This window comes from Heptranchias perlo, chromosome 35 (assembly GCF_035084215.1).
Source record: "Heptranchias perlo isolate sHepPer1 chromosome 35, sHepPer1.hap1, whole genome shotgun sequence".
Classification (NCBI taxonomy): domain Eukaryota; kingdom Metazoa; phylum Chordata; class Chondrichthyes; order Hexanchiformes; family Hexanchidae; genus Heptranchias; species Heptranchias perlo.
Genome location: NC_090359.1, coordinates 24,517,080 through 24,658,117, shown reverse-complemented (window position 1 = coordinate 24,658,117; position 141,038 = coordinate 24,517,080). Strand labels below are relative to the sequence as shown.

General features: G+C 46.8%; 3 protein-coding genes and 14 non-coding genes across 18 annotated transcripts in view; 7 read left to right on the top strand and 10 right to left on the bottom strand.

Moving 5' to 3' along the window:
* The window catches only part of LOC137302476 (arrestin red cell), a 107,387-nt gene extending 93,864 nt beyond the window's left edge, over positions 1 to 13,523 (top strand). For both annotated transcript variants that reach the window (XM_067972166.1, XM_067972165.1), the window contains 8 exons: positions 1,463 to 1,598; positions 2,670 to 2,754; positions 4,870 to 4,942; positions 7,031 to 7,168; positions 8,138 to 8,221; positions 11,111 to 11,187; positions 11,799 to 11,853; positions 13,359 to 13,523. In XM_067972166.1, coding sequence (XP_067828267.1) covers positions 1,463 to 1,598; positions 2,670 to 2,754; positions 4,870 to 4,942; positions 7,031 to 7,168; positions 8,138 to 8,221; positions 11,111 to 11,187; positions 11,799 to 11,853; positions 13,359 to 13,455 — 745 coding nt within the window. In that variant the 3' untranslated portion in view covers positions 13,456 to 13,523. The remainder of the gene's footprint in view (positions 1 to 1,462; positions 1,599 to 2,669; positions 2,755 to 4,869; positions 4,943 to 7,030; positions 7,169 to 8,137; positions 8,222 to 11,110; positions 11,188 to 11,798; positions 11,854 to 13,358) is intronic.
* Positions 13,524 to 29,936: 16,413 nt separating this feature from the next.
* Positions 29,937 to 65,868, bottom strand: LOC137302313 (complement C1s-1 subcomponent-like). Its single transcript, XM_067971952.1, has 15 exons — positions 65,000 to 65,868; positions 60,920 to 61,094; positions 58,307 to 58,429; positions 55,683 to 55,804; positions 53,719 to 53,797; positions 52,596 to 52,733; positions 50,094 to 50,168; positions 48,443 to 49,191; positions 42,159 to 42,238; positions 38,503 to 38,707; positions 37,640 to 37,817; positions 35,518 to 35,649; positions 33,472 to 33,609; positions 31,075 to 31,149; positions 29,937 to 30,802 (listed from the first exon to the last, which is right to left on the bottom strand). The coding sequence occupies exons 1-15, from the start codon at positions 65,234 to 65,236 to the stop codon at positions 30,036 to 30,038; spliced, it is 3,273 nt and encodes a 1,090-aa protein (XP_067828053.1). The 5' UTR covers positions 65,237 to 65,868; the 3' UTR covers positions 29,937 to 30,035.
* Positions 65,869 to 69,814: 3,946 nt separating this feature from the next.
* On the bottom strand, positions 69,815 to 69,902 carry trnap-cgg (transfer RNA proline (anticodon CGG)). The gene is given in 2 exon segments: positions 69,815 to 69,850; positions 69,867 to 69,902. It is a non-coding gene; the product is annotated as a tRNA-Pro (tRNA).
* A 2,438-nt stretch (positions 69,903 to 72,340) lies between these two features.
* Positions 72,341 to 72,414, top strand: trnan-guu (transfer RNA asparagine (anticodon GUU)). Its single transcript has one exon. It is a non-coding gene; the product is annotated as a tRNA-Asn (tRNA).
* A 409-nt stretch (positions 72,415 to 72,823) lies between these two features.
* trnav-aac (transfer RNA valine (anticodon AAC)) lies at positions 72,824 to 72,896 on the top strand. Its single transcript has one exon. It is a non-coding gene; the product is annotated as a tRNA-Val (tRNA).
* A 2,185-nt stretch (positions 72,897 to 75,081) lies between these two features.
* On the bottom strand, positions 75,082 to 75,164 carry trnal-cag (transfer RNA leucine (anticodon CAG)). Its single transcript has one exon. It is a non-coding gene; the product is annotated as a tRNA-Leu (tRNA).
* A 78-nt stretch (positions 75,165 to 75,242) lies between these two features.
* On the bottom strand, positions 75,243 to 75,315 carry trnak-cuu (transfer RNA lysine (anticodon CUU)). Its single transcript has one exon. It is a non-coding gene; the product is annotated as a tRNA-Lys (tRNA).
* A 1,460-nt stretch (positions 75,316 to 76,775) lies between these two features.
* On the top strand, positions 76,776 to 76,848 carry trnav-uac (transfer RNA valine (anticodon UAC)). Its single transcript has one exon. It is a non-coding gene; the product is annotated as a tRNA-Val (tRNA).
* A 659-nt stretch (positions 76,849 to 77,507) lies between these two features.
* Positions 77,508 to 77,579, bottom strand: trnaw-cca (transfer RNA tryptophan (anticodon CCA)). The gene has a single exon. It is a non-coding gene; the product is annotated as a tRNA-Trp (tRNA).
* Positions 77,580 to 81,116: 3,537 nt separating this feature from the next.
* Positions 81,117 to 81,189, bottom strand: trnak-cuu (transfer RNA lysine (anticodon CUU)). Its single transcript has one exon. It is a non-coding gene; the product is annotated as a tRNA-Lys (tRNA).
* Positions 81,190 to 83,722: 2,533 nt separating this feature from the next.
* Positions 83,723 to 83,795, bottom strand: trnak-cuu (transfer RNA lysine (anticodon CUU)). The gene has a single exon. It is a non-coding gene; the product is annotated as a tRNA-Lys (tRNA).
* Positions 83,796 to 84,266: 471 nt separating this feature from the next.
* trnaw-cca (transfer RNA tryptophan (anticodon CCA)) lies at positions 84,267 to 84,338 on the bottom strand. The gene has a single exon. It is a non-coding gene; the product is annotated as a tRNA-Trp (tRNA).
* A 709-nt stretch (positions 84,339 to 85,047) lies between these two features.
* Positions 85,048 to 85,119, top strand: trnae-cuc (transfer RNA glutamic acid (anticodon CUC)). The gene has a single exon. It is a non-coding gene; the product is annotated as a tRNA-Glu (tRNA).
* A 3,116-nt stretch (positions 85,120 to 88,235) lies between these two features.
* trnal-uag (transfer RNA leucine (anticodon UAG)) lies at positions 88,236 to 88,322 on the bottom strand. Its single transcript has one exon. It is a non-coding gene; the product is annotated as a tRNA-Leu (tRNA).
* A 268-nt stretch (positions 88,323 to 88,590) lies between these two features.
* Positions 88,591 to 88,662, top strand: trnae-cuc (transfer RNA glutamic acid (anticodon CUC)). Its single transcript has one exon. It is a non-coding gene; the product is annotated as a tRNA-Glu (tRNA).
* Positions 88,663 to 88,968: 306 nt separating this feature from the next.
* Positions 88,969 to 89,041, bottom strand: trnav-cac (transfer RNA valine (anticodon CAC)). Its single transcript has one exon. It is a non-coding gene; the product is annotated as a tRNA-Val (tRNA).
* A 3,719-nt stretch (positions 89,042 to 92,760) lies between these two features.
* Positions 92,761 to 120,441, top strand: LOC137302474 (baculoviral IAP repeat-containing protein 1-like). Its single transcript, XM_067972164.1, is given in 16 exon segments — positions 92,761 to 92,883; positions 96,350 to 96,956; positions 97,695 to 97,794; positions 98,294 to 98,375; positions 99,917 to 99,995; positions 103,195 to 103,371; positions 104,626 to 104,725; positions 105,162 to 105,252; positions 106,986 to 107,028; positions 108,065 to 109,739; positions 109,741 to 110,171; positions 111,193 to 111,363; positions 114,326 to 114,487; positions 115,341 to 115,427; positions 117,761 to 117,925; positions 119,465 to 120,441. Coding segments are annotated over 15 exon segments (4,338 nt in total). The 5' UTR covers positions 92,761 to 92,883; positions 96,350 to 96,352; the 3' UTR covers positions 119,836 to 120,441.
* Positions 120,442 to 141,038: the final 20,597 nt, after the last annotated feature.

Here is a 141,038-nt window from a genome sequence, read left to right as displayed (position 1 = left end):
TCCTTACCTAAGGAAGGATATACTTGCCTTAGAGGGGGTGCAGTGAAGGTTCACTGGATTGATTCCTGGGATGAGAGGGTTGTCCTATGAGGAGAGATTGAGTAGAATGGGGCCTATACTCTCTGGAGTTTAGAAGGATGAGAGGTGATCTCATTGAAACATATAAAATTCTGAGAGGGTTTGACAGGGTAGATGCTGAGAGGTTGTTTTCCCCTGGCTGGAGAGTCTAGAACTAGAGGGCATAGTCGCAGGATAAGGGGTCGGCCATTTAGGACTGAGATGAGGAGGAATGTCTTCACTCAGTGGGTGGTGAATATTTGGAATTCTCTACCCCAGAGGGCTGTGGATGCTGAGTCGTTGAATATATTCAAGATTGAGATCAATGGATATTTGGACATCAAGGGATACGGGGATCGGGCAGGAAAGTGGAGTTGAGGTCGAAGATCAGCCACGATCTGATTGAATGGCGGAGCAGGCTCGAGGGGCCTGAGGGCCGACTCCTGCTCCTATTTCTTATGTTCCAGCACCCAGCTCTCAAAGTGCCATTGCCTCCTCTGTTGGCTCCTTTCTCCTCGCTCAAACCCCCACACGGTGATCTTAACTCGGCCTTGAGAGTGCGGCGCTTGGATAAGTCGAACGATAGCTCGTTGTAGCGTTGATTTGGAGCAGGGGGGCGTGCGACACAGCCTTTTGGCAGTGCGGCTCGATGGGCACCGGACTCGCAAGTTAATTTGAGTTTAGTGAGCAAACCCGACTGTAGCGCAGCTCAGACAAGATGTTTGCTGTCAGCTAAAACTACCCGAGGGCTAGGGAGACACTGATCGTGTTTACTGATACATCGCAGCTCTTCCTTGTGTGTGTGTGTGACACACACACACACACACACACACACCACTTAAAGTGCAGTCACTTACATAAGCCAAAAAGCGATAACCATTAACATCAGTTTCAAAGTCACTGCTTACAGTGTTTTAAGTGTTCTGTTTATTTCAGGCAGAAATAGCTACACATACTGCCAAATGAACAAGTGTTCGCCGTCAGATATTGGCACAGAATTGATCAGATTCAGCAAGGTTCGAGCTAGAGCAGTGGTTAGTGTAAACGTTAACTCCCGGGGACCCCCCCCCCCCTGCTGTAAACACTGACGCACTCCCGGGTGCCCCCTCGTAGACGCTGACGCGCTCCCGGGGGAGCCCCCCCCCATAGACGCTGACGCGCCCCCCTGTTCTAAGTCCTGAAACAGCGTCGGATACCCAAAGGAAATCAGTGCTGTTGTTGAAGAAAATGTTTGTAAAAGGGCAGAAATGATGTGTTGGTTAAACGACAAAGCCGGTGATCTGGGGGACCCCTGTTCACCAGAACCCCCAAAGTTCCCTCTTTTATCCCCCCCACCGGGCACAGCAAGTTCTTTCCTTAGGATCACTTATCACTGCCGATGGGTCGCTCTTTTATTTCAATGCAGGAATTCCGTCCGTTTGGTCATCCGGAAAGTGCAGTATGCTCCGGAGAAACCTGGGCCGCAGCCGATGGCGGAGACCACCCGGAATTTCCTGATGTCCGATCGGTCCCTACACTTGGAAGCTTCGCTGGACAAAGAGGTCAGTCCAGAGAAAGGGTGTGAGTGGTCGGTTCAGAGAGTGAGAGAGAGAGAGGCCTCACTAGTGGTCAGTCCAGTGAGAGAGAGAGGCCTCACTAGTGGTCAGTCCAGTGAGAGAGAGAGGCCTCACTAGTGGTCAGTTCAGAGAGAGAGAGAGAGAGAGAGAGGCCTCACTAGTGGTCAGTTCAGAGAGAGAGAGAGAGAGGCCTCACTAGTGGTCAGTTCAGAGAGAGAGAGAGAGAGGCCTCACTAGTGGTCAGTTCAGAGAGAGAGAGAGAGGCCTCACTAGTGGTCAGTTCAGAGAGAGAGAGAGAGGCCTCACTAGTGGTCAGTTCAGAGAGAGAGAGAGAGAGAGGCCTCACTAGTGGTCAGTTCAGAGAGAGAGAGAGAGAGAGGCCTCACTAGTGGTCAGTTCAGAGAGAGAGAGAGAGGCCTCACTAGTGGTCAGTTCAGAGAGAGAGAGAGGCCTCACTAGTGGTCAGTTCAGAGAGAGAGAGAGGCCTCACTAGTGGTCAGTTCAGAGAGAGAGAGGGGCCTCACTCATGGTCAGTTCAGAGAGAGAGAGGGGCCTCACCAGTGGTCAGTTCAGAGAGAGAGAGAGGGGCCTCACCGGTGGTCAGTTCAGAGAGAGAGAGAGGGGCCTCACCGGTGGTCAGTTCAGAGAGAGAGAGGGGCCTCACTGGTGGTCAGTTCAGAGAGAGAGAGGGGCCTCACTAGTGGACAGTCCAGAGAGAGAGAGAGAGAGACCTCACTAGTGGTCAGTCCCAAGTGGCCCTGGCTGGGGGTCAGCACTTGACTTTGGGGGAGCCATTTTAACTTATCCCGCCTGAGGAGAAGCCGACGACCGAGTGCATCGCTGGTTTCCCATTGCAGTCAGTGGCGAGTGATATCGGGCCGGGTGTAAAACCAGCGTTCCACCTGAACCCGTGGGTTTCCCGCCCACTGAGTTAGGTTAAAATGACCCTCTACGTCTTTGATAGATGTCGGGCAGCCTCTTGGTTTGGGGGGGGCGGGGGGGGGGGGTGTTGGGATGGCGAATGTCTCCCTAATTCTCGTGTTGCTCGTGTTGCAGCTTTATTACCACGGAGAGCCCATCAGCGTCAACGTGCACGTGACCAACAACTCCACGAAAACCGTGAAGAAGATCAAGATTTCAGGTGAGTGCTCGGCCTTGTGACGCACCCCGGGAACGCATAGGGCCGGGAGGAGGCCGTTCAGCCCCTCGAGCCTGTTCCGCCATTCAATTGGATCATGGCTGATCTGTATCTTAACTCCGTTTACCCGCCTTGGTTCAGTAACACTTACTTGCCTTACCTGACAAAAAAAAAAATCTATCAATCTCAGGTTTGAAATTTTCAATTGACCCCCAGCCCCAACAGCTTTTTAGCAGGGGGGGGGGGGAAAAGAGAGTTCTAGATTTCCGCTCCCCTTTTTGTGTGAAGACGTGCTTCCTGACGTCACCCCTTAATGGCCTGGCTCTAATTTTAAGACTATGCCCCCCCACCCGCCTTGTTCTGGACGTTATTTACTGTATCAACTCCTTTAATCCTCTGAATTGGATCACCCCTTAATCTTCTAAACTCCAGGGAATACAAGCCTAGTCTATGCAATTTAACCCTTTTAGTACCTTTTGTGTTTCGGACACGTTTAGCTGTCACCTAGCAACGGATGGAGCTTTAGCGTCTTGGCGGGACGCCCCTCTGCCTCTTGGGTCGCTGCTAATATAATTAAAATAAACGGGACGATGTCTGTGTATTAGAATATCAGACACAGGAGAATCACTCAAGTACAATAAACATCCGATTACTGATCTCTAGCCTCGTTGTCATTTTTAAGGGTTTTTTTTTGGGGGGAGGGCATTTTTTTCCACAGGAAAGATTTGGCGGGAAACAGAAAGTTGGGTTTTAAGTGTGGGGTATTCACTTTGTCGTTTTTGGTTTTGTAAAGAGGGGTTCAAAATTCACACTTTTCCCAAAGACAGAACAAGGAGCAATTTGATAGACTGTCTCAGTAACTGAGAAATACCTCACACGTCCGCTGGGCGGTCCGTGGTCCCAGGAGCTCAGCGGGGAGTTCCCGATGTGAGCCCTTCCCCTCCAGGTTGTGAACAGAGGAAGATCTAAAGAAACAGAGACCCCATCGGTCAAGCTTTGGAACAGAAAGCTTGCAAGGGCAAGATTCTACGATTTCATGTCGGCAGATTTGAAGGGGAGGGCGGGGGGACAGAGCCTGAGGAGAGGGAACCGTTAACAACGTCGGCCGACGTGGGGGCCAAGAAGGGAAGTTGGGCGATCGGCGGTTTGGTGGCGAATGGAGAGAGCAGGAGGTGGGTCTCGTGGCCAAGATGAGCTCGGAGAGGGCATGAGGAGAGATAGGAGACAAACGAGAGAAGGGTGCGAGTTCAGGGCAAGGGGAGAGCCTTGGGGCAAGTTTCGCTCGGTGGGCTATGGGGAAGTGAGGGAAGCGGCAGAGGCAGCTGAACGGGCAGTCTCAATCTCGGTGACGAAGTTCATGAGCTCCACACGTTTTTTTTGTTGGAGGTGAGCGTGGAGGAGGCAGGGAGAGGGGTTTAGGGAGATGGTTTTAAGTGAAGAGAAGACGGGGAGTTATCTTTGCATTCCAGGATGGTCCTGGAATAGTGAGCAGTTTTGGCAGAGGAGAGCAGGACCCGATAGTGCTTTATGTGGTCCAGCCAGATCTGGCCATGAATGGCTAAACCAGTAGTCCATCATTAACGTTCAAGTCTGCGTCCCTTGGACTTAAGAGAGTGGAGATGAGAGCCGTATCGGGGAATGACCGGAGTGTGAGAGAGTAATGGTGAGAGAGTAATGGTTTTAATGGGGAGAAGGGCATCAAAGGTGGAGGTGAGGGTGTGATTGAGCAGAGCAGTAGCTGCAGAAATGTTGTGGTGAAAGGAGGGCCAAAGGCTAGATGGTTGGAAATTTGAAAGTGCCTTTGTAAGTGACCTGGGGAAGAGTTTTTTTTTTCCAGGGGCAGACACAGAAGGAAGTGGGGTTGGGAGGGGGATGAGTGGAATGGGATACAGGGAAGTGATCAGAGATGGCCTTATCAGCGATTACTTTTGGATTAACCCAACTTGGGCTGAGGCTAATCGTGAAGTTAATGGCCTTTGGAGGTTATGGATAAGTCCTTGTATCTGACTGAGCCCAACTTGGTAAGTTTTTTTTTGTATGTGTTAATCACCCTTCTTTCATTCTGCGACGTCCGGTGTGACTGAGATCCTGTGTCTCTGTTCCTTTTCGTCCTTACAGTGCGACAGTACGCTGACATCTGTTTATTCAGTACAGCCCAGTATAAGTGTCCTGTGGCTCAGTTAGAGGCCGAGTGAGTATCATTCCCTTTTCCTCTTATTTCTGTACAGCTGTTTGTGGACCCAGCGCCAGGTGTGTTGAATTCGGTTTTAAAAAGAAAAGTAATCTAGACATGGCTAGGCCACTTCAGAGGGCCGTTAAGAGTCAGCCACCTTGGTGTGGGACTGGAGTCAGGTACAGGCCAGACCAGGTGAGGGCGGCGGGTTTCTTTCCCTAAGGGATATTAGTGAATCAGTTCGGTTTTTACGACAATCCAACAGCTTCGCAATCAATTTTACTGATCTCGGCTTTTTATTTCCAGTTTCATTTTGGCTAACTGAATTCAGGTTCTCAAGCTGCCCATGGTGGGATTTGAACTCAACATCTGGATTGCCAGTCCGGGCCCCTGGATTACATCAGAACATAAGAAATAGGAGCAGGAGTAGGCCATATGGCCCCTCGAGCCTGCTCCGCCATTCAATCAGATCATGGCTGATCTTCGACCTCAACTCCACTTTCCCGCCCGATCCCCGTATCTCTTGATTTCCTCGAGTCCAAAAATCTATCGATCTCAGCCTTGAATATATTCAGTGACTCAGCATCCATAGCCCTCTGGGGTAGAGAATTCCAAAGATTCGCAACCCTCTGAGTGAAGAAATTCCTCCTCATCTCGGTCTTGATTGGCTGACCCCTTATCCTGAGACTCTGCCCCCTGCTTCTAGACTCTCCAGCCAGAGGAAACAGCCTCTCAGCTCCTACCCTGTCAAGCCCCCTCAGAATCTTATATTTCAATGAGATCTCCTCTTCTTCTTCTAAACTCCAGAGAGAATAGGCCCATTCTACTCAACCTTTCTTCATAGGACAACCCTCTCATCCCAGGAATCAATCTAGTGAACCTTCGTTGCACCGCCTCTAAGGCAAGTAAATCCTTCCTTAGATAAGGAGACCAAAACTGTGCGCAGTGCTTCAGGTGAGGTCTCACTAAAGCCCTGTACAACTGTAGTAAGACTTCCTTACTCTTGTGCTCCAACCCCCTTGCAATAAAGGCCAACATGCCATTTGCCGTCCTAATTGCTTGCTGTACCTGCATTCTAATGTTTTGTATTTCTTGTACGAGGACACCCAAGTCTCTCAGAACACCCAACATTTAATAGTTTCTCTCCATTTTCAAAAAAAATACTGTTTTTCTATTCTTCCTACCAAAGTGAATAACCTCACATTTCCCCACATTATACTCCATCTGCCACCTTCTTGCCCACTCGCTCAACCTGTTTGTATTCCTTTGCAGACTCTTCGTGTCCTCCTCACAGCTTACTTTCCCACCTAGCTTTGTATTGTCAGCAAACTTGGGTACATTACACTCAGTCCCTTCTTCTAAGTTATTAATATAGATTGTGAATAGCTGAGGCCCAAGCACTGATCCTTGCGGCACCCCACTAGTTACAGCCTGCCAACCTGAGAATGACCCGCTTATCCCTACTCTCTGTTTTCTGTCCGTTAACCAATCCTCTATCCATGCTAATATATTACCCCCAACCTCATGAGCCCTTATCTTGTGTAACAACTTTTTATGTGGCACCTTATCGATTCCAAATATACTACATCCACTGGTTCCCCTTTATCTACCCATTCTCAAAAAACTCTAATAAATTTATCAAACACAATTTTCCTTTCATAAAACCATGTTGTCTCTGCCTAATCATTTTATGATTTTCTAAGTGCCCTGTTACCACTTCCTTAATAATGGTTTCCAGCATTTTCCCGACGACCGATGTCAGGTTAACTGGCCTGTAGTTCCTTGTTTTCTGTCTTCTCTCCTTTCTTGAATAGCGGTGTTACATTTGCTACTTTCCAATCCACTGGGACCGTTCCAGAATCTAGGGAATTTTGGAAGATCACAACCAATGCATCCACCAACTCTGCAGCCACCTCTTTTAGAACCCTAGGCCATCAGGTCCAGGGGGTTTGGTTGGCTTTTAGTGCCGGTGCGGGCCCCGTCTGCGTTGATTTAACCAATAGCAGCCCACTCACAGGTTTCTCTTGGCGTACTGTGCCTCTGAGAGATCGGATTGGCTCCCCGTTGCTCAACCTGTTTTGTAAACGTCTGCGATTCTGTTCCCAGTGACCAGGTGTCTGCGAGCTCGACCTTTTGCAAAGTGTACACCCTCGTTCCCCTGCTGGCCAACAACAGGGAGAAGCGTGGCCTTGCGCTGGACGGGAAGCTGAAACACGAGGACACCAACTTGGCCTCCAGCACCATGTAAGTCTGCTGACCCGCAGTGAGAGCAGAGATGTGACTGCACTCTCTCTGGAACGGGCAGGGTTCGAACTGTCTGCAGGTACCTGGGTTTCAACACGGTGCAGACAGACAGGGAGGAGGTCTGTCTCATTAATGGAGCCGAGCAACTCGTGCTTGGGTGTGTTATACAGCCCCCTAACCCCCACCCCGGTCACCCTGTCTCCTCGCCCACTCTGTTGCACCCCCCCCCCCCTTCCCCTCGCGGCCCCCCCCCCCTTCCCCTCGCGGCCCCCCCCCCCCTTCCCCTCGCGGCCCCCCCCCCCCTTCCCCTCGCGGCCCCCCCCCCGCTTCCCCTCGCGGCCCCCCCCCCCCCCTTCCCCTCGCGGCCCCCCCCCCCCTTCCCCTCGCGGCCCCCCCCCCCTTCCCCTCGCGGCCCCCCCCCCCCTTCCCCTCGCGGCCCCCCCCCCCCCTCCCCCTCGCGGCCCCCCCCCCCCTTCCCCTCGCGGCCCCCCCCCCCCCCTTCCCCTCGCGGCCCCCCCCCCCCCTTCCCCTCGCGGCCCCCCCCCCCCCCTTCCCCTCGCGGCCCCCCCCCCCCTCCCCTCGCGGCCCCCCCCCCCCCTCCCCTCGCGGCCCCCCCCCCCCCCTCCCCTCGCGGCCCCCCCCCCCCCTCCCCTCGCGGCCCCACCCCCCCCCTCCCCTCGCGGCCCCACCCCCCCCTCCCCTCGCGGCCCCCACCCCCCCCCTCCCCTCGCGGCCCCCACCCCCCCCCTCCCCTCGCGGCCCCCACCCCCCCCTCCCCTCGCGGCCCCCACCCCCCCCCTCCCCTCGCGGCCCCCCCCCCCCTTCCCCTCGCGGCCCCCTTCCCTCCCTCCCTTCCCTTCGCGGCCCCCAATTATTTTCTTTGATTAAGTATTTTGATTAAATATCCAAAGTTAGTTGGTGAGCTAAGGTACACGGCAGGTTGTGAAACGCTCGCTGTTTGTGTTACAGAGTGAAAGAAGGCGCCAACAAGGAAGTGTTGGGAATCCTGGTGTCGTACCGCGTGAAGGTGAAGTTGGTGGTATCGCGTGGCGGGTATGTTATAGCAGCGTGGGAAATGCTTCAAATCCTGGTCGTGGATTAACTCGACGTTCGGTTCTGTCCAGTGAGACGTGAGCCTGAAGGGATCGGATCGGGGTGGGGTCAGGAGTGGGAACCCTGCCTGTGTTTAGATTGATACCTGCCATTGCTGAATGTTAATGGGAGACCCGAAAATCACCATATCATGAGAGACATGGACCCATGGGAAAATGGCCTCGTTTTTAAAAAAAAAATATACAGGCTCTGATTGTCCAGTTTAACATTTTAGAATGTCCTTTTCCTTCCCCTTTCCCCGTATTCTCTCTCTCCTTCCCCTTTCCCCGTATTCGACGCTCTCTCTCTCTCTCTCTCTCCCCCTATTCTCTCTCTCTCTCTCTCTCTCTCTCCCCTTTCCCCCTATTCTCTCTCTCTCTCCTTCCCCTTTCCCCCTATTCTCTCTCGCGCTCCTCTCTCTCTCTCCTTCCCCTTTCCCCCTATTCTCTCTCGCGCTCTCTCTCTCTCTCCTTCCCTTTCCCCCTATTCTCTCTCTTTCTCTTTTTTTTCCCCCCCTTTCCCCGTATTCTCTCTCTCCTTCCCCTTTCCCCGTATTCGTGCTCTCTCTCTCTCTCTCCCCCTATTTTCTCTCTCTCTCTCTCTCTCTCCCCTTTCCCCCTATTCTCTCTCTCTCTCCTTCCCCTTTCCCCATATTCTCTCTCGCGCTCTCTCTCTCTCTCCTTCCCCTTTCCCCCTATTCTCTCTCTTTCTCTTTTTTTTCCCCCCTTTCCCCGTATTCTCTCTCTCCTTCCCCTTTCCCCGTATTCGTGCTCTCTCTCTCTCTCTCCCCCTATTTTTCTCTCTCTCTCTCTCTCTCCCCTTTCCCCTATTCTCTCTCTCTCTCCTTCCCCTTTCCCCCTATTCTCTCTCGCGCTCTCTCTCTCTCTCCTTCCCCTTTCCCCTATTCTCTCTCTTTCTCTTTTTTTCCCCCCCCTTTCCCCGTATTTTCTCTCTTCCCCCCGCCCCGCCCCCCCCCCCGGTCCCTTTTCCTGTTCCCCCTTTACCCGTTTTATACTGCTTGTGAATCTCTACCCGATCCGTTCCAATGGAAGCACATGGTTCACCCTGAGAGGTTTTCTAAACACTATTGTGTAGATTTAATGTCTGCAAATGACGGCAATTTTTGCCTGCTCAGTCCCAGTGGCCGGTGTTACTGCTTCCTAAACCTGTACTAGATTGGAGCGTTCCTACTGTGCGTGGAGCACCCAGAACTGAAGAACCAAAGGTAGATTGCACCTGGTAGGATCTTCATTCTCTGAAGGTTTCGTTCTGTGCCCAGTGTCAGCCGTGGCTCAGTGGGTAGGCAGGCTTGGCTCAGTGGGTAGCAGGCTTGGCTCAGTGGTAGCAGCTTGGCTCAGTGGGTAGCAGGCTTGGCTCAGTGGGTAGCAGGCTCGCCTCTGAGTCAGAAGGTCGTGGGTTCAAGTCCCATTTCAGAGACTTGAGCCCATAATCCCAGGCTCTCACTCCCAGTGCCAGTGCTGAGGGAGCGCTGCACCGTCGGAGGTGCCGTCTTTTGGATGAGACGTTAAACCGAGGCCCCGATGTCCTGGGGCCAACATTTATCCCTCAACCAACATCACTAAAGCAGATTATCTGGTCATTATCACATTGCTGTTCGTGGGATCTTGCTGTGCGCAAATTTGGCAGCCACGTTTCCTACACTGCAGCAGTGACTGCACTTCAAAAAGTGCTTCATTGGCTGTAAAGCGCTTTGGGACATCATGAGGCCGTGAAAGGCGCTATATAAATGCGAGTTCGTTCGTTCTTTAACCCCACAGGTCCAGTAGGGATCGAGCACGGTGGGGTATCCACGTTGGGCAGTTCAGTTAGTTCCAGTGTAGCTTTGGGTCAAACATGACCTGGGAGTAGATGATCATTCATGACTCCACGAAGACATGTCACCCCATGTGCTCATCGTGAGGTTTCCCCAGAATCTTATCGAGTTGGGCGATGTGTGAATCCGTGTGTGAAAGATGGCCTCTTGGGAGGAACAGGGGACTTTGGACCTCTGGTTCCAAAGCTCTCCACCACTGGGGGTTTTCCTCGCCTCGTGTCTGGGTCTGTTGTAGGCCAATCGATAGAGATTGATCGCTATGATTAGTCAACGACTCCATTATCGTTGTATCTTGCGACTAACCAGGACGGTAGAAGGTGAACTAGATCGACATTGGTCTTTATTCGTGAGCAACTCCTGTGTTCCCATGTATCATTGAATGAATTACCAGGTGGGTAATCTGTCTTTTCCCAATGAGACTAAATTCTGAAAGATTGAACAGGCTGGAGCTCTTTTCTCTGGGGGAAAAAAGACCGAGGGGTGTCCTGATGGAGGTCTTTATAAGGTAGACCGTAGAGAAGATGTTCCAACTTCGTAGAATCGTGGAAGTTTACGGCACAGAAGGAGGCAATTCGGCCCCATCGTATCTGTGCCGGCCGAGAAAGAGCCATCCAGCCTAATCCCACTTTCCAGCTCTTGGTCCGTAGCCCTGTAGGTTAAGGCTTGTGGGGGGAGACCAAACTAGAGGCCACAAATATAAGATAGTCACTAATAATCCAATAAGGAATTGAGGAGAAACTTCTTTACCCAGAGAGTGGTGAGGATGTGGAACTCGCTCCCACAAGGAGTAGTTGAGGTGAATAGCACAGATGGATTTAAGGGAAGCTGGATAAACACATGAGGGAGAAAGGAATAGAAGGATACGCTGATAGGGTGAGATGAAGTAGGAAGGGAGGAGGCTCGTGTGGAGCATAAACACCGGCATAGACCCGTTGTGGCCGAATGGCCTGTATCTCTGCTGTAACGTCTGTGTAATTCTACGTTAATCCGGCTTTCCTACTTTGCTCTCGTTCCAGGGATGTGTCGGTGGAGTTGCCCTTTGTGCTGATGCACCCCAAACCAATCGAGCAGCCCGTTTCCCGGCCACAGTCAGGTAAGGCCGTCACCTTTGACCTTTTGACCTGACTTACTAGCCTCGGTGTATTTATCTCCCGGGAATTCTGCGCTCGAGGCGGGTGTTGATCGAACCCTTTCCATTGAAGGCACTCGGTGTCAGCGTCAAGCCCTTGTAGGTCGCCTAGAGCATGGATTAAAATGGAGAGTAAAGCTCTCTCTACTCTGCTCCAACGATGCGACAGCCCCCACCTCCTATTGTACCAACGTGATACTTTGCCATTTCCCGCACCGGCCGTCCCTGTGGGCCTCTTTGAGCTCGGATTACCAGTTGGCCAGGAGTTGGGGCAGTTTCGCTTTTGCCGTGGGCCCCATGCCCACCAACATCCGGGGGCGGGGGGGGGTGTGCGGGGGGCGACTGTCCCAAATTCCCAAATCACCTCGTCGGCCTTGGCTGGATTTGAAGGTGGCTCCCAGAGGGGAAAGGACAATGTCTGAAGATCAGGGTCTCCTCATATCGAAGAGTGGGAAAGACAGACTAGTGCAAGAACCGGACTGCTTGAGATGGGGGGGGGGAACGGGGAAGGGGTGAGGGTGAAGAGGGCAAGACTGAACGCGATTGAGTTTTATTTTTTGTGTTCTGCCTTCCAGTCCTACCCGAGTCAGAAGCCCCGGTTGACACAAACCTGATCGAGTTCGAACCCAAGTAAGTAGAATTTCCTTCCCAGAATCTTCCCACGATAGCAGCAGGACCCTACTATCAGGCCAGAGGCGTAGCTAAACGTTAAATTCAATTCCCTCCATGGCCCTCGCCCCCCCTCCCCTATCCCTGTAACCTCCTCCAGCCCTACAACCCTCCGAGATCTCTGCGCTCCTCCAATTCTGGCCTCTTGTGCATCCGCCACTCCCTTCGCTCCGCCATTGGCGGCCGTTCCTTCAGCTGCCTGGGCCCCAAGCTCTGGAATTCCCTCCCTAAACCTCTCCCCCTCTCTCGCCTCCTTTAAAACGCTCCTTAAAACCTACCTCTTTGAGCAAGCTTTTGGTCACCTGTCCTAATATGGGTGGAGGAGGAGAAAAATCAGGAGGGGGCCTCACAGTCCCGATTGCTGCCCAGAAACCCCAGGATCGTGAGTGACTGTGATGCTCCTGTCGTCGAATAGCATTTATATAGCGCCTTTAATGCAGTAAAACAGCCCAAGGTGCTTCACAGGAATGTAATCAGACAAAATTTGACACCGAGCCACATAAGGAGATATCAGGACAGGTGACCAAAAGCTTGGTCAAAGAAGTAGGTTTTAGGCACCGTCCTAAAGGAGGAGAGAGAGGCGGAGAGGTTTAGGGAGGGAATTCCAGAGCTTAGGGCCCAGGCAGCTGAAGGCACGGCCGCCAATGGTGGAGCGATGGAAATCGGGAGCAAGAGGCCAGGGATGGAGGAGTGCAGAGATCGGGAGGGGGCGAGGGCCATGGAGGGATTGGAACACGAGGAAGAGGATTTTAAAATCGAGGCGTTGATGGGCCGGGGGGTGCCAATTGGGTGGGGTACTCTTGAGATGGCGGGGGAGAGGTGCGTGCCAGTGGCTGTGGGATGGCACCTTTAAGAGAAGAGGGGAAAGAAAAAGTGGAGGGGATCAAAGGTCTTATAAAGGAACTGAAACCAACGGAATGAAAAGTGACAACTGTTTGTATTGAATTATTTTCTTTTCTGGTAAAGGGGAGGGAGGGTCAGTCGGTTCCCAACTCTGGTTGGACATATTTCCTGGAGGTTTCATCACATGACCTCCTGCTGCCAACTGCCCCGCCCCCGCACTCCCGCCATTGGTCGCCCAACACGCCTTCCCACGGCCAATCGGAAAGCGAGCAGACTCTTCATTGCCCGATTGGATGATTCTTGACTGTCAGTCAAACAGGCTTTTTTTTTTTCGCATCTGCAATATTTTTATAAACGGAAGTGTTCAAACAGAACGAAAGAGAGAAACACACACTTTTTTTTTTAATGCCCCAAAGATTTTTATCTCCTCGGTGTTTGCTCTCGGCAGATTCCTGGAGGCCCGCCTCGGACTCCTGGAGGCTCCAGGACATTCCAGGAGGGTTAGCAACCCTAATCCCCCTCCCCCACCCCCCCCCCCCCAAGCCCTGGACCCCCCCTCGAACGTGCAACGCCGTTTAATCTCGTGGTTTTTCTTCTTTTTTTTTTTCTCTCTGCTCCTCCAGTTTCTGCCAAGACGACGACATCGTGTTCGAAGACTTTGCCCGCCTACGGCTGAAGGGACTGAAGGACGAGAAAGATAACGACGACCAATTCTGTTAAAGTGGAACCGCGAAGGGGGGGGGCGAGGGCGGAGCGGGGTGGTGGGGGGGGAAAGCGGGGCTAAAAAAAAAAAGACCCACCCCCACCCCCAAAAACGTCAAAGCAATCGAGCGTGGGTCGGCGGCTTAGAGAGAGAGAGAGAGAGCGCGCTGGAATGGGGTGGCTTGTTCACAAACCTTTACCAACGAAAAGTCATTGTTTTTACGTCTGTGTGGGAGATGTCACTTTTTAGAATGTTTATAGACTAACACTGAATTAAGGATCCTTTTTTTTTCTCCTTTTTAAAGTCCGGAGTTCGGTGTCCTGTGAGAGTCTTTTTTCATCCGATGACCACATTGTGTGTGTGTGTACACGTGTCTCCTTTGTCGAATTAGCTGGGTTCATTTATTTTTTTCCTGTGTGATTCTTCAAAGACAAACACAAACAAATAATCCCTCGAGCTGTGTCCCCTCGTCTCTTCGGGCGTGAGAGTCTTGGTTCGCAAGGGAGGTTGTGTGAGAGGGGAGCGGGTGTAACGGGATAGTCCGGTCCCGGTCGTAATCTTCTGCTGAATTGTTCCAGTTGTTGGGTTTAGGGGGGGCGAGACGAGGTGAATGAGGGACGTTTACAAGCCCGAAAACCTCCTGCCAAGTCGGCGTCGAGCAAATCCAACCCCCACCCACCCCCCCCCCCGGCCTGATTTTTTAAAAAAAATGTTGCTAATCGCAGAATCTGGTTGAGTGGCTCTTCAACCGGGTGATGCTACCGCCACTGTCTGCAGCCTGTGTTGGCAGGAAGCGTAACGCGTCTGGGTGCCTGAGCCCGAGCCGGCCGCAGGGAGCGGTCTCTGGGTGAAGTGAGGGGGCTGAGCAGCTCCGAGACCCCATTCTGCCTTGGGACGATGTTTTGTAAGCTCGCCGGCGCGCTCCGCTGGCAGAAACCAAGTATTGCGGGCACTGTGTGGGCTTGTGCATAGATATCTCACTGGTCTTTTGGTGCTTCTCTCTCCCTCGTTTAATGTAGAATTTTTATTTTTCTTTAAACTGTTCAATGTCTGTTTGAGCTCTGAGAAGGTTCAGGGTTACCCGTCCTGGATCGTGGAGTTGCGCAGTTTACGGCACGTCAAGTAGTGAATGATGCTTCGTAAACTGTTCTCATTTGGTATCTGCTCCCATTCTTCCCCCTCCCTTCCGTCCCCCAACTGAAGGCGGTGAATCACACTGACTGGGAGGGGAGTGCGGTCGCAACGCCAGGGCATAAAGTGTAAATGTTAGCAGTGACAACCCGGCATCATCCCTTCACCATCCAATGGGAGAACTCCCCCGGGGCCTCCGACAGCGCAGCGCTCCCTGAGTACTGGCACCCGGGGAGTGTCGGCCTTGGATTACGTGCTCCAGTCTCTGGAGTGGGATTCGAACCCACGACCTGCCGACTCAGAGGCGAGGGTTTCTACCCACTGAGCCGCGGCCGACACTTGCAATGACAAGCCTTCGCTCCCTTCCTCCCTCCCTCCCTCCCTCTGCAGATTGGGCTGTTCTCCGACTTGGGAGCTTTTTATGTTTTGGAAAGCCTTCTCTGTTTATTTGGTAGGTGATTTTGTTTGGTTGTCCTTTGGGTGCGTTCACTGTGTTTGGAGGGGGTGGAGGTAAAATTCCTCTTAACTAATCCCGGGCGGGGAGGATGTCCAGCCCTTTCTCCGCGATTACCGCCTGGTGAACAAAATCGCCGCCTTCGAAATCGCACGTTTCAAAGTGGCTTGTGCCTGCGATTCTGCTAGTGAGACCGTTGATAGTACAGGTACTGGCAGGGGGGGGGCTTCATTCCCATTTCTCCCCCCACCCTCCCCGAACTTAATCGCTGTACAAAAGTTCGATTTTTAATAAAAACTTGAAAGTACACATTGGTCAGGACAGGGTCTAGATGGCGAGAGAGAGAGAGGCAGGAACAGCGATGAGATGTCAGCAATCCTCGGCTTTTTTTTTGTTGAATGTTTCGTTTTAAAATGTCGGGGGGTTTTTTTCTCTCTCTCTCGGGGATGTGGGTGTCGCTGGCAAGGCTGGCATTTATCGCCCCCACCCCCCCTCCATCCCTGGCTGCCCTCAGAGGATGGTGGTGGGTCATCTCCTTGAAACGCTGCAGTCTGTGCGGTGAAGGTGCTCTCGCAGCGTTCCAGGATTTTGACCCGGGGCGACGAAGGGACGGACGATATGTGTCCCGAGGTGGGGTGTTGGTGTGGCTCGGGGTGGGGGAAACCTGGAGATGATGGTGGAGATGATGGTGTTCTGTTTGGGATTAACTGTTTAAGAATTCATTTCTAACAACTCAAATGTCTGTCAAAAATATCACGCTGTAAAAGTTTTTTTTAAAAAAAAAAGGAACACATTTTAGAAGTTGGAACTAGTTCTAACTTCAAAGTAACTTGTGCTATATAATTTGTGTATATATAAATAATCTGTATAAAACAAAAAAAAAACATTTTGATGTGAACCAGACAGGGCCCAGGCCTTGACATAGTTTTGCGTTTGTTGTCACGGGAACAATTCCCACGTCAGAACAGGAAGGGACAGAGGCTGCGACCAATTTTGTTTTTGGCGGGGGGGGGGGGGGGGTGGGAATGGTTAAGGGGGGGGAAGAATGACAGCGTCTGCTTTTTCAACTGCCCACTGACGGGTAAGACGGCGCCTGAATATTGTAGGGCTGCATTTGGGTTTAGATCCAAAGATGAAAATTATGCCAGATAGTTTTCTTTCTAAAACTGTCCAGAAGTAGCCACCTGGAAGATACAGAGCATCCTTTCCTGCGAGGGTCGTGCCGTTTTTCCCCATCGCACCCTGTGGACAGTTTACCCCCTTCCCCCGTTGTCATAAAATGGGATCTGCCGACTCTCCTTTCAGCAATGCCACGGGAGGTCTGCTTAATAGATGGACGAGCACAAATCGGAAGCCCTTCCCGGCGATTGTGGGTCGCTCTTGGACGTTTCTCCTTCGATCCGCTATCTCCGCCGGGAGCGCGTCCGAATACCGGCGGGGGTGGGGGTCAGGCGTCCTTTCCCCGCCTCGTCTCGCGGCGGTGGGGAATGGTCGCGGTGGGGACCGTGGTGCGGTGCCAATATCGGGGGGGCGGGGGGGGGGGGGCTGTCCAACGCAGAACCCGTAGTCCCCCCACCCCCCCCCACCCCCACCCGGCGAAAGGCAGTGCCCGCCTGAGACCAGCGGCTTAACGCTCGTTAAATTGGCGCCGCGTTCCCTCCCAGCTGAGTTTTCTCCACCTCCGTCTCGAGGCTAAGTCCCAGCCCCCGCGGAGGGAGGGGTTGGCGGGGGTGTGGGGCTCGGGTGGGTGAGAGTTTGCTTTGATGGAAATGTCTCTGTCTGTCTGTCTGTCTGTCTGTCTGTCTGTGTGTCTGTGTCGCTCCCCACAGTTCACTGAGCTCTCGTGTTAGCAATCTTGTGCTTATTATTGCTTTGACCTTTCCCTGACCTTTATTCGCTCCCCCTCCACACCACATCTCCGCTTCCTGTAATTTGGACTGAGTTGTAACATAGACCCCTGTTGTAAGTATTTTGGGTTTTTTTTTGCGCCATATGTAAATACGTCAACAATGTGAATTTTTTCCCCCCCCGCCCTGTGCTGAATGTCAGCGCTGGATTTTTTTTGTTTTTTTGTTTTTGCAGAGCAGATGTACGAAACTTTGGAGCGTTTCCCAGGAAACGCAAAATGAGAGCATTAAAGAGAAAAAAAAAAGTTTAGTGGTCAGTTAACCCTTTCAGTGCCAAACAGCCGATTTCACAGCAACGCAATCTTAGAGGGGGGGGGGGGGGGGAGGGGGGAGGTTGGGGGGCACGGCGGATTGGAGCCACAAATCGCACCGATTGTGCGGCCAATTTTAACCTAACCCGCCCGTTGGGAAACTGAAGGGATCGGGCGCAATGCTGGCTTTGCAACCCGCCCGAGTTTGCACTCGGTTGCGCAGGGGTGTAAAACCACAGTTCCACCCCAAACCCCGTGGGATTCCCACCTGGCGAGTTAGGTTAAAATCACTCCTTAATGTCTCCTCCCTTCTCCCAGGCTCTTTATTTAAATATCTCTCTCTTCCCCTGCCCTCCCCAACCCATTAAGGAGTAAATTTCCCCTGGTGCTTGTCCAAGGGACTTGTCTTTTTTTTTATCATTCGTTCATGGGATGTGGGCGTGGCTGGCGAGGCCGGCATTTATTGCCCATCCCTAATTGCCCCTTGAGAAGGTGGTGGTGAGCCGCCTTCTTGAACCGCTGCAGTCCGTGTGGTGAAGGTTCTCCCACAGTGCTGTTAGGAAGGGAGTTCCAGGATTTTGACCCAGCGACGATGAAGGAACGGCCGATATATTTCCAAGTCGGGATGGTGTGTGACTTGGAGGGGAACGTGCAGGTGGTGTTGTCCCCATGCGCCTGCTGCCCTTGACCTTCTAGGTGGTAGAGGTCGCGGGTTTGGGAGGTGCTGTCGAAGAAGCCTGTTTGGAAACACGCTGGGTTAGAATTCCTCCCGTTGATTTATTTTGGTGGAAGGATTAGTGCAAGTATCAAATAAATTCCCGTTTGTTCTCGTGCCAATTTTTTTTAGTAGCTAAAATTATCAACCAGAGGAATTTTTGCCCCAATGGGTATCAGTGACCTCCTGACCAGATAAGGCTCATTTTCCTTGTTCATCTCTCCAGCGGCGAGTAACTCACCTCCTAACTCCCCAAAGCCTTTCCACCATCTACAAGGCACAAGTCAGGAGTGTGATGGAATACTCTCCACTTGCCTGCATGAGTGCAACTCCAACAACACTCAAGAAGCTCGACACCGTCCAGGACATGGCAGCCTATCCGCCACCCTAAACATTCACTCCCTTCACCCCACCGGTGCACAGTGGCTGCAGTGTGCACCATCCACAGGATGCACTGCAGCAACTCGCCAAGGCTTCTTCGACAGCACCTCCCAAACCCGTGACCTCTACCACCTAGAAGGACAAGGGCAGCAGGCACATGGGAACAACACCACCTGCACGTTCCCCTCCAAGTCACACACCATCCCGACTTGCAAATATATCGGCCGTTCCTTCATCGTCGCTGGGTCAAAATCCTGGAACTCCCTTCCTAACAGCACTGTGGGAGAACCTTCACCACACGGACTGCAGCGGTTCAAGAAGGCGGCTCACCACCACCTTCTCGAGGGCAATTAGGGATGGGCAATAAATGCCGGCCTTGCCAGCCGCACCGACATCCCATGAATGAATTTTTTTAAAAAGCCAACCCCCATTATTGGGGGCAATGGGGGGGGGAATGTTTCTCTCCTGCTCAGCAGCACCTCTATAAACGCAGAGATGAGATTGATACGCGGGCCAAGCTGTGACCGTGCGAGCGCAGTTAAATTGCCGCCCTCTCACCGGGGGCGCAGTCAGATGAGGTGCCCCGTGGACACAGGTCGAGCTGGGTTCCTGCTCTGACCTCCCAGCGCACTAGAGCCAGGCGTGGTGAGGCCAGACAGCCGTCTAGACTAGCTGTTTCCTACCACTTCGAGTTCACGTGGCTGATCGACTGTCCCCAGCCCTAGTGCAAGCCATGTGTAAAAACAAAGTGTCTGGACGGCTCCCATTGGAGTTGGCAAATTCTTTCCAATTTTTTTTTTCATCATTTGAAGCGAGCACTCCCCCTGAACTCTTTCCAACGCTAAGAATGAACTGCCCGGGGTGTGAATCTCTGCTCATGTGTCCGAACGCCTCGTTTGTAGCTGAATCTCAATGCGAGGCGCAGCCAGCAGTATAACTCCGGTTTGCTGACGGTAAATCGCACTCCACCAGGTACCGGTCTGAATCGGCTAGCTACGATGTGACTACGGCCTAAAACCGGCGAAGCTTAACGCCTGCCTTTCCTCCGCCACTTACTGAATGAGCTCTGCGGCAGACGTTAACAGGGAAAGCTCCGGATATATGGCCTCGTCCAGTTACTGCTCGGCATCGTTTGTCAGATCGTGACCCAGCCGGACTCTACGGGAAGTGGCCCTCCCCGGCTCAGTAGGACCAAAGTGGCTCGGAGTTTGTGTTTAATGGAAAATTGAGAGAGAGAGAGAGAATAAAAGTGTTTTGTTTTCGATGGCCATCGAGCCTGTCGGCCCGCTCCCTGTGGGAGGTGCTCGCTGCCTGAAGCAGGGCATCAGATGTGTTGCCTTCTCCGCGCATTGGAACCCATCGCAAGCACCGAAACAAAATAAAACCTTGCTCGCCGTGGGCTTGCGTCCTCCCGGCTTCAGCTGCTGGTTTTTGATGTCACCGAGTTGACCCGTGAACTCTAACCCCCGCAAGTTTCAATCCCAACTTGCAGTTATCTGGCCCCTTTTTTTGCGTGTCAAGTTTTAGAAGAAGTAGTAATTGTTTTGACAGGAGAAGGAACGAGGAGAATGGGCACCGAACCGGAGAAGGGAGCTTATCGGGAGGGGAATAGTTATTGAAAGAAATGGGTTTAGAGGAGGTGGAGAGGGTTATGGAGGGAATCCCAGAGAGTAGGACCCAGACAGTCAATGGCTCGACTGATGATGGGACAAGGGAGAGATACGTAAAAGGCAGGAGCTAGAATTAGAACGTGTTTGGGTGAGGAGGTGCAGGATATATAGAAAATTGCAGAGTTAGGATGCGGGGTGGGGGACGAGGCCTTGGAAGGATAGACAGGGGTTTTATCCTGTTCTATTGCTGTGTTCACCTGATGTGCAGGTCACTGACACGCCAGGGGAGGTGCTGCTGGGATGGCGGGGAGCGGGATCGGTGGGGTAGAAAATGGGACTGAACGACCCCTGTGAATAAAACCACGTCACAAAAAATATTCACAGGTAAAAGAATTAATACCTGGCGGAGGGAGACTTTTAAAAGAGCTTATTTGCGGAAATATATTTATATGTATAATTTGAGCTTTAATATGAATGAATTGTTTTCCTGTTGTCTTTTGCCAACATCAATATTGTGTTTTCAGGGTCTTTATGGGCATTACAATCAGGGCAAGATATGTGCATTCCTATCTATGTTTAATATGTCCTATGAAATATGTTTGAAACTTAATCCATTTATTATTAAACTGGTGCGTTTACTGCAGATTAACGAGGTCATTTTTTTTTTAAAGATAAAGAAAGAGCTTGCATTTCTATAGCGCCTTTCACTGCCTCAGGACGTCCCAAAGCGCTTTACAGCCAATGAAGTACTTTTGAAGTGCGGTCACTGTTGCAAGATCCCACAAAAAGCAATGAGGTAAATGAGCAGATTATCTAGTTTAGTGGTTGAGGGATAAATATTGGCCAGGACACCGGGGAGAACTCCCTTGCTGTTCATCGAAATAGTGGCTGTGGGATCTTTTACATCCACCCGAGAGGGGCAGATGGGGGGCATTGGCTTGACGTCTCATCTGAAAGGCGGCAGCTCCGGCAGTGCAGCACTCCCTCGGTACTGGCACAGGGAGTGTCGGCCTGCATTTTGTGCTCAAGTCTCTGGAGTGGGACGTGAGACCACAAGCTGCTGACTCAGAGGCAAGAGAGCTACCCACTGAGCCACGGTGACCGTGTAAGATGGCATCTTATGGGGGACTGGGGGTGTTGCACAGGGTGAGACACCGTCTTTTCATCTCTGGGCCCTGGTTTCCATTCCCACCGAGACATGGGACGAAAGTCTCCCCGATCTGTCAGTCCCAGTTTCCAGTCGAGTGCCTGGTGGACCGGGGGCCATGGCACAGAAATTGGCAAACTCACTCTGGCAGGCCCCACAGGGAGGTTAATGTGTGGGGGTGAACTGTCACACTGATGCAGGAGGAGCATTCTTCTGTGGTTGGGGCTGAAGCACATTGGAAGGAGCTTTACTCTGTATCTAACCCGTGCTGTACCTGCCCTGGGAGTGTTTGATGGGACAGTGTAGAGGGAGCTTTACTCTGTATCTAACCTGTGCTGTACCTGCCCTGGGAGTGTTTGATGGGACTGTGTAGAGGGAGCTTTACTCTGTATCTAACCTGTGCTGTACCTGCCCGGGGAGTGTTTGATGGGACAGTGTAGAGGGAGCTTTACTCTGTATCTAACCTGTGCTGTACCTGCCCGGGGAGTGTTTGATGGGACAGTGTAGAGGGAGCTTTACTCTGTATCTAACCCGTGCTGTACCTGCTCCTGGGAGTGTTTGATGGGACAGTGTAGAGGGAGCTTTACTCTGTATCTAACCCGTGCTGTACCTGCTCCTGGGAGAGTTTGATGGGACAGTGTAGAGGGAGCTTTACTCTGTATCTAACCCGTGCTGTACCTGCCCTGGGAGTGTTTGATGGGACAGTGTAGAGGGAGCTTTACTCTGTATCTAACCCGTGCTGTACCCGCCCTGGGAGTGTTTGATGGGGCAGTGTAGAGGGAGCTTTACTCTGTATCTAACCCGTGCTGTACCTGCTCCTGGGAGAGTTTGATGGGACAGTGTAGAGGGAGCTTTACTTGATACTGAGGGGTGAAATCACTCTGCACAATCTTACTGGGCGAGTGTGTAATGCACCTGTTTGAAATTTCTTTGCTATTTGGAGAGGATTCATTTAAAAGGCTAATAGAATGTTTGCCTTTATCTTGGGGTAGGGCGGGTGTGCTGGAATACAAAGGGGAGGAAGTTCTGCTTCAGTTGTATCGAGCCTTGGTCAGGCTGCACCTGGAGTAACTGCGTTCAGTTTTGGACATCGCACCTCAGGAAAGATATATTGGCCTAGGGAACATAGGAACAGGAGTAGGCCATTCAGCCCCTCGCGCCTGCTCCGCTATTTGATAAGATCATGGCTGATCTGTGATCTAACTCCATATACCTGCCTTTGGCCCATATCCCTTAATACCTTTGGTTGCCAAAAAACTATCTATCTCAGATTTAAATTTAACAATTGAGCTAGTATCAATTGCCGTTTGCGGAAGAGAGTTCCAAACTTCTACCACCCTTTGTGTGTAGAAATGTTTTCTAATCTCGCTCCTGAAAGGTCTGGCTCTAATTTTTAGACTGTGCCCCCTACTCCTGGAATCCCCAACCAGCAGAAATAGTTTCTCTCTATCCACCCTATCTGTTCCCCTTAATATCTTATAAACTTTGATCAGATCTCCACTTAACCTTTGAAACTCTAGAGAATACAACCCCAATTTGTGTAATCTCTCCTTGTAACTTAACCCTTGAAGTCCGGGTATCATTCTAGTAAACCTACGCTGCACTCCCTCCAAGGCCAATACGTCCTTCCGAAGGTGCAGTGCCCAGAACTGCTCTCAGTACTCCAGGTGCGGTCTAACCAGGGTTTTGTATAGCCAAGATGGGGTTCAGCGCAGATCCGCCAGAAAGATACTCGGACTTTCAGGGTTAATTGATGAGGACGGATTGCATAAACTTTACTTGTAATCCCTTGAGTTTAGGAGGTTGAGGGATGATATGATTGGAGTGTTTTAAAATGATTGAGGGATTCGATGGGGTAGATTCAGAGAAACTATTTCCTCTGTTGGGGGGAATCCAGAACAAGGGCGGGGGGGGCATAATCTTAACATTAAAGCTAGGCCATACAGGAGTGAAATTAAGAAGCACTTTTTCACATAAAGGGTAGTTGAAATCTCCAACTCTTTCCCCAAAAGGCGTGGATGATGGGGGACTATTGGAGCATTCAAGACTGAGATTGATAGGTAAGGGTATGGAGAAATGGAGCTGAGGTATAGATCAGCAATGGGATAACGGAATGGCAGAACGGGCTTGAGGAGCTGACTGGCCTCCTGTTCCTGAGTGGTGGTAACACCTCCATTAAATAACGGGGAAAGGAATTTTGCGGGAAGCCCGTTAACTATTCCTGCAGTTATAGTCCATCCAGCAGCTGCTTTATTCAGTCTCCGGCCCTTGCAATTAAAACCATCTCAGACTCGATTTAACAAAACAAGTTACATCAGGAAAATCAGCACAGACTGGGGAATCGAGCCCAGGACCTTTCCCCTCCGTGCCCATATTGTGCGGGAGCCGTGTGGTCAGTGTTAGCTGGAAAGAGGTAAGATCTATTTAATATTCCTTTTTAAGTTTTGCCGCGATTGTTCGTTTGGTCATGTGCGGGAAAGAACCATTCAACGACAACTTGCAATTAATACAGCACCTTTAATGTAGTAAAACATCCCAAGGTGCTTCACGGGAGCGATAATCAAACAAAATTTGACACCTCCTTTAGGATGCTCCTTAAAACCTACCTCTTTGACCAAGCTTTTGGTCACCTGTCCTAATATCTCCTTATGTAAGGAGATATTAGGACAGGTGACCAAAAGCTTGATCAAAGAGGTAGGTTTTAAGGAGCATCTTCAAGGAGGAGAGAGAGGTTCAGGGAGGGATTCTGGACCTCAGGGCCTCGACAGCTGAAGACTTGGCCGCCAATGGTGGGGTGATGGAAATCAGGGATGCGCAAGAGGCAAACCAGCCCCCATTGATGAGACCAACACAATGCACCATCCAGCCCTCCAGTGCTGTGTGTGTGCACCAAACACACCCACCCAGTGTGCTGCCCATGGTTTGTGATCCATTTATTTCAATAGAAGGCATGTGACTTCCCCGACTTGTGCTACTGGTGGGCAAGACGGCAACGCCAATTCAAAAACTTGTCTTTCTGGTTTAGGCTCTTGGTGTGAATCAATGATACAACCCACTGGCCCTGAGTCAACTGCGATTTGTGGAGTGAGCTGACCACTGGAGTGTGTGCTGTGAAATGCTTTGTCCTGAACCAAGGTTTCTCAGAACAACATTTGCTCCAAAGTGATAGCTGTGTGAGATTATTCCCCGTTTGACCCTTTCACCTTTGCGTGTTAAAAGAATAAAATGGAATACTACATTTAAGGATTAAAGTCCTGTGGAATTCTCTACCACAGAAGGCTGTGGAAGCCAAGTCACTGAATATATTTTAAGAAGGAGCTGGATGGATTTCTAGACACAAAAGGCATCAATGGGGAGAGAGCGGGAATATGGTATTGAGTTAGAGGATCAGCCGTGGTCATATTGAATGGCGGAGCAGGCTCGAAGGGCCGAATGGCCTACTCCTGCTCCTATTTTCTATGTAAAATGGGGAACTCGGTGCCTCTAAGATTTATTGAAGGTTTTTTCTGAGTTTCACCTTATTGACGTCTGACCCCATTTGATTTATTTGCACTCTGTGTACTGCTTGCAACAGTATTAAAGAATGATATCAGTTTTTTAAAAAAAAAACAAATATGTATAAGGGATTCTAAAAAATACAGACAAGTCACTTGCGATGAAAGAAATTTTTGTTAAGCTCGCAAAGTGCAGCTACATTACCCACCCTTGGTACAGCAACCAATTGGAGTTCAACTTTTTTTTTTATTCGTTCATTGGGATGTGGGCGTCGCTGGCGAGGCCGGCATTTATTGCCCATCCCTAATTTCCCTTGAGAAGGTGGTGGTGAGCCGCCGCCTTGACCTGCTGCAGTCCGTGTGGTGACGGTTCTCCCACAGCGCTGTTGGGAAGGGAGTTCCAGGATTTTGACCCAGCGACGATGAAGGAACGGCCGATATATTTCCAAGTCGGGATGGTGTGTGACTTGGAGGGGAACGTGCAGGTGGTGGTGTTCCCATGTACCTGCTGCTCTTGTCCTTCTAGGTAGTAGAAGTCACGGGTTTGGGAGGTGTTGTCGAAGAAGCCTTGGCGAGTTGCTGCGGTGCAACTTAACTCAACTCAACCCAACCGACCCCCTTGGAGCTGAGCTCAACAAACCCCATGGAAGTTCAACTTATTTTAACTCAATCCACTCGAGTTTAACTCAAACTGAACTGAACTTAACCCAAAAACTCTTCACGATCACAACTTCCAAGTTGCTTTTTTTTGGATGGAACCAAGGAGGCAGCTTCGAGGGGTAAATTGAGGACCTGACTAATTCTTAATCAATGTTCTCTGCATCCAAGTTGCATCGATTCTATCTTCACTGTAAACCTTCAGAAGTGTAAAAAAGCCTACACTTCTTGTATTTGCAACATCTGATTGGTAAATATGAGATTCCTGAACTTTGAGCAAAAGGCTCCTTCACAGTTTAACGTGTTTTGAACAAAAATCTTAGCTTTGTTTAATAAGAAACTAATATTGGAATTCAACGGGCATGACTATCATCCTTCTTTCAGAAATTATTCCAAGTTGTTTCTCTTGAAGGTCCTGAGCAGGTCACTCCAAGATTACTCCAGAGTTTAAGCTGTGTGGGAGCAAATTCAGGTTCTATGGTGTCTCAGCTAATGATGGCTGGAAAAGCTGATAGCAATTTCTTTCTAAATATACTTTAACTAATGCTCTAATCTCTTGAGAACAAATTTCTTCTGAAGATAAACAGTGTTTCTTCACAGATAACCATTGATTTCCAGTCAGGTAACCAGGAAGTCATTTCTCACAAGGGGTGGCACATGTGTGGTTGTTGGGAAGTTCACCAAAAAAAAACGAGGGCAGTCCGCAGCGGTGAATTGCGGAGTTGCTTGTGACCATCTGTTGTCCTTGGTGCTACTGCTCCAATAGTGATGGGATGTTCCTTTCAAGGAACAATTGATATTGAATCAATTGCTGAAGCAGGTTGTAAGCAGAAGCGACAATTACGAAAGAATGTGTGTCCTGGAAACGAGGAAAGAAATATGAATGTAATTCCTTGTTGGATATCAGTCTGTTCAACCCAAAAAGAAGGAAGCAGGTGGGCATGAGACAAATGTAGTTCATTGTAGATAAATGTGAAGTGGTTGATTTTGTAGGAAAAGAACACAATGTAATGCACAATAAGTTTCACATCGGAGTGGAGGGACCAAGAGATCTGGGGGTGGAGATACATAGATCCAGGGATTGATAGAGATTTAAGGGCAGGTACGGAGATCTGGGAATATAGGTACACAGATCTAGGTGGTCTTCTATGTTGAAAGTCCTACCATGATTCTTTTAGGAATGCAGCCCCAGCTAAACCAGGTAAAGTTCTTCCACATCCCACAATAGCCATTGCTGCTCCTTCTCTGAGTGATGATCAAAGGAGTTGGTCGGGTAGAGAGAGAGAAACTAGTTTCTCTGGTGGTGGGGTGGGGGGGGGGAGTCCAGAACAAGGGCCATAACCTTAAAATTAGAGCTAGGCCATTCAGGGGTGATGTCAGGAAGCACGTCTACCACCCGCGACCTCTACCACCTAGAAGGACAAGGGCAGCAGACGCATGGGAACAACACCATCTGCACGTTCCCCTCCACGTCACACACCATCCTGACTTATATATCGGCCGTTCCTTCATCGTCGCTGGGTCAAAATCCTGGAACTCCCTTCCTAACAGCACTGCGGGAGAACCTTCACCACACGGACTGCAGCGGTTCAAGGCGGCTCACCACCACCTTCTCAAGGGGCAATTAGGGATGGGCAATAAATGCTGGCCTCGCTATCCCATGAATGAATTTTTAAAAAAACTCCCAGGGCATGTACAGCTCGGGTTAGATACAAAGTAAAGCTCCCTCTACACTGTCCTATCAAACACTCCCAGGTCAGGTATGGCATAGGTTATATACAGCATTAAGCCGCCTCTACACTGTCCCATCGAACGCTCCCAGGCTATGTCGAACAATTGGTTAGAGAGGACCAGGGCCCATAGGGAGAAGTTTTATAAGCATAGAACAAGGTTAGATGTCAACCACGTCTTATTGCAGGGTCATTGACCTCAAGAACAAGTTGCCTCCAGCAAGTGGGGCAAGTGCAGATTTGCTGCATTCGAATAGGCAACCAGTCAATGACCTGAGATCGACCAACATGGCTGTATATAGAACGTGGGTAGATCATTGGATGAATTGGTCAGATATGGTCTCCTGGAGCTTTTGCGATTGCCTTTTGGGGGTCAGAGAAGAATTTTGCAAGTTTTTTCCTAAATCGGATTAGGGTGCTTTCTTTTTTTTTCCCCTCATCCTCCCAGGAGATTGCGAGTCTGGTGGGTACATGGGGGAAATGGAGGCGGGTAATAATATGCAGAAGTTAAAGTATCCCAGGGTGAGGCTCGATGCAACAGTTAACTTTTCCCGTCCTTTTTGCTTTCCCCGTAAGTAAGTCCAGTACTTTTAGAGACATCTTCCTCTTGTGTTTTATATTATTAAACTTGTAATAGTTTGCTCAAAGTCCCAGAATATAATTTGCCCTGCTTGATTTCCTACTTCAAGCATCCCCCATCACTGGTTGGAGAGCCTGTTCTTCCCCCACCTCCCATCCCTCCGTCCTTGCAAACTACTGCCCCATCTCCAAAATCCCTTTCCTCTCCAAAATCTTCGCACATGTTGTGACCGCCCAAAATGTTTCCACTTGCGGGGGAGTCCAAAACTAGGGGGCCATAAATATGAGAGAGTCACTAATAAATCCAATAAGGAATTCAGGAGAAACTTCTTTACCCAGAGAGTGGTGAGAATGTGGAACTCGCTACCACAAGGAGTGGTTGAGGCGAATAGCAGAGATGCATTTAAGGGGACGTTAGATATGTACATGAGGGAGAAAGATATTGAAGGATGTGTTGATAGGGTGAGATGAAGTAGGGAGGGAGGAGGCTCGTGTGGAGCATAAAATACCAGCATAGACCATTTGGGCCGAATGGCCTGTTTCAGTGCTATAAATACTATGTCATTCCATGGAAAGCAGTGTGAATTGATCCCCCAACTCCAGGCTTGAATCTCTCCAGTCACTTTTCCGCCCCTGCCACAGCCCTGAAAAAGAGTTAATCAAAGTTTCAAGTGGCATCCTCTGTGACTGGGACGTGGTGCATTTTCCCTCCTCGTGCTCCAGTACTTCTCTGCAGCATTTGAGATGGTCGACCACACCGTCCTCTTTACAAACCTCTCCTCCGCTGTCCAGCATAGTGGGACTGCCCTCACGTGGTTCCATCTCCAGTCGCAACCTGAGCATCTCCAGCAATGGCGATACTTCCCGCCCCTGCACCGTTACCTTTCGAGCCCCCCCCAAGGGTCCATCTTTGGCCCTCTCATCTTTCTCATCTACGTGCCGTCCATTGTGGGCATCGACTCAAGACATCTCTGGGAGTTTATGATGGACAACGTTGACGCAGAAGAGTGACAGAAACATGACCACGGGAAATAGCATTCTGCAGATTTTAATATAGCAATAGAGGAAGACATGAACATAGTAAACAGGAGGAGGCCATTCAGCCCCTCGAGCCCATCCTGCCATTCAATTAGATCATGGCTGATCTGTATTTCAAATCTATAAGCTGCCAGGTCTGTAGTTTCCTGGTTTCTCCCTCTTCTTTCTTAAATAATGGAGTGCAATTTTACAATCCAAAGGCACAATTCCCAAATCTAGAAAGCTTTGGAAAATTGTGACTAATGTATCTGCAATTTCCCCACCTGATCCTATTAATATAGTGGAACTATTGTCTGTCTGTCTGTCTGTCATCTATCTGACTGTCTGTCTATCCATCTGACTGGCTATCTGTCTGTCTATCTGTCACCTATCTGACTGTCTGTCTGTCTCTATCTGACTGTCTGTCTGTGTCTATCCATTTGACTGGCTATCTGTCACCTATCTGACTATCTCTGTTTGTCATCTATCTGACTGACTTGACTGTCTGTCGTCTATCTGACTGTCTGTCGTCTATCTGACTGTCTGTCGTCTATCTGACTGTCTGTCGTCTATCTGACTGTCTGTCTGTCGTCTATCTGACTGTCTGTCGTCTATCTGACTGTCTGTCTGTCGTCTATCTGACTGTCTGTCTGTCGTCTATCTGACTGTCTGTCTGTCGTCTATCTGACTGTCTGTCGTCTGTCTGTCGTCTATCTGACTGTCTGTCGTCTGTCTGTCGTCTATCTGACTGTCTGTCGTCTGTCTGTCGTCTATCTGACTGTCTGTCGTCTGTCTGCCGTCTGTCTGTCTGCCGTCTGTCTGTCTGCCGTCTCTGTCTGACGTCTGTCTGTCTGTCGTCTGTTTGACTGTCTGTCGTCTATCTGACTGTCTGTCGTCTATCTGACTGTCTGTCGTCTGTCGTCTATCTGACTGTCTGTCTGTCGTCTATCTGACTGTCTGTCTGCCGTCTGTCTGTCTGCCGTCTGTCTGTCTGCCGTCTGTCTGTCTGCCGTCTGTCTGTCTGCCGTCTGTCTGTCTGCCGTCTGTCTGTCTGCCGTCTGTCTGTCTGCCGTCTGTCTGTCGTCTGTTTGACTGTCTGTCGTCTGTCTGACTGTCTGTCATCTATCCAGTTGCCCTCTGTGCCCAGGTCAATTTTCTCCGATGTTCCAAGTGTCAAACTTTGTTTTATGTGTCCTCACATATTAGGGGCTCAGCCGGCATTGATTTTACGATTTTACTAGAAATAACAACAGAGAGGGGAATCCCCTGTGCGAGACATTTGGGACGTGACTGGATGATTTCTTCTCCCGGCGGGTGGTGCTGATATACACTTTTACCACCGGGCAAAAAACAGGCGATAGTGGATTGGCCGCACGGCCCGATTTTTTTGGTGAGCGAGCAACAAAGCAAGAATGGAAACATTGCTTTTATGGAGCTTATTTTATTAATTCGATGTTTTCTATCACATTTTCAGGTTATTACGGTTAAGAATTTACTTGATTTTTAGTTTTTTTTTTGCGGGAGTCAGCGGCTGCTCCGAATGCCGGCCATGGTGCTCTCGATCCAGTCCAGGTAATTCATTACGTTCGTGTAGATCCCGTACGTCCCGCACTTGATTCCCCAGGAAACGACGCCCGCTGCGTAATAGGCGTCGGAGTCCCGGGGATCGGCGACCACGAAGGCGCCGCCTCCGTCCCCCGTACAAGCATCGACCCCTTCACTTCCGGCGCACAGCATGTTCTCGGTCAACGAGGCCGTTCTGCTGAAGAGAGAAGTGTTCCTGCATCTTTCCATCTCCACCACGGGGATTAGTGCAAACATTAACACGTCGGTCTCTGCGAACAGTTCTGTCTTACCGAAACCAGACACGTAACCCACTTTGCCCACCCCGACCTTATATTTGGGGTCGTTGGCAGGAAGGCATATGGGAGAGATTGTCGGCCCCATCTTTATTCTTTTCTTGAGTTTAATTAAAGCGATGTCGTTGTCGAAATCGGAACGTCTTTGGTCGGCGGGTAACCGCGCGAAACGGGGGTGGGTGAGAATTTCCTCCGACTCCAGCGGGCTCCATTGCGCCAAGGCGTTTCTGTCCGTCCCGCCCGCGAGCATCCGCAAAGTCTCTTCGTGCTCCACGCAGGAGGCGCTGGTCAGCACCCACCGGTCCGACACCAGTGCCCCGCCGCACACCGTTGTCTCGAAATAAACCTGCCAAGGAAAGTTCCCTTCCTGTGCAAGAGCCCCTCCGAAGATGCGCTGCGTGAACGAAGGGGGCTCCCGCGGCCTCCCGCACACTGCCAAAACCGTGAAGAAATGCACGTCGTTGAAATCAGAGTTTAACCCCTTTCAAAATGTATTAACTGGAGGCAAAATTGGTCTTTGCCCGTACCGCAAATTGGGGTGTTAAAAATCGGCAGCCCATTTTATACAGCGCCCATTTTACGCTGAGACAGAAATCAGACAGTTTGCAATCATTCGCTTTTTGTGTTATTTTCAAAACCAATTTAACCTCCTTTTTTCTTTTTAATCTAAAATATTAGATTGTATAGAAAATATATTCACTCACCTGGCTCACAGGTAGGGAGGACTTCCCCAACGTTGCTGTTCATCCATTTCCCATTAGCTTCGCAGGTATACAGCCCTGAAGAAGAAGAGATGAAGAGGAAGAAGACAGAAGAAGATAAAACATTGTCAGCTCTTTTGGTACATTTACATTGCGAGTTTAGGCTCCATGTCAAACCTGGTTTAGAATCATAGAAGTTTACAACATGGAAACAGGCCCTTCGGCCCAACATGTCCATGTCGCCCAGTTTATACCACTAAGCTAGTCCCAATTGCCTGCACTTGGCCCATATCCCTCTATACCCATCTTACCCATGTAACTGTCCAAATGCTTTTTAAAAGACAAAATTGTACCCGCCTCTACTACTGCCTCTGGCAGCTCGTTCCAGACACTCACCACCCTTTGAGTGAAAAAATTGCCCCTCTGGACCCTTTTGTATCTCTCCCCTCTCACCTTAAATCTATGTCCTCTCGTTATAGACTCCCCTACCTTTGGGAAAAGATTTTGACTATCGACCTTATCTATGCCCCTCATTATTTTATAGACTTCTATAAGATCACCCCTAAACCTCCTACTCTCCAGGGAAAAAAGTCCCAGTCTATCTAACCTCTCCCTATAAGTCAAACCATCAAGTCCCGGTAGCATCCTAGTAAATCTTTTCTGCACTCTTTCTAGTTTAATAATATCCTTTCTATAATAGGGTGACCAGAACTGTACACAGTACTCCAAGTGTGGCCTTACTAATGTCCTTTACAACGTTCTCAGGATCAATTGGACTCCACGGGCATTTTTAGATAGAATAGACCTCGGCTCTCACAGGTTTCCCTCTTCGATGCTGAGGCGTGAAGGTGTCGGTAGGGTGGATGCCCTGATCACCAAATTCATTAAAATGAATGGAAATGCGCGAGCAGCTAGTGCCTGATTTTACGACAAGGACTTCCTCTTCGCCAAACAATTGTGCCCCTACGCTGAAATGGACATTTGCCGCTTAAATGTTCAGCTGCTAGATGGGAGGTTACGTGCATATTTACACATGCGTTGCTGTAGACGGGAATTGCAGATAGTACGGGGTGAAGCATTGTGAACAGAGTACTGGCTGGCTGGAACCCAAATTGTAATAGAATAACAGCAGCAGCTTTCCATAATCTCTGTATCGTACTGGTTTAACAAGAAACTCCATGTCTTGGTTGGTGGTACTGAGTGTCGCTCTGTGTCCCTGTGTGTGGTTGTCTGTTTGTGAGTGCGTCTGTGTCTGTGTGTTTGTGTCTCGGTGTGTCTGCTGCCTTCCATCAAGTTACATCAAGTCTAGAGCACAGAAACAGGCCATTCAGCCCAACTGGTCTATCCCAGTGCTTATGCTCCACATGAGCCTCCTCCCTTCCTACTTCATCTCACCCTATCAGCATATCCTTCTATTCCTTTCTCCCTACTGTGCTTATCAAGCCTCCCTTTAAATGTATCTATGTTATTCCCCTCAACTACTCCTTGTGCTAGTGAGTTCCACATTCTAACCACTCTCTGGGTAAAGAAGTTTCTCCTGAATTCCCTATTGGATTTATTAGTGACTACCTTATATTTATGACCCCTAGTTCTGGTCTCCCCCACAAGTGGAAACATCTTCTCTTCATCCATCCTATCAAACCCTTTCATTATATTAAAGACCTCTATCAGGTCACCCCTCAGTTTTCCCTTTTCGAGAGAAATGAGCCCCAGCCTGATTAAACAAAAGCAAAATACCGCGGATGCTGGGAATCTGAAATAAAACCAGAAAATGCTGGAAATACTCAGCAGGTCGGGCAGCATCGATGGAGAAAGAAACAGAGTTAATGTTTCAGGTCGATGATCCTTCGTCAGAACTGGAAGAAGCTGAAGATTAAACAGTTTTTAAGCAAGTACAGAGCCAGGGAGAGGGAAGGGAGGGGAGGAAAGAACAAAAGGGGAGGTCTGTGATAGGGTGGAGGGCAGGAGTGATTAAATGACAAAAGGGGATAATGGTGCGAGGCACGGAGGGTGGGAATGGGACAGATAAAGAAACAAAAGATGGGTCTAGAGGAGCTGGAAATGGCAACAGCAGAACCATTACCGGCACCTGCCGTCTGAGAAAATGGGAGCAGTGGTTCTGATCTGAAGTTATGGAAATCAATATTGAGTCCGGAAGGTTTAGACCTGTTTAAGGCCTGATTAGTTTTTCCTGATAAGTACATCCTCTCAGTTTTGGTATCATCCTTGTGAATCTTTTTTCAGCTATAGCCTTTTTATAACATGGGGACCAGAACTGTTCACAGTGCTCCAAGTGCGGTCTAACCAAGGTCCTGTTAACATAACATCTCTGCTTTTCAATTCTATCCCTTTAGAAATGAACCCCAGTTATGTTCCAGTGGCAGTTTTCTTGAGACTCACCATTCCCACCACCTGCCATCCCATAATAATGTCGGTTGCACTTGTAACTGATGACTGAGGTAAGCAGGGTCACATCATGGTCATTCATGTGTTCATAGCTGCCGTTTTCAAGATCATCAGGGATGCTACACTTCACGACTGGAAATTAAAGTCATCAAACATTAGTGTCATTCTCTGAGGAAATATTTATGTTTAAAAATATATTATTACAACACAGATCACGAACGCCCCGCGGCCCAGTTTGATCACACTATTCAGGAATATCAATGCCATGGACTTCCCATTCTAACATCTCACTGCCATTCACTTTCAGTGGGTTAGAATCACTCCTTAAGGTAGAGGAGAGACCAGCTTCAGACGAATGGGAACTCCAACGCTGACACACTCTGCACTCACAGTGCACTTTCAGGCCCTTCCTCTGCAAACGCTGTCTGAACCTGTTCACCTATCACAGTAGCAGCTTGCTGAACGCATAACTTTGGATGCTACCGGGACTTGATGGTTTGATTTATAGGGAGAGGTTGGATAGACTGAGACTTTTTTCCCTGGAGAGTAGGAGGTTTAGGGGTGATCTTATAGAAGTCTATAAAATAATGAGAGGCATAGATAAGGTAGATAGTCAAAATCTTTTCCCAAAGGTAGGGGAGTCTATAACGAGGGGGCATAGATTTAAGGTGAGAGGGGAGTGATACAAAAGGGTCCAGAGGGGCAATTTTTTCACTCAAAGGGTGGTGAGTGTCTGGAACGAGCTGCCAGAGGCAGTAGTAGAGGCGGGTACAATTTTGTCTTTTAAAAAGCATTTGGACAGTAAGATGGGCATAGGGGGATATGGGCCAAGCGCAGGCAATTGGGACTAGCTTAGTGGCATAAACTGGGCGACATGGACATGTTGGGCCGAAGGGCCTGTTTCCATGTTGTAAACTTCTATGATTCTATATGTGTAACCAGATTGCAGTATTCAGTCTGTCCTTTGGAATAAAGTGATGCTAAAATTGGCCACGCGGACGCCTGATGTGGGAAGTGCACATATCATAGTGGTGCGGAGGAGGGCGATGGTGGCACCAAGATCTTTGGGAATCACGGATTTAATCTGCAGTTGGGTCGCGGTGAATTTGTACCTGGACAGCTTGATGTTTATATGACTGCCTTCCCCCACCCCGCACCATCAAGTTTGCATTAAACTTGAACTGTGGGATGATGACGTCCTTAGTGCCTTAACGCATTCAGCTCAAATTGCTCTTTTTGTTCGGAAATAAACTGTTCCTTTATAATCTGATTTATGCTCTGCTAGAATCACACGGAAGAATTTTAAGCCAACAGCACAAGTACGGTGGCACCCAACAGTGCATTTAAAAACCATTGATGTTACTGGGTATACAGTTAACCTATATAGTCAGTGCAGTCCCCAGAACACTGGATAAAAATCAGTAACAGTCAGCTCGACGCCAATGTTACACCTAGGGGTTAAATCAATGAAAAGTGCAGACTGAGGACCAGAACAATTGATGCTCAAAATATTTAAGGGTTAAAAATAAATCACTAATTATTAATTATAATAAGTAATCACAATGGGCGATGTTTCCTCTGGGGGCTGTATGCTAGAAATGACCATTTGAGAATGTTTTTGGGGGGTGAGGCTGACCATTGGCACTAAGCCAATGTTTCTATTGAAGTCAGCGGACGGGGTAATCGGACGGGATGTGGAATGGGATTCGTTCTCGCCTGCTTTCTGCTAACGCTGAAAACCAATTTCACGCCGCTGGACTAATTAGGTGTTAATTGGTTTCTGTGACAATCTCTGCTCACTGCTTTTAATTGGGTGATTAATTCACTTTAGCAAGCTGAGGATACTGTTGAAATATCATACAGAGGAAATTTTTGTTAGAGAATTCTGTAGCTTATAGGTTTATTAACTATTAACGCAAAGGTTCCCTCTGTCCATGTCCAGCATAACTTTGGCCTGTTTTTTTCCCCCAAAACATTTGCAATATCATTATTCACACTGACCAAAGGTGGTCCCCTCTCCGTCCAAATTGCATCGATTACCTTCGCACGTTTTCCTGTCACTATGGAGCCCGTATCCCTGGCGACAGTAGCACTGATATCCTCCGATATAATTGTGGCAGAAATGGTGACAAGGTGTCTTGCCTTCCCAGCGAAAGCCACATTCATCAATATCTGGGAAGCATAAAACATGTCTCCATTACCAGTCCGTTTCTGGGACAGAAAAGCAATTATCCATTGACTTCATGCACTATAGCCCAAGGCAGATGTCTATCCTTTTGTTCTTTTGCCGATGATGCTCAGTTTATATCTTCCAGTTATGGTGTCAGCCGTGGATCAGTGGGATCTTGCTGTGTGGAAATTGGCTGCCACATTCCCTACATTTCAACAGTGACTACCCTTCAAAAGTACTCCATTGGCTGTAAAGCGCTTTGGGACGTCCTGAGGTTGTGAAAGGCGCTATATAAATGCAAGCTCTCTCTATATCAACTCCTTAATGCTAAAGGGATCAAGGGATATGGGGAAAAAGCGGGAACAGGGTACTGAGTTAGACGATCAGCCATGATCATTTTCAATGGGGGAGCAGGCCCGAAGGGCTGAATGGCCTACTCTTGCTCCTATTTGCTATGTTCCTATGAACTCGCAGACCAGTGTAACTAATTTTTCATTCCTCATTTACTTTATCAAAAGCCCTCAGGAGTTTCGAACAACTCGTTCAGATCCGTCTGCTTTAAGTGGCCTTCTTTGGGTTTTTCTTTCTTTAAGAGTTCACTCTACTCGCTGAAACATAAAAATAATTGGCCTCTGCTTCAGATATCGGTTCAGTTATATATTATCCGCACCTCGCTTTAGGGGTGTTACATTTTAATATTGAATCTTTGTGGATTGTTGAAGTGGAGATATTGAGAGCAGGGTTTCACACAGTTTGGGATAAGGTTTGCCATTGGATTGTGAAATGTTAGATGACAACACACAGCCTTTATCCTACATTTTCTAGGGAGACTCGTCTTGTGCTGTCCATAACAGGGGCATTTAAAAAAAAATATTTCTCAGGATGTGGGCGTCGCTGGCAAGGCCGGCATTTATTGCCCATCCCTAATTGCCCCTTGAGAAGGTGGTGGTGAGCCGCCTTCTTGAACCACTGCAGTCCGTGTGGTGAAGGTTCTCCCACAGTGCTGTTAGGAAGGGAGTTCCAGGATTTTGACCCAGCGACGATGAAGGAACGGCCGATATATTTCCAAGTCGGGATGGTGTGTGACTTGGAGGGGAACGTGCCGGTGGTGTTGTTCCCATGTACCTGCTGCCCTTGTCCTTCTAGGTGGTAGAGGTCGCGGGTTTGGGAGGTGCTGTCGAAGACGTCTTGGTGAGTTGCTGCAGTGCATCCTGTGGATGGTACACACTGCAGCCACTGTGCACCGGTGGTGAAGGGAGTGAATGTTTAGGGTGGTGGATGGGGTGCCAATCAAGCGGGCTGCTTTGTCCTGGATGGTCTCGAGCTTCTTGAGTATTGTTGGAGCTGCACTCATCCAGGCAAGTGGAGAGTATTCCATCACATTCCTGACTTGTGCCTTGTAGATGGTGGAAAGGCTTTGGGGAGTCAGGAGGTGAGTCACTCGCCACAGAATACCCAGCCTCTAACCTGCTCTTGTAGCCACAGTATTTATATGGCTGGTCCAGTTAAGTTTCTGGTCAATGGTGACCCCCAGGATATTGATGGTGGGGGATTCAGTGATGGTAATGCCGTTGAATGTCAAGGGGAGGTGGTTAGACTCTTGTTGGAGATGGTCATTGCCTGGCACTTGTCTGGCGCGAATGTTACTTGCCACTTATCAGCCCAAGCCTGGATGTTGTCCAGGTCTTGCTGCATGCGGGCTCGGACTGCTTCATTATCTGAGGGGTTGCGAATGGAACTGAACACTGTGCAATCATCCCCGTTTCTGACCTTATGATGGAGGGAAGGTCATTGATGAAGCAGCTGAATTTATTGCCTAGTTGCCCTGAGAAGGTGGCGGTGAGCCGCCATCTTGAACCGCTGCAGTCCCGTATAGCGAAGGTGCTCCCACAGTGCGGTTCGGTAATTAATCGATTTTGACCCAGTCAGAACGAAGGAACGATCATATATGTTTAATATAATATTATTTTATCTTCGATGTAAATATCTTACCAACAGCTTCATAAAAGATTGAAAACCCCCGTCGGCTTTCCTGACCCAAGGAATTGTAACGGGCGCGAAGTTTAACGCTGTGACTGTCGGACGCCGTTGCCTTTGAGCTCGGTCGGTGGACGTGGACCGACGTTACATTGCCGCAAAATTTGCCCAGTCGCTCCCGGTCAGCAAACACCTGACATCAGAAGCGTGGAAAAAGTACAACACTGAAAGGAAGGCAGCGTCTGAAGCAGTCGCAACAAACTTACAGTCTACCCACCCACCGCGTAAAACGGGAACCGCTGACAGAAAGTGACGGAGGTTAATTACCATCGGAAATGAAAATCAGACAGTTTTTATAAGGGGTGGGAAATCCACGATGCCCATTTAGTGATCAAGCGGTGAATTTAACAATTCCCCTTTAACCGTGCTGAATTCGAGAGTTCTCCCCGGGAGCAGTGCAGGGGGAGCATTCTCTCGAAAGTTGCCTCGCCAAAATGTTCAATTTCGCGTGAGAGCAACCGCTCATTTATACAAGTAAATAATTAGTCCAGTCGAATGAAGGAACGGCAAATGTTGCCCGGGGATTGTGAACCGTCCATTAATTTGGGGGGCGATTGTCTGAACGCCTTCTTGACTGCTCAACAGCTTGTCTTTGCACAGGAAAGGAGATCGAGCCCAAGCTTAAAGCATCTTTAGCCTTACTGGCAAAGACCAATTTTAGGCCCTTTGACTCGAGACCAGGCCCGACTGACAGGATGCAAATTCTTTATCTGATGACCGAAAAGGAATGGTGAAAGTGGGAAAGAAAGAAGATTGCTCGTCAGAAAATGAAAATGAACCCCTATACTGTATAATATAGTACAAGAACGTAAAAATACCTCCACATAGTTGTGCTTACATGACGAAGATGCCAAATAATCAAAATGTCGCAAGCGGAGCTTCAGTGCGAATCCTCGTGGGATTGTAATAGCCCAGGTGCTGAATTTCCTGGGGTGGTAATTTGGTGAATGGATCTCACCCAACATGCCAGAAAGGTTTGACGAGGCAACCCCACCAGCAACATCCCATAATAACAGCAGAGCCCTCGAAAGAAGGGGGGAGAAAAAAAGACAGGATTAAAATAGTGAAATGAGCTCCCCGCCTAACAGCACTGTGGGAGAACCTTCACCCCACGGACCGCAGCGGTTCAAGAAGGCGGCTCACCACCACCTTCTCAAGAGGCAATTAGGGATGGGCAATAAATGCCGGCCTCGCCAGCGATGCCCACATCCCGTGAACGAATAAAAAAAAATGCGATGCAACTGCTCCAGACAGAAAGTTGTGAATTTTCAGCAGGGGGTTGCAGGGGGAAGGCCGAGAGCTTGAGAACAATCCTGGGGTCGGATTAACTTTTGGGGTAGGGTGAAACGGGTGATATCGGATCTGCTGCACCGGACTTTCCTTTGAAGTTCATGTGCCAATATACTAATTCGCCATTTACTAGTTTCAGACAGACTGGATGCAGGGAGGATGTTCCCCCTGGCTTGGGGGGTCCAGAACGAGGGGTCACAGTCTCAGGATACGGGGTAGGACATTTAGGACTGAGATGAGGAGAAATTTCTTCACTCAGAGGGTGGTGAACCTGTGGAATTCTCTACCACAGAAGACTGTGGAGGCCAAGTCACTGAATATATTTAAGAAGGAGCTGGATAGATTTCTAGACACAAAAGGCATCAAGGGGTACGGGGAGAGAGCGGGAATATGGTATTGAGATAGAGGATCAGCCATGATCATATTGAATGGCGGAGCAGGCTCGAAGGGCCGAATGGCCTACTCCTGCTCCTATTTTCTATGTCTATGTTTCACCTGAGCTAAATTGATCGAATCTGAATTTCCCATTGGTGAAGACTCTTGTTAAGAATTAATTTCAGACTTTCACGAATTTATAACCATGACATCCCACCCAATTTATTCCTTAAAGGGACTATCTTGACTATAACTCCCTACCCCCCTAAGATCAGTACACTTCTTGCATTGCTGCCTGAGTGATTATTCCTCTCTATGTTTCCCACAGCTGTCTCTTCCATGACTCAATTCTCATTAATTCTCACAGGATAACGCATCCCTTAAAAAGATGGCCAAATGAACGCGCTCCTGACTGTTTGATACCACAATTAATAATCTCCAGACTTGAGTCAGCTCTCTTGGGTTCTGAATACTTTTCTGTCGAGTCTAAAAGCACCTTTTTAAGTTTTAAACTCGGTCGCTTTCATTGACTGTGGTGATTGGCTACTTGAATATTATTTTTGTGCTGAAAAGAGGTAGTAAGGTTGCAGAATGAAACCTTTTCTCACTGTTTTTAAATTCACATCTTCCCCAAGTCGGCTAACGTGCTGTTCAGCTGAAGAATGACGATCCCTTCAAACTGTCTTAAGTGAACTTTACGGTGGCAGTTACCAAACAAAATATCAATCTCCTGAAATCTTAGTGTCGAGTCTGTCAGGAAATTATAGGAACATAGGAACAGGAGTAGGCCATTCAGCCCCTCGTGCCTGCTCCGCCATTCGATAAGATCATGGCTGATCTGTGATCTAACTCCATATACCTGCCTTTGGCCCATATCCCTTAATACCTTCGGTTGCCAAAAAGCTATCTATCTCACATTTAAATTCAGCAATTGAGCTAGTATCAATTGCCGTTTGCGGAAGAGAGTTCCAAACTTCTACCACCCTTTGTGTGTAGAAATGTTTTCTAATCTCGCTCCTGAAAGGCCTGGCTCTAATTTTTAGACTGTGCCCCCTACTCCTAGAATCCCCAACCAGCGGAAATAGTTTCTCTCTATCCACCCTATCCGTTCCCCTTAATATCTTATAAACTTCGATCAGATCACCCCTTAACCTTCGAAACTCCAGAGAATACAACCCCAATTTGTGTAATCTCTCCTCGTAACTTAACCCTTGAAGTCCGGGTATCATTCTAGTAAACCTACGCTGCACTCCCTCCAAGGCCAATATGTCCTTCCGAAGGTGCGGTGCCCAGAGATGATTATTTGTGGTAACAAATCGTCAGGAGCACCTTCATTCGGCCGTCTTTTTAAGGGTCGCGTTAACCTATTTATTTTAAACACTATACGCTAATCATAGAATTCGGCCCATCCTGCCTGTGGCGGCTCTTTGAAAGAGCTATCCAATTAGTCCCCACTCCCCCCTGCTCTTTCCCCCATAGCCCTACAAATTTTTCCCCTTCAAGTATTTATCCAATTCCCTTTTGAAAGTTACTATTGAATCTGCTTCCACCGCCCTTTCAGGCAGTGAATTCCAGATCGTAAACACTCTCTGCACAAATTTTTTCCCCTCATGTCACCTATTGCAACCAACAATATGTAGCCAGGCGTATCTCCTTTTATATGTAGACGTTACTGTTTATATATACGTCTGCTTGTAGTCCTGCAGTCTGTAGACAACTGTTAACCCGTCAAACCATAACACATCGAATTTTACAGCACAGAAACAGGCCAATGGGCTGAATTCTTCTAGAAAATAAGAACAAACTTTCATTTATATAGCGCCTTTCACGACCTCAGGACGTCCCAATACGCTTTACAGTCAATAAAGTAGTTTTGAAGTCTAGTCGCTGTTGCAGTGTAGGGTTCATGCTTCACACGAGTCTCCTCCCTCCCCATTTCATCTCACCCTATCAGCATATCCTTCTATTCCTTTCTCCCTCATGTGTTTATCTAGCTTCCCCTTAAATGCATCTACACTATTCACCTGAACCAGTCCATGTGGGAGCGAGTTCCACATTCTCACCACTCTCTGGGTGAAGAAGTTTCTCCTGAATTCTTTATCAGATTTATTAGTGACTTTCTTATATTTATGGCTGCTAGTTCTGGTCTCCCCAACAAATGGAAACAACATCTCTACGTCCACCCTATCGAACCCTTTCATAATCTTAAAGACCTCTATCAGGTCGCCCCTCAGCCTTCACTTTTCTAGAGAAAAGAGCCCCCAGCCTGTTCAGCCTTTCCTGATTGGTATGACCTCTCAATTCTGGTGTCATCGTTATAAATTTTTTTTGCATCTTCTCCAGTGTCTCTATATCCCTTTCTACGAGTGGTTGCAAGCTATTGAATGACAAGAGAGGAGTGGAGATCACAGTCGAGCCCCTATCCTGTTCTCACTAGATACCCAGACGGGCAGATACCAGACGGGGTTACTGGGCAGTAACAAAGAAGGGTCATCGAATCTGACAATAGCCTTGTATAATTTTTCTCCGCTGCCATGGGAACACACAGGTTAATTATTACACCTGCTACTCAGCTTGGTAAAGATAAGCTAAGTCACAACAGACTAAGGTTGGAACTGGGACCTTCCCAGTGTCTAATGTCAGTACCATTCCACAAACCGTTCTGCCGGCCAAGGGAGCACATTGTCATTAACAACAGACAAATGCCTAACCACAGTTAAAGTAGGCTTGGCAGAGATGAAGCAATTGACATTTTCCTTCTAAATAAAAAGCTTTCACACTATTGCCAACATCCAGCATCAGCACTCACCACACTGGCAGCAATCTCATACCCATGCCGTTGGAGCAATAATGTGCCTTAAATTCAATTTTTAGCGGAGGTGAAGCAGCAGGTCAGTCTGGTCATTGGAAAGAGTCGAAAAAGCTCCCATCGGTTTAATGTTCAACTTCATCAGTAAACTAAATTCTTCTGGATTGCGCATATTTATTCAGCGGGCACTATCTGCTACCTGCAGAAGTAAACAAGTCAAAGAGAGAGGGGAAAAAATGTTCGAGTACGTCACGTGTAGAATTGACAAAGTAGTCGTGATCTGTAGTCTTAGTTGTTACGATCTGGAACGCGCTGCCTGAAAGGGCGGTGGAATCAGATTCAATAGTAACTTTCAAAAGGGAGTTGGATAAATACTTGAAGGGGAAAATTTTGCAGGGCTATGAGACAAGAGTAGGGACTAATTGGATCGCCCTTTCAGACAGCTGGCACAGGCACGATGGGCCGAATGGCCTCTTTCTGTGCTGTGTCGTTCTATGATTCTACACCCACTTTGTCAACAAGCCCGGCTTAACCTCCTGTGGCTTCGACAACTTTGCGTTTCAAAATTGCGACAGGCGTATTAATTATTTCCCGCTGTGAAAGATGTCTCTTTTTCTCTCTCCTCTGACCGTACTGGCCAATACGAAGCGTTAGACAGTGATCAGGAGCTGAAAGCAAGAGGTTAATTTTAATCCAACTCGGCGGGCAGGAAACCCACAGGATCGGGTGGATTGCCCATTTTACAACCCGCCCAATATTGCTCTCACTTTGACTTCAGCCTCACAACTCTGTGTGTAGAAAGGTTTCTGCTGCCCTCTGTTCTAAATCTCTTACATTTAATACTCTATGGCCCCTCATTTTTCTCTCCTCAACTACTGCCAATAGTCTATTTCTATCTACCCTGTCTCCTTTCAGAATTATAATATTGCTCCCCTAACCCACATTGTTCGAACAAAAAAAGACTTATTTTTTCAAGCCTGCATTTTTTCACACCGGGCGACATCTGAGTGACTCTGCGTTGTACCCTCTCTGAAGCCTCAATATCCTTCCTACAGTGCGGAGCCCGATACTCAATACTCCAACTGAGGATTTATTAAGGTTTTATATCAGCTGCCTCGTACCTTTTACGTTCTATACCTCTTGTGATAAAACCTAGAATTTCATTAGCTTTTTTTTAAAACAGCCTTATCACATTGACGTGCTGCCTGTAATGTCCTGTGTACCTCCAAATCCCTCTGCCCTTCCACAGCACTGAGCCTACTTCTGTTGAGAGTGTAATTAGTGTTTTTTTAAAATCAAAATGCATCATCTCACACTTACTGACATTCTGCTACCATCTTACGAATATCCCTCTGCATCTTCCTTTGATCTTCTAAGGAAGAAACTATGCCTCTTATTTTAGTATCATCTGCAAATTTCGACATCACGTCTTGTAGGGGTGTATCCAAATCATTGATAGAAGCCAGAAAGTAATATCGCCTTGTGAAAGGTTCTCCCTTATAGCTCTGGTGTGAATTCGCGGAATTACCAAATATTATGCCATCCGATAAATTAACATGAAAACACATATCTCAGAATTTAACCTTCTGACCTACTCAAGGGCACACTTATAGACCAAATGCAGTGCCTATGTGCGGCCTGGATTGAAAGCCAGTATCTGATCACACACCATGCTTGGAATCTGGGGCGTTTTATATTGTCGGAGGAATTGGAGACTGAGGCAGGTGAGGACTGTCAGACGTTTTGGGTAAGAGTAGGACCCGATGCGATGAGTTTTGACTCTGAGCAGAGGATGTGTGCAATTTATTTCAACCTTAGAGTGAGGCTAGTCGTGAGGCATTGTGTGGGTAGTACAATTTATAAAGAAACTGTGAGTGAATGTTGGAGATTTATTCAAAGTTGATTAACAGTAAATTTTAAGGCAATGTTTGGTACATGTTAACAAGAACGGCAACAAACTAATAGGAACATAAGAACTGGAAGAGGCCATTCAGCCCCTCGTGCCTGTTCCACAATTTAATCCGATCATGGCTGATCTGTATCTTAACTCCATTTACCCGCCTTTGCTCTGTATCCCTTGACGTCCTTACCCAACGAAAATCTATCGATCTCAGTCTTGAAGATTCCAACTGACCCCCAGCCTCAACGGCCTTTTTGGGGGAGAGAGTTCGAGATTTCCCCTACCCTTTGTGTGAAGAAGTGCTTCCTGACATCACCCCTGAATGACGTGGCTCCAATTTTAAGATTGTGCCTCCTTGTTCTGGATTTTCCCACCAGAAGAAATCGTCTCGCTGCATCTACCCTATCGAGCCTTCAACTGGGTGAAGGTAATGATACAAACTTAAGCCATACCGACCTGGGAATGCCTGACCGACATTTTTTTATCTTCTCTCCTGCGTTCTACCCTGCTCTCCTGAAGACGCTCACTGGTGATACGATGCACGAACATTGGTTCTATCCTCCAGTGTCTCTACGAGTGAATGTGGGTGGAGTATTTGACGGTGGGTGGTCACGTGCCCAGCTTGATAATATCTTTTTTTTATATTCGTTAATGGGATGTGGGCATCGCTGGCGAGGCCGGCATTTATTGCCCATCCCTAATTGCCCCTGGAGAAGGTGGTGGTGAGCCGCCTTCTTGAACCGCTGCAGTCCGTGTGGTGACGGTTCTCCCACAGTGCTGTTAGGAAGGGAGTTCCAGGATTTTGACCCGGCGACGATGAAGGAACGGCCGATATATTTCCAAGTCGGGATGGTGTGTGACTTGGAGGGGAACGTGCAGGTGGTGTTGTTCCCATGTGCCTGCTGCCCTTGTCCTTCTAGGTGGTAGAGGTCGCGGGTTTGGGAGATGCTGTCGAAGAAGCCTTGGCGAGTTGCTGCAGCGCATCCTGTGGATGGTACACACTGCAGCCACTGTGTGCTGGTGGTGAAGGGAGTGAATGTTTAGGGTGGTGGATGGGGTGCCAATCAAGCGGGCTGCTTTGTCCTGGATGGTGTCGAGCTTCTTGAGTGTTGTTGGAGCTGCACTCATCCATGCAAGTGGAGAGTATTCCATCACACTCCTAACTTGTGCCTTGTAGATGGTGGAAAGGCTTTGGGGAGTCAGGAGGTGAGTCACTCGCCGCAGAATACCCACGTGAAGACTACGACAAATGCCACTCTCCAGCATTGTTACTGAATAGCGACCAGGAGTAGGATCACTGACTGGCCCCAAGGCAATGTAGCCAATTGTAGCCTCTCCCCCTCACTCCCCCCCCTGCCCCGACTTTAGCCTGGATTGAAGCCAGTTAACTTGCCACTTTACAGAGTTGGCATTTGGGACCTTTCGTAATTTTAACCTAACCCGCCGGGCAGAAAACTGATGGGATCAGGTCACACGCCATCTTGACACCCATCCCCATTTTACCCTCCATTGAGGTCAATGTCAAACTGCCGCTCGACCCATTAGCTTTCTGCCCGGGGGGCGTTAGGTTAAAATTACCCCTCGTATCTCAGACCCACGCCAGGCATGCATGTAATACTGATACCTGGGGGTGCAAAGATTCAGGTTCAAACCCCTGGTCTTTACCACCTTCTCTCCTCCCAGCTCAGGCTCCCATTCGAGAATCAGCGTGTATGTAGTTACGTAGGTCGACGGGGACGTTGCGGTCAGGAGCGATGCAACAAAAGGTCAAATTGCCCCACCCAGACTCCCTCTCCAGCCTCACCCAAGGACAGTAAGCAGAAGGCTGCCATTGCCCACAGGGAGCTACCGAGGCCCCCCCGTGTTGTAATCGTAGAATCATCCAGCACAGAAGGAGGCCATTCTGCCCATCGCGCCCGTGCCAGCTCTCTGAAAGAGCTACCCAATTAGTCCCACTCCCCCTGCTCTTCCCTCATAGCCTTGTAAAATGTCCCTTTTTAAGTATTTATCCGATTCCCTTTTGAAAGTTACTATTGAATCTGCTTCCACCGCCCTTTCAGGCAGCGCGTTCCAGATCATCACAACTCGCTGCGTAAAAAAAAAATCTCCTCATCTCCCCTCTGGATTTTTAACCAATTATTTTAAATCTGTGTCCCCTGGTTACCGACCCTCCTGCCAGTGGAAACGGTTTCTACCCTATCCACTCCATCAAAACCCCTTTAATTTTGATGGACTGCAGTCGGGGAGGGAGAGCACAGCTTTAGAAATGGGCGTGAGATGATATTCTTGCAACGGGTAATAAATTTAAAACGGTGATCAAGAGAGTTCAGGAGAAGTATATTCCTGTAAAAAGCAAGAACAAACTAGCCAATAATGAAACACCATGGATGAATAAAGAGATAAGGGTAAAATTGAAACAAATTTAGGCACATGGAGAATGAAGGAGAGGGATAAGAAAGAAGTCAAAAAAATAATTAGGAAAGCAAAGAGGAATTATGAGATTGAATTATCAAGGAATATAAAAATAAATAAAGTATTCTACAGACACATAAATAACCACTGAAAAATCAGGATAGGGATAGGGCCACTGAGGGCCACAAGATAAACTCACAGGTAATGACAGTGAAATGGCAGAAATATTCCATAGTTACTTTGCCTCTGTATTTACCAGGGAGACTAACAAGGTGGGCAGGACATTAGAAGAAGAGATCAAAAAAGATATTAACCCTATCCCTAAGTTTGATTAGTTTATCAATTATCTCCCCCTTTCTATCTTAGGGTTCACCCTAACCCTAACCCCAAACTTAGGGAGGATAAGACCCCTGGATTGCATCTATAAATATTAAAAGAAGTTAGGGAAGAGATAACAGAGGCACTATTACATACATATAAAAATTCACCAGAAAAGGGTATAGTGCCAGAGGACTGGCAGACAGCTAATGTTACTCCTACATTTAAAGAGGGAGATACAAGAAGTTGAGGGAACTAAAGACCAATTAGCTTAGCGTCAGTGGTAGGAAAGTTAATGGAATCTTTACTCAAAGATGTAGTAGAAAGACATCTAGAGAATGAAAATATAATAAAGAATAGTCGGCACGGATTTCAGAAGGGAAAGTCATGCTTAACCAACCTTATTGAATTATTTGAAGAAGTAACAGAGTAGACAAGGGCAATGTAGTAGATGTAATATATTTAGATTTTCAAAAGGGCCTTCGATAAGGTACCGCATTGTAGACTCATGACTAAAGTCAGAGCATGTGGAGACAGGGGACAGGAAGCAGAATGGATGGCAAGTTGGTTACAAAACAGAAAACAGAGAGTCGGGGTTAAGGGTATCTACACAAACTGGCAAAAGTTGGGAAGTGTTGTTCCACAGGGATCGGTGCTGTGACCACTTTTCACAATTTACAATAACGATTTTGATTTGGGAATCAGAAGTTCAATTTCAAAATTTGTGGACACCAAATTCGGGGGTGTAGTTTATACAAAGGAAGAATAAGTCAAAATGCAAAACGACATTAATAAACTTGCAGAATGGGCGGGTGATTGGCAAATGAATTTCAATATAAATAGAGGGGCAAAAGGGATCGAGGGGTACAGATAACAAATCACCAAAAGTAGTGACGCAGGTTAATAAGGTCATAAAAAAGGGAAATCAAGCACTAGGGTTCATTTCTAGAGGGACAGAATTGAAAAGCAGAGAAGTTATGTTAAACATGTATAGAACCTTGGTTAGACCACACTTGGAGCACTGGGCATAGTTCTGGTCTCTATATTATAGAAAGGACACAGGTGCATTGGAGAGGGTGCAAAAAAGATTCACAAGGATGATACCAGAACTGAGAGGATATCCTTATCAGGAAAGGCTGAACAAGCTGGGGCTCTTCGCTCTAGAAAAGACCAGGCTGAGGGGTGACCTGATAGAGGTCTTTAAGATAATGATAGGGTTCGATAGGGTAGATGTAGAGAAGATGTTTCCACTCGTGGGGGAATCCAAAAGAACAGGTCATAAATATAAAATAGTTGCTAATAAATCCAATGGGGAATTCAGAAGAAACTTCTTTACCCAGAGAGTGGTGAGAATGTGGAACTCGCTCCCACAAGGAGTAGTTGAGGCGAATAACACAGATGCATTTAAGGGGAAGCCGGATAAACACATGAGGGAGAAAGGAATAGAAGGATTTGCTGATAGGGTGAGATGAAGTTGGGTGGGAGGAGGCTCATGTGGAGCATAAACACCGGCATAGACCAGTTGGGCCGAATGGCCTGTTTCTGTGCTGTAGTTTCGACCACAAAGCTTTCATTTTACTTAATTAGAAACAGGTGAATAAATTCAGATATTTGAACTCGGTGGTATTTGCTGCGTTTTGAAAGGTTAATTGTTTCTCATGATGTGCTCCATCCAATCCAGATAATTGACCACTTTAGTGTAGAAACCGAATGTGCCGCATTTTATCCCCCACGATACGATGCCTCCGACAAAGAACTCGTTATTTCTGGGCTTGGGACGGGTGAAGACAAACGCTCCACCACTGTCACCTTGGCAAGCGTCCGAACCTCCCTCGCCGCCAGCGCAGATCATATTCTCCGTGACGGTGACACGGTGCCCCGCTGTTTGATTTCGGCACTCCTCCATGTCTGTTACCGCTAGCCGCACAAACATCAGGTCAGTGGGCAACGTGTCGTTTTCGGTGACTCCCCAACCCGAAACCAGCCCCAATTTATTCGCTGGTATCTGGTGTTGCGGGTCTCTCCTGGGGAGGCACACGGGGGAAAGATTGGGTCCCATTTGAACCTTGGATCTGAGTCTAACCAGAGCGATGTCATTGTCATAATTATATCCACCTTCTCCATCTTTGGGGTGCTTGTAACGGGGATGGATGAACACCTGATCATAGAACAGCCGCGTCCCACGGTTCATATTTTTCAAGTTGATGATCCCTGCAATCATGGAGAAGCTGGACACCATGTGAACGACGTGGGCAGCGGTGAGAACCCACCGGTCTGATATAAGTGCCCCTGCGCCCCTCGGTTGCTGGAAGTAGACTTGCCAAGGGAAACTGCCCCACTTTGCCACCGACCCCTTGAGAACCCGCTCGTGGAAGATGACGGGATTACTCGGCTTGCCACACTCTGTAACATATCCAAAGGCAAAGCTTAGACAGCCATTATCTCATCCATTAAATGTTCCTCAAACCTTTCACTGGGGTCATACACCACGTGGGCAGGACGGGAGGGATGGGGTTGGAGTCAGTTCAGTTCAGTAGAACCTCAACAATTTGTTCGGTCCCATATCTGCAAATGGCGATTGATGTTCCTCTTCTGGGAACATAGGAGCAGGTGTAGGCCATTCAGCCCCTCCAGCCTGTTCCGCCATTAGATTTTACTCTTTACGCCCAGGGCGTGAGAGTTTGGTGAGGCAGAAGCTCTTATTGCAAATTTGGCCACTCGCCCAATTTCAGCCATTAAAATCGCTGAATGAAAGACCGTGAGCATCTTATTGTCCAATCTTGTGGTAAGGGTACCTACCCCGCCTAGCTCTTGCGGCCCATTGTGAAGAGGGAGATCTACCCACACACGCCTCCGTGAAGGACAACTCGCTGATTTGGCCCAGCTACACATTCGCTTTTTGTTACGAGCCTGCAACCGAAAAACGTAACGTCCGATAGCCACATAACTAAAAAAAAAAATGATAAAATCTGTACAACCTGCTAAAAATCGGGGTGAATTCACATTGATTCACAGCCCACCTGATTTCCATAAAGGTGAAAATTTGCACCAATGCTGAGTAAAATCAGGCAAGGCGTAAAAGCAGAATTGCACTTCGCCCCATCAGACAGGTCAGATTAAAACTATCCCCGTGTCTACGCACAATTCCGTTTTTTTAAAACTTGCTTCCTGTCGTCAAGTTTATGGTCACAATGTTTTATAAACTTTTTCCACTATAAATGTATTTGTCTACGCTTATAATGGAAGGGCACGTGTAAACCGATAATCAATTATTGTACATCAGTCATTAACGTTGCCAAATGTACCTGGAGCACACTTGGGGAGGACTTGCCCTGTCCTGTTGTTTTCCCAAGTTCCATCAGCTTTGCAAAAAAAGTCTCCTGTCAATAAAAGAATAACAAACTTGTAAATAGCAGAGTTCACTGGGTCACAAAGTATATTCAGTTGAACTGGCACTTTTAAGACGTTCGAGCTTTCTTCCGTGATCGAGCGTAGTTACCGAGCGTACAGAAACACCAACTTGCATTTATATAGCGCCTTTAACGTAGTGAAACGTCCCCAAGGCGCTTCACAGGAGCGATTATCAAACAAAATTTGACACCGAGCCACATAAGGAGATATTAGGACAGGTGACCAAAAGCTTGGTCAAAGAGGTAGGTTTTAAGGAGCGTCTTAAAGGAGGAGAGAGAGGCGGAGAGTTTTAAGGAGGGGATTCCAGAGCTTAGGGCCGAGAAAGCTTCATCACTGCACCAACGAACCCGTTCCAGTCGTCCATGTTCAAAGTGCGTAAGATCCAGAGCACCGGGGACTCAAGTGTCCTTCTGAAACCTATCCAATTTCTTCAACGGATGCTAATACCTTATAGCCTTGGCCATGATTGTGACTATGGTGGTTTTATGGGTGCGATGCAATATTACAAGTCCTGGCTTGAGCACACCACACCACGTCGGGCTTAAATGACGACCTATTTTAAAGGTTGTAAACAATTTTACAACACCAAGTTATAGTCCAGCAATTTTATTTTAAATTCACAAGCTTTCGGAGGCTTCCTCCTTCCTCAGGTGAACGATGTGGAAATGAAATCCTCGAAATGAAGTCGCATTTATAATTCACAGAACAATGCTTGGTGAGTACAGGCAGTTTTTTCAACTGCCTGTTGCCAAGGCAATCAGTGAGCAGACAGACAGGTGTTACCTGCCAGGTCTCACAGAATATACAAATCACCAAAAAAAACAACAAACAAAAAAAAACAGAGATAGAGAGGTAGAAACATAGAAAAGACAGCAACTGACCCGTTATATTAAAAACCCGTTATATTTTAAAGGTATTCTCAATGTTCTGCGCTTTTCACCATCGCCCCTGTGCCTCTTCCCCCCCAAAACGTGGTGATATCCCCGGGCTTCAGTTCCATGCTCTCTGGTACCGCACTGGTCACCCTCCATTGATGGATCTAGACAATGAACGTGGCTACTCGGGCCAATCACAGCCGAGCCCAATCCCCATCCAACACCCTCGTTCAAAAACATTTCATAGAATCATAGAATGATACAGCACGGGAGGAGGCCGTTCGGCCCATCGTGCCTGGGCCGGCTCTTTGAAAGAGCTATCCAATTAGTCCCACATCCCTGTTTTTTCCCCACAGCCCTGCAAATTTTTCCCCTTCAAGTATTTATCCAACTCCCTTTTGAAAGTTACTATTGAATCTGCTTCCACCGCCCTTTCAGGCAGTGCATTCCAGATCACCACAACTCGCTGTGCAATTTTTTCCCCTTAAGTTGCATCTGGTTCTTTTGCCAATTACCTTAAATCCGTGTCCTCTGGTTACCGACCATCTGCCACTGGAAGCAGTTTCTCTTTATTTATTCCATCAAAGCCCTTCACGATTTTGAACACCTCCATTAAATCTCCCCTTAACCTTCTCTGTTCCAAGGAGAACAATCCCAGCTTCTCTCATCTTTCCACATAACTGAAGTCCCTCATCCCTGGCACCATTCTAGTAAATCTCCTCCCCACCCTCTCTAAAGCCTTCCTATAATGTGTTGCCCAGATGTGGCCACAATACTCCAACTGGGGTCTAACCAGTGTTTTATAAAGGTTTAACATAACTTCCTTGCTTTTGTACTCTAGGCCTCTATTTATAAAGCCCAGGATCCCATATGCCTTTTTAACAGCCTTCTCAATTTGTCCTGTCACCATCAAAGATTTGTGTACGTACACCCCAAGGTCTCTCCGTTCCTTGCACCTCTTTTCAAATTGTATCATTTAGTTTATATTGTCTCTCCTGATTCTTTCGACCAACATAAATCACTTCACACTTCTCTGTGTTAAATTTCATCTGCCATATGTCTGCCCATTTCACCAGGCTGTCTATGCCCTCCTGGAGTCTGTAACTATCCTCCTCCCTGTTTACTACATGTCCGAGTTTCGTGTCAGCTGCAAACTTTGAAATTATGCCCTGTCTACCCAAGTCCAGGTCATTAATATATATCAAAAAGAGCAGTGGTCCTAATACTAACCCCCTGGTGAACACCACTGTAAACTTCCTTCCAGTCCGAAAAACAACCGTTCACCACTACTCTTTGCATTATGTCCCTTAGCCAATTTTTGTATCCATTGCAGCCACTGCCCCTTTAATCCCAAGTGCTTCAATTTCGCTAACAAGAGGCACTTTATCAAACGCCCTTTGAGAGTCCATATACACGACATCAATCGCACCGTCCTCATCACCCCTCGGGGCCACCAGGTAATGACCATGAATGGGAAAATCTGCTGAGTGTATTGAAAATACACTAAAACAGTCTACTCACGGCTGCTTTCTGACTCCAGTTGATAATAAGGCTCATTGCACTGATACCGAATTGATGATCTATAGGTGGTGACATCCGTCTCAGTAATAAATGCAAATCGTCCATTCTCAATGGAAGATGGGGCAGAACAGTCCACAACTGTAGAAATAAGGAGCAAGAAACTAAACAGTCAGCACCTTCTAATTGAAGGACCTATCCTGGCAGTCTTTATGTTCGCTTTCAATGCAGAGTTAAATTGGGAGAGCTGTATAATCCGGCCTTCCACCTGATCCCCTCAGTTTCCCGCCCGGCAGGTTAGGTTAAAATCACTCTCCGAGTGGCGATCTGAGCCCAGACGTCGACAGATCGTTGGTCTGACATCACCCCTATCCATCCCTCCAAATCGCTGGTTAACCCTTTCAATTCAGAGGGGAGCAGAGGAGATTTTCTTTTCACCCAGAGGGTGGCGGGGTGGGGTCTGGAACTCACTGCCTGAAAGGGTGGCGGAGGCAGAAACCCTCAACTCATTTAAAAAGTCCCTGGACGTGCACCTGAAGTGCCGTAAACCTACAGGGCTACGGACCAAGCGATGGGAAGTGGGATTAGGCTGGGTGGCTCATTTTGGGTGGGCACGGGCACGACGGGCCGAATGGCCTCCTTCTGTAAATCTCTACGATTCCATGATCTGAAATGTAATATGTGTCAGATTGGAGCAGGGAGGAATGTCACAGCAGCAGCTTAAGCGTTGGTGGGTCGAAAGGGCGGCCAGTCACTTCGAGGCGTAAGTCACAAATACAGTGACAAAAACCGTCTTAAATTGTAACGGATGGACGTTGCTGTGACTGTAGACTGGTGCGGTCAAACGGGTGAAGGCGTTACAGTCAATGGGCTGGGCTGGACAACTGGCGGGAGATCCGCCCGATTTCACCCTCCCACCGAATTGGAATTTCGCCCCCTGCGACCTTTGATCTAATTCTGTTGTCAATTGTCGATTTGTTCTATTGTCAATTTCGATTGGTTTTTTTTTTCTGTCATCAACAATTCTGCTGTGACAAATTTTGTATTTCACAGACAAATTCTTCACGACCTCCGACTGCAATGTCTCAAGAAGCAAAATATCCCAATAACGTGTAATGCCACTTACGCTGACAGCTGTACCCAGGGCTCTTCCAACTCCCGTCCTGCTGACATTCAGCAAAAAAGTATGGGATTGTCTTTAAACCCTACGAGAGATATTACAGCAACGTGTTACTTTTTACACGAAAACTTATCTGTCGCATATTAGTCACCCAAACTAACTGAGGATTCTGGAATATATTTGCACTGGGAACCAAATTAATCCTTTGTGCATCATTATTGTGATTCTGTGGTTTGTTTGAGATGTTATATCAGCAAACTCCTCCCACTCTGCAGTCTTAGCCCAAACTCGGTCATATTTGGCCTTCTTTATCCCGGTGCTGCTTTGTGACTGGTTTTCAGGGGCTGCGAGAGCAGGCGACAAGAAAACGAATCAAGAGGAGGGGAGAAAGAACGAACGAAAGAAAGGCAGGGAGTGAGAAAGAATATTGATGGAAAAAGAAAAGAAGAAAGGAAGGGAGGAAGGAAAAAAGAAAGAAGGGAGGAAAAAAGAAAAGAAGGAAGGAAGAAAAAAGGAAGGAAGGAAAAAGGAAAAGAAGGAAGGAAGAAAGGAAAGAAGGGAGGAAAAAAGAAAAGGAAGGAAGGAAAAAGGAAAAGAAGGAAGGAAGGCAAGAAGGGAGGATAAAAGAAAAGGAAGGGAGAGAGGAAAAAAGAAAAGGAAGGGAGGGAAAATGAAAAGAAGGAAGGGAGGAAAAAGGAAAAGAAGGAAGGAAGGAAGGAAGGGAGGAAAAAAGAAAAGGAAGGGAGAAAATAGAAAAGGAAGGGGGGACAAAAGAAAAGAAGGAAGGAAAGAAGGAAAAAGGAAAAGAAGGAAGGAAAAAAGAAAAGAAGGAAGGAAAAGGGAAAAGAAGGAAGGAAAAGGGAAAAGAAGGAAGGAAAAGGGAAAAGAAGGAAGGAAGACAGGAAAGAAGGAAGGATGGGAGGAAAAAAGAAAAGAAGGAAGGGAGGGAGGGAAAAGGGGAAGGAAAGAAGGAAAAAGGAAAAGAAGGAAGGAAGAAAGGAAAGAAGGAAGGAAGGGAGGAAAAAATAAAAGGAAGGAAAGAAGGAAAAAGGAAAAGAAGGAAGGAAAGAAAGAAGGAAAAAAGAAGGGAGGAAAAAAGAAAAGGAAGGAGAGAAGGAAAAAGGATAAGAAGGAAGGAAGGAAAAAGGAAAAGGAAGAAAGGGAGGAAAAGGGAAAAGAAGGAAGAAAGGAAGGAAGGATGATATATCGGTAGAAAGACAGAAAGAAAAGCACTTCACAGGGAAGTGAGGGAGCGCCTGGTGTGAGGGACAGTATAGAGGGAGTTGAACTCTGTGTCTAACCCGCATTGTACCGACCGGCCAGTGTTTGATTGCTCCGTGTATAGTGTATAGGGAGCTATACTTCTATCTGACCTGTGCTTTATCTGACTCATTGTAAACAATTTTACAACACCAAGTTATAGTCCAGCAATTTTATTTTAAATTCACAAGCTTTCGGAGACTTCCTCCTTCCTCAGGTAAATATTGATGGAAAAAGAAAAGAAGAAAGGAAGGGAGGAAGGAAAAAAGAAAGAAGGGAGGAAAAAAGAAAAGAAGGAAGGAAGAAAAAAGGAAGGAAGGAAAAAGGAAAGGAAGGAAGGAAGAAAGGAAAGAAGGGAGGAAAAAAGAAAAGGAAGGAAGGAAAAAGGAAAAGAAGGAAGGAAGGCAAGAAGGGAGGATAAAAGAAAAGGAAGGGAGAGAGGAAAAAAGAAAAGGAAGGGAGGAAAAAAGAAAAGGAAGGGAGAAAATAGAAAAGGAAGGGGGGACTTCCTCAGGTAAATTTTATCTGACTCAATCACACATTATAGAGAAACGTTTACTGGGTGTGTTTAATGTTCTGAGCCGCGCTGTATGTGATCTGGATACTGGCCATGCAGTTTAACTGTCCCAGTAGATTAGTGAGAAACGCCGTTGAGATATAACGCAATGAACGAGGAAAACAACGAGAAAAGGCCGACGTTAAATACTCACCTCGACTATTTCATATCCTCGGACACAAGTCACCTTTACCGTGTCTTGGAAATTGAATTTCAGCCACGGGGGCTGCAGAATGGTGTTTGCTAAAACTCGATTGGGACAGATTGTTTGCACTTCTGTAGGGAAAAGCAAATACAGGCAACAGACCTCTTGGCTAAAATAATTCATTCTATTAATGTTAAAAGTCGTTTTGCCCTCTGGTTCTTTTGCCGATCACCTTAAATCTGTGTCCTCTGGTCACCCACCCTCCTGCCACTGGAAGCAGTTTCCCATTACTCCGCACACCTAAAGTTTTTCATCTATCCCCATTCTAGTAAATCTCCTCTACGTCCTCTGTAGGACCTCGACACCCTCTCTAAAGTGTGGTGTCCAGAATCATAGAATCATAGAAGTTACAACATGGAAACAGGCCCTTCGGCCCAACATGTCCATGTCGCCCAGTTTATACCACTAAGCTAGTCCCAATTGCCTGCACTTGGCCCATATCCCTCTATACCCATCTTACCCATGTAACTGTCCAAATGCTTTTTAAAAGACAAAATTGTACCCGCCTCTACTACTGCCTCTGGCAGCTCGTTCCATACACTCACCACCCTTTGAGTGAAAAAATTGCCCCTCTGGACCCTTTTGTATCTCTCCCCTCTCACCTTAAATCTGTGCCCCCTCGTTATAGACTCCCCTACCTTTGGGGAAAGATTTTGACTATCGACCTTATCTATGCCCCTCATTATTTTATAGACTTCTATAAGATCACCCCTTAACCTCCTACTCTCCAGGGAATAAAGTCCCAGTCTGTCTAACCTCTCCCTGTAAGTCAAACCATCAAGTCCCGGTAGCATCCTAGTAAATCTTTTCTGCACTCTTTCTAGTTTAATAATATCCTTTCTATAATAGGGTGACCAGAACTGTACACAGTACTCCAAGTGTGGCCTCACCAATGCCCTGTACAACTTCAACAAGACATCCCAACTCCTGCATTCAATGTTCTGACCAATGAAACCAAGCATGCTGAATGCCTTCTTCACCACCCTATCCACCTGTGACTCCACTTTCAAGGAGCGATGAATCTGTACTCCTAGATCTCTTTGTTCTATAACTCTCCCCAACGCCCTACCATTAACGGAGTAGGTCCTGGCCCGATTCGATCTACCAAAATGCATCACCTCACATTTATCTAAATTAAACTCCATCTGCCATTCATCGGCCCACTGGCCCAATTTATCAAGATCCCGTTGCAATCCTAGATAACCTTCTTCACTGTCCACAATGCCACCAATCTTGGTGTCATCTGCAAACTTACTAACCATGCCTCCTAAATTCTCATCCAAATCATTAATATAAATAACAAATAACAGCGGACCCAGCACCGATCCCTGAGGCACACCGCTGGACACAGGCCTCCAGTTTGAAAAACAACCCTCTGCACCCACCCTCTGTCTTCTGTCGTCAAGCCAATTTTGTATCCAATTGGCTACCTCACCTTGGATCCCATGAGATTTAACCTTATCCGGTGACTGTTCTCGCAAGGCTAAGTAGACCTAAATGAGGGAGGGAGGGAGGAAGGAGGGAAGGAAGGAGAGAGGGAGGGAGGGAAGGGAGGAAGGAGGGAAGAGAGGGAGGGAGGAAGGAAAGAAGGAGGGAGGGAAGAGAGGGAGGAGGGAGGAAGGGAAGGAAGGAAGGAGGGAGGGGAGGAAGGAAGGAGGCAGGGAAGGAAGGAAGGAGGGAAGGAAGGAAGGAGAGAGGGGAGGAAGGAAGGAGGGAGGAAGGGAAGGAAGGAAGGAGGGAGGAAGGGAAGGAAGGAGGGAGGGAGGGGAGGAAGGAAGGAGGGAGGGAGGGAGGGAGGAAGGAAGGAGAGAGAGAGGGAGGGAGGAAGGAAGGAGGGAGGAAGGAAGGAAGGGAGGGAGGAAGGAAGGAAGGATGGAGGGAGGGAGGAAGGAAGGAGGGAGGGAAGGGAGGAAGGAGGGAGCGAGGGAAGGGAGGAAGGAAGGAAGGAGGGAGGAAGGGAAGAAGGAAGGAAGGAGGGGGGAGGAAGGAAGGAGGGGGGGAGGAAGGAAGGAGGGAGGGGGAGGAAGGAAGGAGGGAGGGAAGGGAGGAAGGCAAGGAAGGAAGAAAGGAGGGAGGGAAGGGAGGAAGGAAGGAAGGAGGAAAGGGAGGAAGGAAGGAGGGAAGGGGGGGAAGGAAGGACTGACTGACTGCAGGACTGCCTCACTGTGTGAAGTCATAAGTGGGTGGAAAGCTGAACTGAGTGATCTCAGGGACAATACCCCGCCATGGATTATTACACAGTAACTTCTAATACAAGTCACTGTGCAGTTGAATAACTTTTCCAAGCTCCTTCTGCAAAGTTCTATACCTAGAGGGTAAATTATGCCGATGCACATCTAACTGTATCCCACCATCATCCAGTGACCTTAAAAGAGGAGAGTGCAGCAGTGGGAAAGATGTTCGTTGGAGGGGACAGCAGATATGGAAATCCTTCTTAAGTCCACGAAATAGAGATTTTATCGTAGGTTACTACAATTTAATGCAAAGGGTGTTATGTTTGACATTGCAATAATTTAGAAGCAAAATATAATAACGGGTTTGGTTTGATTTCCCCAAAACACACCCAAACTTACTTTTACAGTTCTGCTTGTCGCTCTGAATCACAAATCCAAGCGGGCAGTAGCAGTAATATCCACCGATAGTGTTCCCGCAGTAATGACTGCACCCGTGGGCCTCAAGCTCACACTCGTTGACATCTGGGCAGAAAAGACCCAGTAATTGAAAGAGGAAAAGGAACAACAATTAGACTTCTGAGTGAAGGAGAATTTAGATTACACAGAACTTACAGCACAGAAACAGGCCATTCGGCCCAACTGGTCTATGCCAGATTTTATGCTCCACATGAGCCTCCTCCTTCTCTACTTCATCTCACCCTATCAGCATATCCTTCTATTCCTTTCTCCCTCATGGACTTATAGAAGATAATGTCTTCTATCCATTGTAATGAAATTGTAAATGTGTTCTTTAAACTCACAGTTGTGCTTAGCAAAAGAATCCTCCTCCTCACAATCGTAAAATATTTTTTAAAAATAATTCTCGGGATGTGGGCGTCGCTGGCAAGGTTGGCATTTATTGCCCATCCCTAGTTGCTCTTGAGAAGGTGGTGGTGGGCCCTCTTATTGAACACTGTAGTCTTAATGGTGAAGATACTTCCACAGTGCTGTTATGCAGAGATTTCCAGGATTTTGATCCAGAGACAATGAAGGAAGGGTGATATATGTCCAAATGAGGATGGTGTGTGACGTGGAAGGGAATTTGGAGGTGGTAGTGTTCTAATGTACCTACTGCCCTTGTCCTTCTAGGTGGTAGAGGTCGCGGGTTTGGGAGGTGCTGTCGAAGAAGCCTTGGTGAGTTGCTGCAGTGCATCCTGTGGATGGTACACACTGCAGCCACGGTGTGCCGGTGGTGGAAGGAGTGAATGTTTAAGGCAGTGGATGGGCTGTCGATTAAGTGGATTACTTTGTCCTGGATGGTGTCGAGCTTCTTGAGTGTTGTTGCAGCTGCACTCATCCAGGCAAGTGGAGAGTGTTCCATCACACTCCTGACTTGTGCATTGTAGGTAATGGAAAGGCTTTTGAGGAGTCAGGAGGTGAGTCACTCGCCACAGAATACCTGCTCTTGTAGCCAAGGCACTTATGTAGCTAGTCCAATTGAGTTTCTGGTCAATGGTGACCCCTAGGATGTTAAGGGTGGGTGATTCAACGATGGTAATGCTATTGAATGTCAATGGAAGTAGGTTAGGCTAATAATTCATAATTGAATAATGAACAAAGCAATAAAAACATGCACATTTTCTACAGTGGTGTAAAAATCCTTTTTGCATGCCACAATTGAAATAAAGATATCTGTCGGTGTTTTTTTTTCTGAAGGAAGTAAATAACACACCTGTCTGGAACCGGAATATTCGCAAGGCGAGCTTGGGATATTTGTAACATTTTGTCGATAGTGTAAAATGTGCTATCTCGGATCGGTCGTCAATGTGAAGGAAAATCAGGCTTGGTGCACAGTGGGCGACTAACTCCATAAATGCCCATTTTATACTATCGCCAAAATTAAAATGACCCCCCACCCCCGAACGTGCTTCCTCTTCTCACACATCTAAAGTATACTGTGTGTGGATGAGCAGAGACCGAGGGGGTTCAAATAAATCATTCCATCAAAGTGCGAATGCAGGTAGAAAAAGATAAATAAAGGCCAATAGTATTTTAGTTTTGATCCACATGGGCGCAGAAAACAAGAGAAAAGAAGGAATGATTAATGTGTCCATCATCTATCTATCTATCTATCTCTCTAGATCTATCTATCCATCTATCTATCTCTATCTTTCTATCTCTGTCTCTATCTATCTATCTATCTATCTATCTCTATATCTATCCATCTATCTCCATCTCTCTATCTCTGTCTCTCTCTATCTATCACTCTATCTCTGTCTCTCTCTATCTATCTAGCTCCATCTATCTCTCTCTATCTATCCATCTATCTATCTATCGATCTATCTCCATCTATCGATCTATCTCCATCTATCGATCTATCTCCATCTATCGATCTATCTCCATCTATCTCTATCGATTTCTGTCTCTATCTATCTATCTATCTATCTATCTATCTATCTATCTATCTATCTATCTATCTATCTATCTATCAACCTATCTATCTATCCACCTATCTATCTATCTATCCATCTTTCTATCTCTACAATCCATCTATTTATCTATATGCTACTAAATCTCCTTTGGCATTGCTCAGAGTTGGTCTTGGGGTTGTAGCTCACTTCTGACATTCAGCTTCCCAGCTGGCCCATTCTATGAAGACTGCTGCTCAGGATCTCTTCGTGAGAACCCGGGGAATTGTAGCTGCTTGTAAATTTCTGAGTTCAATTCGACACCAGCGAATTGCTTGTAAATATCTGATGGCAGGTAAATAAAGAGTTTCTGGAGCTTGATGGGTCAAAATACAAGGAAGGCTAGTGATAATCATCCTGGTTCGGAAGTGTGAAAATAATCAAGTTAAAGACCTTCCAGGCTCCATCTCACTTAAGTTGTGAAGTAGTGCCAATTGTGACCATAATGTAAGCTGTGTTTGTGGGTAAAGCAAACATCACCCAAGTAACAAGGTCTAGTCTTGACCCTGTCATCCAGCATTATTCATTACTATGCCCCGGTCAAACTCTACAGTGTGTAACTTACCAACACGTGAATAGAGTGCCAGAAACCCAGTGAATGGTTTGGTTTCAGAATCTGTCGACGTAAATAAAACCCTCAGAGAGTTACTGGTAGAATAGTACTCGTGCAGTCCTGGGTCACTTCCATCATCTTCCCGCTTGCCACACAGCCTAGCCAATTCTTTCTCCTCTGATAGGATCTGTTGTAAAAGTAATAGTATTAATAATAAATCATCACCACACACATTCAGTGTAATGTGCTTAAAACTCCACAAAAAGGGTGAGTATCGCTTTTAATGCCTGGTGGAAAATGAGCGGTATTGGATTGGTCGGCCGTTTTGTACCCCACCTGATTTTCACCAATGGAAATGAAAATATGGGGGGGGGGGGGGAGGGGAGGGGCTCTCCGCCACCACCCGTTTACCGCCTGGCGGTAAAAGTGGAAATTCACGGCAAAAAGACAAGAATGAACTGTTGGCCAGGGGCTGCAGAAGGTAACCTGAGACGTCAGCTGCTGATACACACAGGCAGGAATGACTTTTGAACTAAAGTAACCTGAGTTCAGTCCTGGCCTCAGCTGGCTGGAACCGGTTTGAATTAACCAAGTTTTGTGAAAGACAAAGGAAATGTGATAAGACACAAGTCCTTATTTAGAAAAGGAGTAATGAGGTAATGCTACCTAAGTCCTTGGGACAGAGCCAATGAAGAGAAGACACAGGGTAACCAGAAAGCTTAAACCAACGAAACAGGGAGACAGCACAGCCTGAAGAGATAAGATTCGGAATAAGAATGAAGGATCTGGGGCGTGGAGCCAGAGCGAAGACTCCGGAGACCAACCATCGCAGAAGTGGAAGACCCTACGTCAGGGACGTAGAGACGAAGTCAAGAGAGAGAGAGAGAGAATGGAACGCCTGGCCAGCGTCAGCTCTCCTTTTCGGGTATTATTCTTTATATTCTGTGACCACTCAGGGAGTGTCAGAGAAACCTAGTGGGTGTGCGTTTAGACCTTAGATTGGGTATAAGACTGTATAACCTGGTGTAAAGTGCATGCCTATATCTAACCAGACGTATAAGCTATATGTATATGATCTAACGGCGTGAATAAAGCGAATTGAGAATTAAGAGAGAATTGACTCTTCTCCTCTGTGTACTAAGCCAGTAACCGTAACCGGCAACCTCCGGTCAACAGAACATACAAAATACAGTTGTCTATGAACTCGACTCCTTTCAATGGCCATTGGTGTTTCTAAACACATCAAGAGGTCCAGATTGCTGTGCGAGATTATTAATGGACACTTCAATCAATTCTTCTCTTTGTTTAGGAAACTGTTAACCAATTTAAAATAAATGGAGTTAACTATTCATAAATTGTCTGCTTAGGCTTTATTAAAATGGATGTGTCTACATGGAAAGCAAAATCGGTTGGGGTGTATAGGGAAGACTTTGGAACCACATGGAATTGGAATTTCCCTGTCACATTTCCCTGTTGGCTCCAAATCAACCATAAGGCTTCCACCAAATAGCTGCTCACTACTATATACACATCAGCTTACATAATTTGAGTCTTTGGGGGGCCCTATTAATCTTCTGGGGTATCTCAGTCGAGTATGATCTTGATGTTAGCCAATATGCTCATGGGCATTCTGGATGATTCAATTAGGTGGATAGACTGGAGAAGCTGGGGTTGTTTTCCTTAGAGCAGAGAAGGTTAAGGGGAGATTTAATAGAGGTGTTCAAAATTATGAAGGGTTTTGATAGAGTAAATAAGGAGAAATTGTTTCCAGTGGCAGAATGGTCCATAACCAGAGGACACAGATTTCTGATAATTGGCAAGGAATCAGAGGGGAGATTTTTTTTAGGCAATGATTTATAATGATCTGGAATGCGCTGCCTGAAAGGGCGGTGGAAGCTGATTCAATAGTAACTTTCAAAAGGGAATTGGATAAATACTTAAGAACATAAGAACATAAGAAATAGGAGCAGGAGTAGGCCAATCGGCCCCTCGAGCCTGCTCCACCATTCAATAAGATCATGGCTGATCTGATCCTAACCTCAAATCTAAATTCATGTCCAATTTCCTGCCCGCTCCCCGTAACCCCTAATTCCCTTTACTTCTAGGAAACTGTCTCTTTCTGTTTTAAATTTATTTAATGATGTAGCTTCCACAGCTTCCTGGGGCAGCAAATTCCACAGACCTACTACCCTCTGAGTGAAGAAGTTTCTCCTCATCTCAGTTTTGAAAGAGCAGCCCCTTATTCTAAGATTATGCCCCCTCGTTCTAGTTTCACCCATCCTTGGGAACATCCTTACCGCATCCACCCGATCAAGCCCCTTCACAATCTTATATGTTTCAATAAGATCGCCTCTCATTCTTCTGAACTCCAATGAGTAGAGTCCCAATCTACTCAACCTCTCCTCATACGTCTGCCCCCTCATCCCCGGGATTAACCGAGTGAACCTTCTTTGTACTGCCTCGAGAGCAAGTATGTCTTTTCTTAAGTATGGAGACCAAAACAGTATGCTGTATTCCAGGTGCGGTCTCACCAATACCTTGAATGGGAGAAAATTGCAGGGCTCTGGGAAATAGCTGAGGGGAGTGGAACTAATTGGATAGATTTTCAATGAGCCAGCACAGGCATGATGGGCCCAATGGCTTCCTTCTATGTTGTAAGATTCTATGATTCTTTGGCTTGTTAGACAATGAAGGCATCCGGAGTGTTCCTTCCGCCATGTGAGTTGGGGGCACAGACCAAAGAGCTGAGTTGCGGACCCCTTGATCTGGTTCATAATTGCCGGTTAGTTTATCAACAGAGCATTGGGGGGGAGGTCGTTTTTATGGAGTGAACACTGGGTGACTGAACAATGAAAAGGCAGTTAGTTATATTGCTTCTCACTGCAATCCTTTCATCACATGAAGTGTGTATATGTGTGGATGTGTGTGTGTGTGTGTTCGTTCTTGTGTGTGTGTTTGTGTGTGTGTTTGTTCTTGAGTGTGTTTGTTCTTGTGTATGTGTTTGTTCTTGTGTGTGTGTGTTTTTGTGTGTGTGTTTGTGTGTTTGTGTTTGTGTGTTCTTGTGTGTGTGTGTGTGTTTGTACTTGTGTGTATTTTTGTGTGTGTGTGTTTGTTCTTGTGTGTATTTGTGTGTGTTTGTTCGTGTGTGTTTGTGTGTTTGTTCTTGTGTGTTTGTGTGTGTGTGTTTGTTCTTGTGTGTGTGTGTGTTTGTTCATGTGTGTGTGTATTTTTGTGTGTGTGTTTGTTCTTGTGTGTATTTGTGTGTGTTTGTTTGTTCATGTGTGTGTGTATTTTTGTGTGTGTGTTTGTTCTTGTGTGTATTTGTGTGTGTTTGTTCGTGTGTGTTTGTGTGTTTGTTCTTGTGTGTTTGTGTGTGTGTGTTTGTTCTTGTGTGTGTGTGTGTTTGTTCATGTGTGTGTGTATTTTTGTGTGTGTGTTTGTTCTTGTGTGTATTTGTGTGTGTTTGTTTGTTCATGTGTGTGTGTATTTTTGTGTGTGTGTTTGTTCTTGTGTGTATTTGTGTGTGTTTGTTCGTGTGTGTTTGTGTGTTTGTGTGTGTGTGTTTGTTCTTGTGTGTGTGTGTGTTTGTTCATGTGTGTGTGTGTTTGTGTGTGTGTGTATTTTTGTGTGTGTGTTTGTTCTTGTGTGTATTTGTGTGTTTGTTCTTGTGTGTGTGTTTGTGTGTTTGTTCTTGTGTGTGTGTTTGTGTGTGTGTGTGTGTTTTTGTGTGTGTGTGTGTTTGTGTGTGTGTGTGTGTGCAGATGATGGACGAGTACACGATCAAAACCACTTCTGGAGCCTCGGGGGCTCTTTGTTGTAATGGAACACGTTGTCCTGACTCAGCCATGAAGATTAAGGAGTTTCCAAAGCCCAGCCCTTGGGGTCGGGTATAGGTCGGGGACGTCCGTCTTCAGAAGAGCAAAGTAAAGAGAAATTTAAGGAAACCTAGCCGATTCCACTGCTCCACAGATCGTTCATAATCTACTTCCTCAACTTCAAGTCATTCCTTCCTCAAGGGAACATCCTCTGACAGTCCAGTGTGTCCCACGCCCACTGCACGAATTACAGCGATCACGAACGCAGTCACATTACCTTTATGTGGTTTGTTTGACATCCTTCCGATCTTTCAATGTCGACGTAGGGTACATAAATTTTGATAATGTAACCTTGTGGTGCTGAGATGTCCCAGGCCTCATTGCTGTTAGCTGGATATCGCAGGGGGTGGTTGGGAGAGGAGAGTTCTCCAAAAGGCTGATTGAGATGAATGGTACCGGATGCGGGAATCATTAGTAACATAAATACAGGTGGCCTGTGGGAAATCAATGACATATCTCTGTTAGGACTGATCGGAGCAATTCTCAGAAACAGATAGAAAAATCATCCCCAATGGATGCACACACAGACACAACAACCCGCATTAATATCGCGGCTTTAACCTCACTGTGTATTTGTTTGGGTGTGTGTGTGTCACTGAGTATTTGTATGGGTCTGTGTGTTTGTCTGTGTGTGTGTGTGTGTGTGTATTTGTATGGGTCTGTGTGTGTGTATTTGTATGGGTGTGTGTGCCTGTGTCTCTGTGTATTTGTATGGGTCTGTGTGTGTGTATTTGTATGGGTCTGTGTGTGTGTCTGTGTGTGTATTTGTATGGGTCTGTGTGTGTGTCTGTGTGTATTTGTATGGGTCTGTGTGTGTGTCTGTGTGTATTTGTATGGGTCTGTGTGTGTGTGTCTGTGTGTATTTGTATGGGTCTGTGTGTGTGTGTGTGTCTGTGTGTGTATTTGTATGGGTCTGTGTGTGTGTCTGTGTGTATTTGTATGGGTCTGTGTGTGTGTGTGTCTGTGTGTGTATTTGTATGGGTCTGTGTGTGTGTCTGTGTGTGTATTTGTATGGGTCTGTGTGTGTGTATTTGTATGGGTCTGTGTGTGTGTGTGTGTCTGTGTGTGTATTTGTATGGGTCTGTGTGTGTGTGTCTGTGTGTGTATTTGTATGGGTCTGTGTGTGTGTGTGTCTGTGTGTGTATTTGTATGGGTCGGTGTGTGTGTATTTGTATGGGTCTTTCTGTGTGTGTGTGTGTGTGTATTTGTATGGGTCTTTCTGTCTGTGTCTGTGTGTGTGTGTGTCCGGACACGGCTGAAACAGCCCACATCAGTTCCTTAAAATAAACCAGTATATGAAAAAAATGCAAATTAATCTTTAATTGGTTGATAAATAATTGGTTTAAGTATTTTTCTCTGTTCGATAAAAGCTAAATTCAAGACGGTAAAATATTAGAAAATGTACATGATAAACCTTTATGTAAAAATATATTTTATCAATTTAAAAGTTCCCTTTGAAAGCGGCTAATTTATTAACGATCTTGAGATAACAACTACATTTTCGTTTAAATGAACATTTCTTTGGAATAAAACACTACACCAGTGAAATGCTTATTAGGCATTCATTACATTGGGGATTTCTTTATAACTTACCACATGTTTTCTTCGTCGAAAGTTGGACAGAGCAAATGATTGATTTATTAAAACCCGGGGCTCCTGAAATGTACCTTTCTCTGTAAGTTAATATTTTCTCTCAAACAGGCGGCTGAGCGGCCAGACTCGACCTTTACCTTCCCTTTGAACTTTAACATCTCGATTGCAAATATTTGGTTAGAGATTAGAGAATTAGAATTTGCTAATTTACCTCCTGCTCATGCTTTAATATTGTATTTTTTGATAAAGATTAGAAAGTTATTTGATAAACTTGAGTAATGAAGGAGGAGAGACAGAAAACGATAGAGAAACAACAACAGAGAAAAGGGCAATAAACAGGTGGAGAGAGAAACCGATATAGAGAGATAGATGGATAGAGAGATAGAGAGATAGATGGATAGATAGGTAGAGAGATAGATGGATAGAAAGATAGATAAATGGATAGAAAGATAGATAAATGGATAGAAAGATAGAGAGATAGATTGATAGAGAGATAGATAAATGGATAGAGAGATAGAGAGATAGATTGATAGATATATAGATAGATAGATATATGGATGGATAGATAGATGGATGGATAGATAGATGGACAGATAGATAGATGGATAGAGATATAGATAGATAGATTGATAGATAGATGGATAGATAGAAGGATAGATAGATAGATGGAGAGATAGATGGATAGATATATATATATATAAATAGATGGATGGAGAGATATATCGATAGATAGATATATGGATAGAGAGAGATATATATAGATAGATTGATAGATATATAGATAGATAGATTGATAGATAGATTGATAGATAGATAGATTGATAGATAGATAGATTGATAGATAGATGGAGAGATAGATGGATAGATAGATAGATGGAGAGATAGATGGATAGATATATATATATATAAATAGATGGATGGAGAGATATATCGATAGATAGATATATGGATAGAGAGAGATATATATAGATAGATGGATGGATAGAGAGACAGATGGATAGAGAGATATATAGGTAGAAAGATAGATGGATAGATAGAGAGAGAGCTAGGTGGATAGAGAGATATATAGATAGAAAGATAGATAGATAGAGAGATATATAGATAGAGATAGATAGATAGAGGGAGAGATAGATAGATAGATATATATATATATAGATAGATAGAGGGAGAGATAGATAGATAGAGAGATATATAGATAGATGGATAGATAGATAGAGGGAGAGATAGATAGATAGAGAGATATATAGATAGAGATAGATAGATAGAGGGAGAGATAGATGGATAGAGAGATATATAGATAGATAGATAGTTAGCTATATAGATATATAGATAGATAGATAGATAGTTCTATAGATAGATAGATACATTTAAAGCAGTAGAGAGACAACGATAGATACGAATCGGTCGAAGGAGATTTATATTGATTTTTAATAAGGTGAAAATAACAATGGATACAGTTGAAAGAGATAAAGAAACATAAAATTAGTAGAAAGAGAGCACGCTGGACAGATTTACAAATAGAGACAGAGTTAGAGATTGGCAGAAGTAGCGATGGAGAAGTGGAGTGAGTTGGAATATGGGGGCGGGGAGTGGGTGCAGGATAGTCCGTCTTTTTGTGATAGTTTAATTGAAATGTATTAAGTCAATTGAAGATTAATGAGCAATGGGCAGCTACAAATTGCCCGATACAAACTCAAATACCCCTCGCCCCAATAAAGTTATGCTGGTAAAGAAACAAACTCCATTTAAACCCAAACTGAACTGCAACAAATCAGTAAAGGTTACTTCAAAGGCATCTAGTGATGAGCTTCAGACTAAATGTACTGGGGATGTTGTACTGAATTAGCCCGACCATGGAAGGCCCTGCGGTAATATTACATACCACGTGTTTCTCTGCTCTAATGTTGAGAAAAGACTCGAAATTAATTGAATACAACTGCAGTTCCTCAACGGGACTTTCTCCTGCAGCTTCATATCCTCTTAACAGACCCGCCGCCTGTCAAGGTCAACCTGCTTGTCCTGTTCGGACTTTGACATTTCAGTTAATGATTAGTTTTGGGGTACTGGATTAGTTTGAGGTGATGGATTAGTTTGAGGAACACTATTAGTTTGAGGTGCTGGATTAGTTTGAGGTGCTGTATTAATTCGAGGTACAGTATTAATTCGAGGTACAGTATTAATTCGAGGTACAGTATTAGTTTGAGGTACTGTATTAGTTTGAGGTACAGTATTAGTTTGAGGTGCTGCGTTAGTTTGAGGTGCTGGATTAGTTTAAGATTCTGCACTAATTTGAGGTGTTGTATTAGCTTGAGGTGCTCTATTAGTTTGAGATGCTGTATTAGTTTAAGGTGTTGTAGTAGTTTGTGGCATTATTAGTTTCAGATTCTGTATCAGTTTGAGATGCTGTATTAGATTAAGGTGCTGTCTTAGTTTGAGATACTGTTTTAGATTGAGATGCTGTATTAGTTTGAGGTATTATATTAGTTTCAGGTTCTGTATCAGTTTGAGGTACTGAATTAGTTCAAGGTGTTGTATTAGTTTGAGGTACTGTATTAGTTTGAGAAGCTCTATCAGTTTGAGGTGTAATATTAGTTTGGGGTATCTGTATTGTAAGGAAAGAGTTAGTCTTTATATTGTAGTTATATTAACCTTTAGCTTTTGCCTCTTAAGTAAGGAAGCATAAATCTGTTGGGAGAATGAAACTACAATCATAAGACAGATTTGCTTCATTTTATATGCATGCATAGGTTTAATATAGAGACTAGTAGATTCTGAAGTCCAGAAACCCTTGGATTGTAGCTGATATCATAACACTCGTAAGTTTAATTATCCTTTTGAAATAAACAATGCTCTGACAATTATGACAAGGCCTTTAAATCATTCAGGGCTTGTGCGTATGTGTGTCAGACAGCATTGTGTGCTATTCGTCTTACCTGCTTCACAGGGAAGCAGGAGAGGTGTGACATCTGTATGATTGCTACGTATCATTCCAAGCTGAAGCAGCGGGAAAGGGCTGTACTGGTGAGAGATAAACACCATTCTGCTCTCTGGTCGCTGGGCAAGGCCATATGTTTTAACTAACAAGTTCAGAAGTTATAGTTATAATGAATGCCTAAAGCAGAACGCCGAGCTGTGCGGAGGGAGCCTGTTTGCACGACAAGGCTACATCTAGTGTAGGAGTGGAGTTAGGTGATGAGGGAAGTGATACTCTGATAACATAGAAAGTGCTGGAAACCCTCAGCAGGTCAGGCAGCATCTGTGGAGAGAGAAACAGTGTTAGCGTTTCAGCTCGATGACCTTTCATCAGAACCAAGTTGGGCAGTCGTGTTAGGTAATAGTATGAAACCTAGGAATTGTTTCACTCATGTGGGGTGATTTGTGTACTTTTCCGTCTTTGGAAAAAGTTTCAACTGGAAATTCAAGATCATAAGTAAAATAAGGGCTCGTCCGGGATTTGAACCCGGGACCTCTCACATATTTAGACTAACAACCCCGAAGCGAGAATCATACCCCTAGACCAACGAGCCCACTGATAAGGACCAGTGCACTCAAGAGCCGGCCATCGCAAAACCCATTTTGGTGGCTATCCTTGATAAGCAATTATGAGGACAGGTTGCATCGAGCAGACTTGCATTCCTTTGAGTATAGAAGATTAAGGGTTCGAGGATTTCATTTCCACAACATTCACCTGAGGAAGGAGGAAGCCTCCGAAAGCTTGTGAATTTCAAATAAAATTGTTGGACTATAACTTGGTGTTGTAAAATTGTTTACAATTCACTGTGAGTGCAAGAGACAAGTCTGTAGGTGCTGCGTGGCGTCCAATGAATGTCAAAACTTTAAAAGAAGATTCAGGTCCACAAACCTCGCTGGTGGGTAAGAGATTTTTTTGTCAGAGGTTCCAGCCTTGCCTTCATCTCTTGCCCTTTGCGAGGCACTTGTTATGGTTTAACTACAAACTGGGTGAGTTGGTGATCGGGGGGACAGCAGGAGACTCAGCGAGCCCGGGCGAGACACAGAAGAATCTGCCCAAGCCCTGTCCCAATGTAAGTTTGTGGAAGTAAACACTGGAGGGGATGGTCTGAAGTTCCAGTCAAACCCCCTGTCCGGGGACGCCTCGATTTTAAAATTCTCATCCTTGCTTTCAAATCCCACCATGCCCTCGCCCCCCTCTCTATCTCTGTAATCTCCTCCAGCCCTACAACCCTCCGAAATCATGTGGCTACAAGAGCAGGTCAGAGGCTGGGTATTCTGCGGCGAGTGACTCACCTCCTGACTCCCCAAAGCCTTTCCACCATCTACAAGGCACAAGTCAGGAGTGTGATGGAATACTCTCCACTTGCCTGGATGAGTGCAGCTCCAACAACACTCAAGAAGCTCGACACCATCCAGGACTAAACAGCCCGCTTGATTGGCACCCCATCCACCACCCTAAACATTCACTCCCTTCACCACCGGCACACCATGGCTGCAGTGTGTACCATTCACAGGATGCACTGCAGCAACTCGCCAAGGCTTCTTCGACAGCACCTCCCAAACCTGCGACCTCTACCACCTAGAAGGACAAGGGCAGCAGGCACATGGGAACACCACCACCTGCATGTTCCCCTCCAAGTCACACACCATCCAGACTTGGAAATATATCGGCCGTTCCTTCATCGTCGCTGGGTCAAAATCCTGGAACTCCCTTCCTAACAGCACTGCGGGAGAACCTTCACCACACGGACTGCAGCGGTTCAAGAAGGTGGCTCTCCACCACCTTCTCAAGGGGCAATTAGGGATGGGCAATAAATGCTGGCCTTGCCAGCGATGCCCACATCCCATGAACGAATAAAAAAAAAAGATCTCTGCGCTCCTCCAATTCTGGCCTCTTGCGCATCCCCGATTTCCATCGCTCCGCCATTGGCGGCCGTGCCTTCAGCTGCCTCGGCCCTAAGCTCTGGAATTCTCCCCCTAAACCTCTCCGCCTCTCTCTCTCCTTTAACACATACCTTAAAACCTACCTGTTTGACTAAGCTTTTGGTCACCTGTCCCAATATCTCCTTATGTGGCTTAGTGTCAAGTTTTGTTTAATAACGCTCCTGGGAAGCGCCTTGTGAGATTTTACTGCGTTAAAGGCGCTATATAAATGCAGGTTGTGTCCTCTGGTTATCAACCCTCCTGTCAATCCCCATCCATTCTATCAAAATCCCCTCATAATTGTGAACACCTCGATTAAATCTCCCCTTAACCTTTTTTTTTGCTCGAAGGAGAACAATCCCAGCTTCTCCAGTCTCTCCACATAACCCATCCCTGGACACCGATGCAAGGTGAAGGGTTGCAACCAGGTTTGCAAATTATTGCCAGTCGGGAGCTGGACAAACCGGAAGGAACCGAAATGACAAACAGCTTTGTGAGTCTGTGGATGCGCTTTGGGAAACGGAATCAGAGGCCAATAAAGGACTGACCAGACAGGAGGCCAAGAGGGAGCAGAGTCGGCATGTCCCCCTGGAATAGGTCCTCTGATGTTGTGGGTGAAATTAAGAGGTCGGAGCCATTTAAAGCGCTCCCCGTCACTGCAGATCAGGGATCGAAACCTGACATCAGCGTCAGGACGCTCGGAATACTTTTTTTTTATTCGTTCATGGGATGTGGGCGTCGCTGGCGAGGCCGGCATTTATTGCCCATCTCTAATTGCCCCTTGAGAAGGTGGTGGTGAGCCGCCTTCTTGAACCGCTGCAGTCCGTGTGGTGACGGTTCTCCCACAGTGCTACTTCGTAACAGGCAATGCACCGGTGGGCGCGCCGGATGCAGGAGAGCCGGTTGGAGGTGATACCGATGCCAGACCGTTTCCACAAACAATGTCCCATCCTTTATTTCTGGAAAAGTAACACTGATAGTGGACACTTGCATTTCTGTGGCTGCAACATGAAACTTTGGCTCGGTGACACGCTGCTTTAGCGTATCTTGCAAGGAGCGGCACCGGACGGTCTCTGTGGCGCAATCGGTTAGCGCGTTCGGCTGTTAACCGAAAGGTTGGTGGTTCGAGCCCACCCAGGGACGAAAGTTGTACCATTTTTTTTTTCCCCCCCTCTACTTTAGGATTCATTCTGATCGCCCTGAAGCCGGTGGCAGTTTTTAATTCCTGATCTGCAGTAACTGGGAGCAATTTAAACGATCTCTTAATCTCGTTTCAAGTTTTCTAATTTGGCTGCAAGAACACACTCTGTGAACAGTATCACCTGAGCATGCCTGATACGCCATCATTTACACTGATATCAGGCACATGAGGAAAAAAACAGAGAGATGTTTGTGTCGGCGCGATGCTCTGGGATCCCCTGCCTGACCATCGTCACCTGTCCTTCTCTGCAGCCTTCCTAAATGCAGCGCAGTGAATGAGCTCCTGTGCAGTAATACAGTAATAAGTTTGGCTGAAGGGTTATGTCCCTTAACACAAAGTTTCAGGCATCAGGTTTCCGTAGTGTAGTGGTTATCACGTTCGCCTAACACGCGAAAGGTCCCCGGTTCGAAACCGGGCGGAAACATTTTGTAAACCTTTAAAATTGAGTAAATATTTCACGATTCACACCAGCTGGTTAAATGTGAACAAAGTCCTTATCTCCCAGCCCCGTTATATGCAGTCGGCTGGGAGCAGGCGATGAAAGCCAGCGGGGGAGGGGAGGGGTGAAAGCTGCTTCCAACACTGTCTCACACCCGGTGGGACCTGGCGGAGATTTGTATCAGCCCTCACTATTCAACCAAAGTAGGATGATAAATGAAACGGTGTTTGAGAAATATTCATATATTACAAAAAAAGCATCCAGGATCCTGTCTTCAGAGTGCGTGGCGCAAAGGTCTAACTCCAGATCAAAAGGCATCACAGCGGGGGTCACTGTATCTTTCATCGCTCACATGAGACTGGATAATTCCCGAATGAAGGTTTTAATTGCTTTTTCACACACAATAAAAAACAGAAGTTTGCTCTAAACCCTGACTCAGAACCTACCCAGTGGCAGGGAGGGGAGCGCCTGATTACCCTCATTTATTTTATGCAACAAACTGGTATTGATTCAAAAATCGACCTGCAGATGGACACACAGAGAAAAGGCAAACACAGAAACAGACAGTAACTACTTGCATATATATATATATCGCCTTTAACGTGGTCGGACGATTTAAGCTAGGTGAACTTGCTTCAGCTTTCTGAAATGTACTTGTCCACCCTTCAGAGGTCACGGGAAATATATATTTTTGCCTTTCGGAAAAAGACGCGAAAAGCAGAGACATTTTTTTTGTTTTCCACACGGCTGGTGAAATGGCCGGACTATCATAAATTAGGAGTCGCCTTTGAAACATTTAAAGGCAACTGCCTAAAAATCGCTCAGTGCAAATTTAAAATCACGGTTACTATTTATTTAGGTCCTGAAGGTCGAATTTGTTGTTTGTTGCGAAGTTCACCGACTGGGCTAGAGCTTGGCGCCGTTTAAAGGACTCGAACCCACTCAATGCAAAGGATGAACTCATAGCCAGCAGGTCCCGTCAATGATCAAACACCTCCCTTCTTGTTCAATAGAGGGAGCAGAGGCCAGCAACTTTAAGAAATGGAACAGATGCAAGTTCCAAATCTTTTCAATCCAAAGTTATTTCACTTTACTTAAAGTGCCGTGAGGCTGGAAACGGGTTCCCAGATGATTGGCGTTCACCCGTGACTTGTTTTCCGATGTTTGTCCGTCAGGTTTTGCAATTCAATGTGTATTGGATATTGAAGAGATTTCAGGATGACTGCACAGCATACCACGTGTAAAACAACCATCAGAGAGCTGGCACAGGCACGGTGGGCCGAATGGCGCTGTCTTATTCTATGATTCTTATTAATAGATCAATTTCCGCCTTTCTCTGAGCCTCCCTAAATGGAGCGCAGTAATCGTGTCCCTGTGAAATGAATTCCTGAACAGCAACACGGAAATTAGCGTGTCCAAAACTTTGGTTATGCTCCCAACAGGACATTTCCTCTCTAAGTTTGATTAGTTTATCAATTATCTCCCCCCTTTCGATCTTAAATGTCTTTACATATATTTTTTTGATCTCTTCTTCTACTGTCATGCCCACAGTATTAGTCTCCCTGGTAAATACTGAAGCAAAGTGATTATTTAATATTTCTGCCATTTCGCTGTCATTGCCTGTGAGTTTGTCGTGGCCCTATTCCTATCCTAAATTTGCTTTGGCTGTCGATGTGTCTAGAATACTTTGCTTTTTTTGATATTCCTTTTTGCCTTTCTAATAGTTCTTTAGACTTCTTCCCCTGTCTTCTCACATTCCCCTCTCTCCTTTATTGTCTAGTGTGTGCCTTTTTCTTTAGTTTCAATTTTACCCTTATTTCTTTATTCATCCCTGGTGTGTCATTTCTGGCTAGTTTGTTCTTGCATTTTAGTGGGGTATATTTCTCCTGATCGCCGTTTTAAATGTTTCCCACAGCTGTTCCGTTTCTTTATCCAGGTCATTAATATGTCAAACATTTCACCGTTGGAAACTTCTCAAGTCACATATCCATTACAAAGCCAGTTGCTTTTGTGGGAGGAGCAAATCAACTTGGTAATGACATACCCAGGGCTGCATAAAGAAAAAAGGGCATAATAGAAACGAAAGAAAAAGGCACACACTTGACAATAAAAATCAGCTGCAGCCCAATCCACAAATAAAATATTTCCACGTCGTAGTAAAAATAGCAAATGTCAGAAGTGGGATTCGAACCCACGCCTCCAGAGGAGACTGCGACCTGAACGCAGCGCCTTAGACCGCTCGGCCATCCTGACTAACGATTCAATGCTTCATTCTCCATCATTTCTGCACTGTTCGCCAGTGACAGCACCATAAAAGTTTAAAACGACATTCGCCCAACGTGGGGCTCGAACCCACGACCCTGAGATTAAGAGTCTCATGCTCTACCGACTGAGCTAGCCGGGCTTGAGGGCAACTAGCCGCCTTATCCATCATTGCAGCAAGCAGAAGACAGACTCCATTTCCAAATTATTGGAATCAATTCTGAGGGACAGCATAAACTGTCACTTCGAAAGGCGCGGACTAATCTAGGACAGTCAGCATGGATTTGTTAAGGGGAGGTCGTGCCTGACTAACTTGATTGAATTTTTCGCGATGACAAGGAGGATGGATGAGGGTGGCGTAATTGATGTCGCCTACCTGGATTTTAGCAAGGCTTTTGAAAAGTTCCCACATGGCAGACTGGTCAAAAAAGTAAAGGCCCATAGGATCCAAGGGAATGTAGCTTGTTGGATCCAAAATTGGCTCGGTGGCGGGAAGCAAAGGGTGTTTTTGCGACTGGAAGGCTGTTTCCAGTGGGGTGCCGCAGGGCTCGGGCATAGGTCCTTTGCTTTTTGTGGTATACATCAACGATTTGGACTTAAACGTAGGGGGCACGATTAAGAAATTTGCGGGTGACATAAAAATAGGCCGTGTGGTTGATAGCGAGGAGGAAAGCTGTAGATTGTGGGGGTTCAGGCAATTTTTCTGATAACAAAGCAGTCAATCTATCTCTCTTTGAACGAGTACGTGTGTTTGACCTAGCACAGGCATGATGGGCAGAATGATCTCCTCTTGTGGACTAACATAATACGATGATACTCAGTGTTGTCAGACGGAGAAGCAACACATTCCAAATAAGAACAGAGAGAGGAAACTAGTCAAATAGCATAACAGCACGGTGAGATATTGTACTTGAGAAGGATGAGAAGGGATAGTTTATCATGGTGGTAGTCACATAGGGTATCATTTGTGACTTTGATAAGGACCATTCCATGCTGCGACAGGGGCGGAAACATAATTGGAGAGATTCAGCCCGGGCGCGGGCCCTATCGTGCGCGGTGAGACTGGGTGGTGGTGGGGGGGGAGTCAGAGCTGGGACTCACCCGGTGGGAGCAGCATAAAAGTTTAAAACGGTACTCGCCCAACGTGGGGCTCAAACCCACCACCCTGAGATCTTACTCTCGCAATAAGCGTCACTGTAAATCAGTTTTCTCTTGCTCAAAGTTATCTGTTTATTGAAAACAATTTTACAACACCAAGTTATAGTCCAGCAATTTTATTTTAAATTCACAAGCTTTCGGAGATTTTCTCCTTCCTCAGGCAAATGTTTAGAATATGTTTAGAATTTAAAATAAAATGTTTAGAATTTAAAATAAAATTGCTGGACTATAACTTGGTGTTGTAAAATTGTTTACAATTGTCAACCCCAGTCCATCACCGGCATCTCCACATCCTGTTTATTGAAGTACAAGGAAGAGTTTTTAAAGAAAAGGGGATGCAGCCACTGTCTGTATCTCTTGCTGTACTTGAAACAACACAATGCCAAGTGAGAGCAGAGAGAGGACACCATTCAGTTGCCCATTGTGTTGAGTGGGATACCATCGGTTTCCGTAGTGTAGCGGTTATCACGTTCGCTTTACACGCGAAAGGTCCCCGGTTCGATCCCGGGCGGAAACATTATGTTGGAATCTTGCTCTCCATAAACATCCAGACCGATTTATCCTCTCCTACTGAAAAGGGAGTCGGTGGCTGCTCCCTTATTCTTTAAAAGCTGCATCTTTTACTTCATTAAAACAGATAACTTTGAGTGAGAGAAAACTGATCCACAGTGACGCTCATTTCAAGTTTTATTCCCTTTTAATCTGGAAGGTTATATTGGCTTTTTGAAAGGAGTTGGTAGGGTGGGATCGAGAAACGTTTCTCCGCTGGTGGGGGACAAGGTCGACCTAACCAACCATCGACCAAGTGCTCCTGAATTCTAAGGTGCAATGGGAAACCGACCAACAAAAGCCCTTTCATTGACCGTGGAGGTTCAGACAATTTTCTGATAACAAAGCGCTCAATCTATTATCCCGGTGTTTCCGGATACTGTCTGCATCTCTGCCCTGTGTTTATCTCACCATGTCTCCACCTGCAGGGTGGGTTTTTTTTTTGAATGAAGACGTGTGTTTGTCTTCTGTTTGTTGCATTAAATAAACGAGGGCATCAGATGCTTCCCTCCTTGACACAGGGAAAACCAGAGGCAGACTTTAGAGCAGGGTTCTGTTAATTGTGAAGACGCAAGGAAAACATTAATTGCGGAATTATACAAACCAACTCTAGGGGAAAAAAAAGTATGACCCCGACGTGATTTGAACACGCAACCTTCTGATCTGGAGTCAGACGCGCTACCGTTGCGCCACGAGGCCTGGGTGCTGTTATGGGTGTTGGTTTATATCCATGTTTATCAGGCACCGCTTTGTTTCCCCTATATTGGTGGAGTGGATTGGCTTTCAAATCCCCGCCCACTCTCATGTCAGGCAGCATCAGAAGCAGCCTTCACCTGTCAGCGGCAGCATGGCGCTCTCTCCCATCGCCTGCTGTCAGCGGACTGCAGCAAATCCAATTACATTCATCCCGCACCCAGAATTATCACATCACAAGATGTGGGAAACTGCTCAAGATACATAACAGGAGGGGAAACTTCTGAAAAACACTTAGACTTTCGGTGTTTAGACTTCGATTCGAACTGCAGAAAAAGAACGTGTGAAAATATAAACTATGGGTGTGATGTTTATATATGTAGAAAACTGCTCAAAATACATAACAGGAGGGGAAACTTCTGAAAAACACTTAGACCTTCGATGTTTGGACTTTGGTTAGAACTGTAAAAAAGAACGTGTGAAAATATAAATTATGGGTTTGATGTTTATATATAAAGTAAATGTTAGCGGATTTTTCCCGTTACTGTCGCAACTATGGGTTGTTAATCCTTCAACAATAACTTCCGCTTGATTTTAGCCCGAGTGGTTACAAAATAGCAATTTTAATAGATTGACTTACAACAGAGTTACACTACAGCTGTCTTCAACATTACATTCAACAGTATTATTATTATAATATAATTATCTACAGATTACATTAATGACAAGCAATCAACACAACCTGACCTGTCTGCGAATCCAGGTAGATCAGAGCTGACCTTTGCGGACTGCCTGTGGCAATGGACTTCTGTCTGTCCCCCATTGAGAGCTCTAACATTTGAGAAGGGAGCATGCCCTATCTTTATACGGTTCGGCTGCATTGTTCAGCACGTAAACACCATTGATCTTAACTCATGGTCGTAAACCATCCCTCTTTGCTGACTCTCAGAAACCACCAAGGACTGTTTAATGTCTTAGTGTTTTTTTAGCCTTTCTCCGTCATCAGGTCTTAGTATGTTTATACTCGGTTAGCACAACCTGGAGTTCAGGTGCCCAGAACACCCAAGTCTCTCTGGACACCAACATTTAATAGTTTCTCACTATTTAAAAAATATTCTGTTTTTCTGTTCTTCCTACCAAAGTGAATAATCTTACATTTCCCCTCATTATACTCCATCTGCCACCTTCTTGCCCACTCACTTAACCTGTCTATATCCCTTTGCAGACTCTTTGTGTCCTCCTCACAGCTTACTTTCCCACCTAGCTTTGTATCATCAGCAAACTTGGATACATTACACTCGGTCCCTTCATCAAGTCATTAAAAGTCTTCTATAGGCATATAAATAGTAAACGGGTAGTAAGGGGAGGGGTAGGACCGATTAGGGACTAAAAAGGAGATCTACACATGGAGGCAGAGGGCATGGCTGAGGTACTAAATGAGTACTTTGCATCTGTCTTTACCGAGGAAGAAGATGCTGCCAAAGTCACAGTAAAAGGGGAGGTGGTTGAGATACTGGATGGGGTGAAAATTGACAAAGACGAGGTACTAGAGAGGCTGGCTATGCTTAAAGTAGATAAGTCACCCGGTCTGGATGGGATGCATCCTAGGTTGCTGAGGGAAGTAAGGGTGGAAATTGCGGAGGTACTGGCCATAATCTTCCAAACATCCTTGGATACGGGGGTGATGCCAGAGGACTGGAGAATTGCAAATGTTACACCCTTGTTCAAAAAAGAGTGTAAGGATAAACCAGCAACTTCAGGCCAGTCCGTTTAATCATGGAGGTGGGAAGCTTTTAGAAACAATAATCTGGGACAAAATTAATAGTCACTTGGACAAGTGTGGATTAATAATAGAAAGCCAGCAGGGATTTGTTAAAGGCAAATCATGTTTAACTAACTTGATTGAGTTTTGTGTTGAGGTAACAGAAAGAGCTGATGAGGGCAATGTGGTTGATGTTGTGTATATGGCCTTTCAAAAGGCGTTTGATAAAGTGCCACAAAATAGGCTTGTCAAAAGGGGCGAGAGTGGCTGCTTCCTTATTCTTTAAAAGCTCTTTCTTTTATTTCACTCAACAGATAACTTTGAGTGAGCGAAAACTGATCCACAGTGACGCTTATTTAAAGTTTATACCATTTTAATCTGAAAGGATATATTAGCCTTGGAAGGAGTGCAGAGGAGATTTACTAGAATGGTAACAGGGATGAGGGATTTCAGTTATGTGGAGAGACTGGAGAAGCTGGGATTATCCCCATAGAGTAGAGAAGGTTAAGGGGAGATTTAATCGAGGTGTTCAAAATCACGAAGGGTTTTGATGGAGTAAATAAAGAGAAATTGTTTCCAGTGGCAGGAGGGTCGGTAACCAGAGGACACAGATTTAAGGTAATTAGCAAAAGAGCCAGAGGGGAGATGAGGAAACATAATTTACGCAGCGAGTTGTTATGATCTGGAACGCGCTGCCTGAAAGGGCGGTGGAAGCAGATTCAATAGTAACTTTCAAAAGGGGAATTGGATAAATAATTGAAGGAGAAAAATTTGCAGGGCTGTGGGGGAAAGAGCTTTTGGGTGGTGAGACTACTTGGATAGCTCTTTCAAAGAGCTAGCACGGGCACGATGGGCCGAATGATCTCCTTCTGTGTTGTAACATATTAAGTGTTGCTGGACGGAGAAGCAACACATTCCAAATCAGAACAGAGACAGGAGACTAAGTCAATTCCCCGTTGTTTTTAACGAGGTAGCAGCGGTTTCTGTAATGCAGAGGGTTATCGCGTTTGCTTCACACGCAAAAGGTTCCCGAGCGTAAACATTATGTTGAAACTTGCTCTCCATAAACATCCAGGGAGGAAATGTTTTTCTCCTGCCAAAAAGGGCGACAGTGGCTGCTCCCTTATTCTTGAAAAGCCTCATCTTTTACTTCACTAAACAGATAACACTGAGTGAGAGAAAACTGATCCTCAGTGACGCTCATTTCAAGTTTTGTTCCCTTTTAATCTTGGAAGGGGCGCAGCCCAGATTTACTACAATGTTAGCAGGGCTTGAAGGGTTAAATTATGAGGAGCGGTTACATACTTGTATCCCCTGGAATATAGAAGGCATTTTAGGATTTTGAAAGGTAGGTGGACAAACCCTTTCCACTGGTGAGGGAGGGAGTCTAAGACAATATCACAATATCACAGTAGCTGGTTTACGAGTGAAAACGGCCCTGTGAGTGTAAGAGACGAGTCTCTAAGTGCCGCGCCCTGTACAGTGAATGTCATAACTTTTAAAAGGTGCAGAAAGTGTTAGGGATTCAGATACACATTCCCTCTCTGATGGGAATGAGATTTTTTGTTAGAGGTTGCAGCCTTCCCTACTTCTCTTGCCCTTTGCGAGGCACCTGTTCCGGTTATAAATTTACAAACTGGGTGAGTTGGTGATCACGGTACAGCGGTCCCGGGTGAAACAGAGAGAAATCAGCCCGGGCGCGGTGACACTGCACGGGGGCGGTGGAAGTCAGAGCTGGGGTTCGACCCTGAAAGCAACATAAAAAGTTTAAAATAGGAATTCGCCCAACGTGGGGCTCGAACCCACGACCCTGAGATTAAGAGTCTCATGCTCTACCGACTGAGCTAGCCGGGCCTGAAAGACAGCGCCTGTCATTGCAGTAAACTCGCCCCTGGGTGTCCATGTGCAGTAATCCCAACATAACGTCGATATTTTTGGCTGTGTTTATCAGTGTGTGTGTGTGTGTGTGTCCACCTGCAGGTTGATTTTGAACGAATACGAGTGTTTGTCTTGTGTTTGTAACATTGAATAAAAGAGGGTATCAGACGCTTCCCTCCCTGACACTGGGGAACCAGTGAGATAGACTTGTAATTGTACAAACTCAAACAAAGCATTAATTGCGGAATTATACAGACTCTTATCAGCGCCAAAAGTAGCTTTACAATATATACACCCCAATAAATAAATAATACAGATACATGTAAATACATTTGCAACTAACAGAGTCACTAAACCAGAAATATTATTTGTACATAATACAAACACTCCCAGCTAGCTTTGGCTGCTTTCCCTGGTGGTCTAGTGGTTAGGATTTGGTGCTGTCACCACCGCGGTCTGGGTTTGTATTCCTGGTCAGGGAATTTGCTCTTACAAAAAACAATAGCTCATTTTGTAGAATCATAGCAAATCTACAGCACAGAAGGAGGCCATTCGGCCCATCGTGGCCGCGCAGGCCAAAAATGAGCCACCCAGCCTAATCCCACTTTCCAGCACTTGGTCCGTAGCCTTGTAGGTCACGGCATGTCAGGTGCATATCCAAGTATTTTTTAAATGTAATGAGAGTTTCTGCCTCTACCACCCTCTCAGGCAGTGAGTTCCAGACCCCCACCATCCTCTGGGGGAAAAAAATTTTCCTCAGCTCCCCTCTAATCCTTCTACCAATCACTTTAAATCTATGCCCTCTGGTTATTGACCTCTCTGCTAAGGGAAATAGGTCCTTCCTATCCACTCTATCCAGGCCCTTCATAATTTTGTACACCTCAATTAAATCACCCCTCAGCCTCCTCTGTTCCAAAGAAAACAACCCCAGCCTATCCAATCTTTCCTCACAGCCAAAATTCTCCAGCCCTGGCAACCTCCTCGTAAATCTCCTCTGTACCCTCTCTAGTGCAATCACATCTTTTTTGACCAGGCTGCCATGTGGGACCTTGTCAAAAGCCTTGCTAAAATCCATGTAGACTACATCAAAGTACTCCAGGTGTGTTCTCACCAAAGCCCTATTTAATTGCAGCAAGACTTCCTTACTCTTATACTCCAACCTCCTTGCAATAAAGGCCAACATACAATTTTTCTTCCTAATTGCTTGGGACAAAACAACATCTCTCCTGTCCCACACTAAAATCATGGAATAGAATCATAGAATATTACAGCACAGAAGGAGGCCATTCGGCCGTGTTGCCCTGCCTACTCTTTGAAAGAACTGTCCAATTTAGTCCAAAAAACCCAGCCTTTTCCCAGTAACGTTGCAAGTCAGTCCTTTTCAAATACCTGTCCTTTGAAAGTTCCGACGAAAGCTGCTTCCACCACCCTTCCAGGGAGTGGGGACCAGATCGTAAGAACTCTCTGTGAATAAAACACTCCTTCTTTCCCCCTCTAGTCCTAAAAGCTCTCAATCCTTCTCCACGGATGCCTTTCATTCATCAAAACCACACAAGTTACACAGGAAAAAAGTCTTCATTTTCATGTAATTGACGTTCTGAAGGAGCTCCCGAATTCCCCTCCTCGAATCTTATGGATCAGATCATTCTCGTCCGGATCCTTTTCCACATGAACCGGCCGCCCTCTCTCTCTCTCCCCCCTCCCTCTCTCTCTCCCTCCCCCCCTCTCCCTCCCCCCCTCTCTCTCTCTCTCCCCCCCTCTCCCTCCCTCTCTTTCCCTCCCCCTCTCTCTCTCCCTCCCCCCTCTCCCCCCCTCTCTCCCCCCCTCTCTCCCCCTCTCTCCCCTCCCCCTCTCTCCCCCTCCCTCTCCTCCCTCTCTCCTCCCCTCTCTCTCTCTCCCCCCTCTCTCTCTCCCCCCCTCCTCTCTCCCTCTCCCCTCCTCTCTCCCCCCTCCCCTCTCTCTCTCTCCCCCCTCCCCTCTCTCTCTCTCTCCCCCCTCCCCTCTCTCTCTCTCTCCCCCTCCCCTCTCTCTCTCTCTCTCCCCCCTCAGGAAGTAGCCATTCTGATTCTGTGACTGTGGCCAGCTTTGTTCGGGCAGTTGGTTTGACAGGGACCTCACCCTCTCTCCCTTCTTTTCTTCCACATCCGCAGATTGGGGCCGGGGCCGGGCCCGGACTGATTTTTTTTCTTTCTCTGTCTTCAGCCTGGGCCGCTGAGTCTCCGACTGAGATCACCAACCAGCTCCTCCAATCCCCGACCACCAGCTCACCCAGTTAATAAATTGAAACCTGAGCAAGTGCCTCGTTAAAAGGGCAAGAGATGAAGGGCAGGCAGCAACCTCTGACTCATCAGAGAGGTTTGTGCATCTGAGCCCCTTAATAACCTTCTTGCTCCTTTTTTAAAGTTTTAGACCATTGCACACCAGGCGGCACTTACAGACTCGTCTCTTGCACTGACAGTCAAAGCAAACGGAGGGTTCACTCTCGAAAGCAACATAAAAAAAATAAATTCGCCCAACGTGGGGCTCGAACCCACGACCCTGAGATTAAGAGTCTCATGCTCTACCGACTGAGCTAGCCGGGCTTGCTGGAACTGCTCCATTTGGCCTGTTAATGCAGCGAGGCGGCTGTTGGCCTCCGCCCCCGGGGGGGCTGAATTCAGAATCGGAGAAGGAGACAGCTTCAGAGGCAGGCCATTCGGGCCAACGCGCCCGTGCCTTGCCCTACGGACCACGCACCAGATTCTGCTGAATTCCAAGGTGTGGAAGGAAAGCGGACAGCAAAAGCCCTTTTCATTCGACCGTGGAGGTCGGTGCAGGCAGTTCGGGTTTGTCTATTATTGCCTGTCTCTCTCGACTTTCTGTTTATCTCTGTGCGTGAGAAGCTGATTTTGAATTAATAAGTGTGTTTGTGCATGTTTCTTGCAATAAATGGATGAGGGAATCAGACGCTCCTCTCTCTGACACTGTGGCAGAATTCAGAGCAGGGTTCTGTTTATGGTGGAAAAGGGGAATGCAATATGAATTCCAGAATTATTCATCGCTAAAAGTAACTGTGACCCCGACGTGATTTGAACACGCAGCCTTCTGATCTGGAGTCAGACGCGCTACCGTTGCGCCACGAGGTCTGATGGCTGAGATCTGGATGTTCACCCTCATGAAAGTTTCTCATACACTTTATTTCAGATTACCAAATCCCCTGCCCACTCCCACCGGGTGTCAGGCAAGCCTTCACCTGTCCGCGGCAGCATGACTGTAGCAAATCCAATTACACACACACACACCGGCACCCAGAATCATCAGATCGCAGGAAAAGAACAGCTCAAAACACAAAAACAGGACAGGCAGCATCTGAAATAAACGCTGAGACTTTCGGTGTGTGGACTTTGTTCAGGATTGCTAACAGTACGGTGTGTAAATATAAACTATGGGTGTGTATAAATGGATGTTATGCTTCTTTATAAAGTGAGTGTGCCATTTATAAATTTATTTTGATTATTTTTATAATATCTTGTTATAAATATACATGTTGCATCTGTGACACTTATAAATACATTTGGGTATAACTGTGTGGTGGTTATCATTATACCTGTGTGTATTTGTGTTATGTATTTGTGTGTGATTGAAAAATAAGACATAGAGAAATAATTATCCAGAAAATACATTTAACAATATATACACCCCAATGAATTAATAAATAACACAGATACATGTAAATACATTTGTAAGCAGCAGTCATGAAATGCATTTGCATCTAACAAATCAGAAATATATTATTAATCTATCACGGCTGCAGCCCACTATATTTATAACTATGGCAAATCTACGTTGCAGTTTTCCCTGGTGGTCTAGTGGTTAGGATTCGGCGCTCTCACCGCCGCGGCCCGGGTTCGATTCCCGGTTAGGGAATTTGTTTTTACAAAAACAGTTCACTTAATTACGCAAAATAATTCAAGTCTCTGAGATGATTCTTTCAGTTACCTTTAATAAACCCACAACTTTCTGTTTCGCACTGATCGAAATGCTAACGAGTTTGCCGAGTGACTGTCGAAACTACGCTAACTTTTCTGACTTTCGTCCCTTCTCATTTGACGCACTTTATTTTAGGAGTCTGCTTAAAAGTGTTCAGTGGTTAGACCAGGAATCTGGTGCAGCCATTTTTTTTTATTCATTCATGGGATGTGGGCGTCATTAGCGAGGCCGACATTTATTGTCTATCCCTAATTGCCCCTGAGAAGGTGGTGGTGAGCCGCCTTCTTGAACCGCTGCAGTCCGTGTGGTGACGGTTCTCCCACAGTGCTGTTAGGAAGGGAGTTCCAGGATTTTGACCCAGCAACGATGAAGGAACGGCGATATATTTCCAAGTCGGGATGGTGTGTGACTTGGAGGGGAACGTGCAGGTGGTGTTGTTCCCATGTGCCTGCTGCTCTTGTCCTTTTAGGTGGTAGAGGTCACGGGTTTGGGAGGTGCTGTCGAAGAAGCCTTGGCGAGTTGCTACAGTGCATCCTGTGGATGGTACACACTGCAGCCACTGTGCGCCGGTGGTGAAGGGAGTGAATGTTTAGGGTGGTGGATGGGGTGCCAATCAAGCGGGCTGCTTTGTCCTGGATGGTGTCGAGCTTCTTGAGTGTTGTTGGAGCTGCACTCATCCAGGCAAGTGGAGAGTATTCCATCACACTCCTGATTTGTGCCTTGTAGATGGTGGAAAGGCTTTGGGGAGTCAGGAGGTGAGTCACTCGCCGCAGAATACCCAGCCTCTGACCTGCTCTTGTAGCCACAGTATTTATATGGCTGGTCCAGTTAAGTTTCTGGTCAATGGTGAACCCCAGGATGTTGATGGTGGGGGATTCAGTGATGGTAATGCCGTTGAATGTCAAGGGGTGGTCGTTAGACTTTCGTTGGAGATGGTCATTGCCTGGCACTTGTCTGGCGCGAATATTACTTGCCACTTATGAGCCCAAGCCTGGATGTGAAAGGATTGCAGCCCAATTTACACGAGAGAAAAGCTCACGCCTGGAACTTCGCGAGGAGCAAGTTCCAACAAATTGTTTCTGACCCGGGATTAAACCGGGAGTTTTTTGCGTGTGAGGCCAACATGATAACCATTGCACCATGAAAACATCTATTTCGTCCAGCCCAGGTCAGATGGAAGTGTTAAGGGAGAAAGTGAACTGCTGACTCCCACTTCTGGTGGATGTCCCAAAGCGCTTCAAAGAGGTGTAATCAAAAACATAGAATCATAGAATCACAGGAGGCCCTTCGGCCCATCGTGGCTGTGCCAGCTCTTTAAACTAAATGGTGCGATTTTAAAGGGGGTGCAGGAACAGAGAGACCTGGGGGTGTACGTACACAAATCTTTGTAGGTGGCAGGACAAGTTGAATAGATTGTAAAAAAAAAAGTATTTGGAATCGTTGACTTTATTAATAGAGGCGTAGAGTACAAAAGCAAGGAACTTATGCTAAACCTTTATAAATCACTGGTTAGGCCCCAGCTGGCCACCACACAATTCTGCCCATCGCACTTTAGGAAGGATGTCAAGGCCTTGGAGAGGGTGCAGAGGTGATTTACTAGAATGGTACCAGAATGACAAGTGCCAGGCAATGACCATCTCCAACAAGAGAGAGTCTAACCACCTCCCCTTGACATTCAACGGCATTACCATCGCCGAATCCCCCACCATCAACATCCTGGGAGTCACCATTGACCAAAAACTTAACTGGACCAGCCATATAAATACTGTGGCTACAAGAGCAGGTCAGAGGCTGGGTATTCTGTGGCGAGTGACTCACCTCCTGATTCCCCAAAGCCTTTCCACCATCTACAAGGCACAAGTCAGGAGTGTGATGGAATACTCTCCACTTGCTTGGAAGAGTGCAGCTCCAACAACACTCAAGATAGGATGGTAACCAGAGGACACAGATTTAAGGTAATTGGCAACAGAGACGAGATGAGGAGAATTTTTTTTACGCAGCGAGTTGTGATGATCTGGAATGCGCTGCCTGAAAGGGCGGTGGAAGCAGATTCAATAATAACAATCAAAGGGGAACTGGATAAATACTTGAAGGGGAAAATATAGCAGGGCTTTGGGGAATAGGTCTAATTGGATAGCTCTTTCAAAGAGTTGGCACAGGCACGATGGGCCGAATGGCCTCCTTCTGTGATGTTTCCATGCTGTGATTCTATGTTCTGGAGGATTTTCTGATGCAGTGGATATTCGGGGCAGAGGACCAAGTGGGGATTGAGCTCAACGGCAAGAGTACACAGTTCGTTCAAAGGACTGAAGCCGATGCTTTCATTCTTCCCGTCGTTTAGCAGCAGGAAATTGCTCGGCCATGCAGGCGACTTTTTTTGTATTCATTCATGGGATGCGGGTGTCGCTGGCAAGGTCAGCATTTATTGCCCATCCCTAATTGCTCTTGAGAAGGTGGTGGTGAGCCGCCTTTTTGAAGTGCACCTTTCATTGACTGTGCCATTGACATTTTCTGGATAGAGAGAAACTATTTCCGCTGGTTGGGGATTCTAGGAGTAGGGGGCACAGTCTAAAAATTAGAGCCATACCTTTCAGGAGTGAGATTAGAAAACATTTCTACACACAAAGGGTGGTAGAAGTTTGGAACTCTCTTCCGCAAACGGCAATTGATGCTAGCTCAATTGCTAATTTTAAATCTGAGATACATAGCTTTTTGGCAATAAGGGATATGGGCCAAAGGCGGGTATATGGAGTTATATCACTGATCAGCCATGATTTTATCAAATGGTGGAGTGGGCTCGAGGGGCTGAATGGCATACTCCTGTTCCTATGGTACATTTCCCCAAGTGTCTGTTCTCTCCATTGTTGTTGAACGACCGCCTTGTGTTTCCAGCATATTTTCGTTTAAAGCTCGGTTTAGGGAATGAGCCGATGGGCGTCAAAACGTGCCGTAGGATGGAGATGAGTTTGGTTATTGCAGGAAGAGCAAATTAACTGGGCCAAAAAAATCAAGCTACAAATAAAATCGCTCCAACCAGGAGTCAAAGTCACCAATGTCAGAAGTGGGAATCGAACCCACGCCTCCAGAGGAGACTGCGACCTAAATGCAGCGCCTTAGACCGCTCGGCCATCCTGAGTGACAAAAAGGCTGCGCCCACTCGCCACCCTTTCCACACTGAGACCACCCAAGAAAGTCTCACTCACTCCAGTGCTTGGTAGGAATAAATGCTGCTGGAAAGGCTCGGTGAGCGGGATGCCGCCTTCCCCAGGTTTTCCTGAGCCCATTTATTGTACTTTTATTCCCATTTAATGACGGGAACATCCGCAATCAGGAGCTAAAAAGAATTAAAAGCTGAAGGCACAGAGAAAGGGAAATCCATGTTACATCCGATAATGTTGCAAACAGAGCTCCCTGGTGGTCTAGTGGTTAGGATTCGGCGCTCTCACCGCCGCGGCCCGGGTTCGATTCCCGGTCAGGGAAGTAACTTTTGAACACTTGTTATATTAATTGCATGAAAATTTACTCAAACTCTGTGGGGAGAAGAAAAAAACAATCATTGTTTTAATCACCATTAATTACCAAAATAACGTTATTTTGCAGAATGAGGGAAGTTGGAAAACTTTAATAATTTCTTTAGTGCTTTTTATCCCTTCTCATTTTACACTCTGTATTTGTTAATGTTTAAAATGTTCAGTGCTCGTGAGACCACCAATTTATGTTAAATTTAACAGGACCGGCTATTTCACAAGAGAGAGGAAAAAAAAAACTTTTTTTGCCCCAACATAATGTTTCCGCCCGGGATCGAACCGGGGACCTTTCGCGTGTGAGGCGAACGTGATAACCGCTACACTACGGAAACCGCTGCTCTAGGCATCAGCCAGAAGTTAGAATGACTGCATTGATTCCCTTTTATAACTATTCAAATTGATGGAAGTTGCACAAGTCACAAAAGAAAAAAAATGTTAATTTCAAAGTTATTAAACTCCCAAATGTGGCCTGCCTTGTTTGGAGAGGGGGTTGACCCAGGCATCGCAGCCTCAACATTTCCATTAGGAACAGGAGGAGGCCATTCAGCCCCTTGAACCTGTTCCACCATTCAATTGGTAGAACAGGTTCAAAGGGGCTGAATGGCCTCCTCCTGTCTGATCTGTACCTCAAATCTATTTACCCGCCTTTGCTCCCTATCCCTCGATACCCTTACCCAACAAAAATCTATTGGCTTCAGTCTTGAAAGCTTCAGTTGATCCCCAGCCTTTTGGGGGACAGAGTTCCAGACTTCTACTGCCCTCTGTGTAAAAAAGTGCTTCCTGATTTCGAACCTGAATGGCACAGTTCTAATTTTAAGGTGTTATGTTCCCCCTCGTTACTTGATTCCCCAGAGGAAATTGATTCTCTCTCTCTATTCTATCGAATCATTTAAACACCTCGCTCAGACCGCCCCTCAGTCTATGCAGCCTGTCCTCATAATTTAACCCTTTTTAGCCCCGGTAACATTCTGGTGACTCTGCTCTGCGCCCCCTCCAAGGCCAATCTATCCTACCTGAGGTGCAGTGTCGAAAACTAAACGCAGTCTCTCCAGACGCAGTCCAACCAGAGCTTTATATAACTGTAACATAACTTCCACCTCTTGATATTCCAGCCCCCTGAGATGGAGGCTAACATTCCGTTAGCCTTTTAAATTATTTTTGGACCCGTCCATTAGCGTTTACTGATTTATGTAAATGAACCGTTAATTCCTGGGGGTGTATGTACACAAATCTTTGAAGGTGGCAGGAGTTGTTGACAAGGCTGTTCAAAAAAACATACAGGATCATGGGCTTCATGAAAAGAGGCATAGAGTACAAAAGCAAGGAAGTTATGCTAAACCTTTATAAAACGCTGGTTAGGCCTCAGCTGGAGTATTGTGTTCAATTCTGCGCACCGCACTTTGGGAAGGATGTGAAGGCCTTAGAGAGGGTGCGGAAGAGATTCACTTGAATGGTACCAGGGATGAGGGACTGGAGAAGCTGGGGTTGTTCTCCTTAGAACAGAGAAGGTTGTATCACAGTTTGTCATCTGACGTCCTCGGCACCATTCCCAGAATAGGCTCTGGATTTAGGCTCCGACCTCTGCAGGGACGAGGGTTTGTATCCCACTGTTGCCACTATTTATCACATCAGCCATGATATAATTGAATGGCGGAACAGGCTCAAGGGGCTGAATGGCCTACTCCTGTTTCTATGTTCATATGTAGGCGTTTCCACGCTCTTTCAGTAGGAGGTATTTTCCTATATGTTTATAACAAAAAGAGTTTTTCTTTACAAAATTTCTCCCAGTTTGTAAAACAAAATTTGTCCTTTCCAATAAAGGAAAATATCGCCCCCTGCAGTCTGGTTTTCATACAAATCGCAAACAACAGGCGGACAATGCTGTTAATTGACTCTAAGATTTTGGTAGGAAGAATGAGGAGAGGCAATAGAAATGAAATGGTGCCATTTCAAAGGGGGTGCAGGAACAGAGAGACCTGGGGGTGCACGTACACAAATCTTTGATGGTGGCAGGGCAAGATGAGAAGGCCGTTAAAAAAGCACGCGGGATCCTTGGCTTTATAAATAGTGAGACACGAAGCACAAAAGCAAGGAAGTTATGCTAAACCTTTATAAAACACTGGTTAGGCCACAGCTGGAGTATTGTGTTCAATTCTGGGCGCCGCACTTTAAGGAGGACGTCAAGGCCTTGGAGAGGGTGCAGAGGACATTTACTAGAATGGTTCCAGGGATGAGGGACTTCAGTTATGTGGAGAGACTGGAGAAGCTGGGGTTGTTCTCCTTAGAGCAGAGAAGGTTAAGGGGAGATTTAATAGAGGTGTCCAAAATTATGAGGGGTTTTGATATAGTCAATAAGGAGAAACTGCTTCCAGTGGCAGGAGGGTCAGTAACCAGAGGACACAGATTTAAGATAATTGGCAAAAGAACCAGAGGGGGGATGAGGGGAATTTTTTTAACGCAGCGAGTTGTGATGATCTGGAACGCGCTGCCTGAAAGGGCGGTGGAAGCAGATTCAATAGTAACTTTCAAAAGGGAATTGGATAAATATTTGAAAGGGGAAAATCTTGCAGGGCTATGGGGAAAGGGCAGGGGAATGGGATTAATTGGATAGCTCTTTCAAAGAGCTGGCACAGGCACGATGGGCCAAATGGACTCCTTCTGTGGGTGTATCATTATAGGATTCAATATGATTCTGTAGGTTTATTACAAATAGCTGCGTCATCTCTGGGTAGAGATGGGAATTTGACCTGTTTGCTATACATTGCCCCGTGTTGATAAATGTAAGGACTACACAACACCAGGTTATAGTCAGGTGACGAAGGAGGTAAGCTCCGAAAGCTTGTGATTTAAAATAAAACTGTTGGACTATAACCTGGTGTTGTGCAAGTCCTTACATTTGTCCACCCCAGTCCATCACCGGCATCTCCACATCACGTAAATGGGAAGGGAGAGGTGGGAGAATTATTCACAATGTTTGTCCCTCACGTAACATTTGCTGTTCACGAATGACATCGTTTGCTCACAGAAAAATGTGAAACAGACAAAACCGTCTGAACCCGGCAGCGACCGAAATGCCTCCGCGTCCACAGAGAGAGAGTTTGTGAACCAACAGCATTGCACAGCGGGGAGCAGGGCTGCAGGTTCCAACTGGAATGTGGTTCCTCGGGTTTAAACGACTCTCAGGGGTAAGGGAAAGGCGAACGGCCCATCCCTCAGCTCTACGGAGAAATGGTGGTATGATCAGGTCAGATCAGATGTGTGGCTGTTAACAAATAAGCAGGCAGCCCTGACGGCCTAGCCACATCAAGAAAGATGAAACAACACAAATTGACATCGGGCTTTTTATACCCTCAGCATGTCCCAGACCTCTTTACAGCCAATGAAGCAATTTTGAAGTGTAGCCACTCTTGCAATGTGGGGAACGCGGCAGCCAATTTGCGCACAGCAAGATCCCACAAACACCAATGAGATAAATGACCAGTTAATCTGTTTTCAGTGATGTTGGTTGAGGGATAAATATTGGCCCCAGGACACTGGGGAGAACTCCCCTGCTTTTCTTCCAAGCAGTGCAGTGGGATCTTTCACATCCACCTGAGAGCACAGACAGGGCCTCGGTTTAACATTTCATCCGAAAGATGGCACCTCTGACAACGCAGCACTCCCTCCCTCACTCTTGCCGAGGTTTTGTGCTTAAGTCTCTTGGAGTGGGACTTGAACCCACTAACCTTTGATGATTCAGAAGCGAGAGGGTCTCCCACTGATCTGCGGCTGACACCTAACATCGACCCAGATCTAATCACCAGCCCTGTATTGATGTGAAGGAGGCAGTGACCTCAGTACCACTGGGATCAGAAGGAGAATCTGCCCACCGTGTACTGTGCTGAACGGCCTGCGGTCATCCACGCTTCCAGCGTTGAGGATCAGAGGTTTCACTGTCAATTGGGATAGGTGAGTGAATGAGTTAATGACATTACTTGCTTGCAACATTTCGTGGCCTGCTTACCAAACAGGAAATCATGCAACAGGAAGGTTGTTCCTTGCCCAGTGCCTCAGTCTATAAGGAGCTGATCCCGTACAGCGGCACTGTACACCGGGGACCAGGCTGCAGCTTCTTCGGCGTTTGTCCTGTAAAGTGGTTCAGCAGCGTCGATAGGATCACAGGACATCTCTCGGGGTAAGGAAGGGGCGGGACGTACGTCCATCTCTGAGGCAGTTGGCCTCCACTCGGGCGGATCTCGGTGACTAAACCGTCAAAGAAAAGAGTACTTCATGTCTTCTTGGACTGCTCTTGAGTTCCGCATTTGGGTAAAAGGGTAAAATCTCTACAACCCTTCGAGATCTCTGCGCTCCTCCAATTCTGGCCTCTTGCGCATCCCCGATTTCCATCGCCCCACCATTGGCGGCCGTGCCTTCAGCTGCATAGGTCCTAAGCTCTGGAATTCCCTCCCTAAACCTCTCCGCCTCTCTCTCCTACTTTAAGACGCTCCTTAGACCCTACCCCTTTGACCGAGCTTTTGGTCACCTGTCCTAATATCTCCTTAGGTGGCTAGATGCAAGTTGCTGTCGTTGTTGTTTGAATGACATAGCTGAAATAATACTGCCAGTGAGTCAGTGTGGAAATGGGCTGTGTTGTAGGTCCCAGGTCCGATCCTGGGCATGTACTGATCTCAGCTGAGCTGTGGAAAGAACACTAAACGTGAGACAGGCTGTTGTGTTCGCCGGAAATGGTCTCGTTTTTCTTAATGGTGAGAGACCAGGAGCTATGGTGGAGCAACTCGATTTGGGTGTCCGTGTACACATGACCCTAAGAGCTAGTGCCCAGGCACAAATCATAATCAAAAGGGCTAATGGAACATTTGCTTCTGTCTCAAAGGGGTTGGAATGCAAAAGTGATGAAGCGATGCTTTAGTTGTACAGGCTCCATCAGGAGTACTGAATCATACAGCATTCGGCCCATCGCGCCCGTGCTGGCTCTTTGAACGAGCTATCCAATTAGTCCCAGTCCCCGTGCCCTTTCCCCATAGCCTTGCAAAATTTTCCCCTTCAAGTATTTATCCAATTCCCTCACCGCGTTCATTTTTGGGCACCAAACCTCAGAAAAGATATTTTGACCTCGGAAGGGCAGTAACGCGGATTCAGCAGAATGATACCGGGGATTAAAGGGTTAAATTATGAGAGCGGGTTGCGTTAGCTTGGTTGTATTCCATTGAGTTTAGAACGTTGAGGGGTGATCTGATCGAGGTGTGCAAAATCATAAAGGGATTCGATAAGGTAGGTACTATTGAGAAACTATTTCCTCTGGTGGGGGAATCCAACAAGAGAGAGTCTAACCACCTCCCCTTGACATTCAATGCCATTGCCATCGCCGAATCCCCCACCATCAACATCCTGGGGGTCACCATTGACCGGAAACTTAACTGGACCAGCCATATAAATACTGTGGTTACAAGAGCAGGTCAGAGGCTGGGTATTCTGTGGCGAGTGACTCACCTCCTGACGCCCCAAAGCCTTTCCACCATCTACAAGGTACAAGTCAGGAGTGTGATGGAATACTCTCCACTTGCCTGGATGAGTGCAGCTCCAACAACACTCAAGAAGCTCGACACCATCCAAGATAAAGCAGCCCGCTTGATTGGCACCCCATCCACCACCCTAAACATTCACTCCCTTCACCACCGGCGCACAGTGGCTGCAGTGTGTACCATCCACAGGATGCACTGCAGCAACTCGCCAAGGCTTCTTCGACAGCACCTCCCAAACCCACGACCTCTACCACCTAGAAGGACAAGAGCAGCAGGCACATGGGAACAACACCACCTGCACGTTCCCCTCCAAGTCACACACCATCCCGACTTGGAAATATATCGGCCGTTCCTTCATCGTCGCTGGGTCAAAATCCTGGAACTCCCTTCCTAACAGCACTGTGGGAGAACCTTCACCACACGGACTGCAGCGGTTCAAGAAGGCGGCTCATCACCACCTTCTCAAGGGCAATTAGGGATGGGCAATAAATGCCGGCCTCGCCAGCGACGCCCACATCCCATGAACGAATAAAAAAAAAATCCAGAACAAGAGGGCACGATATTAAAATTAGAGCTAGGCCATTTTGGAATGAAATCAGGAAGCAGTTTTCCACACAAAGGGCAGTAGAAATCTGGAACTCTCTCCCCTTAAAAGGTTGTGGACGCAATTGGGGCTTTCAAGACTGAGATATGTCCATTTTTATTAGGTAATGGTGTCAAGGGATATGGAGCAACGGCGGGTAAATGGGGCTGAGGTACAGATCAGCCATGATCTAGTTGAATGATAGAACAGGCTCGATGGGCAGAGTGGCCTACTCCTGTTCCTGTGTTCCTATTTGCCGATGCTGGAACTGCATGGATGCGTCGCTACAAATGGCGGAGAGATGGGTGAAACAGTTAAGTATGTTAACTGCTTGGGACATTCTGTTTTCTGCTTAGGAGGCATCTTATTTCGCTCACAGGAAATTGTGCAACAGACAGAATGGTAGTGACTGGAAGTTAAGGACAACGCCTTAGCGTTGCTAAAGCAAGAAACCGGGGGTCAATTTTTTGTTTCCCGATTGCTCCATTCACGCTGGAAAAATGGCAGATGAAAATGAAAAGAAAAGTGGAACAATTAGAGGGGAAATCAAAATGGTAACGGTTCTCAATTTCTGTCTCGAAATCCAAAAGTGGCATGAGGTCTAATCCAGAGATAAATCTAACATCTTTGCGAGAATAATTCACATTACACAGGGAATGGGCCATGGGTTTCACCAGACATGGCTCCACATTTGTGAGTTTAAATACGAACTTGCAATCAGCCTCGAAGGCATTCTCTGCTTCAATGTAAGATCCGAGTGAAATTATTTATAACCAATGTCTTCAATATCGACGATCCATGTCTTCTTATCTCTGACGCGCGTTAACATAGAATAATACAGCACAGGAGGAGGCCGTTCGGCCCATCGTGCCTGTGCCGGCTCTTTGAAAGAGCTATCCAATTAGTCCCACTTCCCCCTGCCCTTTCCCCATAGCCCTGCAAATTTTTCCTTTTCAAGTATTTATCCGATTCCCTTGTGAAAATGACTATTGAATCTGCTTCCACCGTCCTTTCAGGAAGAGCATTCCAGATCATAACAACTCGCTGCATAAAAAAAAATGTCTCCTCATCTCCCCCCTGGTTCTTTTGCCAATTATCTTAAATCCGTGTCCTCTGGTTACCGACCCTCCTGCCAGTTTCTCCTTATTGACTCCATCAAAACCCTACATAATTTTAACCTAATGGATATCTTTACAATTCTCTACCCCAGAGGGCTGTGGATGCCGAGTCATTGAGTATATTCAAGGCTGAGATCGATAGATTCTTGGACTCCAGGGGAATCAAGGGATATGGGGATCGGGCGGGAAAGTAGAGTTGAGGTCAAAGATCAGCCATGATCTGATTGAATGCTCGAGGGGCCTTGTGGCCTACTCCTGCTCCAACTTCTTCTGTTCAATTATGTTCTTATGATCACCGTTATTAAGCCTCCCCTTAACCTTCTCTGCTCTAAGGAGAACAATCCCAGCTTCTCCAGTCTCTCCACATATGGCTGTGTCATGTAAGCATTCAGATAACCTTTGCTCTTTGATGTCTAGACCATGGCGACTCAGCACTCAGACCCGTCGTCTCAGCCAGAGAAAGACACACAAGACGCTGAACCTTTCCTTCACCATCGTCAGCTAGATCCTGGGAAGCTGCAGGCAATTATGCCTTTCGTTAACCTCGACATATTCAAACTTGCGGAGGAGATGGAAAAAGGCAATGAAGCAATTTTCCGGCAAAGGAAGAGAGGCTTCAACCATCAGATGAGAAGTGAAGTGAAGAGACTGAAGACCTTTGAGAGCTCCAAGCCATATTCCTCCTGGAGCCCTGAGGAGATGGCCAGCACGGGCTTTTATTGCACTGGTTTGAATAAGAGCATGCAGTGCTTCTGCTGTGGGGGGGTTTTTTTTTCAACGAGCATCTCAAAATCGCCCGGATCAGAGCATCGGAGGTTTGAGCCGGACTGCGGCTTTGTAAAAATGTTGGATGTCGGAAACATCCCAAAGTACGCTGTCCGAGTCCAGATACCCGAGGACATTCCGCTCGAGCGAGAGGAGCAACTGAAAGAGAAACAAACCAGACTCGAGACCTTTAAAGACTGGCCTTTCTACGCGAAGATAGAGCCTGATTTATTGGCGAAAGCAGGATTCTTCCATACAGGTAATGATCAGAAAATAACATTTCGGCACACGGTATGTGAGTAATTTAAAACATGGCATGGGGTAAGTGAAGCATGCTTCCCAGGAGCAGATGGCTTTGGACCTCTGGTTCCCAAAGCTCTCCACCGCTGGGGGGTTTTGTCGCCTGATGTCCAGGCCTGTTGCAGACTAATTGTTAGAGATGGATTGCTGGGATTAGTCAAACAGTCCATTATCGTTGCATCATGCGATGACCAAGATGGTAGAAGGTGAACTAGATGGTGGTCTTTTTTCAGTCTAGCATTTCATATGTCCCTATGTTTCTATGATAAGGAGACACTCCACCAGTCGAATTCCCCTTTGCCACCCCAACCTGTCCTTGTTTCCAATGTCATGAATGATTGGAATTCTCAAACTCTACTGCGTCCTTTGCTCTATTGGACAAGATATTGTTCTACTTTGGACAAGATTTCTGACAGTGATGGCTGTAGTGAGATTGTGGTTGCCCCAGCATAGTCCAGGTGGAACTTCTACAAATCATCATACATGGGAGATTATTTTGTTTGAAATTCCAGGTTCTATGACAGTGCAGTGTCTCAAACCATCAGACCACCAAATCCCTCATGACATGCAACACGTATCAAAGAATGAAAGCTTTGATCTCAAACTATGTTCACCAAGAGAGAGTGGAATATTGGCTGAACCATGTAACTATAATTTCGAAGCCAGTCACGTTTTTTTTTACCTATTTATCCAACAGGTATCAAGGATAAAGTCCAGTGCTTTACCTGCGGTGGAAGCTTAGCAAACTGGGAAGAAGATGATGATCCATGGAAGGAGCATGCCAAATGGTTTCCAAAGTGGGACATTAAGCTTTTCTAGGCGTGTTTCCATGTTGTAATTCTCTCTTCCGCTCTCACAAAACAATCTCACAAAGGGGCTGAGTGGCCTATTCCTGTACCTACAATCATTATTGATGTCCCGTCCCACCTCCTCAAAATACGTGTCGGAAAGTCATTGGTCACAGGATTAGCACAGAGACAGCTGATAAAGTCCACACGTACACTCCCAGTGGGATCGCTGAAGAGCGACGAGGAGTGATAAACCTGGGAGACTTCCTTCTCCATAGTCCAGGCCCGTTGTGCTCAATTTTCATATCCCTATAGTCTTCCCATATGACACCAGCTAACTCTACACAGTGGGGAAACGAGGGAGAATGTTCAACCTTCCTACTTTAAGGACGTTGGATAAATTTGGCAGCGTTACCCTTAGCTCATCTTTCGTTTGGGGTTCAGAAATAGAACAATTCTCAAGTGAACACTGATTTCTGACATCTTCCTTTGTGACCCTACTTTCAAGGTGTGAGTATCTTCAGAGTGAGAAATCAGCAGCGGAAATTGACCAGTACAAACGAAGCTACACCGGATTTCATGGAATTACGGTAAGCATTTCATAGAATCATACAGCACAGAAAGAGGCCATTCAGCCCATCGTGCTCATTGAAAGAGCTATCCATTTAGTCCTACTTTCTTCATAGCCCTGCAATTTTCTCCCCTTGAGGTATTTATCAAATTCCCTGTTGAATCTGCTTCCACCGCCCTTTCAGGCAGTGCGTTCCAGATCACATCCGATTATGTAGGTTTAATTCTTTACTTCACAATCAGGTGGAGAGGGTGCATCGCCAGTACCTGTTTTGACAATGAGAACTCCCCGAGGAATGGCCACGTGTTAAGGGATAAATTCATTGCGAGCACGAGATCACCTAACCCTCTGGAATTCGTTCAATTTCACACCTGTTCTATATCTCCGCAGGGACTGGATATTTAATGACTAATGCCTACGATTTCCCTGCCTGGACACCACTCAGGTGGGCCGCACCCAGGTGTATTTGATGATTCCGATCATTATCATTCGAGCCAGATTCTCCAGATGCAGGATTACCCATTGATAGTGGCCTGAAGCCAGATCCAGGGTAACAATGCAGTCATCACTACCTGCCTAAAAGATAATGATGTTAGCCAGCTGACTGTGGGTCTTTCTGGCTACTGTCCAAAAGTAAGACTGGAGTCTAAAGGCCCCTACGAGGGAAATATAGTCACTTGCATTTTTAGGCTTCAGCGTCCTGTCTAGGGCTATTGGCTGCTTCTTCTGGGAACACTTCCTAATCAACATCTGGCTTCATACTTGCAGGAGAGTCAGGTGCAAGAGGCTATCCGCCACATTTTCACTCTTGCACCTGTTGCAAGGTCCAGCCAGATCCCCCCCGAAATCCCTAGGCCGGCCAAAGAGAGAGCTAAGTGGACATTCCACATGGCCATCCTTCCATAACTATCAGAGATTGGACCTGAATGCTCCAGAGAGCAACCAAGCCCCATTCTTACCTGAGTGCCTGAGGTATATAGGGGTAATTTACAAACTTGTACTGCGGGTGTGCAGTTTTCCTTGCTGTGAGTCATATCGGGATTTGGGTGGAGAATCCTACCCCCGGACACGTGCCCAAATTCCTGACATGTATTCCAGTCGGGCGAAACTGTCCATTAGAAAATCATAAAATTGGACAAAATCATAAAATTGGACACATACCCTAAATATGTCAATGCACCCTCCCTCAAACAGGAACATAGGAACACATAGGAACATAGGAACAGGAGTAGGCCATTCAGCCCCTCCATTTGATAAGATCATGGCTGATCTGTGATCTAACTCCATATACCTGCCTTTGGCCCATATCCCTTAATACCTTTGGTTGCCAAAAAGCTATCTATCTCAGATTTAAATTTAGCAATTGAGCTAGTATCAATTGCCGTTTGCGGAAGAGAGTTCCAAACTTCTACCACCCTTTGTGTGCAGAAATGTTTTCTAATCTCACTCCTGAAAGGTCTGGCTCTAATTTTTAGACTGTGAGAGACGGCCAGGTATTTGTTAACAAGGCCCAAGAAAGAGTAAGGCAGTAATGTGAACACAAATATTTTAATCCCACAGGCAGCCCATTTTATCACCACAACTTCTTGTACTGTGGACATCAGCAGGCCACAATCCCTCAGTGAGGGATCTTATTCTGGTAAGTTATTCTTGCTCCTCTTCCAACCCTTTAGAGATTGCAAAAGCCCTGCACGATTTAAGTGAGAAGATGAGTTTTTCAGGGGACAACAAATGTTGTCATGAGGGGAAGGGAGTGGGGAATAGTCTTTTTGGAGGATGTACGCGGCCAACTTGAGAGGTGATTGCCTCTACTGTCCCTTCTCCTGCCAATCCCCAGGTGCTGGACCCCTCCTACAGGATGGCCGGTGATCTGTGTCAGAGCAGTGTGGACCGAGGATTGTGCAGCCCGCTTTTGAGGCTTGTCACATCTGGAATCGAACGAGTCCTGTGGTTTAGAGTCCAACGTCTACATAGCCCCAATCGCAATGATCACGAGCATCTTAATCTGAAATCGGTCAGCCTTTTGAGCAATTTAGTTGCAAATGTTTATAATATTGGAACTTTCTGCATGGTGTACTGTAATAGTAAGGACAAAATAAAAGATGCATTGATGCTGAAAGATTAAATGTGGCACTTTGTTCTACATCCCTTGTAGGATGTTCAGTGTGATCTCAAGAGATGTCATGAAGGGCTTTCCATCGTTAATTTGTTAAGAATGTGAATGAGTTCAAAATATGTTGTCAAATGCTTGTAGCTTTATTAATGGTTAAATGAACTTTGACACACATATCATGACAAACACTGAGATTACACAGGATGCTTTGTCGCAGAAGATACCCATGTTACAGTCGGGTGTGCTCAACCCTCCAGATGGCTCCCTTCTTCATCTTCTCCCAATCCACAGTGCAGTGGCCGTGAGTTTAAGCTTAGCTAAAAGGGAATTGCATCATCTCCTCCATGACCCTTCTCCCACCCTCAAGCTCCATTCTGACGTCTTATGTACAGAAAAACCCATGGGTGTTTAAGGGTCATGATGCAAAGTGAGCCAGGCCACCAAATCAACGATATTGAGTCTTCAGTTTAGAGCAATAAAGGGACTCTAAATGTAAACATTTGCAAGTCTAGATTTGGAGAATGCCTCTTTCAATTTTAGAGGTTTCAAATGACAAAGATAACCCATGAAAATGGAATATAGTATAGAATATATGTAATTATCTTGTGTAAAATAGACTTTTTCAGCTATTTTCAATCTTAATCTCTAACAAACTAATTCCCTGAGGAAGTCAGACCCAGTAGGGTCTCAATAATTACCTTATACAACACATGGGTTTTTCTGTACATAAGACGTCAGAATGGAGCTTGAGGGTGGATTGGGAGAAGATGAAGAAGGGAGCCATCTGGAGGGTTGAGCACACCCGACTGTAACTTGGGCTGACTACCTGGCCGGCTGCTTGCTGTTTCTGGCCTTCCACCTCCATTTATCCCCCCTCACTCGTGCCAGGTTCCCTCCTTGACCCTGCTCATTAAGTACCACTGGGCGCTTTGCAGACCAAAACGTGCGAGCTTTCTTTTTCTCGAATTTTGGGAATTCCTTCCAGTTCCCGACTCCCTCGTTGGTGTGCGATTGCACTTCTTGCAATTGTGAGCTGCCCTCCTCCGCTGCTGAGGCACAAACGGAGGAAGGGACTATTAAATCCAGAGGGGACAAAGAAGGGGAGAGACTCTGCATCGCTGGGACCCACTTCAAATCCAATCTCACGCCCGCGTGCCCGCCCGAATAACGACGGGTTTGTGCCCCCCGGGTGGCAGAATTTCAATAACCAGTCTCCATGTGACTTCTTGGCCTCAAATGGGCTTTCAGTAGACTGGCAACTGAGAAAACATGGAAGGGCAGTACAGAGCGGCTCTTCTGGCCTCACTCTGCATTGAAGGTAAGTACGTTTATACTTAACACTTGGTCCATGTGATCTCCTGCACTGGTTTCGATTGCCTGATGGGGGGGGTGGGAGAGGAATTTTCCAGTGTATTTTTCCCCTTAAGGTCCCTGTTTCTTTTCTCTCTTTTGTTTACCTCTCCCAGGAGATTACATGGCTGTGGGGGTGAGGGGAGAGGGGGTGTTCGGGGTGGGGAGGGAAGAAAAGTTTAGCCATGGTGCTTCACCCATCATGGTGTGGGGCAAGGTTTAATGGACTAGCTCATCTTTTCCTGCCCGTCAATTTTGTATGGTATGTAGGTTCTGAACAGAATGAATCTGAGATATGGAATGAACTGGACGTTTCTGATTTACATTCACGAGGGAGTCTGATTTCTAAGCATTTGAGATATTGTCCTTAAACGTTGATCCAATATACTGTTAACTCAAAAATTCTCTGCTAATCAGTACAAGGGGATATAGACAGGCTGGGTGAGTGGGCGGAGATTTGGCAGATGCAATACAATATTGGAAAATGTGAGGTTATACACTTTGGCAGGAAAAATCAGAGAGCAAGTTATTATCTTAATGGCGAGAAACTGGAAAGTACTGCAGTTGAAAGGGATCTGGGGGTCCTTGTGCAAGAAAATCAAAAGGTTAGTATGCAGGTGCAGCAGGTGATCAAGAAGGCCAACGGAATGTTGGCTTTTATTGCTAGGGGGATAGAATATAAAAACAGGGAGGTATTGCTGCAGTTATATAAGGTATTGGTGAGACCGCACCTGGAATACTGCATACAGTTTTGGTGTCCATACTTAAGAAAAGACATACTTGCTCTCGAGGCAGTACAAAGAAGGTTCACTCGGTTAATCCCGGGGATGAGGGGGCGGACATATGAGGAGAGGTTGAGTAGATTGGGTCTCTACTCATTGGAGTTCAGAAGAATGAGAGGCGATCTTATTGAAACATATAAGATTGTGAAGGGGCTTGATCGGGTGGATGCGGTAAGGATGTTCCCAAGGATGGGTGAAACTAGAACTAGGGGGCATAATCTTAGAATAAGGGGATGATCTTTCAAAACTGAGATGAGGAGAAACTTCTTCACTCAGAGGGTAGTAGGTCTGTGGAATTTGCTGCCCCAGGAAGCTGTGGAAGCTACATCATTAAATAAATTTAAAACAGAAATAGACAGTTTCCTAGAAGTAAAGGGAATTAGGGGTTACGGGGAGCGGGCAGGAAATTGGACATGAATTTAGATTTGAGGTTGGGGTCAGATCAGCCATGATCTTATTGAATGGCAGAGCAGGCTCGAGGGGCCGATTGGCCTACTCCTGCTCCTATTTCTTATGTTCTTATGTACATGTGTTTGTGAGTACTGATCCTCAGGCTCCCAATACTTTACTTTATTACATGCTTTTCGATCCAGATGTTACCGTGGCCTCACAACATCACATTCTTGGCCATTTGTTATCCGGGGTAGATCAGGAATGCAATCGAAATATATTCGGGGATGAGAAAACACGCTTGGAATCGTTTCACACCTGGCCAAGAGATATCAACGCAAACCTGGCAGACCTAGCAGAAGCTGGGTTTTTCTATAGAGGTTAGTACAGCCTTGTTTTTTTGCAGTTAACTGTCAAGGATGCAGGTTAGTAGTCAGCATACCGAAAGCAAGCAACCCTCTTACCTCTTCACCCAATATATTGCTGAAGACCATTGCTAACCGTGCATGAATTGCCTCCGAGTTTCTCAGATTACAAGTCCACACGTGCATTTCTCAATCTTTAACCGTGTTTCCAGCGACAATTACAAAAACTGATTAGCACGTAACAGAGCTCTGTACTGCTGGCTGAGTGGCGAGATGAGTGAAAAATGTTTGCTTGGAGTTTCCGCATGTTTTACGCCCAGATCTCGGCGCAGTCTGAGAGCGAGCAATGACTTCCACCAAGGTACTGGTGAAAGTCCTTCGACTGCACGACTGACTTCAGCTCTGCCCCCAGAATGGCATAGTGCGTGGATTACCCTTCCAGTTATCGGGAGTGGTCGCCTTTGAAGTGCCCATATAAGCCACCAGGCCCCTGTCCTGATTGTGCTGTTGACCCTGTCCCAACATAGAATCATAGAAAATAGGAGCAAGAGTAGGCCCTTCGGCCCTTCAGGCCTGCACCGCCATTCAAAATGATCATGGCTGATCGTCTAACTCAGTACCCTGTTCCCGCTTTTTCCCCATATCCCTTGATCCCTTTAGCATTAAGAAATATATCTATCTCCTTCTTGAATACATCTAATGACTTGGCCTCCACTGCCTTCTGTGGTAGAGAATTCCACAGGTTCACCATCCTCTGAATGAAGAAATGTCTCCTCATCTCGGTTCTAAATGGCATACCCAGTATCCTGAGACTGTGACCCCTGGTTCTGGACTCCCCAGTCATCGGGAACATCCTCCCTGCATCTCGTCTGTCTAGTCCTGTTAGAATTTTATATGTTTCGATGAGATCACCTCTCATTCTTCTAAACTCTAGTGAATATAGGCCTGGTCGACCCAATCTCTCCTCATACATCAGTCCTGCCATCCCAGGAATCAGTCTGGTAAACCTTTGTTGCACTCCCTCCATGGCAAGGACATCCTTCCTCAGATAAGGAGACCAAAACTGCACACAATACTCCAGATGTGGTCTCACCAAGGCCCTGTATAACTGCAGTAAGACATCCCTGCTCCTGTACCCAAACAACTCTGTACAGGGTCTACGTTCATCCCCGTGGGGAGAAGGGGGAAGGTCCACCGGTGAAGTGAGACTTCCAGAACTTTGGACAGAATATAGATCTCCATCTCAAACCTCTTTCTTTGTATTTCTAGGTTTTTGTGACAACATTCAGTGTTTCTGTTGTGGCATTCAGTTACACAACTGGGAGGAAGGAGATGATGCATGGAAAGAACATAAGAGACACTCCTCGCAGTAAGAATAGCCATAAAATTATAAAGTCCAGTACTTAGTGGGTAATGATTCTGAGCCTCACAGCAATGATGGTTGACGGAGCAGGCTCGAGGGGCCGAATGGCCTACTCCTGCTCCTATCTCTTATGGACTCTACGTGTCTAATGTTACTTCCATTGGATTAGGTTGATGTCTTTCCCTACAGCAGGAAGGGCTAAATAAAGAATGTGATTCTGGTTGTGGTGACCCACCTGGTACGCTGTGATTGCTCGCTGTGAGGGGATTGGATTGAACTACTGCATCAAACGTTACATCCCTTGGTGATGCAACATCTACCATCCTTGAGAATGGCGGCCGTGTTTTATATTGAACTTGGCATTGTTTATTTTGAATAAAATCCAAGTGTCTGAGAAAACAAAGAGCATTAAATTCCAAAACATTCCCATTTTGTGTTTCAGTTGTCCATATCTTCTCAGGAAGGAAAATTCAGATGGTGGTGATGTGGACCGAGAGAAACAAAAGTTTAAGGAATTCTCGTTCACTGCAATGGTAACATTGGCCTGTACTTTTTTTCCCCCTGTTCCCCCTTCTTCTAAAGGTGACAACAAATGCGAGTGGCCCCCAGTTCTTTACTCCATGTTCACCTTAGATCCTCAACATTGTGTCACTAGGCTCATTAACAAACATGTCCTCACTCAATCTTTTTTAAATTAATTCTCAGGATGCGGGAATGGCTGGCAAGGCTGGCATTTATTGCCCATCCCTACATACAACTGAGTGACTTGACAGGACATATCAGAGGGCAGTTAAGAATCAACCACATTGGTACAGGACTGGAATCAAGTATATATATTGAGTAGAATGGGCCCATACACTCTGGAGTTTAGAAGAATGAGAGGTGATCTCATTGAAACATACACGATTCTGAGGGGGCTTGACAGGGTAGATGCTGAGAGGTTGTTTCCCCTGGCTGGAGAGTCTTGGACTAAGGCATAGCCTCAGGATAAGGGATGGGCCATTTAGGATTGAGATGAGGAGGAATTTCTTCACTCAGAGGGTTGTGAATCTTTGGAATTCTCCACCCAAGAGAGCTGTGGATGCCGAGTCATTGAATATATTCAAGGCTGAGATCGATAGATTTTTGGACTCGAGGGGAATCGAGGGATATGGGGATCAGGCGGGAAAGATCAGCCATGATCTTATTGAATGGCGGAGCAGCTCGAGGGGCCGTATGGCCTAGTCCTGCTCCTACTTCTTATGTTCTTATATAGGCCCAGAGCAGGTAAGGATGGCAGGTTTCCTTCCCTAAAGGGTATTAGTGAACCAGTTGGGTTTTTAACCAGAACCAGACAGCTTCACGGTCACCTTTACAGATACCAGCTTTTTATTTCCAGGTTCTTGAACCTGAATTCAAATTCTCACGTTCTCTGGATCACTGGTTATACACTGCACTCAAATTTCCTTTCCTTTGACTTCATCGGGCGGGCCGTAAAAAAAAGGTCGGCCAATCCACTACTATAAACAGAAGCAAATTACCGCAGAGGCTGGAAATCTGAAATAAAAACAGAAGTTGCTGGAAACGCTCAGCGGGTCGGGCAGCGTCTGTGGAGAGAGAAACAGAGTTAACCCTTCATCAGAACTGGAAGAAGTTAGAGATTTGACAGTTTATGGGCAGTACAGAGGCAGGGGGGAGGAGGCCTGTTTTCTGCCTCTGCAAGAAGATGCATCTTACCCCCTATGTCAACATTCAAGATGAGATTGGATGGGTGGATGGTGGAAATGGAGATAAAGGGAGATAGAAACAGGTTGGGCAAATGCAATTTGGACTATCTGCTCACCTAGCGGGTAAATACCAAGATAGACTGGTTGGGCTAAATGGTCCGTTTCCCTGTTGTAATTTCTATGTGTGTACCTGGCACCAATATCAGCACCCAATCAAGACCAGTGGTGTTTGGCTGGAGGTGATTATTTTTTTTTGTTCTGCGCCCGTGGGCGATGATGGCAAGGCCTCATTTATTGCCCAGATTCAGCAGCTGGTAACGGGCCTTGCTATTCAACTGCAGAAGTCCTTGCAGCGATAATGCTCCCTTCGCACCCCCCCGCCCCCCTCCCACCGATGGTATCAGGTAGGGAATTTTAGGATTTTAACCCAGTAGCAATGAATGGACGATGGTGCGTGTTCCAAGTCCGGAGGGTTTTGTCCTGTTGCCCTGAAGTGTGATCGAATCAGGATTTGTTGAGCTTTGTCTGATGACAATCTTTTCTTCTTTTTATTTTTGTAGGCTGAAGAAGCCAAGTTGGAGACTGGAGATTCTGTCTGTGGAGGTAAGGCTATCGAGCAGCTGCAAATACAGGGTCGAACGAGAAAGGTTCTCAGCGGTTCATTTCCTGATCATTGGCGATTGCTTTTTCAAGAACAAGCTTTCAAATGACACATATCAGTGTGTCTGTTACATGGTAGTGCCCCTGCACCACATCCTTGCTCGTGTTGTGATGCAGTTTTAATATCAAGTAAATTATTATTTGAATGTTGGGTTCATTCGTTCACAGTTTGCAGGGTGAAATTCTTACCAGTTAAAGGCCACATCAAACCAAAGCTAAATCAAAAGCAAAATACTGCGATACTGTTTTTATTTCAACCCAAAACTATATGTTTTAATATTGAGCAGAATGTGTTTCTGTTTAAATTTTGGCCACACATCATAATTAGCAAAAATTAATATTATTATACTGATAAATTTGTAAAGGACTTGCTTTTCACGATCTCAGGATGTCCCAAAGCGCTTTACAACTAATGAAATACTTTTCGACGTGTAGCCTCTGTTGTAGTGCAGGAAACGCAGCAGCTAATTTTGCGCACAGCAAGATCCCGCAAACAGAAGCGGCAGAGGCAGCCAGCCTGATGGTCGCAATCTTAGTGACAAAGAAGTCCATGAGCTCCTCGCACCTTTCGTTGGGGGGTGAGAGTGGAGGGGGCAGGGGAGAGGGCTTTAAGAAGACAGTTTGGAGTGGAGAAGAGAAGCCAGGGGTTATCTTTGCAATCCAGGATGTTCCTGGGATAGTGAGCAGCTTTGGCAGAGGAGAGCAGGACCCGATAGTGCTTTATGTGATCCAGCCAGTAAGGGGAAACGTACTCTGGAAAATTCCTCTCTGACCCCCCTTCAGACGATCAAAACCAGTCCAGGAGATCCTTCCCGCTCCTCGGGAAGTCCTTTTATCATCTCGAAAGCCTCAATAAAATTATCTCCTCCTCTCTGCTTATCTAAATAAAGCAAGTCCAACCTCCATATGAACCTCTTGTAATTCAGTGTGTTGTTTTTCATTTCTCCATGGATTATCAAAAAATAATTTGTTTTTGCAGCGATATCATCTAATGAGAATAACTGGATACAGACGGCAAAAGGAATGAATAACTATTTAAGAAAACTGTACCGTTCCTCCAGTTTCAGTAAAATGTTCTTTGGTGACCACGTGTCTGTTGACCTTCGATTCATCTACGCAGAGCTTCACCTGGTCAAGAAGAACATTAGGGACCAAGCATTGCAGAGGGTCACGTTGGCAGAATTGCTTCGAGATCTAAACCGCGTGACAGTTGTAGAGGGCGAGGTTGGCAGCGGCAAGTCCGCTCTCTTGCGGAAGGTGGCGGTCCTCTGGGCGTCAGGGCGCTGCCCTGTTCTGGACAGATTTAAGGTGGTCCTTCACCTATCATTGCGCTCTGTTAGAAGAGGCCAGGGTGTGGCTGAGGCTTTCAAGGGTCAACTGTTGGGACCAGGCATCCCATTGAGTGACAACTCCTTTAAAGACGTCATCTACCACTTGAGGGAGCAGGTACTGATTTTGTTGGATGATTATGGCGAGGCTGACTCTGGACTGCCCCAATTTATTGAAGAGGAGTTAATCCACAAGAACCACTTGAGCAATGTAGCCATTGTCGTCGGGGTTAGAACAAACAGAACTGGAAGGGTCAGGCAGTTCGCCAATTCAATCATCTCCATCGCAGAGTTCCCATTGTCCAGCTCGGTTTACATATTGAAGACCCTGTTTTCACATGACATACCCCGCCTCCAGAAATTAATTTACGAGCTAGGCTGGTCTCAGACTTTAAAAGGCATCTTGAAAACCCCACTTTTTGCCTATGCTGTTTGCCTTTTATGGGTACAGTTTCCCCAGGAAGGTTCGCTCAACTGTCTTGTTATATTTAAAGCCTTCCTGGCCCACAACGTGCAAAGACGTCGCCAAGAAGAAGAGATGGTGGAGGCTACAGTGTCGTCCTGCGGCCACCTCGCCTTGACAGGACTTTTCGAATCCCGTTTTGAGTTCGTGGATGAAGACCTAACTGAAGCTGGAGTAGATGAGGAAGAGGCACTCAGGCTGGGGCTACTCAGCAAGTTCACGGCGCAGAGACTGAAGCCCATCTACAGGTTCTACCATGCCTCCTTCCAGGAGTATTTAGCAGGGAAGCGAATGAGTGAGCTGATCGCATCGGATGTCACCGAGCTGCACGAGAAGGGGGTCGATTATCTCCGACGAATCGACACATTCCTCAAGGCCTTCACTCGCTATTACTTTTTCCTGTTGTACGCGGGTGGTTCATCGGCTGCAGCCGCCCCGCACATTGTTTCTCACTTGCTCGATATGACCCAAAGGACATCTTCATTCGATAGCCAGGCCGATGCCGGTGACTATCTGGGACATCATCCTGATTTAGAATTGTCGCAAGATCTCTTCATTCTGCTCTTTCAGACTTTTAGCGACGAAGCCCTGGTCGACGAGGCAACCAAATTTGTGCTGGAGTTTGCTTTAAAATGCGCTGCGGGTAGCCGGGCTACAGCTGCATGCGCTCCGTTGATCTTGAAGTTTTTGGGAGGGAAACAATTAAACTTTGCAACATCTGTGTCGGAGCAAAGTTACATGTTAAACTTTCTAATATTGTACCCGGAGACCATGTCCATCCTGAGTCACATCCAATTCTCAGTATCTGGGAAGAAGCAAACTCCTCGGTCGAATTATTTGGAATTTGCAGAGTGCATGGGTGGTCTATGAGGCTGCATTTCAATCGTTGAGCAAAGCAATGGAGAAGACTGCAAGAGAGGAACAGCAAATCGCTAACTTCTTCTCGCTGGTCAGTAAACACATTCCACATGCCCTCATGTTACCCTTCCATTTAGCATCAGAACGCTACAGGGTTCCTAAGCTCAAACTTAACATGACCCATATCGATGCTTTGCAAGAGGGTGATTCGAAGAACTTAGGAACGCTGTGCTCTCTTTCTGAATGCATTGAGCTCACTCTTCGGGAAAGCCAAGGTGCTCTCGGAGAGATGGAACCAGCTGTCAAGTTGTACAGGGAACGATTCAAGGCATTGGTGGTAAATAACAACACGTTAAGCAAAGATGAACAAGACCTGATCATCTCAATGTGGACGCTGGAATCTCTCGAACTGGTTTTCAATAATGATCAATTACCAGGTATCGAATATTATATATATCTTTTAACTCCTTGTTGTGGTAACCATCACATTTTCACCAAACATAGCTTGGTCCACTAGCCATTGGATGATTCTTGTTTAAGTAACTTTGTCCCACACCCATTCTGCTGTCCCAAAAAGGCCCCCCTCCACTCTTTTCCATGCAGGACTTCCTAGTTAGGAAGATGCCTGAAATGAAACAGAAATATTCTTTAGAGAGATATTTTTATTCTTGAATAGCAACAGGAGGAGGCCATTCAGCCCCTCAAGCCTGTTTTGTCATTCAATTAGATCACGGCCGCTCTGTATCTTAACTCCATCTACCCACCTTGGTTCCTCGCCTAATACCCTCGCCTGACAAAAAATCTGTCAATTTCAGTTTTGAAATTTTCAATTGACCCCCAGCCTCAACAGCTTTTTGGGGGAGAGAGTTCCAGATTTCCACTCCCCTTTGTGTGAAGAAATTCTTCCTGACATCACCCCCTGAACGGCCTGGCTCTAATTTTAAGGTTCTGCCCCCCTTGTTCTGGACTCCCCCCACCAGAGGAAATAGTTTCTCTCTATCGACCCTATCAAATCCTTTAATCATCTTAAACACCTCGATTAGATCACCCCTTAATCTTCTATACGCAAGGCGATGCAAGCCTAGTCTATGCAACCTGCCCTCATAATTTAACCCTTTCAGCCTAGATATCAATCACACGTCACTCTCCCACCTAGACATTGTTCTTCCATGTTGAATTTTAGAGAACTATTCTGATTCCTGTTAGTGAGTTGAGGGGAGGTTCACCCTTTCATAGTGAGTGGTTGGATCACATGACGAACGTGTTATGGTGTAAAAATGGGATAAAGGGAGGAAAAAATCTTGTACGGTGAATTTCCAAATGGTCTGTGGCGTCAGATCACTTCTGTGGTGTGCAGAGGATGCCTTCCCTTTTTCGCGATGAAGAAGACCCTACACTGCGGAGAGGCTTTCTTTCCCCGTCTGTAATGTAACGAACGGAACCTTTCTTTCCCCTTAGAGTACCTGCTCAGCCGACTGGACAAATTCGCTCACCTGAAAGAGCTCAAGATTGACGTCAGACCGCCACAGAGGATCATTGACAAACTCCCCGAGGGCTTCACCAACCTGCACAATATTGAAAAACTCATCCTGTCTGGAATCAACTTAATGGAAGATTCTTCAAAATTAGGTAATCATTATCCCGACCCAACTTTAGACCCTAATCTGGGGCCTTGATGCTCTTGGTTTCGGTCAGAGGGACAGGTCAACCATATCTCGTTCAGTGACTTATTGCAAGAAAAATGCTGTAAAGTTTTTTGTTAATATTTTAGCACTGGAAAAGGAGTTTCAGGAATTAACAGATAAATTAAGCAGTAGGAACAAAGGAACATAGGAATAGGAGTAGGCCATTCAGCCCCTCGAGTCTGTTCCACCATTCAACTACATCATGGCTGATCTGTATCTTAACTCCATCAATAAGAATAACAATGACCTGCATTTATATAGCGCCTTTAACGTAGTAAAGCGTCTTAAGGCGCTTAACAGGAGCGATTATCAATCAAAATTTGACACCGAGCCGCATAAGGAGATATTAGGACAGGTGACCAAAAGCTTGGTCAAAGAGGTAGGTTTTAAGGAGCGTCTTAAAGGAGGAGAGAGAGGTGGAGAGGTTTAGGGAGGGAATTCCAGAGCTTAGGGCTGAAGGCACGGCCCCCAATGGTGGCGCGATGAAAATCGGGGATGCGCAAGAGGCCAGAATTGGAAGAGTGCAGAGATCTCGGAAGGTTGTAGGGCTGGAGGAGATTACAGAGATAGGGAGGGGGCGAGGTCATGGAGGGATTTGAAAACAAGGATAAGAATTTTAAAATCTACCCGCTTTGATTCAGTGGCCCTTAATAACTTTGCGTCTATTTCCGCTGGTTGGGGATTCTAGGAGTAGGGAGCACAGTCTAAAAATTAGAGCCAGACCTTTCAGGAGCGAGATTAGAAAACATTTCTACACACAAAGGGTTGTAGAAGTTTGGAACTCTCTTCCGCAAATGGCAATTGATACGAGCTCAATTGCTAAATTTAAATCTGAGATAGATAGCTTTTTGGCAACCAAAGGTATTAAGGGATATGGGCCAAAGGCAGGTATATGGAGTTAGATCACAGATCAGCCATGATCTTATCAAATGGCGGAGCAGGCACGAGGGGCTGAATGGCCTACTCCTGTTCCTATGTTCCTATGTCTAGGACACTTAATCATAAGGTAATTGAGTTCAATATAATAAATGAAAAGAGGAGTGACTGTCAGAGGTAAGGGTACTCGGCTGAAAAAAAAAAGCATTTTGAGATCAAAAGGAAACTAGTTTAACTAAACTGGAAAGAATTCAATCAACAGAAAACTTCCAAACAGATATGAATTCAACATATAGCCACAAGAAGCAAGAAATATTGGAGTCTCTTGATTATGTAGAGAAATTAAAAATAGAATGAAATTTAATGTGAAACATATGCCAAGTCAAGCAAAGATTTGAAATCACAGAAGGGAAGCCAAACGATTAAAAAGGTGAGGGGTTCAAAATAAAGGAAATGTATAGGCTTTTATCAAGATGTAAAGATGAAAGAGTAAGTGATGAGACCATTTTTACTGGAGCGGAGATTCTAAGAGGAGGTTGCATAATATTACATAGAAATTACAGCTGTATAGGCTTTTATCAAGATGTAAAGATGAAAGAGTAAGTGATGAGACCATTTTTACTGGAGCGGAGATTCTAAGAGGAGGTTGCATAATATTACATAGAAATTACAGCACAAAATAGGCCATTCGGCCCAACTGGTCCATGCCGGTGTTTATGCTCCACACGAGCCTCCTCCCTCCCCTCTTCATCTCACCCTATCAGCATGTCCTTCTATTCCATGTACTTATCCAGCCTCCCCTTAACTGCATCTCTGCTATTCGCCTCAATTACTCCTTGTGGGAGCGAGTTGCACATTCTAACCACACCCTGGATAAAGAGGTTTCTCCTGAATTCCCAATTGGATTTATCGGTATTGTGTTATATTACAGGTTGCCTGAGGCAGAGACCATTGCATCAATGAAAAGTGGATTAATATTTCAAGCAGAGGAAGATAGAGGGCCATTGGGAGAAAGGGCAGCGGGACTAATTTTGGATTGCTCTAGCAAAGGGCTAGCACAGACATGATGGGCCAAGTGGACTTTTTCTATCTGTTAAACTTATTTGGTTTCATGCTTTTATGGTGGAACTGAGTGGGGTTTAAAATGGAAACCTTCTCATGAGAAATGAAGGAATGGTGGAGATACTAAATGAATACTTTGTGTTGGTTTTAACATGGAACATGTATAAGAATCTTTAAAAGTGAGAGGATACATTAATGAAACTGTAGAAACAGTATCTGCGATCTTAGGTTTTATAACTGAGGCACAGAGCACAAACCAAAGAGGTATGGCCTCAGCCAAAATATTATGTCCGGTTTTGAGCAACGTATGGGTTAGGGTTTAGGGTTAGTTGTTAGGGTTAGTGGTTAGGGGTAGGGATTAGGGTTAGGGTTAATATTAGAAAGCAGAAAACACTGCAGCAAAATTCAACCAAACAGATGAGAACTGCAGGCACTAGGGGCAGGAAAGACTTGAGAGGCTGAGGCTGCTTTCTCTGGAAAAGAGAAGGCCGAGAGGTGATCCATTGGAGGTCTTTAAAATTATGGGTGGTGGGCAGACGTTAAATGGGGTGGATGTAGAGAAGATGTTTCCACTTATGGGAGAGACCAAAACTAGGGGGCCATAGATATAAGATAGTCACCAATAAATCCAATAAGTAATTCAGGAGAAACTTCTTTACCCAGAGAGTGGTCAGAATGTGGGACTCGCTACCACAAGGAGTAATTGAGGTGAATAGAATAGATGGATTTAAGGGGAATTTAGATAAACACATGAGGGAGAAAGGAATAGAAGGTTATTCTGATAAGGTTAGATGAAGTAGAGTGGGGGGAGGCTCGTGTGGAGCATAAACACCGGCATGGACCAGTAGGGCCGAACGGCCTGTTTCTGTGCTGTATGTAAAGAAAAATTCACACACGTTCAAAATAATTCATAGGTTCTACTCGCTGAGGTAGAAATACGTTTTAATGAAAAGTCCTCTGCTTTCCAGCTTGGTTTCTTAGGAACTTTCCCAACATCCGAATCTTCCATCTGGATTGCAACAGGTGCCCAGGGTTTGAGGAACTGATCAGCGTCTTGTCATCGTGCACACTGTTGGAAGAGCTGGTACTGAGAAACTTCCACCTGTCCCCCACAGAAACTTCCTCCCTCGGTCAGTTATGCAGAAACAGATCGTGATTGGACTGATGTTCTTGTCTCTTTTTTTTTGCCGCTTTCTGTTTGTTCTCCAGGTGCTGATTTTGGAGGTGGGGGTGAGGGTGGGGGGGTCAGATTCACTGATTGACCATCCTTGTGATGTCTGGGTCCGAGTTGGTATTCTTCATCTACGGGCCCGGACAGTGTGTGTCGGCAACATAACTGTGCCCACACCTCGACTCATCCAGAGGCCAAACAAACACACACACGCATATGTACACACACATACATACACACACACGCTTATGTACACATACATGCACACACACATATGAACACATACATACATATACACACATGCTTATGCACACATACATACACACACGCATATGTACACATACATACATACACACACACTCACATAATATACACTCACACATACACGCACACATGCACACACATACACACGCACCTACACAAAAACACATACACTAACGCACACAGACACACATGCACAAACACACACGGATATATACACTGATAGGGTTAGATGAAGAGGGGTGAGAGGAGGCTCCTAAGGAGCGTAAAAGCCAGCATAGACCAGTTGGGCCGAATGGCCTGTTTCTGTGCTGTCCATTCGATGTGATTCTATGTAATAATTCTGGCTTAAGCACCGTAACTCTTTTACTGATCATGTCGTAAGCTGACCTGACATCTTGGGCACTGCAGAAGCTGTCCCACCCCATCTAGCCCGTTGGTCTGCGTCACTGCACGAAACCCCAATCTCTTGGCCTGATAATTATACTGAAATCTCGAGTCTGCAGAATATTCCCGTCCAAAAGCTTTAACTTTATTACTCTTTCCTACAGCTGCTTCCTTCAAAAAGTTTAAACATCTCAAAGTACTGGACATCCCAGTCCACATGTTTTCTCATGTAGAGCAGTCAGAAGCTTTTGGTAAGTTGGTTTTGCCTCTGCGCTGTTCAGATCATTCGATACGCAAGTTAATGGAAAATAATCTGTGCAAACCGTATTTCAGTGAGCGAGTGTTCAATCTGTGGAACGGGCTCCCTCGGGAGACAGTGGAAGCAGTTGGTGTTGATTCATTCACATGCCAATTAGATGGATTTCCTCCTGGAAATAACGATTTGGGATCCAGTATAGGAATAGTTTGAGACATGACGTGTGATGAGTATAGCATGCTCGGGAGGAACAGGTGACTTTGGACCTCTGGTTCCCAAAGCTCTCCACCACTGGGGGTTTTCCTCGCCTCACGTCTGGATCTGCCGCAGACTAATTGATGGAGATTGATTGCCATGATTAGTCAACAACTCCATTATGGTTGTATCATGTGACTATAAGAACATGAGAAATAGGAGCAGGAGTAGGCCAATCGGCCCCTCGAGCCTGCTCCGCCATTCAATAAGATCATGGCTGATCTGATCCTAACCTCAAATCTAAATTCATGTCCAATTTCCTGCCCGCTCCCCGTAACCCCTAATTCCCTTTACTTCTAGGAAACTGTCTATTTCTGTTTTAAATTTATTTAATGATGTAGCTTACACAGCTTCCTGGGGCAGCAAATTCCACAGACCTACTACCCTCTGAGTGAAGAAGTTTCTCCTCATCTCAGTTTTGAAAGAGCATCCCCTTATTCTAAGATTATGCCCCCTAGTTCTAGTTTCACCCATCCTTGGGAACATCCTTACCGCATCCACCCGATCAAGCCCCTTCACAATCTTATATGTTTCAATAAGATCGCCTCTCATTCTTCTGAACTCCAATGAGTAGAGTCCCAATCTACTCCAAAGTCTTTGTGCAGATGGTAAATACTGCAGTGAGGGAGGATTTCAACTAAAATGGCAGGGGTTCGAAACTAGAGAGTGAGAGAAGGATTAACAAAGCTATTGAACAGAAGCACAAGGCTTCTCAAGGCGATAGAAATGAAATGGGAAATAAAGTCATCGAGGTCGCAAGCGACAAAACAACGTCGTAGAAGGAGCGTAGACTATGAAGTTAAGTTCGAAAACTAGGAAAAATGAATGTTAGCTTTGAGTGGTATGTTTGTTACTGCACAATGCATTCAGCAAAAGTGGAGAGTTAACAGCATTGATACCAACGTAAGGTGTAACCAGGATGGAGATGTGAAATAGGTTTGGACAGTACCAGGAATCTAATATCCTTGGCAATAACATTTACAGCAGATATAGAGAGCGGGAGAAGGAATGGGTGGCTGTATTAATAAAGGACTCTCTCATAGTGTTAGCGCATGAGAATGTACCAGAGGATTGTGGTATAACAGAACCCATATGGATAAATATAAGGCCTAGGAATGCAAGTGCTATGTAACTCTGGGTATGTGTCACAAGAACACAAGAAATTGGAGCAGGAGCAGGCCAGTACGGCCCCTCGAGCCTGCTCCGCCATTCAATAAGATCATGGCTGATCTTCAACCTCACTCCACTTTCCTGCCCGATCCCCGTATCCCTCGATCCCCTTAAAATCCAAAAATCTATCCATTTCAGCCTTGAATATACTCAACGACTGAGCATCCACGCCCTCTGGGGTAGAGAATTCCAAAGATTCACCAGCCTTTGAGTGAAGAAATTCCTCCTCATCTCAGTCCTAAATCGCTCACCCCTTATCCTGAGACCATGCCCCCTAGTTCTAGACTCTCCAGCCAGGGGAAACAGCCTCTCCAGGTCTACCCTGTCAAGCCCTCTGAGAATTTTATACATTAGCGACCGTACAACAGTGGAGATGAAGTCTTCCTATGTTTCCCTTTTGGGGAACAATATAACTCTGTCCCTACCTAAGCAGCAATGACAGAGGTTGGGGAGAGTGGGAGACTGAGGTTTTATCACTAAGATTTGTGTGTGTGTGTTTGCACGTGTGCATGAGTGTATAAGTGTCTGTGAGTGTGTGCGTGTCTGTCTGTGTGTACGTGAGTGTGCGTACATGTGTGCGCGTGTGTGTTTGTGTGAGATACACCTGCACGCACAAGTCCACTTGTAGATTTTGTCCTTCCAAACGTGATTTGTGTTGTCCAGTCCCAGGGAGATTACATATTTGTCGCTGGTGGTAGAAACAACATGAGATATTGGATTAAGAAAATATAATAAAAACACACTGTAGCTTTAAGTGGTATTTTTCCTCCCGTACAGTAACAGGGCACTAAATAGGCCCAGTGAGATCACAGCCTGGCTTATCACTGAATTGACAATCACTGTACCTCTGCTGCCTCAGTGGAAAGGTTCTTGGTGCAATTTGCAATTTTCTTGTCTCCTCAGCCCATGCCCTTGGTTCTCTTGAAAAGCTGGAAGAGTTACACTTTGGTATCAACCAGGGGACCATTACTGCTGCTCCAGCAATAACTGAACAGTTGCAGTTCATGCGGCACCTTAAGGTCCTCACCATCAACAAGGGTTTGGATGATCAGAGTTTGGTAAATCTCGGTGAGTCATTCTGTCAAAGCGTACAGATATATAGCCAACTACACAAAGGACTAGAGGTGGTAGAAAGATTTTGCAATATTTACGGCGAATGGTCCATTAATGGGAGTGTGACACAAGGCTCGAACACCACATGTGACGTGCCATGGAGCAACATTGTGATTCCAATGAATTGATAATGGGAGCCTGGCACTATTGGAGACCATCGCTGACAGAAAGAACAGTGCAGAATATTGACTGAACCTCCCCTCACATATTCCATACCTGTTTATCAGATAGAACATACCAACTTGCTGCAACAACACTCAAGACGCTCGACACCATCCAGGACAAAGCAGTCTGCTTGATTGGCACCCCATCCACCACCCTAAACATTCACTCCCTTCACCACCAGCGCACCGTGGCTGCAGTGTGTACCATCCACAGGATGCACTGCAGCAACTCGCCAAGGCTTCTTCGACAGCACCTCCCAAACCCGCGACCTCTACCACCTAGAAGGGCAGGGGTAGCATGGGAACAACACCACCTGCAAGCTCCCCTCCAAGTCATACACCATCCCGACTTGGACGTATATTGGATGTTTCTTAATTGTCGCTGGGTCAAAATCCTGGAACTCCCTCCCTAACAGCACTGTGGGAGAACCGTCACCACACGGACTGCAGCAGTTCAAGAAGGCGGCTCACCACCACCTTCTCAAGGGCAATTAGGGGTGGGTAATAGCTACTGGTTTTGCCAGTGACGCCCATGTACCCAGAATGAATTTTAAAAATGTAGACTTTGTGTTGAGGGCATTACAGGCCTCAATGTTAAGGTGACATCCAAAACTGATCAATGTGTTACTGCCTTGTATCATTGGTCCAATACAGGGAATATTTCTGATAGTTTATAAAGTTATATAATTGGGAATATTTATAATGAAACTCTCATCGAAAAAATACATTTTTCTTTAACTTTACATTTATATAACGCCTTTAACATAGTAAAAAGTCCCAAGACTTTTCACAGGAGCGATTATTAGACAAAATTTAACACCGAGCCACATAAGGAGATATTAGGACAGGTGACCAAAAGCTTGGTCAAAGAGGTAGGTTTTAAGGAGCGTCTTAAATGAGGAGAGAGAGGCGGAGGGGTTTAGGGAGGGAATTCCAGAGCTTAGGGCCCAGGCAGCTGAAGGCACGGCCGCCAATGGTGGGCTGATGATAATCGGGGATGAGCAAGAGGCCAGAACTGGAGGAGCGCAGAGATCTCGGAGGGTTGTAGGGGCTGGAGGAGGTTACAGAGATAGGGGAGGAGGGGCGAGGGCCATGAAGGGATTTGAAAACAAAAATGAGAATTTTAAAATCGAGGCGTTGCTGGACTGGGAGCCAATGTGGGTCAGCGAACATGGCGGGGGGGCGGTGATGAGAAAAGTATATTCCACTTTTGCTTAGCGATTGAATTAAAGGAATCTCTACAGAGCAATGTAAATTCCTGGCATATTTTAAGCACAACTTGTCTCTGACGAGCATCTTTCTTTCTCCTCCTTTCCCTCCCCCCCCCCAGCAAAAGCAGTCAAAAGCGGTCACCTTTCGAGCCTTGAAATTCTCAACCTGAACGTGAATGAGCATCTCACTGACCTGGGATGGAGGGACTTCTTTCTGACACTGGACAACGCGAACAAGCTGAAGGAACTGCATATTTCCAGATTTTATACCAATCAGTTAAAGCCCCAGCCAGATACGTTCAAGGCATTCGTGCAATGTGTCTCCAGACTCCCTGCCTTAGTGATCATCCGCATGTTGAGCTGGATGTTAGATCCAATGGACTTTAACATGTTCAACGCCATGAAGGAGAGCCACCCTCAGTCTAGACGGCTGAACCTGTTGTGGCAGTGGCTCCTTCCGTTCACGCCAATCGTACAGGCGGAGGGGTAGAGACAGGCGCGTGCTGCGCCCGTTTCTCAGGGCGTAAAAACGGGCCCAAAGCATACCAGCTTAGCAACGGGACCCGACTGCGTGGGCCGTTGGTCCCGTTGCTGAGTTTGTGGGACCCCCCCCCCCGTTTTGTTAGGTGTCCCGGGCGGACAAACAAGCATTATGCCCCCTTAAATATGTAAATTAGGGGCTGTAACTTCTGTTGAAGGGATTCCCCCCCACCGTCGAAAAATCTTGTCAGCGATGAGCGGGACGCAGATTTAATTGGCACAAGAACCAGAGGTGAGAGAGAGAAACATTTCTTTTTAAACTCAGCGAGTTATGATTTGGAATCTATTGTCTGAAAGGGGGTTGGAAGCAGATTCAGTAGTGACTTTCAAAAGGGAACTGGATAAATTCTTGAAAACGAAAAGTTTGCAGGGCTATGGGGAAAGAGGGACTAATTGAAAAGCTCTACCCAAGAGCCAGCACGGGTACAATGGGCTGAATGGCCTCCTTGACACAAATAGAAAGGTTCTACGATTATATTATCCTTCGATTCATTGCTTCAATCAAAAATGTATGGCTGGTTGACTTGGTTTAAATTCAATTAAATTTGATTTATTACGCAAGGGTCAAACGATGCAGTGATGTTCTGAATCAGCACAACACTTAAAAACAATACAATCCACCCACAAGGGGTCGCTGCTTCTTTCAGAAGGCATTTCTCACGCAGTCTCATAAACAACAGGACAATCGGGTTATTTTTGGAAAAACTTTCAAGGGGGTGGAGTTTCAACTTGCTGTCTGGGCACGAAATGTGGCATTAGTGCCCGTTATAAGAACTGCCCGATTTTTCTTTTATTCGTTCATGGGATGTGGGCTATCATTTATTGCCCATCCCTAATTGCCCCTTGAGAAGGTGGTGGTGAGCCGCCTTCTTGAACCGCTGCAGTCCGTGTGGTGACGGTTCTCCCACAGTGCTGTTAGGAAGGGAGTTCCAGGATTTTGACCCAGCGACGATGAAGGAACGGCCGATATATTTCCAAGTCGGGATGGTGTGTGACTCGGAGGGGAACGTGCAGGTGGTGTTGTTCCCATGTGCCTGCTGCCCTTGTCCTTCTAGGTGGTAGAGGTCGCGGGTTTGGGAGGTGCTGTCGAAGAAGCCTTGGCGAGTTGCTGCAGCGCATCCTGTGGATGGTACACACTGCAGCCACTGTGCGCCGGTGGTGAAGGGAGTGAATGTTTAGGGCGGTGGATAGGGTGCCAATCTAGCGGGCTGCTTTGTCCTGGATGGTGTCGAACTTCTTGAGTGTTGTTGGAGCTGCACTCATCCAGGCAAGTGGAGAGTATTCCATCACACTCCTGACTTGTGCCTTGTAGATGGTGGAAAGGCTTTGTGGAGTCAGGAGGTGAGTCACTCGTCGCAGAATACCCAGCCTCTGACCTGCTCTTGTAGCCACAGTATTTATATGGCTGGTCCAGTTAAGTTTCTGGTCAATGGTGACCCCCAGGATGTTGATGGTGGGGGATTCAGCGATGGTAATGCCGTTGAATGTCAAGGGGAGGTGGTTAGACTCTCTCTTGTTAGAGATGGTCATTGCCTGGCACTTGTCTGGCGCGAATGTTACTTGCCACTTATGAGCCCAAGCCTGGATGTTGTCCAGGTCTTGCTGCATGCGGGCTCGGACTGCTTCATTATCTGAGGGGTTGTGAATGGAGCCGAACACCGTGCAATTATCCACTCGACACTTCTGGCTGAAGGTGGTTGCAAATGCTTCAGCCTTGTGTTTTGCACTCACGTGCTGGACTCTGCCATCAATGCGAGAAAGCAATGGATATCAAAATCAGGTGGTTTTCTATATCGGGCGGCCGATCCGTATCTCCAGTTGCGCACCCGGGCGGCCTGGTTGAAAATCTACCCCCAATGTTGTGTGTGGAAGGTGCAAATTCCAGTTCCGCCTCAGAGTTTGGACCTTCTACAGCCATATCTTAGTGACAGTGCCCAGCCTGAATCAATATTTTTGCACCAAACCGCGGGAATGTGAATGGACCCTGAGAGAACAAAAGGGAATCCAAAAGGTATTAAAGGATGAGGAGAAATTACAGAAATCAAAGAGTTGGACACACAGGGCCGAGAAATTGGATCGTGCAGGGCAGTCATTTGGTTGTCTGGGAGCAGGGCAGACATTTTGTTGCCTGGGAGCAGGGCAGCCATTTTGTTGTCTGGGAGCAGGGCAGACATTTGGTTGTCTGGGAGCAGGGCAGCCAGTCGGTTGTCTGGGAGCAGGGCAGCCATTTGGTTGTCTGGGAGCAGGGCAGTCATTTGGTTGCCTGGGAGCAGGGCAGTCATTTTGTTGTCTAGGAGCAGGGCAGCCATTTTGTTGTCTAGGAGCAGGGCAGTCATTTTGTTGTCTTGGAGCAGGGCAGTCATTTGGTTGTCTGGGAGCAGGGCAGCCATTTTGTTGCCTAGGAGCAGGGCAGTCATTTGGTTGTCTGGGAGCAGGGCAGCCATTTTGTTGCCTGGAAGCAGAGCAGCCATTTGGTTGTCTGGGAGCAGGGCAGCCATTTGGTTGTCTGGGAGCAGGGCAGTCATTTTGTTGCCTAGGAGCAGGGCAGTCATTTGGTTGTCTGGGAGCAGGGCAGCCATTTTGTTGCCTAGGAGCAGGGCAGTCATTTGGTTGTCTGGGAGCAGGGCAGCCATTTTGTTGCCTGGAAGCAGGGCAGTCATTTGGTTGTCTGGGAGCAGGGCAGCCATTTGGTTGTCTGGGAGCAGGGCAGCCAGTCGGTTGTCTGGGAGCAGGGCAGCCAGTCGGTTGTCTGGGAGCAGGGCAGCCATTTGGTTGTCTGGGAGCAGGGCAGTCATTTGGTTGTCTGGGAGCAGGGCAGCCATTTGGTTGTCTGGGAGCAGGGCAGTCATTCGGTTGTCGAGGTGAAAGGCCGCCATTTGTTTCGCGACACTTCCCAGCTATGTTGTTGACAGGTCACCATTTTAATCGAAGTCCAGGTGAGCCCTTTTGTTCTGAGTCCGTTCAGCCCCTTGTGCGTAACAATCCATGTGCAGCTTCCCGAGCGAGGCCTGGCCCAGTGGGGCAGATGGAAAGGATGTGGGATGCAGTTTGCAGGAGTATTTATTCAAACGTTAAAACAGAAACACCGAGGTCGATTTTAATTTGGCGGGGGGGAGGAGTGGGAATCGGTGGGCGGGGGGGGGGGGGTGGGTGGAGCTGTGGGAGGGGGGGGGGGGGGCCGTGTCCGAAGTGGACCGCGATCCCTCTGACCACCCGGAGCATGAGGCTCCCGGGGATATTTTAACTCCCGGGCCTCATTTGAATGCCCCGAGGTCGATTTTGACCGTTCCGGCAGCGAAGGGGCGTGATTTTGAGGCTCAGGCTTTGTTTACAATCGCCAGGCCAGCTGCAAGGCGCCAAACAGGCCTCCCCGATGCAGCTCGTCGGATTCGGGAAAGGCAAACGGGCCTGAATCTCCCGCCGGAGGGTGGGCGTGGGGGTCTGAATCCCGGAGGGTGGGTCCAATCCTGGAGGGTGGAGAGGGGGGGCCGCGATCCCGGAAGGTGGGCACTGGCCCGGATTTGTAGGCCCCGGAGGTGCACTCCTGCTCCGATAATCGAACACTTATCTTTGCCGAGGCCTCTTCTCTTCCTTCACCCCCTGGAGCTCGCACCGCCTCAATCTCCGACCAATTGCCACCAGAAGTGGCGGTCGGAGGTGGCGGAGGGGCAGTTCCTATTTATGTCACGGAGGGCGTGGTCAGGCCTCCGATAAGGCAAACGAGCAAGGAGGCGGGGATCAGGAACGGTCAGGGGAGGGGAGGGTTTGGGGGGGAGGGGAGGGTTTGGGGAGGAGGGGGGGGAAGGGGGAGGGGAGAGTTTGGGGGGGGGAAGGGGAGACCCGAGGTATCCTTGCGGGTGCCTGAAGGGGGTCTGGGGGACGTGGAGCGTTCCTTTTTCTCCTGGCCTGCAAGGAGTCCACAGACGAGTCACTCTTTCGATGCTCACCTCTCCTGGCCCACTCTGTACGGACTCTCGCTGTGCTTGAGGTGGCGGGGTCGGCCTCCTGGACTGCGGGCGTTAAAATGACATCACGGCGCCCGTTGACATCATCAGGCCGCAACTTTGGGATTGAAATTGACCCTCGTCCGACTTGATAGTCGGCGGAAGACAAAATGTGACCGGGCGGGTCAGGGGTGGCCCTGGGTTGTTCGAACCCCCTCCCAACCAGGCCGGGGGGAGGAAGATTTTAAAATAATACCCGTCGAGTTTTATGAGCACGGCACAGGGAGATTTATTACACCGTCCGACTCCTCACTGGGGGAATCTCCTGTCATCCAGAGTGCTCCAAACACTTTGAACTCAGAGTCTGCCTCTCTGTTTCCCACTCTCTGTTTCCCACTCTCTGTTTCTCACTCTCTGTTTCTCACTCTCTGTTTCCCACTCTCTGTTTCTCACTCTCTGTTTCCCACTCTCTGTTTCTCACTCTCTGTTTCTCACTCTCTGTTTCCCACTCTCTGTTTCCCACTCCGTGTTTCGCACTCAGTGTTTCTCACTCTCTGTTCCACACTCTCTGTTTCACACTCCGTGTTTCTCACTCTCTGTTTCTCACTCTCTGTTTCGCACTCTGTTTCGCACTCCGTGTTTCTGTGTTTCTCACTCGGTGTTTCTTACTCTCTGTTTCGCACCCGTGTTTCTCACGCCATGTTTCTGTGTTTCTCACTCCGTCTTTCTCACTCGCTGTTTCTCACTCTCTTTTTCTCACTCCGTGTTTCTCACTCTGTGTTTCTCACTCCCTGTTTCTCACTCCATGTTTCTCACTCCGTCTTTCTCACTCTCTGTTTCTCACTCTCTGTTTCTCACTCTGTGTTTCTCACTCTCTGTCACTCCGTCTTTCTCACTCTCTGTTTCTCACTCTCTGTTTCTCACTCCGTGTTTCTCACTCTCTGTTTCTCACTCTCTGTTTCTCACTCCGTCTTTCTCACTCTCTGTTTCTCACTCTCTGTTTCTCACTCCGTGTTTCTCACTCTCTGTTTCTCACTCTCTGTTTCGCACTCCGTGTTTCTTACTCTCTGTTTCGCACCCGTGTTTCGCACCCCGTGTTTCTCACTCTCTGTTTCATACTCTCTGGTTCTCACTCCGTGTTTCTCACTCCGTGTTTCCCACTCTCTGGTTCTCACTCCATGTTTCACACTCTCTGTTTCCCACTCTCTGTTTCCCACTCTCTGTTTTTCACTCCGTGTTTCGCACTCAGTGTTTCTCACTCTCTGTTTCCCACTCTCTGTTCCACACTCTCTGTTTCCCACTCTCTGTTTTTCACTCCGTGTTTCGCACTCCGTGTTTCGCACTCAGTGTTTCTCACTCTCTGTTCCACACTCTCTGTTTCGCACTCCGTCTTTCTCACTCTCTGTTTCTCACTCCGTGTTTCTCACTCTCTGTTTCTCACTCCTTGTTTCTCACTCTCTGTTTCTCACTCCGTGTTTCTCACTCTCTGTTTCGCATTCTGTGTTTCTCACTCCGTCTTTCTCACTCTCTGTTTCTCACTCTCTGTTTCTCACTCCGTGTTTCTCACTCTCTGTTTCTCACTCTCTGTTTCGCACTCTCTGTTTCGCACTCTCTGTTTCGCACTCCGTGTTTCTTACTCTCTGTTTCGCACCCGTGTTTCGCAACCCGTGTTTCTCACTCTCTGTTTCTCACTCTCTGTTTCGCACTCCCTGTTTCTCACTCCGTGTTTCTTACTCTCTGTTTCGCACCCGTGTTTCTCACTCCGTGTTTCATGCTCTCTGGTTCTCACTCCGTGTTTCTCACTCTCTGTTTCGCACCCGTGTTTCTCACTCCGTGTTTCCCACTCTCTGGTTCTCACTCCGTGTTTCTCACTCTCTGTTTCTCACTCTGTGTTTCTCACTCCATGTTTCTCAATCTCTGTTTCCCACTCTCTGTTTCCCACCCTCTGTTTCCCACTCTCTGTTTTTCACTCCGTGTTTCGCACTCCGTGTTTCGCACTCAGTGTTTCTCACTCTCTGTTCCACACTCTCTGTTTCCCACTCTCTGTTTCTCACTCTCTGTTTCCCACTCTCTGTTTCCCACTCTATGTTTCCCACTCTCTGTTTTTCACTCCTTGTTTCGCACTCCGTGTTTCGCACTCCGTGTTTCTCACTCCATGTTTCTCACTCCGTCTTTCTCACTCTCTGTTTCTCACTCTCTGTTTCTCACTCCGTGTTTCTCACTTTCTGTTTCGCATTCTGTGTTTCTCACTCCGTCTTTCTCACTCTCTGTTTCTCACTCTCTGTTTCTCACTCTCTGTTTCTCACTCTCTGTTTCTCACTCTCTGTTTCTCACTCTCTGTTTCGCACTCCCTGTTTCTCACTCCGTGTTTCTTACTCTCTGTTTCGCACCCGTGTTTCTCACTCCGTGTTTCATACTCTCTGGTTCTCACTCCGTGTTTCTCACTCTCTGTTTCGCACCCGTGTTTCTCACTCCGTGTTTCCCACTCTCTGGTTCTCAATCCGTGTTTCTCAGTCTCTGTTTCTCACTCTGTGTTTCTCACTCCATGTTTCTCACTCTCTGTTTCCCACTCTCTGTTTCCCACTCTCTGTTTTTCACTCCGTGTTTCGCACTCCGTGTTTCGCACTCAGTGTTTCTCACTCTCTGTTCCACACTCTCTGTTTCGCACTCCGTCTTTCTCACTCTCTGTTCCACACTCTCTGTTTCTCACTCCGTGTTTCTCACTCCGTGTTTCTCACTCTCTGTTTCTCACTCCATGTTTCTCACTCCGTCTTTCTCACTCTCTGTTTCTCACTCTCTGTTTCTCACTCCGTGTTTCTCTCTATCTGTTTCGCATTCTGTGTTTCTCACTCCGTCTTTCTCACTCTCTGTTTCTCACTCTCTGTTTCTCACTCCGTCTATCTCACTCTCTGTTTCTCACTCTCTGTTTCGCACTCCGTCTTTCTCACTCTCTGTTTCTCACTCTCTGTTTCTCACTCCGTGTTTCTCACTCTCTGTTTCTCACTCTCTGTTTCTCACTCCGTCTTTCTCACTCTCTGTTTCTCACTCTCTGTTTCTCACTCCGTGTTTCTCACTCTCTGTTTCTCACTCTCTGTTTCTCACTCCGTGTTTCTCACTCCGTGTTTCTCACTCTCTGTTTCTCACTCCATGTTTCTCACTCCGTCTTTCTCACTCTCTGTTTCTCACACTCTGTTTCTCACACTCTGTTTCTCACTCTCTGTTTCTCACTCCGTGTTTCTCAATCTCTGTTTCGCATTCTGTGTTTCTCACTCCGTCTTTCTCACTCTCTGTTTCTCACACTCTGTTTCTCACTCTCTGTTTCTCACTCCGTGTTTCTCACTCTCTGTTTCGCATTCTGTGTTTCTCACTCCGTCTTTCTCACTCTCTGTTTCTCACTCTCTGTTTCTCACTCTCTGTTTCTCACTCCGTCTTTCTCACTCTCTGTTTCTCACTCCGTGTTTCTCACTCTCTGTTTCGCACTCTCTGATTCGCACTCTGTGTTTCTCACTCTCTTTTTCGCACTCCGTGTTTCTCACTCTCTGTTTCGCACTCTCTGTTTCTCATTCTGTGTTTCTCACTCCGTCTTTCTCACTCTCTGTTTCTCACTCCGTGTTTCTCACTCTCCGTTTCGCACTCTCTGTTTCGCACTCCGTGTTTCTTACTCTCTGTTTCGCACCCGTGTTTCGCACCCCGTGTTTCTAACTCTCTGTTTCTCACTCTCTGTTTCGCACTCTCTGTTTCGCACTCCGTGTTTCTCACTCCGTGTTTTGCACTCCGTGTTTTGCATCAGTGTTTCTCACTCTCTGTTCCACACTCTCTGGTTCTCACTCCGTGTTTCTCACTCTCTGTTTCTCACTCTGTGTTTCTCACTCCATGTTTCTCACTCTCTGTTTCCCACTCTCTGTTTTTCACTCCGTGTTTCGCACTCCGTGTTTCGCACTCAGTGTTTCTCACTCTCTGTTTCCCACTCTCTGTTTCCCACTCTCTGTTTCCCACTCTCTGTTTTTCACTCCGTGTTTCGCACTCCATGTTTCGCACTCCGTGTTTTGCACTCAGTGTTTCTCACTCTCTGTTCCACACTCTCTGGTTCTCACTCCGTGTTTCTCACTCTCTGGTTCTCACTCCGTGTTTCTCACTCTCCGTTTCGCACTCTCTGTTTCCCACTCTCTGTTTTTCACTCCGTGTTTCGCACTCCGTGTTTCGGACTCAGTGTTTCTCACTCTCTGTTCCACACTCTCTATTTTGCACTCCGTCTTTCTCACTCTCTGTTTCTCACTCCGTGTTTCTCACTCCGTGTTTCTCACTCTCTGTTTCTCACTCCATGTTTCTCACTCCGTCTTTCTCACTCTCTGTTTCTCACACTCTGTTTCTCACACTCTGTTTCTCACTCTCTGTTTCTCACTCCGTGTTTCTCAATCTCTGTTTCGCATTCTGTGTTTCTCACTCCGTCTTTCTCACTCTCTGTTTCTCACACTCTGTTTCTCACTCTCTGTTTCTCACTCCGTGTTTCTCACTCTCTGTTTCGCATTCTGTGTTTCTCACTCCGTCTTTCTCACTCTCTGTTTCTCACTCTCTGTTTCTCACTCTCTGTTTCTCACTCCGTCTTTCTCACTCTCTGTTTCTCACTCCGTGTTTCTCACTCTCTGTTTCGCACTCTCTGATTCGCACTCTGTGTTTCTCACTCTCTTTTTCGCACTCCGTGTTTCTCACTCTCTGTTTCGCACTCTCTGTTTCTCATTCTGTGTTTCTCACTCCGTCTTTCTCACTCTCCGTTTCGCACTCTCTGTTTCGCACTCCGTGTTTCTCACTCTCTGTTTCTCACTCTCTGTTTCGCACCCCGTGTTTCTAACTCTCTGTTTCTCACTCTCTGTTTCGCACTCTCTGTTTCGCACTCCGTGTTTCTCACTCCGTGTTTTGCACTCCGTGTTTTGCATCAGTGTTTCTCACTCTCTGTTCCACACTCTCTGGTTCTCACTCCGTGTTTCTCACTCTCTGTTTCTCACTCTGTGTTTCTCACTCCATGTTTCTCACTCTCTGTTTCCCACTCTCTGTTTTTCACTCCGTGTTTCGCACTCCGTGTTTCGCACTCAGTGTTTCTCACTCTCTGTTTCCCACTCTCTGTTTCCCACTCTCTGTTTCCCACTCTCTGTTTTTCACTCCATGTTTCGCACTCCATGTTTCGCACTCCGTGTTTTGCACTCAGTGTTTCTCACTCTCTGTTCCACACTCTCTGGTTCTCACTCCGTGTTTCTCACTCTCTGTTTCTCACTCTGTGTTTCTCACTCCATGTTTCTCACTCTCTGTTTCCCACTCTCTGTTTTTCACTCCGTGTTTCGCACTCCGTGTTTCGCACTCAGTGTTTCTCACTCTCTGTTCCACACTCTCTGTTTCGCACTCCGTCTTTCTCACTCCGTGTTTCATACTCTCTGGTTTTCACTCCGTGTTTCTCACTCTCTGTTTCGCACCCGTCTTTCTCACTCCGTGTTTCCCACTCTCTGGTTCTCACTCCGTGTTTCCCACTCTCTGGTTCTCACTCCGTGTTTCTCACTCTCTGTTTCGCACCCGTGTTTCTCACTCCGTGTTTCCCACTCTCTGGTTCTCACTCCGTGTTTCCCACTCTCTGTTTCTCACTCTGTGTTTCTCACTCCATGTTTCTCACTCTCTGTTTCCCACTCTCTGTTTTTCACTCCGTGTTTCGCACTCCGTGTTTCGCACTCAGTGTTTCTCACTCTCTGTTCCACACTCTCTGTTTCGCACTCCGTCTTTCTCACTCCGTGTTTCTCACTCCGTGTTTCAAACTCTCTGGTTCTCACTCCGTGTTTCTCACTCTCTGTTTCGCACCCGTCTTTCTCACTCCGTGTTTCCCACTCTCTGGTTCTCACTCCGTGTTTCTCACTCTCTGGTTCTCACTCCGTGTTTCTCACTCTCTGTTTCGCACCCGTGTTTCTCACTCCGTGTTTCCCACTCTCTGGTTCTCACTCCGTGTTTCCCACTCTCTGGTTCTCACTCCGTGTTTCGCACTCCGTGTTTCGCACTCAGTGTTTCTCACTCTCTGTTCCACACTCTCTGTTTCTCAAACCGTCTTTCTCACTCTCTGTTTCTCACTCTCTGTTTCTCACTCCGTGTTTCTCACTCTCTGTTTCTCACTCTCTGTTTCGCACTCTCTATTTCTCACTCCGTCTTTCTCACTCTCTGTTTCTCACTCTCTGTTTCTCACTCCGTGTTTCACACTCTCTGGTTCTCACTCCGTGTTTCGCACTCAGTGTTTCTCACTCTCTGTTCCACACTCTCTGTTTCGCACTCCGTCTTTCTCACTCCGTGTTTCTCACTCCGTGTTTCAAACTCTCTGGTTCTCACTCCGTGTTTCTCACTCTCTGTTTCGCACTCTCTGATTCGCACTCTGTGTTTCTCACTCTCTTTTTCGCACTCCGTGTTTCTCACTCTCTGTTTCGCACTCTCTGTTTCTCATTCTGTGTTTCTCACTCCGTCTTTCTCACTCTCCGTTTCGCACTCTCTGTTTCGCACTCCGTGTTTCTCACTCTCTGTTTCTCACTCTCTGTTTCGCACCCCGTGTTTCTAACTCTCTGTTTCTCACTCTCTGTTTCGCACTCTCTGTTTCGCACTCCGTGTTTCTCACTCCGTGTTTTGCACTCCGTGTTTTGCATCAGTGTTTCTCACTCTCTGTTCCACACTCTCTGGTTCTCACTCCGTGTTTCTCACTCTCTGTTTCTCACTCTGTGTTTCTCACTCCATGTTTCTCACTCTCTGTTTCCCACTCTCTGTTTTTCACTCCGTGTTTCGCACTCCGTGTTTCGCACTCAGTGTTTCTCACTCTCTGTTTCCCACTCTCTGTTTCCCACTCTCTGTTTCCCACTCTCTGTTTTTCACTCCGTGTTTCGCACTCCATGTTTCGCACTCCGTGTTTTGCACTCAGTGTTTCTCACTCTCTGTTCCACACTCTCTGGTTCTCACTCCGTGTTTCTCACTCTCTGTTTCTCACTCTGTGTTTCTCACTCCATGTTTCTCACTCTCTGTTTCCCACTCTCTGTTTTTCACTCCGTGTTTCGCACTCCGTGTTTCGCACTCAGTGTTTCTCACTCTCTGTTCCACACTCTCTGTTTCGCACTCCGTCTTTCTCACTCCGTGTTTCATACTCTCTGGTTTTCACTCCGTGTTTCTCACTCTCTGTTTCGCACCCGTCTTTCTCACTCCGTGTTTCCCACTCTCTGGTTCTCACTCTGTGTTTCCCACTCTCTGGTTCTCACTCCGTGTTTCTCACTCTCTGTTTCGCACCCGTGTTTCTCACTCCGTGTTTCCCACTCTCTGGTTCTCACTCCGTGTTTCCCACTCTCTGTTTCTCACTCTGTGTTTCTCACTCCATGTTTCTCACTCTCTGTTTCCCACTCTCTGTTTTTCACTCCGTGTTTCGCACTCCGTGTTTCGCACTCAGTGTTTCTCACTCTCTGTTCCACACTCTCTGTTTCGCACTCCGTCTTTCTCACTCCGTGTTTCTCACTCCGTGTTTCAAACTCTCTGGTTCTCACTCCGTGTTTCTCACTCTCTGTTTCGCACCCGTCTTTCTCACTCCGTGTTTCCCACTCTCTGGTTCTCACTCCGTGTTTCTCACTCTCTGGTTCTCACTCCGTGTTTCTCACTCTCTGTTTCGCACCCGTGTTTCTCACTCCGTGTTTCCCACTCTCTGGTTCTCACTCCGTGTTTCCCACTCTCTGGTTCTCACTCCGTGTTTCGCACTCCGTGTTTCGCACTCAGTGTTTCTCACTCTCTGTTCCACACTCTCTGTTTCTCAAACCGTCTTTCTCACTCTCTGTTTCTCACTCTCTGTTTCTCACTCCGTGTTTCTCACTCTCTGTTTCTCACTCTCTGTTTCGCACTCTCTATTTCTCACTCCGTCTTTCTCACTCTCTGTTTCTCACTCTCTGTTTCTCACTCCGTGTTTCACACTCTCTGGTTCTCACTCCGTGTTTCGCACTCAGTGTTTCTCACTCTCTGTTCCACACTCTCTGTTTCGCACTCCGTCTTTCTCACTCCGTGTTTCTCACTCCGTGTTTCAAACTCTCTGGTTCTCACTCCGTGTTTCTCACTCTCTGTTTCGCACCCGTCTTTCTCACTCCGTGTTTCCCACTCTCTGGTTCTCACTCCGTGTTTCTCACTCTCTGGTTCTCACTCCGTGTTTCTCACTCTCTGTTTCGCACCCGTGTTTCTCACTCCGTGTTTCCCACTCTCTGGTTCTCAATCCGTGTTTCCCACTCTCTGTTTCTCAAACCGTCTTTCTCACTCTCTGTTTCTCACTCTCTGTTTCTCACTCCGTGTTTCTCACTCTCTGTTTCTCACTCTCTGTTTCGCACTCTCTATTTCTCACTCCGTCTTTCTCACTCTCTGTTTCGCACTCTCTGTTTCCCACTCTCTGTTTTTCACTCCGTGTTTCGCACTCCGTGTTTCGGACTCAGTGTTTCTCACTCTCTGTTCCACACTCTCTATTTTGCACTCCGTCTTTCTCACTCTCTGTTTCTCACTCCGTGTTTCTCACTCCGTGTTTCTCACTCTCTGTTTCTCACTCCATGTTTCTCACTCCGTCTTTCTCACTCTCTGTTTCTCACACTCTGTTTCTCACACTCTGTTTCTCACTCTCTGTTTCTCACTCCGTGTTTCTCAATCTCTGTTTCGCATTCTGTGTTTCTCACTCCGTCTTTCTCACTCTCTGTTTCTCACACTCTGTTTCTCACTCTCTGTTTCTCACTCCGTGTTTCTCACTCTCTGTTTCGCATTCTGTGTTTCTCACTCCGTCTTTCTCACTCTCTGTTTCTCACTCTCTGTTTCTCACTCTCTGTTTCTCACTCCGTCTTTCTCACTCTCTGTTTCTCACTCCGTGTTTCTCACTCTCTGTTTCGCACTCTCTGATTCGCACTCTGTGTTTCTCACTCTCTTTTTCGCACTCCGTGTTTCTCACTCTCTGTTTCGCACTCTCTGTTTCTCATTCTGTGTTTCTCACTCCGTCTTTCTCACTCTCTGTTTCTCACTCCGTGTTTCTCACTCTCCGTTTCGCACTCTCTGTTTCGCACTCCGTGTTTCTTACTCTCTGTTTCGCACCCGTGTTTCGCACCCCGTGTTTCTAACTCTCTGTTTCTCACTCTCTGTTTCGCACTCTCTGTTTCGCACTCCGTGTTTCTCACTCCGTGTTTTGCACTCCGTGTTTTGCATCAGTGTTTCTCACTCTCTGTTCCACACTCTCTGGTTCTCACTCCGTGTTTCTCACTCTCTGTTTCTCACTCTGTGTTTCTCACTCCATGTTTCTCACTCTCTGTTTCCCACTCTCTGTTTTTCACTCCGTGTTTCGCACTCCGTGTTTCGCACTCAGTGTTTCTCACTCTCTGTTTCCCACTCTCTGTTTCCCACTCTCTGTTTCCCACTCTCTGTTTTTCACTCCGTGTTTCGCACTCCATGTTTCGCACTCCGTGTTTTGCACTCAGTGTTTCTCACTCTCTGTTCCACACTCTCTGGTTCTCACTCCGTGTTTCTCACTCTCTGGTTCTCACTCCGTGTTTCTCACTCTCTGTTTCGCACTCTCTGTTTCCCACTCTCTGTTTTTCACTCCGTGTTTCGCACTCCGTGTTTCGGACTCAGTGTTTCTCACTCTCTGTTCCACACTCTCTATTTTGCACTCCGTCTTTCTCACTCTCTGTTTCTCACTCCGTGTTTCTCACTCCGTGTTTCTCACTCTCTGTTTCTCACTCCATGTTTCTCACTCCGTCTTTCTCACTCTCTGTTTCTCACACTCTGTTTCTCACACTCTGTTTCTCACTCTCTGTTTCTCACTCCGTGTTTCTCAATCTCTGTTTCGCATTCTGTGTTTCTCACTCCGTCTTTCTCACTCTCTGTTTCTCACACTCTGTTTCTCACTCTCTGTTTCTCACTCCGTGTTTCTCACTCTCTGTTTCGCATTCTGTGTTTCTCACTCCGTCTTTCTCACTCTCTGTTTCTCACTCTCTGTTTCTCACTCTCTGTTTCTCACTCCGTCTTTCTCACTCTCTGTTTCTCACTCCGTGTTTCTCACTCTCTGTTTCGCACTCTCTGATTCGCACTCTGTGTTTCTCACTCTCTTTTTCGCACTCCGTGTTTCTCACTCTCTGTTTCGCACTCTCTGTTTCTCATTCTGTGTTTCTCACTCCGTCTTTCTCACTCTCTGTTTCTCACTCCGTGTTTCTCACTCTCCGTTTCGCACTCTCTGTTTCGCACTCCGTGTTTCTTACTCTCTGTTTCGCACCCGTGTTTCGCACCCCGTGTTTCTAACTCTCTGTTTCTCACTCTCTGTTTCGCACTCTCTGTTTCGCACTCCGTGTTTCTCACTCTCTGTTTCGCACCCGTGTTTCTCACTCCGTGTTTCCCACTCTCTGGTTCTCACTCCGTGTTTCCCACTCTCTGGTTCTCACTCCGTGTTTCCCACTCTCTGTTTCTCACTCTGTGTTTCTCACTCCATGTTTCTCACTCTCTGTTTCCCACTCTCTGTTTTTCACTCCGTGTTTCGCACTCCGTGTTTCGCACTCAGTGTTTCTCACTCTCTGTTCCACACTCTCTGTTTCGCACTCCGTCTTTCTCACTCCGTGTTTCTCACTCCGTGTTTCAAACTCTCTGGTTCTCACTCCGTGTTTCTCACTCTCTGTTTCGCACCCGTCTTTCTCACTCCGTGTTTCCCACTCTCTGGTTCTCACTCCGTGTTTCCCACTCTCTGGTTCTCACTCCGTGTTTCTCACTCTCTGGTTCTCACTCCGTGTTTCTCACTCTCTGTTTCGCACCCGTGTTTCTCACTCCGTGTTTCCCACTCTCTGGTTCTCACTCCGTGTTTCCCACTCTCTGGTTCTCACTCCGTGTTTCGCACTCAGTGTTTCTCACTCTCTGTTCCACACTCTCTGTTTCGCACTCCGTCTTTCTCACTCTCTGTTTCTCACTCCGTGTTTCTCACTCCGTGTTTCTCACTCTCTGTTTCTCACTCCATATTTCTCACTCCGTCTTTCTCACTCTCTGTTTCTCACTCTCTGTTTCTCACTCCGTTTTTCTCACTCTCTGTTTCGCATTCTGTGTTTCTCACTCCGTCTTTCTCACTCTCTGTTTCTCACTCTCTGTTTCTCACTCTCTGTTTCTCACTCCATCTTTCGCACTCTCTGTTTCTCACTCTCTGTTTCTCACTCCGTGTTTCTCACTCTCTGTTTCGCACTCTCTGTTTCGCACTCCGTGTTTCTCACTCTCTATTTCGCACGCCCTGTTTCTCACTCTCTGCTTCGCACTCTCTGTTTCGCACTCCGTGTTTCTCACTCCGTGTTTTGCACTCCGTGTTTTGCATCAGTGTTTCTCACTCTCTGTTCCACACTCTCTGGTTCTCACTCCGTGTTTCTCACTCTCTGTTTCTCACTCTGTGTTTCTCACTCCATGTTTCTCACTCTCTGTTTCCCACTCTCTGTTTCCCACTCTCTGTTTCCCACTCTCTGTTTTTCACTCCGTGTTTCGCACTCCATGTTTCGCACTCCGTGTTTTGCACTCAGTGTTTCTCACTCTCTGTTCCACACTCTCTGGTTCTCAATCCGTGTTTCTCACTCTCTGTTTCTCACTCTGTGTTTCTCACTCCATGTTTCTCACTCTCTGTTTCCCACTCTCTGTTTTTCACTCCGTGTTTCGCACTCCGTGTTTCGCACTCAGTGTTTCTCACTCTCTGTTCCACACTCTCTGTTTCGCACTCCGTCTTTCTCACTCCGTGTTTCTCACTCTTTGTTTCATACTCTCTGGTTCTCACTCCGTGTTTCTCACTCTCTGTTTCTCACTCTGTGTTTCTCACTCCATGTTTCTCACTCTCTGTTTCCCACTCTCTGTTTCCCACTCTCTGTTTCCCACTCTCTGTTTTTCACTCCGTGTTTCGCACTCCATGTTTCGCACTCCGTGTTTTGCACTCAGTGTTTCTCACTCTCTGTTCCACACTCTCTGGTTCTCAATCCGTGTTTCTCACTCTCTGTTTCTCACTCTGTGTTTCTCACTCCATGTTACTCACTCTCTGTTTCCCACTCTCTGTTTTTCACTCCGTGTTTCGCACTCCGTGTTTCGCACTCAGTGTTTCTCACTCTCTGTTCCACACTCTCTGTTTCGCACTCCGTCTTTCTCACTCCGTGTTTCTCACTCTTTGTTTCATACTCTCTGGTTCTCACTCCGTGTTTCTCACTCTCTGTTTCGCACCCGTCTTTCTCACTCCGTGTTTCCCACTCTCTGGTTCTCACTCCGTGTTTCTCACTCTCTGGTTCTCACTCCGTGTTTCTCACTCTCTGTTTCGCACCCGTGTTTCTCACTCCGTGTTTCCCACTCTCTGGTTCTCACTCCGTGTTTCCCACTCTCTGGTTCTCACTCCGTGTTTCGCACTCCGTGTTTCGCACTCAGTGTTTCTCACTCTCTGTTCCACACTCTCTGTTTCTCACTCCGTCTTTCTCACTCTCTGTTTCTCACTCTCTGTTTCTCACTCCGTGTTTCTCACTCTCTGTTTCTCACTCTCTGTTTCGCACTCTCTGTTTCTCACTCCGTCTTTCTCACTCTCTGTTTCTCACTCTCTGTTTCTCACTCCGTGTTTCCCACTCTCTGGTTCTCACTCCGTGTTTCGCACTCAGTGTTTCTCACTCTCTGTTCCACACTCTCTGTTTCGCACTCTCTGTTTCCCACTCTCTGTTTTTCACTCCGTGTTTCGCACTCCGTGTTTCGGACTCAGTGTTTCTCACTCTCTGTTCCACACTCTCTATTTTGCACTCCGTCTTTCTCACTCTCTGTTTCTCACTCCGTGTTTCTCACTCCGTGTTTCTCACTCTCTGTTTCTCACTCCATGTTTCTCACTCCGTCTTTCTCACTCTCTGTTTCTCACACTCTGTTTCTCACACTCTGTTTCTCACTCTCTGTTTCTCACTCCGTGTTTCTCAATCTCTGTTTCGCATTCTGTGTTTCTCACTCCGTCTTTCTCACTCTCTGTTTCTCACACTCTGTTTCTCACTCTCTGTTTCTCACTCCGTGTTTCTCACTCTCTGTTTCGCATTCTGTGTTTCTCACTCCGTCTTTCTCACTCTCTGTTTCTCACTCTCTGTTTCTCACTCTCTGTTTCTCACTCTCTGTTTCTCACTCTCTGTTTCTCACTCCGTCTTTCTCACTCTCTGTTTCTCACTCCGTGTTTCTCACTCTCTGTTTCGCACTCTCTGTTTCGCACTTTGTGTTTCTCACTCTCTTTTTCGCACTCCGTGTTTCTCACTCTCTGTTTCGCACTCTCTGTTTCTCATTCTGTGTTTCTCACTCCGTCTTTCTCACTCTCTGTTTCTGACTCCGTGTTTCTCACTCTCCATTTCGCACTCTCTGTTTCGCACTCCGTGTTTCTTACTCTCTGTTTCGCACCCGTGTTTCGCACCCCGTGTTTCTAACTCTCTGTTTCTCACTCTCTGTTTCGCACTCTCTGTTTCGCACTCCGTGTTTCTCACTCCGTGTTTTGCACTCCGTGTTTTGCATCAGTGTTTCTCACTCTCTGTTCCACACTCTCTATTTCGCACTCCGTCTTTCTCACTCTCTGTTTCTCACTCCGTGTTTCTCACTCCGTGTTTCTCACTCTCTGCTTCTCACTCCATGTTTCTCACTCCGTCTTTCTCACTCTCTGTTTCTCACACTCTGTTTCTCACACTCTGTTTCTCACTCTCTGTTTCTCACTCCGTGTTTCTCAATCTCTGTTTCGCATTCTGTGTTTCTCACTCCGTCTTTCTCACTCTCTGTTTCTCACACTCTGTTTCTCACTCTCTGTTTCTCACTCCGTGTTTCTCACTCTCTGTTTCGCATTCTGTGTTTCTCACTCCGTCTTTCTCACTCTCTGTTTCTCACTCTCTGTTTCTCACTCTCTGTTTCTCACTCCGTCTTTCTCACTCTCTGTTTCTCACTCCGTGTTTCTCACTCTCTGTTTCGCTCTCTCTGTTTCGCACTGTGTTTCTCACTCTCTTTTTCGCACTCCGTGTTTCTCACTCTCTGTTTCGCACTCTCTGTTTCTCATTCTGTGTTTCTCACTCCGTCTTTCTCACTCTCCGTTTCGCACTCTCTGTTTCGCACTCCGTGTTTCTCACTCTCTGTTTCTCACTCTCTGTTTCGCACCCCGTGTTTCTAACTCTCTGTTTCTCACTCTCTGTTTCGCACTCTCTGTTTCGCACTCCGTGTTTCTCACTCCGTGTTTTGCACTCCGTGTTTTGCATCAGTGTTTCTCACTCTCTGTTCCACACTCTCTGGTTCTCACTCCGTGTTTCTCACTCTCTGTTTCTCACTCTGTGTTTCTCACTCCATGTTTCTCACTCTCTGTTTCCCACTCTCTGTTTTTCACTCCGTGTTTCGCACTCCGTGTTTCGCACTCAGTGTTTCTCACTCTCTGTTTCCCACTCTCTGTTTCCCACTCTCTGTTTCCCACTCTCTGTTTTTCACTCCGTGTTTCGCACTCCATGTTTCGCACTCCGTGTTTTGCACTCAGTGTTTCTCACTCTCTGTTCCACACTCTCTGGTTCTCACTCCGTGTTTCTCACTCTCTGTTTCTCACTCTGTGTTTCTCACTCCATGTTTCTCACTCTCTGTTTCCCACTCTCTGTTTTTCACTCCGTGTTTCGCACTCCGTGTTTCGCACTCAGTGTTTCTCACTCTCTGTTCCACACTCTCTGTTTCGCACTCCGTCTTTCTCACTCCGTGTTTCATACTCTCTGGTTTTCACTCCGTGTTTCTCACTCTCTGTTTCGCACCCGTCTTTCTCACTCCGTGTTTCCCACTCTCTGGTTCTCACTCCGTGTTTCCCACTCTCTGGTTCTCACTCCGTGTTTCTCACTCTCTGTTTCGCACCCGTGTTTCTCACTCCGTGTTTCCCACTCTCTGGTTCTCACTCCGTGTTTCCCACTCTCTGTTTCTCACTCTGTGTTTCTCACTCCATGTTTCTCACTCTCTGTTTCCCACTCTCTGTTTTTCACTCCGTGTTTCGCACTCCGTGTTTCGCACTCAGTGTTTCTCACTCTCTGTTCCACACTCTCTGTTTCGCACTCCGTCTTTCTCACTCCGTGTTTCTCACTCCGTGTTTCAAACTCTCTGGTTCTCACTCCGTGTTTCTCACTCTCTGTTTCGCACCCGTCTTTCTCACTCCGTGTTTCCCACTCTCTGGTTCTCACTCCGTGTTTCTCACTCTCTGGTTCTCACTCCGTGTTTCTCACTCTCTGTTTCGCACCCGTGTTTCTCACTCCGTGTTTCCCACTCTCTGGTTCTCACTCCGTGTTTCCCACTCTCTGGTTCTCACTCCGTGTTTCGCACTCCGTGTTTCGCACTCAGTGTTTCTCACTCTCTGTTCCACACTCTCTGTTTCTCAAACCGTCTTTCTCACTCTCTGTTTCTCACTCTCTGTTTCTCACTCCGTGTTTCTCACTCTCTGTTTCTCACTCTCTGTTTCGCACTCTCTATTTCTCACTCCGTCTTTCTCACTCTCTGTTTCTCACTCTCTGTTTCTCACTCCGTGTTTCACACTCTCTGGTTCTCACTCCGTGTTTCGCACTCAGTGTTTCTCACTCTCTGTTCCACACTCTCTGTTTCGCACTCCGTCTTTCTCACTCCGTGTTTCTCACTCCGTGTTTCAAACTCTCTGGTTCTCACTCCGTGTTTCTCACTCTCTGTTTCGCACCCGTCTTTCTCACTCCGTGTTTCCCACTCTCTGGTTCTCACTCCGTGTTTCTCACTCTCTGGTTCTCACTCCGTGTTTCTCACTCTCTGTTTCGCACCCGTGTTTCTCACTCCGTGTTTCCCACTCTCTGGTTCTCAATCCGTGTTTCCCACTCTCTGTTTCTCAAACCGTCTTTCTCACTCTCTGTTTCTCACTCTCTGTTTCTCACTCCGTGTTTCTCACTCTCTGTTTCTCACTCTCTGTTTCGCACTCTCTATTTCTCACTCCGTCTTTCTCACTCTCTGTTTCGCACTCTCTGTTTCCCACTCTCTGTTTTTCACTCCGTGTTTCGCACTCCGTGTTTCGGACTCAGTGTTTCTCACTCTCTGTTCCACACTCTCTATTTTGCACTCCGTCTTTCTCACTCTCTGTTTCTCACTCCGTGTTTCTCACTCCGTGTTTCTCACTCTCTGTTTCTCACTCCATGTTTCTCACTCCGTCTTTCTCACTCTCTGTTTCTCACACTCTGTTTCTCACACTCTGTTTCTCACTCTCTGTTTCTCACTCCGTGTTTCTCAATCTCTGTTTCGCATTCTGTGTTTCTCACTCCGTCTTTCTCACTCTCTGTTTCTCACACTCTGTTTCTCACTCTCTGTTTCTCACTCCGTGTTTCTCACTCTCTGTTTCGCATTCTGTGTTTCTCACTCCGTCTTTCTCACTCTCTGTTTCTCACTCTCTGTTTCTCACTCTCTGTTTCTCACTCCGTCTTTCTCACTCTCTGTTTCTCACTCCGTGTTTCTCACTCTCTGTTTCGCACTCTCTGATTCGCACTCTGTGTTTCTCACTCTCTTTTTCGCACTCCGTGTTTCTCACTCTCTGTTTCGCACTCTCTGTTTCTCATTCTGTGTTTCTCACTCCGTCTTTCTCACTCTCTGTTTCTCACTCCGTGTTTCTCACTCTCCGTTTCGCACTCTCTGTTTCGCACTCCGTGTTTCTTACTCTCTGTTTCGCACCCGTGTTTCGCACCCCGTGTTTCTAACTCTCTGTTTCTCACTCTCTGTTTCGCACTCTCTGTTTCGCACTCCGTGTTTCTCACTCCGTGTTTTGCACTCCGTGTTTTGCATCAGTGTTTCTCACTCTCTGTTCCACACTCTCTGGTTCTCACTCCGTGTTTCTCACTCTCTGTTTCTCACTCTGTGTTTCTCACTCCATGTTTCTCACTCTCTGTTTCCCACTCTCTGTTTTTCACTCCGTGTTTCGCACTCCGTGTTTCGCACTCAGTGTTTCTCACTCTCTGTTTCCCACTCTCTGTTTCCCACTCTCTGTTTCCCACTCTCTGTTTTTCACTCCGTGTTTCGCACTCCATGTTTCGCACTCCGTGTTTTGCACTCAGTGTTTCTCACTCTCTGTTCCACACTCTCTGGTTCTCACTCCGTGTTTCTCACTCTCTGGTTCTCACTCCGTGTTTCTCACTCTCTGTTTCGCACTCTCTGTTTCCCACTCTCTGTTTTTCACTCC

Bases quoted from the DNA above. Each gene is read 5' to 3' on its own strand.
- LOC137302313 (XM_067971952.1), bottom strand. From the start codon at position 65,236: ATGTCATTGATTTCCCACAGGCCACCTGTATTTATGTTACTAATGATT. The intron at 37,818-38,502 runs GTATTTTTACGT...TTCTGATGTCAG, and splicing joins GTAAGCACAACTATGTGGAG to GTGTTTGCTGACCGGGAGCG. The intron at 35,650-37,639 runs GTAAGATATTTA...TATGCTTCCCAG, and splicing joins AATCTTTTATGAAGCTGTTG to ATATTGATGAATGTGGCTTT.